The sequence below is a fragment of the Podarcis raffonei genome, chromosome 1 (assembly GCF_027172205.1).
Source record: "Podarcis raffonei isolate rPodRaf1 chromosome 1, rPodRaf1.pri, whole genome shotgun sequence".
NCBI classification, from domain to species: domain Eukaryota; kingdom Metazoa; phylum Chordata; class Lepidosauria; order Squamata; family Lacertidae; genus Podarcis; species Podarcis raffonei.
This window is the reverse complement of record NC_070602.1, coordinates 129,945,639-130,067,534: the sequence shown is the minus strand read 5'-3', so window position 1 is coordinate 130,067,534 and position 121,896 is coordinate 129,945,639. Positions and strand designations below refer to the sequence as shown.

General features: G+C 42.9%; 1 protein-coding gene across 4 annotated transcripts; it reads right to left on the bottom strand.

Moving 5' to 3' along the window:
• Positions 1-2,611: 2,611 nt before the first annotated feature.
• RAPH1 (Ras association (RalGDS/AF-6) and pleckstrin homology domains 1) lies at positions 2,612-82,104 on the bottom strand. 4 transcript variants are annotated; one of them, XM_053366029.1, is made up of 17 exons: positions 81,687-82,099; positions 44,562-44,681; positions 36,317-36,422; positions 34,359-34,885; positions 27,605-27,685; positions 22,788-22,862; positions 14,137-14,214; positions 13,304-13,463; positions 12,529-12,650; positions 11,363-11,428; positions 10,564-10,707; positions 9,537-9,647; positions 8,593-8,691; positions 7,602-7,722; positions 6,818-6,963; positions 6,487-6,563; positions 5,501-5,604 (listed from the first exon to the last, which is right to left on the bottom strand). In XM_053366029.1, exons 2-16 carry the CDS (start codon positions 44,679-44,681, stop codon positions 6,504-6,506), a joined length of 2,016 nt encoding a protein of 671 aa, XP_053222004.1. In that variant the 5' UTR covers positions 81,687-82,099; the 3' UTR covers positions 5,501-5,604; positions 6,487-6,503. The 4 variants fall into 4 exon arrangements, with proteins under 4 accessions (XP_053221978.1, XP_053221988.1, XP_053221995.1 ...); XM_053366003.1 differs by lacking the exon at positions 6,487-6,563 and having other exon boundaries at positions 2,612-5,604; positions 81,687-82,104; XM_053366013.1 differs by lacking the exons at positions 6,487-6,563; positions 27,605-27,685 and having other exon boundaries at positions 2,612-5,604; positions 81,687-82,103.
• Positions 82,105-121,896: the final 39,792 nt, after the last annotated feature.

Genomic DNA, 121,896 nt, shown 5'->3' with positions numbered 1-121,896 from the left:
CAGGTGCTGTAACCTTGCAACAGTTCACCCCCAAAAGTGCACTCCTACATCGTCTCCAGAGACAAGACGGATGCCCATAAACACATCTGGAAAATATGTTCTACATTACCGTTTCTCAGAAGGCACCAATGGGTAGCTAAAATGGTACCTTCTTACCCCTGCTGTTGCTTACTTGTGGGGGGCACATTCTTTAATTTACCAGGGCACAAAAATTCATGACATTCTGAAAATGTCAATGTGGATCTTGGTCCGTGTTTGCATTTAAGACGTTTCGTTAAAGCTGGGGAGAGACATAACAGTACTCCAAAGGCATTGGTTCTAAATTAACAAAAGGGGGCAGGGAAGTGATTGAATTAACTGACTTGGCTGCCCAAAGCAATCCCACACTCTCTTCTTAGCAAGCTTATGTAACTGGCTATGAGGTTGCTACTAGACATGGAACAAATCTGGCATATTCCTCACACCTCCCAAATGAGGTGGGGTTTTTTCCCCCTTTAGGCCAGCAAGTGGTCCGAGCAGCAACGGAAAGAATAAAGTTGAGCACCAAATGCATTGTAAGTAAAAAAATAACCACCATTTGTTGTAAGACAAGCTAAAATGCTGCAATGTAAATGGTTAAGGACACTTTATAAGCACAAAAATAGAAGAAATGAAACTCTGAACACTTTGAAAGTTACAAAAAAAAGTGCCATCCGACAGCAGTGCTTTAAAAATGCACACAATGGTATATTATTGCTCAAGTAAACTATTCTAAAAGAGGAAAACTGTGTCCAGGACACATTTGGGGAAGGGAAAACAAGCAGATTCAGCATCAGATGACATAGCACCATTCCTTTCTGCATTCAAGATCCTTCTAGGCCAAAAGCAAAAATGACTCTTTAACTTTCTCCAGCTTCTTCTAGGGCGAAATGTTAAGCCTTCCAAATTAACCTAATTTGGATACCTTTCTACAAACAGAGCTCAGGCAGATGACAGTCTTTTAAATCCAAAAACAAAGGCAAACACCATCCCCTCAGCCCCAGAAGCAACTAACTTCTGATACCTAAGACAAGCTTACGATGGGCTCATCTTTAAGGTTTAAAAGGTGGCAAGCCCTTTAAACACAAGTTCAGAGCAAATTATCGCTGTCCTTCCCCTTACACACACACACTGCACTCGTATCAATTCAGTAATAGCCAATAATAAGAAAGTTTTACAATCTGCATTGCATCGCACAGCAGATGCAATACTTGCTGCCTGGGCCTGCGCATCACCTGAATGGTTTAAGCGGAACGAGCAATGCGCTGCTGATACCCTGGCTCAACAGTGCACAGCACTAACTCACATTTGTTCAGCATGCTACCAACGAAACAAGCCATGGGCTGCTTGCTGTTGCGCGCAAAGCAATGGGAGTTTCTCCCCCAACAAAAATCTAGCTGCTTAGCCAAGGAGGAGCCTACCGTCATATTTTTCGCTTCTCTCCTAACCGTAAAAGCTGGCTTGCACACAACAGCAAACCAGCGCCTGGTTTGGTTCCTCGCTGGCGTGCTAGCAAAAGGAAGAGCGAAGCACGGTCTCTCCAGCACACTGGTCCTTCATGTTAAGCCATAATTGAGACTGGTGTAAACGTAACGCATGGGCTGCTTCAGAACTTCCTCGCCTGGTAAAAGTTCTGATTAAATTCCAAAATGCACTACTTGAACTTAGGGTAGCGCAGGTTCCTAGGACGAATAGGTTTTTCGACTAGAGCATCGCAGATGACGGGAGCCAAGACTTCGTTCTCGTGCCATCACCAAATCGGGCAAAAGGGAATTGCGCCATGATCACCCTTTTGCTTTGTCCATTAACAAGCCATTCTGCCGTCCCCTGGGGTCACCTGTGTGTGAAGAAGCATTTCACCCACTTAAGCAATGCTTGCCCGCCCAGCTGTTGCGGAAACGGGGGTCATATTTGCACGTGCCCCTCTTCAGCCATTCAGAATTACCGTATTTTTTTGCTCTATAAGACTCACTTTTTCCCTCCTAAAAAGTAAGGGGAAATGTGTGTGCATCTTATGGAGCGAATGCAGGCTGCGCAGCTATCCCAGAGGCCAGGACAGCAAGAGGGATTGCTGCTTTCACTGCTGTTCTGGCTTCTGAGATTCAGAATATTCTTTTTCTTGTTTTCCTCCTCCAAAAACTAGGTGCGTCTTATAGAGCAAAAAAATACGGTATATGGGGGGGGGAAGGGTGCCCAATTGGGTGAGCAAACCCCATTTTCTCCACACTTCAAGCGGGAAGGTTGAAGCGGGTTTGCAAGGGCGCTTTGCTGAACAGGCGTGCAGCAGCCCTGCCCGTAACCCAGAACCTCGTGCCATCCGACATCTGAGGGGTGGCCAACTTCTCTCCACAGATACATGTTTTGAACGTCGGGAGACGGCTCGCGTTGAGCGTTAATCTTAAGAGATGCAGGTGGTACGCAAGATGGTATCTTGGCAACCTGCCGAGTAGCACCAGAGCAAGGAGCTCGCGAACTGAGCTGAATTGGTGGTCACACGTGACAACTGGCACACCCAGAATGATTCTGAACTGAGCTTGCAGATGCACCATTTCTGCTAAATGCCAAATGGATCTCTAAATAAAAATGAGTAACATGGATTAGAAGAGTGTGTATTTATTCTAATTAAAAGCACGATCCCTTCAGAGAAAATCCCACTTGGTTCATTGCAAGTTGCTCCCTGGTAAGTGTGAACAGGATTGGAGCCGGATCCTACACCTATTTAGTCACAAATATGTCTCCGCCGTGTTCCATGGGGCTTACACCTAAGTGCACAAAGGTGTAATAAAGGGCAGTGTCTTCTTAAGCGTTTTGATTAAATAAATCCTTTCCTTTCCCCTTAACAGTTCCAGAAGGGAATGTCTGTATTTTGAAGTCCAAATATATTTAACTCCAGGCCCACAATACAACACATCCCCTTTCCTATGTATGGATTTAATCTCAGTAGTATTACAACCAGAATGTTTTGGTAGATTGTTTTGGAGTTTTCAATCAACTGACAATGTACGAACGCCGATAGAATCTGTCAGTACCCTATACCCGTCACCGACTGGGAAAAATAGGTTTTTTTCTGATTAAAGTGCCTCCTATTATCTTCAATTTTTAAAAGGGCTTTTCTTTTAAGATGTGCCACCCAATTTCCGGTAATATACATATCGGTTGACTGAAACAAATAAATACAGATGTACAAAAACATTCTGGTTAGCCTCTATCATTGCAACAAAATACTTCACAATATATTATATACCTACATTTATAATACATGCACCAACATGTCTCACGTGACAGACAACAGATGTTTTCCTGAATTGCAGGAAAAAAGAAGTGTTTCAAAGATTTTGGTCCAATCCGTAAGAAGGATCTCAAAAGAGTTAGCCCGCCCCTTGCCCCAATAAACCAACTGCAAACAGAGAAATCTTTTGGACTGATTGTGAACCGAAACAGGCGCCCATAGCTTCTGTTCGCGTGTGTGTTGTGTGTGTGTGCGTGCGTGCGGGCACGCGCACACACACACACACACACACACACAGAGCTATTAAGACAAGGAGCTTCACAAGTGTATCAGACATGTCATTTGTAGAGTTCACTGGCGGCCACTTACTATCACCAGTCTCGAGAGAGTTTGGTGTTTTGATCCCTCTTGGGGGGCGCCGGCGGTGGACCTCTCCGTAACGTTGCATAGCCCGATATGTGGCTGCCTCCAAAGTTGCTGCTCTTCTGCTTCTCCGTGAGAAGTTCCGGCGGGGGCGGGGGCAAAGCCATGTCATCCATGGTGGCCGTCGGCTCCGCCCTGGATATCCGGGCCGAGGAGAGGGAGCCGTGCCGCGTGATGGACTTGCGCTGCAGAGTCCTGTTCAGGTCGGCCAGGAACCCGGGCTGAACGCTAAGGCCAGACTTGGGCGAGGTGGGCACTTGCGGAGCCACGGCTGCTTGCGGAGCCGCGGCGGCCTGCGCTTCGGCCATTTCCGCCTGCGTGAGCCGGGTGCTGTCGTTGCGCTTGGGGCGGGTGGGGGGAGGAGCTTTCTTCCCTGACTGTTTGGACCACGGGGGCTGGGGCTGAGGGTTGACGACGGCCACTTTGGGAGAGGTGTTGCCCGAAAACACGGCGGGAATCTCAATGGGCGGCAGAGGGAGGTCGATTTCAGGCGGCGGAGGGGGGAAGTCTGAATCCGACGGAGGGGAAGGAAACTCTTCCACGGTACCCTTCCCGGGCGCTCCTGCGGCAGGTGCCTTTGCGGAAATTCCCGCTTGCTGAAGTACGATAGGCAGATTGAGCTTTCCTGGCTTGGGGGGAGCTGCAGGGGGGAGCGGAGTCTCCTTCACAGGAGACCCCAAAGGCTCTGGCGGAGGTGCAAATTTGCTGACCAGGCTATCCACCGACGGCCTCTTTGATTCGTGGTACTCCGCTGAGCTGTTGGATTTTATGCTGGAGTTTCGCTGGGGAGTCGGTGGCGGCTTCTTTCCTCCCGGGCTGGACGTCTTAGTAGACTTCTTGACCGGGGAACCCCCTGACTTGTCCGGCGTGGGAGACACCACCGCCGGAGCAGGGGAGGGCGGCGGAGGAAAGGCTAGGCTACTTTCAGGTGGCGGAGGAGGGAAGTCGGGAGATGGGACGGCGGTGGGCTGCCATTTCGGCTTGGCTTTGACTGCCGGAGGAGACTGCGGCGGCACATTCAGAGGGGTGGGCTTTAAAGGCTGAGGCTCTGAAGCCGGCATGGGAGGCGGAGGGAAGTGGCTGGCGATTTGCTTCACCACCGATGGCACAGGGGACTGCGGCGAGGGCGGAAGTTTGCCGGAGTAGCTCTGCTGCTTGGGCAAAGTGGGCGGGGGGAGAGGGCCTAGTGGGACAGGAGACAGGGGAACCTGCGGAGTTGCGAAACTGGGCTGCTTCTTCATCGCTGAAGGAACCAGGGCAGGGGCAGGGGGCGTGGGTTGCGCCGCGACAGGCGAGGCGGCTTTTGAGCTGCTCTGTGTAGGCAGAGTCATGGCAGGCTTAGGAGGGGCTTGGGGAGGCGGCGGCGCAGGCATAGGCGGGGGAGGCGGCGGCGTGGCAGGGGCCGCGGCTGGCGCCGGAGGAATATTCTGATGAATCTGGTGGATTTTGAGAGGAGGGGGAGGAGGGGGTGGCGGCGTGAACTGCGGCACTGACGGGATGGAGGGCACGGGCTTCATGAGCTGCGCCATAGCTGAGCCGGGCGTGGGGGGAGGCGGCGGGGGCGGCGGCGGAGGGACCACGCCATTAGGGGGCACTGGGTTCTGGGGTTTTGCGGGTGGCAGAATTGGTGGGGGTTGCTGCATCATATGGGGGGGCTTGAAGAGAAGCCCCCCATGCTGAGAGGCGTTCTGCAGCCTTGTTATCGTGCTGTACTTCACAAAGACGGTGGCTGAGCCGCCTCCGGATGACATGGACTGGCTGGGGAGGGGCGGGGGCGGAGGGGGTGGCGGTGGAGGAGGGGGTGGCGGAGGAGGGGGAGGGGGTGGAAGGGGAGGCGATGGCTGTGAAGCTGAATATAGGGGGGTCGCTTTGGCCTGCGGAGACAAAGCTGGTGGGACTGAAGTAAAGGGTCGGCTTATTGAGTCCATTCTAGCCTAAAAGGGAAGGGAATACAAAAAAATAAAAATAAAATTCAAACATATATGAAAAGAGAAATGATTGTGAAAGTGCCTGCTATAAACTTAACTACTATGAATTACAAAAAGTCGAATAAAGCGTCGTATAACTAAGAGAGAAGGTTGGGTTGGTACTATATGCAGGGGGACCCGCACAAAGTTCGCAATTGCATTAGGGAAGACAAGATCTCCCATTGCTTTTAGAGCAGAATCCCTCACAACTGCCTAAGGTAGAAATATATACGGCCAAATTTGACAGGAGGGGAATGCAAGTGACCAAGCACTGATAATCAATACACAGAGTGAAAACCATCACGACTAACTATATCACAGAATAGGAAGGGGAGTCAAGGCATGCAGGGATTATTGCACTGGGGGAGAAGGAAGAGGTCAAACAGAAGGCACCAAGAGTTCTGGTCAAGTTATTAAGGTGATTTAATTTGTGACATCTGTTAATAGCTAATGGACCACCAAATGAACAATCCTATATTTTATGACCGTTTCTCCGTATTATGTGATTATTTGAGGGAAGCATTGTGAAACAATGGTTTCCTGCAATTTAGAGCTATGCATACCATTGCAAAGAGTACTTATCTGAAATTCAGCAAGCTATAGAACTCTTTTAAGATTCTTCATTCTGGGAAGAATTTTCCAGCAATATATGCTAAACCAGAACCATGACAGATTATTAATAAATTGGGGTGGGGGGTGCATGACATTGTCAAATTAGGGCACTAAAGTCTCAGGCACTTGTGGACTAATCAGTGTGCTTAAATATTAGATATCTCTTGAAAAAAGTTAGTCTGCATGATTTTGGTTGCATCATTCACCCAGGTTAATAGTTCAAACAAGGCCCCTGACCTTAACTCTACCCCTGCTTAAGTCATCACTGCAGTGGAGCTCTGAGCTGTTCCGGGTTTTGCATTTGCCACATGAGACTGCGAGGCAACAGGAAAACAAAACAAAACATAGCATAAAACATAGGGGAGCAAGCTGCGACATGAAGCAACTGTTACCATAATGGAATATTCCCAGAATGTATGAGGCTTGGCTGTTTCTCCAAATTTAATGGAGAATTCTTGGCTGCTTCCTTACGTAGAAATCATGGCTTACAAGCAAGGCCAATGTTACGCAATGGCGAAATTCATATCCTATCACGGTAATATAGTATTGTCTGTTGTGTGATACTTACGCTAATTTTGCCAGACTCTTCCAGTTGGGTACCACGCTTCCAGGCCTCTGAGAAGATGGAGCTAACGATACTTTGAGAACGGACATGTCCTGTCTGGGTATCTGAAACTCCACTATCTGATTGATTAGAATGATTGGATTGAGATTCTGTGGAAAGAAATGCAGAACACACATTGGGCATCAATGCAAAACCCATAAAAACAAGTTTATTTGAGTGAATCACTCTCACATGTATAATTGACTCCATGTCATAGCTGTCAACTTACAGATTTGAAAATAAGGGACCAGCAGCCTCGAAAATAAGGGATCAGCAGCCAAAATAAGGGATTTTCCGGGCACAGGTATGTTCAACTTCTGAGCCCCTCTGAGCCAAAGGCAGAAAGCCCAGCCAGCAGCCAAATGAAGCTGCATCAATAAGGGACAGCAGTGGGACATGGCGCTGGGATAAGAGACTGTCCCGCCAAAGAAGGGACACTTGACAGCTATGCTCCATGTGTGAGCTGGAAGATACTAAATGGAAACGAACGCTTTCTCTGTTCATTTAACAACTGAAAACAGGACACAGGACTGAACAGAAGCCTATTTCATCTTGATGCTCTGGCAACAAGTCCCACAAACACTATCTGAATGTAATTATCCTTTAGTTCACGTTCTTCACATTTTAAAAGGTGTATGTTTCTGAATTAAATGGTAGGTCTCATTTTCATGTCACCCAAGGGGTGTTTTTACAGTGAATCAAAACTTCTTAAAACATTTTATAGAAACAGAATGGTACTGAGGCTTACCTGGCAAACTAGATGAACTGGATCCAGACTTGATACTAGAACTGGAGAGGGATGTCCAGTCATATGCCGATTCTGTCCTTTTCAGGGCTTCTTGATAGTTTACGTACAATTGTTTCCCATACTGAACAAAACAGAACAGGGAATGTGAACACTGCATGATTCAAATCCCAAGCTTATCAACCCCATCCCTTTCATTTCAGACTAGTGGGCTTGCTCCTGACAAAACCTACACTGTAAGATTAGCTGAAATTTTGTTTGGTGCCTGCTGGAGTCTTGGTTTCTTATTACCAATCTGCACTGAAAGCTAGAAACAGCTGCTCGCCTGATGGAATAACAACTATCTAGAAAGTGCCATGGGGTGAAATTGGTAGTTCCAGCCAATAACTCTTCTAACACACCGAGTTACAATTCTCCAGACAACTACAGAGCTTTGCATATGAGGGTATAGGGAAAAATCAAGAAGGCACAGATGCCATCCCAAGCACGAAGTTCCATATGACATGGAATCCTAGGAAGAGGGTTACTTGTCAAAGGAGGAATAAAAATGTTAAAGAGGCCGGAAACGCTTCAGCGTGAAAATAAATGGTCACAGAATGCAGACTGAGTGATACCCAACTAGGTCATACTCAAGAGTAGACCCAGATTTCAAATCTAAGGGAGACTAAAGTTGGGCATCACCTATTAATTTGGACATACTTTTGGTTTAATGTGTTATACCAGCCTGGAAATGCATATTCTGATGACCAGCAGAGTAAATAAAAACAGATAACTTTAAATTGTTACAACAATCCATTTTTATATAATCATATACTTTGTTATATGCTAGTAACAATTTTTAAAAGAATATATTTAAATCCGATTTTTAGAATCCCTGCCCTTAAAAACAGTGTCTATGTTTGGACATTAGCAACGCCATTCTGTGTTTATACTTTCCAACTCTTATGGTATTGGGAGACAGCTATTGGGAGAGGAGCAGAGAACTGGAATATACCTTAGCGATACGGATGCCATTTACCCACTGATGTAGGGTTCTGATATCATCACAACACAAATATTTAATATATTGAGATTTCTTCTGAATCTGAGGATGCTGGAAGAGAAACATTTGGCGCAGTCAGGGTGAACTGAATTTAAAAATAACAACCTTAACCTTACAGCATTAAGACTACTCCTAGGGAAGCAGAACAGTCACGTTCAAAGATTTTGCAGTTGTGATAGCAAAAAGTGAGGAATGCATCCTTTGAATGCCAGGGTTCCTATTTCTTCACTGAAGCTGTTGACAGAAACTGCTGCAAAATATGATTAGGAACTTGCCGCGTTCTCTCATAGGCAAATGAAAACAGGATCTGTATATTCAAACTGATGGAGAGTGGGTCAAATCAATACTGGCTGATACAAAATATGCCTTTTATTTTGGGCGTTTCATGCAGAAATGGGCAACACGCAGCACACAAGGTACAAGAAGCTTTCCAGCAACTACCGTATTTTTCGCTCTATAGGACGCACTTTTTCCCCTTCAAAAATTATGGGGAAATGTGTGCGCGTCCTATGGAGCAAATGCAGGCTCCTTGGCTTCAGCGATAGCAAAGTGAAGCTTCTGAAGCCTGCGCTCTGGAGGCTTCGCGTTGCTTTCGCTGAAGCCAGGAGAGTCTGCTCTTTGAGGCTGGTGGTGGGGGAAAGCAGTGTTTTTGAGGCTGGCGGAACCTCCCGCAAAAGCAGGGAGAAGATCTGGGAGAAGCGCACAGGCGTGCAGCCTGTCCGCTGCTCCCAGAGCTGTGGGGGGGGGATTATATTTCCCCCCTTGATTTCCCCCTCTGAAAACTAGGTGCGCCCTATGGACAGGTGCGCCCTATAGAGCGAAAAATACGGTAGTCTGTGGCCTTTTCCCCTTCCCCTTTTCATTTCTCATATTGACAGCTACTACTCAACACTTACTTTAAGTACTAAACAATAGTCTGTAGGGGCTTTATACTTATTCCGATAGTCTTGGCCGTAGTAAACATTTACATGGTCCAGCTGAAGAAAGCATACAAGATCCCTAGAGACCTATAAAAAGAAACACATACGGTCATGGACGTAGAAACCCTCAAATCACTTTACCGTAACTCTTACAAAGTTACCTCCTGTGTAACTTTCAGGTTAATGTAAACACAAGGAACTAATCTCAGTAGGCAACTAGAATAAAACAAATTAACCCAAGACAGGAATAAAAACATTAGTACTATATAATCAGCAGAATGGAAAATGTTACAAGATCAAAGTGGAACAATTTTCTAGGATCTCTCAACTATGAAAAGAACTTAAAATTATATTAAAATGCCAGTGTTTCCAAAGTAAAAGAAAAATGCCTTTGTGACGTACACTAAGTCACTATGGACAATTTTAAGCACATAAAAAAAAATTCAACTGTGATATGCTAATGGAACTCAACAGGAAATTAAGAAAAGCATGAGTGTTAAAATATTACCAGAAAGGGGACATAAAGATTTCTTTATCAGGTGGTGATTAATATTAAATAGATATTTTCATTGGGAGCGTTTTCATTCAAAAACTGAGTCCACCATGGGGAAGGGTAAAAGATGGGGCTTGGTTAACCAAATATCTTCTGACAGAGACTGAAATAGATTCAGTTATCAGAGCTAGCTACTTATTATTCCTTCTTTGGGAAGAGGAGAGTTGGGTATTATGAGTAGGACTCATCTAACCAACCCCATCAGTGGAAGCCCCCTATGCAAGGATTTCCGCTTGTGCAACGGGGCTTTCCCCCCTTCCTCCCCAAGAAATCGGCTTGGGAGAGTGGGACAGAACCCTCAGAACAGTGTGGGAGAGGAAAAGAAGGGGGATCATGTTATCCGGCAGGCTGCAAACTTGAGCCGACGGGAGTGACAAACTGGGATGTCAGGGTTTTGAAAAGATGAGAGTGGCACAAGTCTTAAAACAGTTTTAGAAACAGAAGATTCACCTTCGCCTTTCCTTTGGGAACATAGTAGATTCCAGAAGCGCGTAGAAGAAAATAACGCTTCTTCCAAGATTTTTTGCCATCATCCTTCAGCCACAATACACCCTCAATTTCTGGCACCGTTACTGAGCTTCCGCAAAAACACTCCTGGAATAGAAAGTTAACATAGATTTGAAGAGAACATTCTGCAGTCACAGGGAGATTTCTTCCAACACACATTAGCTAACCTTGAATCTTCAGCCTTTTTGTCCTCTACAGTAAATTAGCCCAGTTATTTCAGCTCTATCCTGGCCCTCATTACTGACTTGACCAATGGATTTAGATTATGAGCTCTGTAAGGGAAAAGTAAAGGGACCCCTGACCATTAGGTCCAGTCGTAGCCGACTCTGGGGTTGCGGCGCTCATCTCGCTTTATTGGCTGAACGAGCAGGCATACAGCTTCCGGGTCATGTGGCCAGCATGACTAAGCCGCTTCTGGCGAACCAGAGCAGTGCATGGAAATGCCGTTTACCCTCCCGCCGGAGCGGTACCTATTTATCTACTTGCACTTTGACGTGCTTTCGAACAGCTAGGTTGGCAGGAGCTGGGACCGAGCAACGGGAGCTCACCCCGTTGCGGGGATTCGAACCGCCGACCTTCTGATCGGCAAGTCCTAGGCTCTGTGGTTTAACCCACAGTGCCACCCGCGTCCCTATGAGCTCTGTGGGCGGGACTTAAGATTCCTTCACCATTCTTGCATAGCAATAAATGAATAGCAGCAGTAGCAAAACAGCCACCACATCAATAATGTGGAAAGTCTCACCTCCAGTAGTACTTCCTTGTTCCTGTCTGCCATTTCAGAGGTTTCTCTTTTCCCTAGAAGATAATTCTGTAAGAGAGAGATTTCAGCTGAAGCTTAGAATTCAGAAATGTAATCATCATGATATCCCTATGCTGATAAGGGTGCCGTTTTTGAGAATAACTTCTCCAGCTTTCCACAAAAAAAACCCCTATAAACCAGAGAAGTTTTTTTATTTTATTTAAAGTACTTACACTCTTCTCGATTTGATCCAGATAACTGAATCTACATGTGCTTGCCAAATACCTGACCCAATCAGAACTCGGCTAAATATACATTTCTGTAAAACCAAACTTTCACTCCCTTGGAGTCTTTGTGCAAGGTATCTATGAAGCCTTTGATTGAAGTAATTAGGATGGGACTGGGCATCAAAGCTGTTGGAATATTGGGGGTGGGGAATCTATAGAATATTTCTGACAATCAAGATAAGCAATTTGGATTCAAAACCAATCTGTAGCATGGGACAAAGCAGAGATGTCTCTTGCTTATCCAGTTTATCTTGCCACAGAACCCCTAGGATGAAGGCTGAAGCAGAACCGGTCCATGAAATCAACATTATGAAGGAACAAATTCTTTTTGTGGGGGGATGCAGATGATGTCCAGACCTATTAAAGCACCTCTCAAACTCAGAAAGGAGTCAGTTTTTTTTAAAAAAAGGTTGCTGGGCTTCGAATCAACTTTACTAAATCTGAAGTCATGTTTTTTAACATTCCACTCCATTTAAGCTCCAAAGAGATTTATCTGATATGCTGTTAATCCCTACACGTTACCATAATTTTCACCATTTGCATTGAAATATCTATAAATGTAAACAAACTTACTTTTATGGCAAACCGTGGAAAAGGATGGGAAAACTTGGGAAAACTTTGAGAAAAAACTGCCAGGGCTCTGCTTTTTGTTCACTCATTTTACAAACATAAATTTCAATCCTCAGAGTGGTTAAATAAGAGATTTACAAAAGTAACGCTTAAAGTTCCATCAAAGAGAACTGTGGTTTTAGTCCCAGAGAAAATTTATTAAAGAGAGATATTTCCACTATTGTGTGTATAATTTGTGTTTCATATATTAAAATATAGTAAGTGTCAGAAAGGTGCTGAGATGCGGGGGGGGGGGGGAAGCAATATACTCACCTGGGGATTTTTGAAAAGTGCATATTTTTCTATACGTTCTACAAACATAAGTTTATTTTGACTGTCTCTTGTCCAGTTGAGGAGGTTTTCTACCAAGTTTTCATGGTCTTCAAAGATTCTCTCTGCGTAATAAACAAATCACATAATAAATATTCTAAGCTATAAACACAGGAGTGGGGTTTTTTTTGAGGGGGGGGCAATAGTTTGTTGACTCATGACAAAAAGCAGTAATGACATGGTTAAATATATCTGATATATATGTGTCACCGTTAGCCAGGAATCCTGCTTATCAGGACATGCAAATGTGGGCAATATAAACAAACAATGATTGTAATCCTATTTTATTTAAGCCAACAAGACCCCTGAAGTGGATTACCAAAATCAGTAGTAAGACAGTCCCTGCCCTCGGCCTTATAATCTAAAAATGGGGTTTACAGACTTTGAAAGAGCAAAGGAACTGGGTTTGTTTACTTGACTTTTTTGCCATAGTATTTTCCACATGCAATTATGAGGAGTAGCCACATTAAGCACATCCAGTAATTCTATAGGTTTTAAAAAAGAGATCACAAAAAGTACAACGTCAGGCCCTTCACTAAAAGTCTTAGATCCCTGAGACGTTGTAACGCATAGTTTGGAAGCTGAAAACTCAAATACCTGAGATTATGAATACAGAGAAAGTTAGCAAAGAGTTCTAAAACAGAACCACGTATCGGTAAAATTCTGCATCCGCTCAGCGCAAGAGACAGGAAGAAGCTGTATTTCAAGCTTTACTAACCCATTTGTAATTCTGAGATGGTTTCTACCAAAGACCAGTCTAAGCTAAAACCACAGTGGGACTTGTCCATCAAGTTGTCCAGCACTTGTCTTACTGTCTGTCGTTCATCTACCATCATCGTTTTGGAGCTGTCATCTGACATGTGGACTCTAATTACAAGCTGTATGTAGACAGAAGGAGACGGAGTTAAATCAGCCAGACAGAAGTTGAAAACAGAAAAGTAAATGCTAACATGTTCATGTTGAAGTTTTTCTAATTAGTCCTATGTTGTTATCAATTAGCTTTAAAAGGCTATAAAATGGCAATCTGAATTAACCTTGCAACTAGGCAACATTTTTGGCTTAATAAGTTGCTATTCTGTGAATAACACCAATTCTCCTGTTGATTTCAGTGGAATTCAAGAGCAAGTTAAGTAACTGCAAACTAAGAAAGGCGCCAAGTCAAAAATTCATGAAATTACCTGCATTTCATTACTGTTATCTCTCAGTAAAATCAGATAATAAGCTAGCTTGCGCCTATTTAGTTTTCATATTGTAGACATACTACCATGGTACTTTGTTTCAAAATGTGTTAAAATTTAAGACATATTTAGGAACTCTCCTTTTCACTACTCTATTCAGAATTTGAGAACTAATCAACTAGGATGTGATACAAATGTAAACTGCACCACCAGATGAGAATATCACGCTAGAAAAATACACGATGTGAATACAACCACAGGGGAAAATATTTATGCCATATGTATGACTTCCTCAACAGGGAACAAATATTTCAAAACAGACCTCCGCAACATATCAAGACTGACTTTGGATAATGCAAGAACTATAGTTTACCTTTTTAACTTGTGCTTCTTTAATCTTCTCTAAAGCAACCCTGATCTTTTCAGCCTTTAGCTTAGCAGCCTGTTCCTCCTGTGGGAGAAGAAAAGTTTGTTCAACCAACACTAAGCAAAGCTTAAACCACTGAAAAACTTTTGAATACTGATTACCCAGAGGCAACAATCACTCAACTAAAACAGTATGATAACGTCTAGTACAGGCACAGGCAAACTCAGCCCTCCAGATGGTTTGAGACTACAATTCCCATCATCCCTGACCACTGGTCCTGTTAGCTAGGGATGATGGGAGTTGTAGTCCCAAAACATCTGGAGGGCTGAGTTTGCCTATGCCTGCTTTAGTAGAACCACTTAAAGCAGATTACTATTTGTCATTTCCTTAACTCACCATTTTTCTCATCTGGTATTTTCATTATTCTTTATGCTTCTTATCCTATTCTTACTATTGCAACACCCTCTAACAATACCCAGGTACAAGTTCTTTAATGGTTCTTCCATCCAAAGAGTTTTCTTGCTTCAAAATTACTTTTCTCTACTGTGAAAGATACCACCAACACAAATTCATCATTCCCCTCTTGATAAAAAGACATGCGCCATTCAAGTTAGTTTCACCTGACCTAAGCAGCTGCACATTTTTCTACGCAGTGGCATTTGTGCTGCACATTTCACCCTCCCGAGAAAGCTCTTTTGTATATGGATTTTCTCCTAGTCACATGTAGCTACTTTCAGCATCATCATTTTCAGTACAAAGAGCGGTGAAAAAGGCAACAGCTGCTGACAGCAATGGCCTTGGTTCACCAGCATTACAACCATCCTCAATGAAAGTAACAAGTAAGATGGTAACAGCAAGAATAAATGAGGCCTGAACCATTATCTGAATAGTCACTTAGGCAAGAAACAAAGAAGGTTATTAAGCTGGTGTAAGGACCTTCCTTAGATGGTTTCATGCAGCTTGAAAAGTAAAACTGGAGTGGAACTTTTGAAGTATACCGTATTTTTCGCCCTATAGGACGCACTTTTCCCCCTCCAAAAATGAAGGGGAAATGTGTGTGCGTCCTATGGGGCGAATGCAGGCTTTCGCTGAAGCCTGGAGAGCGAGAGGGGTCGGTGCGCACCGACCCCTCTCACTCTCCAGGCTTCAGGAAGCTATCCGCAAGCGTTGGGAGCCCGCAGGAGTTCCCGCCAGGCTCCCAAGGCTTGCGGACAGCAGCCTGCAGCCCGAAACCCAGGGAGCGCTGAGCAGCGTGCCCTGGGCTTTGGGCAGATATCCGCAAGCCTGGGGAGACCGGCGGGAGTTCCCGCCGGGCTCCCAAGGCTTGCAGATAGCAGCCTGTTCTGGGAGCTGGGGTCGGGGGAAGCTCGGGCTTCCCCTGCCCCGCGCCTGGGGGGGAAATATATATATTTTCTTTATTCCCCCCCCAAAAAAACTAGGTGCGCCCTATGGGCCGGTGCGCCCTATAGGGCGAAAAATACGGTAACTCTTGGAAGCATCTAAATGTTGTTGCCTTTCGGGGGGTGATGGGGTGATTTAAACACCCTGGAACAACTGTAGTCCTCCCTTAATTCACTTAAATACCCACGGTTTCACATTGGTTGTAGGGTCATGTTTCATTTGGTCTCAAACTATATAGCTATTGGCCGTCCTATCTAGAAAGTCAAACCCAGTTAGATCGGCTCTTGCACGTGACAAGTTATAGCTTATAACCAGTAACTATTTCAAGAGACTGTTATGGTTAGATTAGACTGGCCTACTTCTGCATGTCTCCTTTTCTTCTGTCTACTAATAACACAAGCAAAAAGCCATTAGAAGGACCAGCTGCTTTATACAGAAAAAGACAAGGCTATAAATGGAAGCAAATATTGAAGGTTAGCAACTTAATTATGAAAGGTTGGCAGCGTTGGCAAGACAGAGAGAACTTATAAAAAGCTTATGCTTATTTTCCGATTTCCATTAAAAAGAGCCCCATAAGCCGCCTCTCAAAATATGTACTAAAACACACCTGCTGCAAATGCAAAGCTTGCTGAGAGAAGGGACTTATTGGAAAGTTCAGTCCTGGAGCCTTAAATTGAAAGAGAGGGAGGCTCAAATTCTATGCTGAGTGCCGGGAGGCACACAAAACTTGAAATGAGGTAGACCAGGCAGCAACTTTTTCTTAGCAAATAAGAATTATAGCCCACTGTACGATTTGCGGCATATGTAGAAATGTACACACACCTGAACCTGCACAAGCAGACCAAACTGTGCTTTCGAAAAGGCAGCTACACGTCTGCTAAATGATTTGAGGAGCCCAGCTGGCAGCTGGGAAAAGTGTCAAATGAGGAACGCTCCAGCTGAAGGGTCAAGTCTTTATCTCCCTGTTCATTCAATGAGCAATATTTTTTAAGAACGGTTGCAATTAAAGAAAACCAAGCCTTCTATCTTGAGAAAATATACTGAATCCTATAATGAGTTGCTAAGGGACGCGGGTGGCGCTGTGGGTTAAACCACAGAGCCTAGGGCTTGCCAATCAGAAGGTTGGTGGTTCGAATCCCCGCGACGGGGTGAGCTCCCGTTGCTCGGTCTCTGCTCCTGCCAACCTAGCAGTTCGAAAGCACGCCAGTGCAAGTAGATAAACAGGTACCGCTCCAGCGGGAAGGTAAACGGCGTTTCCATGCGCTGCTCTGGTTCGCCAGAAGCGGCTTAGTCATGCTGGCCACATGACCCTCGGCCAATAAAGCGAGATGAGTGCCGCAACCCCAGAGTCGGTCACGACTGGACCTAATGGTCAGGGGTCCCTTTACCTTTACAATGAGTTGCTACAAGAAAAGTTAACACGGCATTTAGCAATCAGCAAGCCATGCCACACACAAAAACTGCCTCCCAACTGGTTTACAGCACTGAGCCCAACCCACAGGTCAGAGAACGGCAACCACCTTAAAAACGAATTGAGAGTGGGTGGCATATAACAGGACTGGTGGGCACTGCCATTATTTGAGAAAGAGAAGATACAAAAATTGGTGGGACCACTCCTCTTTTGGGACCCACATGCTGGCATGACTTCTGACTTTTTGCCTAAAATAAGTCTCCACGTCAATTAACATGGTGGGTAGGGTGAAAGCAGGTCACATGCTGAACCGCCTCTTAAATCTGGATAAATTCCAATTCTTCATTCCGCACTTCAGATGATCTTTGGGGGGAAATTATACTGTCAAATTTTTGAAGACATAAATTTCTTTAAAATTGTAGGGTTTTTAAAAAATTCTATTTTATTGTTTTTACAAGTTTTTAACTGTTTCAAATTATGCTTTATTTTATTTTAAACTGTATTCAGTTAATACAATTAATTTATGCCCTGGGCTCCTTGTGGAGGAAGGGTAGGATACAGTTTTAATATAAATCAATAAACTTGCTTTGTGCTTACTAGGGCCAGTGAAATGTATTTCACGGTTTAGAAAGATGGAAAGTGTGTTGAAAGAGGGTGCTGTAGAAGTAAAACCAAAGTGTAAGCATTATCACTAACAAGTGTGCAGGCCAAATAGCACACCTGCCCCAGTCAGATCAGGGCCTCCACAATGCCTCAAGTTACTCTGTGGCTTGCATACTCTTCTGTCCGTTTTAGCTCTATGTTTTTCTATATATGAGTGTTCACCTAGCTTTTCAAGAAGCGAGGCTGTCCAAGTCAGTAGAGTGATGAAGATCTCTGATTATCATTATTATTTATTTAAAATGTTAAAGCACAGTAGTGGAAGAATTTTTAAAAAATTAAAAACTTTTAAAGGTTCAAATGTACATTGCTCTGCCTTAACGAAGAACAATAACCCAGAAATCTTCAGAACTCTGCTGGCAGTTTTAGATCCCCCTTCATAGTGAACAGAAAACAGGAAAGCTTCATTTCATCATTTCAGAGTGGCTTCAAACTTGCATGACAGACTGAAGTGCAGAGACCACAGAGCAATTCAAACACATTGGATTTTTTTTTTTAAAAAAATGCAGATACGGTGGTACCTCTGGTTGCGAACGGGATCCGTTCCGGAGCCCCGTTTGCAACCTGAGCAGAATGCAACCTGTGTCTGCGGGTTGCGATTTGCTGCATTTGCACATGCGCGAGTGGCGAAACCCAGAAGTAACCCGTTCCGTTACTTTTGGGTCGCCACGGGACGCAACCTGAAAACGCTCAACCTGAAGCGTCTTTAACCCGAGGTATGACTGTATACATGAAAGTCAAAGAATGGGATCCATGAACACCCCTATTAAAAAGCACCCTGTTTTGCAGTATTCTCCCCTAACTAAGCTAAGAAAAAACTTCCAACTCCAGAGCTGTGCTTGCAGTTTAGTAAACCAAAACTTATTAAAGATGCCAAAATATGTCAAAAGGTCTCTTTTATCCTTTGGCCAAGTTATTTCTTAGGCACTGAGATGCAAGAAGGAACAATGTAAATATATGTCTAATTACTACTTATGCAGCGATGCTTTCCAAGTTCGTTTATTAGCACGGCTTGTGCTAAACAGTGCCAAAATCAAAGCAACTACGAAATCTGTTCCATGAATCGAAATGGAATTGAGCCTCATTTCTCATCTACCAAAACTGCTTGTGAAGCTTGGGGGAGGTTCACAACCAGCCTATGATTGTAGGGCAAGGGTAGCCCGCAGAGTGCCCCTCATGTGTTGCTAGATCCCAACGCTCATCAATCCAAGCCAGCATGGACAATTCTCAGGGATGATGGGAGACGCAGTCCAACATCTGGAGGGAACCTGGCTGACTAATCTGGTCCAGGGAACCAGCACTTCAAAATAAAATATAAAATAAAAACTTCTACTGGCTTAGCAGAAGCCCCCTGGTATAACTCTATGCCAGATCTTTCCAAACTTTGCATGTCGATGACACACTTTTTAAAGACATGCATCATTTCATGACACACTAATTCAGTTTTCCTAGCAAACCGGAGGTTAAACCCCTTTCCATCCCTGGGAGGAGCACAGGGAGCATCTGCGTGACATACCTACACAGCGCAACTGACGCATTAACATGTCGTGACACACAGTCTGGAAAGCTCTGCTTTACGCCGTTCTTTGGATACTGCCCATTAACTATAAATGGCTGATAATTCAAAAGATCTGATATTCAATACAAAGCTCTTAATTCTACAATGGACTGTTAACTTCTATTCTGCTGCTCCAAACTTTCCTCTTAGATGATACTACACAGTATTTTCTCTTGAAACAGATCCATCTCTTTAGGGGTGCATGGTTACAGGTAGCCAGTTACGACTTTATTATTTTACCAACTCAGAAAACACAGGACATAAAACTCCATCACTAGAAGGTAATGTTTTTAAAAAATAATAGTTCAATTTACAACATTGTTAAAATAGATGCCATAAATAATTGCTTCTAGGCATATATTCAAAAGAGAAAATGCTTCTTAAACATAGGAGGCTTCCATAGCAAAATAGCAGCTTAGTGAATCAACATTTTCATTGAGCTTTCTTTTTTCTTTTACTCCATAGGCATGCAAGAACAAGCATTGAAATGTTTTGTTAAAACACAGTTTTAAACTGTGCCACTACTTAAGTTGCATGGGCTAAAAAAAGAAAGATTTCTAAACCAGAGGTTGTGAAGTAGCAGAAAATGACTTTTGTTCTGGACTGCTAGTTCAATTTGCTACAAAGCGACAGTGAGCTAATGATCTTTGCTAATTGTGGTAATGGTATTTAATTCCTCATTGCAGAGAAGAGTATTATCTTACTGATCCACTAACTATGCAGCCAATTCTGGACATCTAAGCTGGCCTAGGATGTTGTACTAAATCTGTTGATATACCAGGGCAGGCACTATTTCCTGAGGGCAGTTTTCATTATTCCAGGAAAAACTATTCGTTCCACTATAAAGCATTAACACATCAGATTTTAAGACTATTTCGTCAATAGTTATCATTCATCACCCTACGGTTTAATACATTCCAAACAAATTTGGCTTTAGTTATACATTGAAATTGCGATTGCAAACAGCAGCAAATTCAGAGACTGAATTTGGAAGGGTGGTGCGAATAAGCAGTAATACATTGTCAAGAATGCCAATGTTATCTGCAGCTTGTTTGCAAGCAAAAGCTAAATTTTAAGGTGGATAATGTTGATGGAGAAGCCAGGTGCTCTGGTGAAGTGGATCAGCTTCTGAGCAGTCTAAAGAGTCTCCTTAAAACAAGCAGCGGCCATGAGCAGGAGTATCTTTTAGCAACTCTGCATTAGTTGAGTCTCCTCTTAGGAATGGATCATTCATGTTTTTGTGCCCTCTAGAATAGATTACTGTAACATGGTCTTATGTGGTGCTGTACCTCTAAGGTTATTTGGGAGCCGCAGGTCTTGTAGAATATCACAGCCAACCTCTTGCCTATTGTGGTAAGATGATAGCATATCTAACCAGAACTGATTAAACCACCTTGCTGGAACTGCCATCTAGCCAGCAAGATCAAATGTCTCCATCACAGAGAGTATATCAAACATAAGCAAAATTTATAGATTTGTGGTTTCTACTTCTTGGTTTTCTGTGCTAACTTGCAATGCTAATTTGCAACGAGTTGCAAGCTCACTTTGGCCTGTTTCCAGAAGCAGTGAGAAATCACGATTTTCTCATTTGTAAATAAACAGCAAGCCTTGGGCACTTGTCCTCTTCCTTTTGAGTGCCACTGAAAAATCTCACTTCCTGTTTTTAAGCCAACTATAGTTTCTTGTCCAAATGCAGGGAACAGCAATTTGTTTAAACTACGGATAATGAGAATGGGGAAGAGATCTGAAAATGGGGAAGTTTCATCCCAACTGGTTCTTGCGAACCACAGTTCGGATGTCACAGAGAACTGTATTTATTTTTAAAATGGGAACAGAAGCTGCCAACTTCCTGCTCCTGTGAAAGACAAGTCAAGAGAAGAATGTGTTAGGCTATGGCTTGTTCACGTGGCAGGAAATTATGGTCTCCCATGACATCTGAACTAGGTCTTTCAATTTGAAAGCATCAAAGAAGCAGCACAGATATTGAGGTTCTCTTTTTCCCCAGTTGCTTCAAATTATTTTGAGTATGTCGCTTTGCAAATTCATTACTAAATCTCTCTACAATTTTAGTTTTTCTATCTTTCTAGCAAGAATCGACAAAACTTTATGTAATCACCAACAGTAATCACTAGCATCCTATCAAAAACTTTCCCTCACAGAGCCAAGTGGTGCCATTTTCTCTCTAGAACAGCTTTCCCAAGTCGTAGGTTCCTATATGCTGTTGGATTACAAACAATTACATCCTCAGCTAGCTTGGCCAATGGTCAAGGATGAGTTGGGTTGTAGCCAGACAACATCTGTAGACTCAAGGTTGGCAAAGGCTGCTCTAGAATAATTAAAATAAAATGTTTTTCATCTAATCAATCATGATTTTATTTATAGCTTTGCTGCCTAATTGATTTTAATCATGCTTCCATAAGCAGCCTTCACCTGTTGATAAACAGGAATCAAGAACAGCTGAGGAATTATGGTTTTCTACTGTAATAATAATTTACAAAAGAAATGAAGAATGGGGAAATGGGTTAGAAGCATGACAGTGCCTTATGTGCATTTTCTTAAACCAATTGTTAGGAACCTACAGTAGTTGAAGGTTATGTGCCATACAAGTTTCTACATATAAGTCTTGTATGGAATCTGGATAACATCTGACTTTATTATTATTTATTAAATTGATATACCACCCTTCATCCAAGGATCACAGAATCACAGAACTGTAGAGTTGGAAGCACAACCATGGTCATCTAGTTCAACCAGTCTTTTGCTTTAACCCACAACCCAGAGATTTAGAGTTTCATGCTCTACTGATTGAGTTATCCACAGGGAGGTTTGCAGTATATTTATGGCTTTAATTAAGAAACAATTTTCTGCTGCAATTGTGAATTCGGTTTTCAGAAGACGAAGGAAGAGCTAATGATGGAAAACATTTTAGGGGGTGGAGCCTGGGTTCACTTCCTACCTTGTGGCTCTCAGTCATGTTCCCTGCCTTTTAAGCTTTAATTTGCCACACCACCCCAAAAAATTAATTTTTTTTGAAAGATTCAAAAACTGGGTTTAGAAAGACGCACATAACTGGAGCAAACAGTTTATACTGAAATGTACTAATTTCAGTAATTTTATTCTGAGGATGGAAATAGTGCAGGTTGTAAATTTCTGGAGTGGAGGGAACCCATCGACTATGATGAGGTTAGCTACTAGAAATGCTCTTTCCAAGGTTATTATGGAGAGAGAGAAATCAAAGTAAACAGGTTCTTTATTGTAGCACAACATGAATTTGATATTTTTGATGTTTTCTTAAATTTTCAATTTCAACTCATTTTTGGCAACATGGACAATGAGCATCTTAACATGCCCTACTGCTCTGAGGGCATCCTTTGAAATATCTTAGTTTGTAATAGACTGATTTTAGGAAAGGACATCTGAATAATTCCGGCCTTCCTCATCCAAAGGTATTTTAAAACGAAGTGCCTCTGCTCCAACCAGAGGAAAAGTCATTCTCCCAACCACCACAAGCTACTGGAAGCAAAGTCCAAATTCACACACACAAACATCAACCAGGAATGCCATTCTATGAATGCCATTCTATCTACCAGGAAATGGTCACATGCAGGTGGGAAATAGTAGTATCACCTTGGTCAGCAAATGAGAAGGCTTTCCTGCAATGTTTCTCAGAAGAAGGGAGGTTTCCCTGTCCAAATAGGAATGCTTGTGCAGAAAAGAAAAGAAAGAAAGAAATTAAGTCAAAAAGAAAGTCAGTACAGTAATTTTATAGTGTATGATTAGCAGCAGACAGGTGTAACTTTTCCTCTTTACATCAGAAGCACTTCAATAATAGTTCCAGGTGTATTTTAAGCGGCAAATAGGCAAGTGAGTGATCAGGATATATACTTTTTGCATGTTTGCAAAACTCCTTTTTTTTTAACCATGGCCAATTCTCATTTTGCGTGCCCTACTTGTTAGCAATTCTACAAAAGTATTACAGAATTAACTATTATGCAAGTAGACTACTTCTTGATATCAGTGCATCCTGTTCGACCAATTAAGAATATTAATACAGGCTGAAAACTTCCTCTCGCATTCAAAGCTGCTTAATAATAATATAAAAGCGACACATTTTCACACATTTGCCAGGTGCTTCTCAACATACCAAACTTCTCAACTGACTGGCACATTACAACAAAGCAAGCCATGAAAACACTTTGGTCGTTCGAAGGTTTATTAAAGAAAGAACAGGTTAGTAGTAATGACTTTTGTGGTAATGGACTACAGGCGCCACCCAGTTTTGACTGTTTTCACCTTTATAATGCCACACTATTATGGAAACCTCTTCCAAGTCCTTAGGTTGTCCCTGCTCTATGGCAGGATTCACCTAGAACCAATTGCGAGATGTTCCTCTTCTGTAAAAGGTGACTGAATGCAATAGATACACAGGGTTCATCCTCACAATCCTTTGATCCCATCATAGCTGCAGTTTTTTGTCAGTCCAGTTAAACCACAGATTTAGGTGGTTGCTATGTAAACCTTATCTGTAGCTGCTGGGCACACACTGAGCTAAGCCTAGATGAGGTTTGAGCACACAAAATAAATCTGTTTCATAAACCTAGTCAAACTATTTTGATTCATAGAACAGAGCAAAGGCTAAAGTCTATTTTATTTAAAATTCTAACTCACTCTTCTAGTGACCATGCACCATTCAAGGTGTCTTACAACTGTTTACAACCATAGTATTCACTGCAGGACTTTGAGGATGATTTTTCAATCATGTGCAGTCTCTGATTTTGCTATTGTTAATCATATCACCACCTCTGGCTTCATTTGGTTTCTTAACTATGCTAAGATGTTTTGGATAGAGTGAGTTGTGGTGTTCTGTGCTCTTCTAGAAACCCGAGACTCAGCTACATTAGGAAAGAAACAACGATTTGAATGCGCTGTAAACATGCAACACCAGATGGTGCCAGAGGGAAGGAAATTTTTATATGTGCTTCTCCGTAGGTTTTTTGTTTATTTGTTATAACGATCTAATTTCTGACTTATTTATAGTGTGTCCCCCCTCCCCCCGTGTAGATCCACCCGTGGAATGGCTAGAACAAGACAGTCCCTTCGTCACCAAGAAAAGGGTGAGGGTATCTGGAGAACTCCTTGGGAGAAAGGTGATGGCAAACCTAGACAGCATCTTAAAAAGCAGAGACATCACCTTGCCAACAAAGGTCCATATAGTTAAAGCCATGGTTTTCCCAGTAGTGATGTATGGAAGTGAGAGCCGGACCATAAAGAAGGCTGATCGCCAAAGAATGGATGCTTTTGAATTATGGTGCTGGAGGAGACTCTTGAGAGTCCCATGGACTGCAAGAAGATCCAACCTCTCCATTCTGAAGGAAATCAGCCCTGAGTGCTCACTGGAAGGACAGATCCTGAAGCTGAGGCTCCAATACTTTGGCCACCTCATGAGAAGAGAAGACTCCCTGGAAAAGACCCTGATGTTGGGAAAGATGGAGGGCACATGGAGAAGGGGACAACAGAGGACGAGATGGTTGGACAGTGTTCTCGAAGCTACAAACATGAGTCTGACCAAACTGCGGGAGGCAGTGGAAGAGAGGAGTGCCTGGCGTGCTCTGGTCCAGGGGGTCACGAAGAGTCGGACACGACTAAACAACAACAACATCTGGAGAACTGGCAGGCACCTGCACAGACCACTGCAATTAGCACTAGGTTTCTGGGTCCCATTCAGCTACAGCATTGCAAGAGGGGAGGAAGGACAGAGAAATGAGGAGAAAAACAACGTAAGAGTGGCAATAGTTGTTTTTACAAGCCACACTAAACCATAGCTTAGTGCAATGTGCATGGCAAATGAGTTTTGGATGTTTAGCCTGCATACATAGATGGGAGGCATTCAGAAGGATTCACTTCTACTTAAAATCACAGCTTGCAGCATTATTTCTACCAATAACTGTGGTCAGCTATGTTAGCTTAAGCAAGCCAGAAATCATTGAAGCCAGCTTGTTTTGCGCTATGTATAGCTCATATTAAACTGGGTTGTGGCTTGGTGTCAAGTGCTGAAATTAAATATTTTCATTAGAAATTGCTACCCTGAAGAGCAAATTATTTTAGACAAATGCTATAGTATTGGTTGCTTGGTTGAAAGTTGCTTCAGGTTACTTTGGGCAAGATAAAGCAACTAACGGATTGATTGATTGATTGATTAAATAAATAAATAAAAAGTGTGGACTGCCAATGTGCTAGCAGAAGCAGCATCCTGTTACAATAGATTTTATCCACTTACAAAGCACACAGAAAGGCCAGCCAACCGCCATGCAGCATTTTTTACTATGGATACCCCGGTCAATGAATCCCTGCTTCACATGGATTCTCCTTTTGTTGATGTTACTGAATGATATTCAGAAAAATAATCACCTATGAGACAAGAGTCTTCTTGCATAATCTTTTTTGGGGGACCTGGAGCCCCATTCAGAAAGGAATTCATACATGGACACCTGGAAATCTATGAAGCAAGGTTTTATGTAAACCACTTGGAAACTATTTTGGCATGTAAGCCGCATATGTGTTATCATAATAATCCAAATTATTGTTTAATACAAGAAAACAAAATATACCTTAAAAGGTAAGGCTTCCTACTAGAACAACAGAGATGTTAAAAAGAAGTTTAAAACTCTCAAAGCCTATTGAACTTAGCAAATTCAGTCGGAAGGGTTCAAATCATATTTTAAGTATGTGTAGCTGGTGCATCATGTTGCTGGACACAGGTACAGAATTCAGATTAAAAACACAGAGCCTCTTATACTTAACAGTAAGAGGCAACCTTTCTATAAAATTGCAAATACCTACTCACAAGACAGAACAGCTTCTTATAGCTTAAAGTAAGTTTCTAGTTTTCACAGTTACAAGTGTAATTCAGAATTTGCCAAATCCAGTTTGAAATTATTTATTACATTTTAGAGTCACCCCTCAACCCAAATATTCTCATAGTGGTATACAACGTTGCTATAGCAGTTAGCAACCTGCTTTCCCATCCCAACCATAAGCGGGCATGCAAAAGATTATGCTACCATGAGATTTTCTTAACGTATCTCTGACGAAACTGTAACAGAACATGCTTTTCTTTTCTATGAAGAAGTTCCTTCTACATGCAACTGTAAAACTACCATATAACCATCAAAGTATTGTATAATAGCCAACAGCAAGAGTGATGGTCCTAAAAGGTTTTCCAAAACATGTATCTCTTTCTATCTTAGTATGCAGCTAGCGCGTGTGTGTGTGTGTGTGTGTGTGTGTGTGTGTGTGTGTTTGTGTGTGTATAGGCATTCTAGTCATTTATATAGGCAGTAAATTTAGATAATAAATTTTATGCCTATTCTAGGCAGCAGGTGGCAATATTGTGCAATTGATAATTAATGAAGACACAATTGTTTTATTTAGTCCTGCATTACAAAACATTCGCACAGAGCAGATAGGGATATAATTCAGAACTTTAAAGTTGTTGTTTTTTTTGTAAGTTCAAGCAATTATTAGGCTAAGATATTATTGTCCAAATTTGTCCCATGTATTTGATTCTAAGACAAAGATATTGTACTAAGTTTCTACAGATTTTTTAACCAGAACAGTACAGTAGTTCTGATTCACACCATCAGTGTGGTTGATTTAACTGAGATTAGAAGTCCTAGTATTACTGTACCCTGAAACCTTATGGGGGTTTATAGATTTTCTCAAGCACTGCTTACAACAATATGAACTTTCCCATCATCTAGACCAGGCTTCCTCAACCTCGGCCCTCCAGATGTTTTGAGACTACAATTCCCATCATCCCTGACCACTGGTCCTGCTAGCTAGGGATCATGGGAGTTGTAGGCCAAAAACATCTGGAGGAACGAGTTTGAGGAAGCCTGATCTAGACCCCTTCTCAAAGTGTCCCATCTACTGATGTCAGGCACCAGAAGACCCAAGCCTTTTTCAGGAGCAGCACCTCAGGTGTGGATGCTCTCTCTAAACCTGTGTGTGCTCAAGCACCTAACTCTTTGAAGTTTTAGGGGCCGGTTTTCATTTGTCCAGGCTTTTTAGTTCAGTTCCTTGTTGCTGCCTCTGTAGTTTTAATGTTTTACCTGCTGCTGTCCAGGATTTTCATTTAGTTTTAATGTTGCCTGCTGGTTCCATGCTGTTTGTGACTTTATTTTGCTGCTTTATTTTGAATGTTTTAATGTTTCTTGTTTTTTTCAAGTTTAATTTTGATGAGGCAGGGCATACATTTATCAGATTTATAAAAATAATCAGCAGGATGCAACTCTGAGAATGGATGCAGAATGTTGCATCTTCCACACTGCTGCTTTGTAAATGCAACTTGTAATGGAGTCAGCGTTGCAAATTTTCTCATACATTGTACACTGAGGAAACTAACATACACAGACACACAGGTAAGGACCCCACTAAGAACTTACAGGCGCCAATTCAGCCTCTTCTTCAGAAAAGTCAATGCGACGTCTGGCTTGCTTGCTGGAATGTTCCACAGAAACAATATGCTGTGAAAATGTCAGAGGAAGAGGAAGGGCAAAGGAGAAAGGGGTGGTGGAAGGAACTATTTATTACCATGCAGGACAGGGGCAAGGAGCAGCAATATGAATTAAAATATATTGAACACTGAGCACCTTTGCGGACCCTGTGAGATTAGCCATTTCCGAGAAAATAAGCATGTATTTTCTCATGTTTTACTAATAAACAAGTTTGTAGTTACATTCTATATGGAGACAGATTACCGTATTTTTCGCTCTATAAGACGCACCAGACCACAAGACGCACCTAGTTTTTGGAGGAGGAAAAGAAGAAAATAAATATTCTGAATCTCAGAAGCCAGAACAGCAAGAGGGATCCCTGCGCAGTGAAAGCAGCAATCCCTCTTGCTGTTCTGGCTTCTGTGATAGCTGCGCAGTCTGCATTCGCTCCATAAGACGCACACACATTTCCTCTTACTTTTTAGGAGGGAAAAAGTGAGTCTTATAGAGCAAAAAATACGGTAGTTGGCAGACCAACTTTGTGTTATAAAGATGTTTGCAAATGTGACATGAAGACTGGAAACAGAAACCTTGTCTTGTAGGAATCCCTTGCAGATGAACACACTGCCTAGAAACCGCCAGGTCGTGTATCCACAGCAGTGAGCAGAGAAGAAATTACTGCTGGGAGGACCACAGAGAGAAGAAATGCCATGGTGCACCTGTCCCAGCGAAATCAGATGCCCTCATCTGACCCAGCTGCAATAAAACACATCTCTCCCATATTGGTCTATAAAACAGCCACAGCAGGCACTGTAACTCTCCAATGGAGAACGCGTCCATTGTCTCGAGACAGACTGATACCAACAGGAGAGTAGTCAAATTGTGGAGAAAACTGTTATCTCACTGGTGTAAGCTGGTGCTGTCTTTTACAATGCCTTTCAAGTTTTAAGATAAAATGTTGGCAATCCGACAGACCAAATGGGAGCAAGTCCCTTCACAGCCAGTGAGACTTATTTCTGAGTAAATGTGTATAGCATTGGATTGTACATGGGAATTTCAATTAAAATATTTAGCTCTGAGTGTAAAGAGCATAGGGTTCTAATGCTGTGTTGAAGGATTTGTTTGGTATTAGGCTACACCAGAAATGCATCATCAAAAGTCAGAAGGGATCACTTAATTTGCAAATATTTTAACCTACAGCTTCTCTATGTTTTTACTGTGTTACACTACTTCTGCAACAGATTCTAAATTGTTTATAGCCATGTTAGCTTTTAGATGCATTTGTCAGCTCCGTTATTTGTAAGCTTGCTAGTCTGTAGAGAAAGCAAATGCAAACAATTAATAGCTTACCCCAAACGCACACATTAGTTTTGTAACTCCTTTCCGAGTAAGACCTGCCTAAATAAAAATAAGTTATCTTTCTGGTGACTTTCTGATGATGGATAAAGCTCTTTTTATTTAGACAGGTTTTCCACCTGCTACTGCAGGTGAATTTTTTTAGCTGGAGTGGTCCACTTTTTACCAGCTTGTTTCAAATAGCACTTTTCTTTAAAGGTTTGTTTTATATTGTTTTTATCTTATTTGGGTGCCATTATATAGATATATATACAAGGGGCATGGGTGGCACTGTGGGTTAAACCACAGAGCCTAGGACTTGCCGATCAGAAGGTCGGCGGTTCGAATCCCCGCAACGGGGTGAGCTCCCATTGCTCGGCCCCTGCTCCTGCCCACCTAGCAGTTCGAAAGCACGTCAAAGTGTAAGTAGATCAATAGGTACCGCTCCAGCGGGAAGCTAAACGGCATTTCCGTGCGCTGCGCTGGTTCGCCAGAAGCGGCTTAGTCATGCTGGCCACATGACCTGGAAGCTGTACGCCGGCTCCCTAGGCCAATAAAGCGAGATGAGTGCCGCAACCCCAGAGTCAGCCACGACTGGACCTAATGGTCATGGGTCCCTTTACCTTTATATAGATATATGGGACACAAATTTTAAAATAATAAATAGATTTGCCCTTATGCGATTTATATTTTACTACAGTTGACGGCCACAGAATGCTCCATTTGCAATTTCTGTTTTGAGAAGAACTGTTAGTTTCTAGGTATGTTGTGGAAGTAATTGGTTAAAGCAGTACCTGTGATGTGGCTGGACGGTGCCACCGAGACACCATCCTGAAAACGAAGTCCCTGCATCTTTCCAGAATGGGGATGAATATACTGACAGAACCTCACTTTCACCCTGTCCTGTCCAGGTAAACTGAAGCAACACCAATGTTGTGAGGTCACCACAAGGATTACCACTTGTTTAAAATTATTCTGCTGACTACTTATGGAACAGCTGAGAAATATCCATCACATTGGTGTGTTTGCCTTCAAACCACATACTGTTTACCAAGTCAAGCTACAGAGAGATTGATAATGAGCAATTCTGAGCAGATAAATAAGGGGAGGGGGGAGGAATCTCTGCAGCATCCATGGTGGTTTCCAGACTGAGTATTGCTATATTCCATTCTGCCTTTTTGCTCCCATAGGTTATGGCCAGGTTCATATGCAATGCTAAAACCAGGCATTCAATTTTAAACAGGTAACAGTTAATTAAATAAGCCAGCTTCATAACCCATGGCTTGAATTAACCTGTTTAGAAATCAAGTGCTGTTTGTGTTTTAAATCAGGAAAGCCTGCTTCATTCACAAAGCTAAACTGAGATTCTTTGAAAGCAACACTAAATTCAACAGAGGTCCTCCCCTCCTGCTTATGCAGAAGGGAAGAGGGATAAAGGGGAAGTGTGCAAGCCATGGGATTTAAATGGGTTCATAGAGGCTTATTCCTATTAAGTATGTGACTGTGGCCTATGAACCAATATACCGTATATAAATGGGGGTGGAGGAAAATAATGGAGAATATCAAATAGCAATTTGCTATTTTTTGAAGGCTCTAATGTTTCACCCCTCCTAAAGCTGCCCTAGTGTCCTGCTGTGGAAGAGAATTTAACAAAAAGAAACCTGTAAAGCAACTATGCATCTTCTGCAAGATACTATTGACTACTCAACTGCAAATAAGGGCCAACACACTAATACAAGAGGTGTGGTAGGCCTTATATAAAACGTCTCCCTTTTAGTTTTCCTCACCACTGTTTTTGACTTTTTTAAAATAGCAGCAAATCACGAGCCAACTCCCAAAGGGAAAGGAACCGACGGATCACATCTGCCTTCAACATCCTTCATCAACCATTTTTTAAAATGGTAGTGGAAGCCATATTTAATTTGGGACACATAATCTACATATGAACAAAATCACACATTTTAAATAGATTGTATTGTTCTTGAGAGTAGGAAGGGAAATTCAAATCAATTTCCCTCCATATAAGAGTTCCTCCAGTAATCTTATAGCTGTAGCATATTATGTGAAAGGAATGTTGAGACGGAACTTCTGTACAACACATTTAGGATGAAAACTTCTTTCATTTGAAATTTGTAGTGCATATATAAAGACTCTCATTGCAAACTGGTATGCTACTTTGAGTATTTCCACTGAAGTTGTTCCAATAGAAGAGTGAAGCTTTTCTTTTCTTTTTGTTCCAAAAATAACAGATGCTAAACTGCTGATATTTATGCTGCCAACAAAGCTGTGAGCCAAACTAATATTTCAAGATCGTTACTGATCAAAATTCCTCTCTGCTAGTTTATTATAAATTAACAAAATAAATAAATCACTGCTGATGCTAAACAACAATAATGAAGACACAGTTTCAAAACTTCACGCATATTCAAAATGTAGTATTTTGAGAGGTAGAATACTGCCTCCTCGCAAGCCAATTACCACCATGCTGTGAAGCAGACTTTATCCTGTGCCTATAGGACTTTTAACTAACAACTGTGGTTGAAACACCTTTTTGCAAACCAGCCTTTTGGAGTCCACTGATAGCAACATAGCAAAGTGGAAGATCTCTTCATAGACAAGACTGCTTGTCTTTTTGCAACACTGGTGATTAAAATGGAATTTGAATCCCTGAAAATTGCTTGACCCTGCCTTAATCTTTCAAATGCATCATCAAAAAGGACAGGACATTATCTCTATCTATGCTTCCTTGCCTACTGATCTCTATTCCACAAATAGATGTCAGACTACAACATGCCCCAAAGTAAAAATTTCTGCAAAATCTCAAACATCCGATTCAAAATGCAGCATGCGAATTGAGTAAATATGCAAAGTAAGCAGATCTGCATAGACTAATTTCCAGCACCATGCATGGATTTTGGCACAGGAGAACGCTACCAATTAAAAGTTAATGGGACCTTGCAGTGGTGGGAATAAAATAGAGCTTTGCATCACATGATACGAAGTGGAAACAGCCAAGAGGAATTCTGAGTCAAAGGAGGAACAAAAAGGGAATAGCAGAGGAGAGCAAAATAGGCCTGCAAAACAGGGGAGCTTTGTTCTTGATGGAGGATAATGTATTTCTCTCAGCCAAAATTATGAAAAAAAAATCACCTGGGGCCTTTTCTATCACAGGATATAAGTTAGACCGATTCATCCACTACAAGCTACTTATGATGGCTGTGGATATCCAAAATTTCAGGTAGCAGTCTTTCTCAGCTCTACCTGGAGAGGATGGGGTCAAATCTAGACCTTCTACATATCAAGCATTTGTTCTGAGAAGCTACAACCAATCTCTTGACTAGTCTTCCTGGAACAGTGACTGTGGAAGCTATAGCCCCAACATAATCTGGGTGGTGGGGTGGTGTCATAATTCCCATCATCCATGACCACTGCCTATGCTGGCCTAGACTGATAAGAGTTGAAGGTTCTCAACCCTGTCCTGAAGTGCCCTTAACAATATTTTCCTCATACATGATGTTGTATGGAACTCTGTAAAGCACCAATATTGAAGAAGACTGTACTGAATGGAAGTAGATCCCCGTGCTTTGAGCAGGGGATGGCCTGGCATACACAGCTTTTCATCTAATGCGAAACAGCAATATTTTCAAAATGCGTTCTACCGAAGCAAACTGCCAACACAGTATCAGTAAGCTGTATGTTCCTAACAGTCCATGACAAACTCAGAAACAAACTGGGCTAACATCATGACTTGAAGTCATTTAAAGAAGACTGAATATATATGATAGAAATAAAACAGCAGATTGTTATGGCAAGACTAACAAATATATTATGGCATAATTATTTGTGGACAAGAACTAGAGTTCAGCACCTGATGAAGAGGACTCTAGTACATGAAGCCTCATGTCATATTTGTGGTCTTGCTATTAGACCATGTTGTTTCTGCATGCATACAGAGGCATGGCTATCCCTCTGGAAATGGTTCTTATGGAAGACGTTCTCATATTACTTTATTTCCACAAGTTACTGGAGAAAGAAAAAGAGTAATTTCAAATTTTTGTACACAGGAGAAGCTTTCCCCCACTCCAAAAGTCACTGCCCCTACAGACTTCTAAAGAAGAACACAACTGAAGTGTCTGACAATTATCACTAATCTAAGAGTGGAAGACAGATTCTGAGTAAGTCAAAATACTTTATATAAAGTTACATGAGAAATTCAACTGTGCCGATAAGTTAACATGTTCAGCTACTGAATTTAACGGAACGTGGTTTTCTGTATTTAGTTCAGACTAATTCTGGAACATGATATTAACGGTAGTTTTGAAATCTCTTAAATACATACTTTTCTTTTTAGCCTGTATCTACATCTTCAAATGGACTGATCCTTAGGCAAATGCCCTCAGTCAATTACTTTTATCTATCATAATTACATAGAATTGTCAAAGACCACATGGAAGGCTTCAAAATTCATTTGCAAACTATTAACTGAGAATGTTAAGGATCAGATATGATTGCCATCTCACCAAGCAAGAGACTGGATGTTCTAGGCAGGTATGAATGATGTTTTATTGAGCCATTTCCTCTCAATGGTTTTTATCCTTCTTTATATTACTGCTTCATTGCAAAGCCTCACGGATTAGGAACAAACAAATATGGCATTTCACCCGTCAGTCATTGTCTTGCTCTTCCCTTTAATTACAGATGATATTGATGGCTCTTAGGTTTTTCTTCAAGCCATGTTTTATGTAAAGTAGAGCTGAACTACTAGGATTCTCCTTCCCCAGGAGATGGAGCAAAAATGCTATATAGTCTGAAGTTCAAGAAGTATCAGACAGATGATGGTTTGAGAACAGAAGAGCCCTGCAAGTTCAGACCAAAGGCCTGCTTGGTCTAGCCCATAGTGGCCAACCAGGTGCTTCTGGGAAGCCTGCAAGCAGGACATGGGTGAAACAGCAAATGGAATCCGGAATCCTATTTCCTCTGATATTGGAGGTAGGATACAGCCAGTGGTATATCACGAGCAAAACCGCCGACGCTCCTGAGTCCCTCTGCAGTGATGCTATAAGATTGCTGTTTAAAAAGGACTCATTTTGCCCAGAGAATCAATACAGATTCTGTCACCTTGACATCATACTCTGAGCAATTAAACAACTGGCTTAGTACTTCATTACAGAATATGCACGTGAAAGGAAGATGTCCAAGAAAGACAGGAAAGTACCAATTTTCTCTAGGAAATATTTAAAATGAGTAATTCTTGCTTAGCCCAATGCATGATGTTTATTAAAACATGTTTTACAAAAAGGCACCGAGGCAGGCTAATGAGTTGCATTTTTGAAGCCTGAGTAACTGTGAAGAATAAATCATACTGTACCTCACTAACTGGCTGTCCTTGTTGAGTCAAATCTAGTTCTTGAGGTCTTGTCACTTTATCAATGTCCAAGGAGTCCATACTGGAGGCTGCAGATGTGATGCTGGAACGGGAGGAATTGCTGATAGAACGGACTTCAGCATCACTCACAGTACCTGCTGAGGCCGTCCTCCTATGCTGGGTGGCAACTATAGGCTTGCTATCTTCCATTATAGGTTGCTGTGCCGCTTCATCCATACTCAGAGATGCCTTCTCTAATTGTGCCGTAATGTCATCCAGGGAGAAGATAGCATGTGAAGGCTTTGTCACCCGGCTAGATGACGAAGAGGACAATCCTTTCATACTACTGTGTTTAGCAGCGAATCGTCCACCACCAGATGGTTTCTGAGCCATTTTTCCTTCTGTGGCAAAGCGTTTCATTGACATGCTGTTTGCAGACTGGGACCCGATGCTGCTGAGCTCCTGCTCAATGGAACAAAGGTCTGCCATGAGCGCATCAAGATCCACGGTTTCTCCCTGATTCAAGGCTTCTGCAATGAATGACAAAAATATGATCCAGATTCTATCACAATACTCTGTTAAACATTCCACTGTTTTGATATCTAATTTATTTGGTCAGCCTACAGCAGGAATTTTCAAGTTTTCTCCCCTTTCCAGATGGACTTATTTGTGTATTTTTTGTTTTATTGTTTACTTTTGTTATGTTGCAATTATGTATTTTTTATGTTGTAAGCCGCCTTGAGCATGGTTTAAACTATGAAACGGTGACATACAAATAAAATGACTATGTATGTATGTATGTATGTATGTATGTATGTATGTATGTATAGAAACTGGATGTCTGCACTGTGTTCTGGGGGCATGTTTGAGGGCAGGAATAGTCAATATGGTGCACTTCAGAAGTTGTGGACAACTTCCACTGACCCTATTGGCCATGTACATAGGCTCTGGAGGACTCCAGTTCTAGAGTGTAAACATAGAGCAGTAGCAGGGTCTATTGACTCTCACTATTGGCTCCCTTAAACAGAGGGTGCCCTAGAACACATTCAATTCTACCACCAACTTGCCCTATATTGAAACTGTTAATATTGTTTACTGCGGTTTTAAAATATAATTTAATGTTTCCTGTAAGCTGCCTTGGAAGGATTTACAGCCTAAAAGCAGCACAAATTGCAATAAACGCATTTAAATCGTTAAAACGTAAGAGAAAAGTAGTACATGACACGTGTAATTCAAAATTGTATTTAGATTTACATCTTGCTAGGTTTCAGCTTATGTACCATTTTGTTGTCCTATTCACTCTCATTATAGTGACATTACAATTTGCATTTTATAAATTTTGCAACAGGGTTTGGACCGTAGAGACAGCATTTCTTAAGAAAACAAGAGGAACCTGTTGAATCAATTCCAAGGCCCATCTAGTTTGGCATCCTGTTCTCATGGTGGACAATCAGGTGCCTATAGAAAGCTCAAAAGCAGAACCTGAGCAATACAGCACTTTCCACATCTGCAATTCCCAACAACTGGTATTCAAAGCTATATTGCCGTCAACAATGGAGGCAGAAAATAGCCATCATGGCTAGTAGTCACGGATAGCCTTTTCCTCCAGAAATTTGTCTGATCATCTTCCAAAGCCATCCAAGTTGGTGTCCATCAATTCTTCCAGAGTTTAACTGTGTGGTGTGTAAGGAAGCCCTTTCTTCTGTTTGTCCTGAATCTTCCAACATTCAGTTTTACTGGAATGTTTAACAAGTTCAACCATTCCAAGTCCAACACTTCATTTAATAGTAAGATTGAGGAAGAGCCAAATGGATTTTGTGCCCACTAAAAGTCACGTTAAGTGTCTTTTATAAACAGGTCCCATTCTGATACACACAATGTTTTCTGTTATTAGAAGAATTCTAAGTTTTAAGCATTTCCCCACCTCCTCCAGCTGAAAATGATTTCATAATGCATCTTACCATTTAAATTGTACATTGAAAAGCGATAGGAGAAGTTGGCAATATTAGTCTCCTGGCGAAGAGGGGATCTTTTCACTGGCTCCATGGGCTTATCTGTATCCAGACTCTAAATAAAACAAATTGGAGGCAGAATAAGCTACAACAGTGTAAAACATAAATCAGCATATTCCAACATGGGCAAATATATTGCTTTTGTATTGGTGCTATTTTAAAATCTTGTTCCCCCCCCCTTACATATGTTCAACAGGAAAAAAGCTACCAACATTTGATGGCGCTATGATCTACTCCACAGTATTTGCCAAATACACAACCGTTTGTGTGCCTTAACTATTTCAGTTTTACGTGGCAATGTAAGACATTTTAGCCTGTATAGTGTTCATATAATAGTTTGAAAACAGGTGCATTCGTTGCCAGTCTGTTTCTGGGCATAAGTGCTCACACTAATGTTTAAAACTATAGCAAATATAGCTTGCTATATCAAATATCTGAGAGACCACCTCTGCTTAAGATCAGCAGGGGGGGCCCTCTTGATAGTTCCACTGCCCTATGAAGCTTAAGGTGTTGGTGACTTGGGACAGGGCATTCTCTATGTCAGCCCCTACATTGTGGAATTCTCTCCCCACCAAGATGCACACAACACCTACACTGTACAGTTTTTGTTGCTCAACTCTTTACCCTGGCCTTTGACACATGAAGTGTATATTTTCAGAACCCACCCTATTCTTGTGACTGTAATCAAACTAGTTTTAAAGTTGTATTTTACATTGCTGTGACCCACCGTGGGACCTTAGGGGGATGACTGGGTATAAAATCCAATAAATAATAATAAGTTGAATGGACTTCCGGTTAGCGCCAGCGCTTAATGGCGGATTTCTCCCGGAGCTCCGGGAGAGATCTGCTTCGTAGGTTCGGGTCCTGTCAGCTACGGCGGAGCGGGGACCCTTAAAAATCACAGGCGTGTTGCCTGTGAACTGGAGACTCGGCGGGCACCTTTGCGCCCCCCCGACGCTGTGAAATAGCCTTTTTAAAGGCTGCGGATCAGCGGAGGGTGTGAGGAGCGGTGCTGAGAGTCGTCTTCACCCAGCCTGCGAAGCGAAGCCGCGTCGCCATTAGCGGAGAGCGCTGATTTCTTCCGGCGAAATTGGATTAAAAGAACAACTATCCGTGAGTAGGATTGACCGCTAAAATACAATTGGACATTAAAAGTTAAGAAATTGGGCGCCGAGACGGATAAGCACTAAAAAGGAAGTCCGCTTTCCGTTCTGTAGCAAGATCAAAGCGAAAGGCACTCTAGCTGTAACTGCTTGAGAGGAAATTTGCGGGAATTAAGAAATCCACCACCAAAGCAAAGAACTCCCTCCCCGAAGGCAGAAGGGGGGGGAAGAAGATTTTAAAGTGTTTTTCTGCCAACTTTAAAGAACTGAGTTAAATACCGCTGTTCTTAAACCTGGGATCGGACTGCCGGAGAAAAGGAACCGGCTAAGGACTGTTGCTATAAGAAGGTTAAAAAGTATCTTTAATTGACTTTGGTTACTCTCAACTTGAAATACTTATTTTGTTGCATTGTAAAGTTACTTACAGGACATTATTGACTTGGGTCCCTTAGAAAGAGAAAAGAACAATTGGAAGGGACCAGGAAAACTTTTGTTTACTTTTAGGAGAGTGTGGGACTATTTGGAGAAGTAAAAAAATTGACTCTGCGCCCTCTAGAGGACTTACAAATTGTTACAGCAACAAGTGAAGTGTAAAATCTGAGAACTTTTGTTTGACAGCTTAAGAGTGTGGGAATGACCTTGACTAAAAGATCTTGTTATGGCAGATGGTAAAGAGAAAGGGGATTCACAAGAAACAACCTTGAGATCTGGCAGACAATATAAAATTGATTCTTTCATGCAGAGAAGGGCTTCTGTATCAGGAGCCTCTGGAACTACAGCTGCCCCAAAGGCAAGAGTGAAAACAATGTCTACAGAAGAATCATTTGCCAAGGTACTGGAGAAGATAAATGATTCTTTGGAGGAACTAAAAAAGCAAGGTGCAGAAACTAAAGCACAAGTTGCTGAAACTAAAATACAAGTTGCTGAAACAAATAAGAAAATTGAAGAAATCTCTGGGAAAATTGATTCAAATACAAAAAGTATAACTGACCTTGGGAACAAAGTGAACTCAAATGCAGAAGCAATTGGGAAACTATTGGAAGAATCATCTACAACAAGAAAGATAGCTGAGGAAGCTAAAGAAATTGCAACTGCTGCTGAGGGAAAGTTCCCACCAGTGTTCAAGAAACTAGATGAGTATGAACTGGCACTTTCTATGCAAGATATGCAACGCAAGGAGAGGAACCTAAGGATCAGACTTGTGCCAGAAAAGGAAGGAGATAACCTGGTGGACTACCTGACAAAAGAATTTTCTGACTTTTGGAAGCAGGAGTTGGACAAAGAAGAATTTAAGATAGAAAGTGCATTTAGACTGGGAGCAAGGCAGAGGAAGAACAGACCCAGAGACTGTTTAATAACTCTGAGATCAAAGGAGGAACGGGACAAAATACTGAACCTGCATTACCAAACAACCCTTCGAATTGAAGATTTTCACATCGAGATTTTTAAAGATATTCCTAAAAGCATTTTGGACGCAAGAGGACACTACAAGGACCTGGTGATACTGCTGAAAAGGAATTACATTCAATTTAGGTGGGAGTTTCCCCAAGGCTTGTCTTTTAAATACAAGGGGAAGAAAAGAAGAATAAAGACAGTGAGTGATAAAGACAAGTTCTTAGGAGAACACGAAGAAGACCTACAGAAAGAGACGTTTCCAGGGCAAGGACATCCTTCACTAGATACGGACACGGAACCACCGACAAACGAGGAACAAAAATTGGGAGCTGTAGGAGGAAAGAGTAAATAACCCCATCATGTCTCTGCAACTTTTAACCTGGAATTGTAATGGCTTAAATATTCCCAGAAAAAGGAAAAATATATTTCATGCTCTAAAGAAAGACCAATTGGACTTGATTTGTCTACAAGAGACCCATGTGACAAGAGCACATAGGAAATTATTAATAAATAAAAGACTGGGACAAGAATTTATATCTTCAGACAGAGTAAAAAAGAGAGGAGTAGTGATTTATGCAAAGGAAAAGTTGCAACCGAAACAAATCTTCAAAGACGACCAAGGAAGATATTTGGCAATTGAAATCCAATCTCAAGGAGAAAAGTATCTGATAGTGGGAGTCTATGCGCCAAATGAAGGGAAAGCTGAATTTTTCAAGAAGTTGCATGAGACTTTGATGGACTATATGGATTATAATCTAATTATGATGGGAGACATGAATGGAGTAGTTTCAACAAATATGGACAAAGCACAAAGACAGGTAGTAACAAAAGATGGAAGACTACCAAAGACCTTTTTCGAAATGACTGACAATATGGACTTGATAGATATTTGGAGAACAAAACACCCACTAGAAAGAGAGGGAACCTTCTTCTCTGAAGCCAAAATGACATGGACAAGGATCGACCAAATCTGGGTGACTAGCAGTATGGCGCAGAACATAAAGAGAGTGGAAATCTGCCCAAAAACTTTCTCCGACCATAATGCAGTAAAGATGGTGATGAGACAAACAACAACTGGCTCCTTTAGATGGAGAATGAATGACACTTTACTTAGAGATGAGGAGATTTGCAAGAAGGCCCAAAAGACTCTGAAAGATTATTTTGAAATCAATTTAAGGACTAAAGTAGAAAAAAGAATAGTATGGGACGCAAGCAAAGCCGTGATGAGAGGGTTTTTGATACAACAAAACACATTAAAGAAAAGAAAACAAAACGAGAGGAAGGGAAAAATTCTGGAAAAGATAAAAGAAGGGGAAAAGAAACTAAGATTGAAGCCAAAATCACAAGAGATTTTAAGAGAAATCAAATTTTATCAAACACAATATATGGAGCTGACGAATCAAGAATTAGAGTAGAAAATTAAGCAAATGAGACAAAAGACCTTTGAATCTGCTGACAAATGTGGCAAGTTATTGGCTTGGCAAATAAAGAAGAGACAAAAACTCAACACGGTAACAAATATAGAAGTGGAAGGAAAGAATATAAGCAACCCAGCTGAAATTAGGAACTGTTTTCAGAACTACTTTAGACAACTTTACACACAAGGGCCGCAGAAGGAAATGGACATACAACAATTCCTCGAGGAAAATGGGCTGAAAAAGGTCTCGCAGGAAAGTAAGAACAATTTGGACCAGGAGATATCAGCACAAGAAATAGAAGATGCCATTCAAGGCATGGCGTTGGGCAAATCCCCAGGACCGGATGGACTGACTTCCAAATATTATAAAGTACTGAAGGAAGGGTTGATACAACCTTTGAAGGAAGTCTGTAACGAGATTATGGAGGGGAAAAGGGCACCCGATACGTGGAGAGAGGCCTACATTACACTTATACCAAAGACAGAGACTGAAAAGACCCAACTTAAAAACTACCGACCCATCTCGTTATTGAATGTGGATTACAAAATCTTTGCTGACATTTTAGCAAAGAGACTGAAAAGAGTTTTGATGGAGGAGATTCATGGGGACCAAGCAGGCTTTCTCCCGAAAAGGCATTTGTCGGATAATGTAAGGAATATAATTGACATTTTGGAAAAGTTGGAAGAGAACATAAACACTAAGGCTGTTTTGATATTTGTGGACGCCGAGAAAGCCTTTGACAACATTTCTTGGAGCTTTATGTTGAAGAACCTCCGGGGGATGGGGGTAGGCCAAGGGTTTGAGAATGGTATAGGTGCAATTTATTCTGAACAGAAAGCAAAATTAATTGTAAATAATGTGGTTACAGAAGAGTTCAAGATTGAAAAAGGGACACGACAGGGGTGCCCTATCTCCCCATTACTTTTTATATCGGTCCTGGAGGTTTTGCTTAATATGATTAGGAGGGACCAGTTGGTTAAAGGGATTCAGGTCGGAGCTAAACAATATAAACTGAGAGCATTTGCAGATGACCTAGTACTTACATTGCAAGAGCCAGAAGCTAGTACGAAAAGAGTTTTGGAAATAATCCAAGAGTTTGGTCAATTGGCAGGATTTAAATTGAATAAGTTAAAAACAAAGGTATTGGAGAAAAATCTAACACAGGTTGAAAAAGAAAGGTTTCAGAATGAGACAGGGTTGACTGTGGTTAAAAAAGTGAAATATTTGGGTATAAACATGACAGCTAAGAATGTGAATTTATTTAAAGATAATTATGAAAAAACTTGGACAGAAGTGAAAAAAGACTTGGAGATTTGGTCAAATTTAAAGCTTTCCTTGTTAGGTCGAATTGCAGTTATAAAGATGAATGTATTGCCAAGAATGCTGTTTTTGTTTCAAGCACTGCAAATAATGGACAAAATGGACTGTTTCAAGAGGTGGCAAAAAGACATATCCAAATTTGTCTGGCAGGGCAAAAAGCCCAGAATTAAATTTAAGATATTAACGGATTCAAAGGAAAGAGGGGGGTTTGCCCTGCCAGACTTCAAACTGTACTATGAAGCGGCAGCTCTCTGCTGGCTGAAAGAATGGCTGCTTCTTGAAAACACAGACATTTTGGACTTGGAAGGTTTTAACAATATTTTTGGGTGGCATGCATATCTGTGGTATGACAAGGTTAAAGCACATAAAAGTTTTAAAAACCATATTGTCAGAAAAGCACTATTAAATGTTTGGGTTAGATATAAAGATTTGCTGGAAAACAAAACTCCAAGGTGGTTGTCGCCAATGGAAGCTAAGGCAGTCAAAAAGTTAAATATGGAGTCTAAGTGGCCAAGATACTGGGAAATTTTGGAAAAGGAAGGGGACAAATGGAGATTGCAGAGTTTTGAGAAACTAAAAGGGAAGGTGAGAGATTGGTTGCATTATCACCAAATAAATGAAGTGTTTAAATTGGACAGTAAAGTTGGCTTCCAGGTGGAAAAATCCAAATTGGAGACTGAATTGTTAGAATCCAGTACTAAGAATTTGTCAAAAATGTATAATTTGCTGCTGAAATGGAATACACAAGATGAAACGGTTAAATCAGCTATGATTAAATGGGCTCAGGACATTGGTCATAATATTTTGTTTGCTGATTGGGAAAAGTTGTGGACCACCGGGATGAAATTTACGGCATGTAATGCCCTAAGAGAAAATATTATGAAAATGATCTATAGGTGGTACATAACCCCGGTCAAGCTTGCAAAGATTTACCATTTGCCTGACAATAAATGTTGGAAATGTAAAGAAAAGGAAGGTACATTTTTCCACCTTTGGTGGACGTGCCCGAAGATTAAGGCATTCTGGGAAATGATCTATAATGAACTCAAAAAGGTATTTAAATATACTTTCACCAAGAAACCAGAGGCCTTTCTCTTGGGTATTGTCGGCCAAGGGGTGTTAAAGACAGACATAACTTTTTTCATGTATGCTACAACAGCAGCTAGAATACTCATTGCGAAGTACTGGAAGACGCAAGATCTACCCACACTGGAAGAATGGCAGATGAAGGTGATAGACTACATGGGCTTGGCAGAAATGACGAGCAGAATCCGAAACCAGGGAAGAGAAACAGCGCAAGAAGAATGGAAAAAATTCAAGGACTATTTAAAGAAATATCACAAAGTTAATGAAAGTTAGAATGATGATGGATTGGAAAGTAAACGGTTACTATTAGTAATGGTTAAGACAAGGAGAATAAGGAAGATTAGCTTAAACTTAAATTAAAATAAGGGAAGATTTGCTGAGTAATTGATAAGAATTTGGAATACAGAAAAGGGAGGCATGAGGAAGTCGGGGAAGGAAGGTATAAGAAATCAGGATATGAAATGGTACATGTTTCTTGTTTTGTTTTTGTCTTTGTATGTTTATGTATGTTATGTTTATATGGAAAAATTCTTGAATAAAAATATTTAAAAAAAAAAAAAAAGAAGCTTAAGGTGTTGGTGACTTGGGACAGGGCATTCTCTATGTCAGCCCCTACATTGTGGAATTCTCTCCCCACCAAGATGCACACAACACCTACACTGTACAGTTTTTGTTGCTCAACTCTTTACCCTGGCCTTTGACACATGAAGTGTATATTTTCAGAACCCACCCTATTCTTGTGACTGTAATCAAACTAGTTTTAAAGTTGTATTTTACATTGCTGTGACCCACCGTGGGACCTTAGGGGGATGACTGGGTATAAAATCCAATAAATAATAATAAGTTGAATGGACATGGAATATAGACATTTGATGTATGACAGCGGCCCAAAACTAATGATGCACTTGTAAAATTATAAGCATGTTTGCATGCTTACAAATCTTGGGTTCTGCTAAAGCTATCATTACATGCAGCAATTGCAGACATTCCAATTTTAGATGACATGGATGATGGAGAAAAACAAAATCTCTGCACTACCAACTCAGCAAAATAACAACACTAGTCAGGCTGATTAGTGTTTCTATGCATAAATTCCAATTTAAAAAACCCAACAACTTAATTTTAGTTTTAAGCATTATTTTAGTTGTCTTTTTGTATGCTCCTCACTTTCTGCTATTTATCAGAAGCAAGCAAGGAACTAATATCACAGATTTCCTAAACAAATTTAAACTTTTCAAACACCATCTTTTGCATCAACTTTTCATCCTACCATCTTTTGCATCAAGTCCTTAGTCATATGGCAATAAGGTAAAGGTAAAGGACCTCTGGACAGTTAGGTCCAGTCAAAGGTGACTATGGGTCACCTCACTTTCAGGCCGAGAGAGCCAGCATTTGTCCGCAGACAGCTTTCTGGGTCATGTGGCCAGCACGATTAAACAGCTTCTGGCTCAACGGAACACCGTGATGGAAACCAAAGTGCATGGAAACGCCGTTTACCTTCCCACCACAGCAGTACCTATTTATCTACTTGCACTAGTGTGCTTTCAAACTCCTAGGTTGGCAGGAGCTGGGACCGAGAAACAGGAGCTCACCCTGTTGCACGGATTTGAAGCGCCAACCTTCTGATCGGCAAGCCCAAGAGTCTCAGTGCTTTAGACCACAGCAATATTACTGCATTATACAGCAAAAAGTGGCTGTGCATCTGACAGGTCAATAGACAGCTCTGCTACGTGTCAGCGAGGAACTATTATCACATTACAAATGCTACCCGTTCCCAGCTGATATGGCTCATACAGTCAACGACCAATATACTCTATAAACGCTGATCTCCTTCACTGTGGAATGAGGAGAGTGTTATAAAGTGACTTTAACCTGTGTGAGTTTGTCTAACTCCCCAAGCCAAGCCCCAAACATCTTGTCCAGATCCTGATCTTCTTTATCGCTATCTTCTTCCGCGCCATGATCAAGTTCTTCATCTGATAGCTGTTCCATCTAAAAAAGACAAAAAAGCAGCATTTTAAAGGTGAACGCTTTGTATGTTTTGAAGATTATATGACGTTATTTCAGAACACACGTATGCTCAACAACCTTCCTAATGTTTCTTTATAAGTGGATGACCACAACGATCAGTTATGTTTAAAATATTAGAGGGTCACTAAAAAACTGGTAAAAAAAAATCCACAACTGTTTTTTTCCCCATTTATTACGGCCATAGGCCCATACAACTGTTATTGCGAAACATTTTCTTTCCATAAAAATAGAACCTCCCCCGTTTGCTACACCCAAGTAACAAAGAGAAGCAGTTCACTTTGAAAATTCAGCACATGCTAACTTAATTCCAGATAGGGGGCTTTTGCTTCACAGCCTGATGCTTTGGACATATTCAAACGATCACAAACTAAAGCACTTATTTCCTCTCATGTCCCTAAACAGACGTCTTCCTGGTTTCATCAAACCAGTTTGTCATGACATCTGAACCACCAAACTGTGGTTTGAGTGATGTCTCCAAACCAGAATCAAGTCACTCAAGGTCACTGTTAAGTCTCTTTGAATTATGTTTGGAGGATCACAAATGTGATTTTGAATGAACCCAGTATGCCTGCCAATCTTGCTGTCTCTTCAGTTCTTGCTCAGTTGAAAATATGGCTACAGTTTTTTGGGTTTTTTTAAAATTACTGCTCAAGGGTTTAGAAATTTAAATTGTTTCATCGATGTAACCCATGTATGAAGAGATTACTGTATTATGCTGCCTCCCTTACAAACTCTGCTCTCCTAAAAATAATCCTGCTCATGACAAAATCTTGTGCAACAGAAATTTGATTAAAGCGCTGGCCATTGCTTTACAGTGCAAATAGTTTCATTTTCATATAAAATATCAAATCTGAGAAAAGCACACTGATGTTGAGAATAAACCCTTTAGCAGCCGAACAGCACAGTGGTAATATCCTGTCTATCAAGAATCAACCAAAAGCACTGACCCAGGTAGAGAAGACAGCCAATAGCAAAGCTTTCCATCACAAAGTGTTTGGTTTTTAAAAAAATAAAGTGTAAAAAGGTTCCTGTATTTGACTTTGAAGCAAATGGCATAATGGTAGCTTTCCAACAGAGTTCGTGATAATAGGACCACACTTGTTTGTCCTCTTTTCAGGAGAAAGAAGCAATAGCTTTCTACTGGAGGATTAGGAAGTCATTGTTTCAAAATCACTCTTTCATAATAGGCAAAAAAAATCCCATTAAGATCCTCAGCATGCATCTAGCTGACATTTCTTGTGAGTCAGTGCCAGCAACCATTTTTGCACTGGAAAAGTCCAGGGAATTCAAGCTGACCACAAGTTGTGCAATATCACTCAATAAGAAATGCACTCTCCTAAATAGCAGAATATACTTCTGCTCACAGAAATCCTGCTTATATAGGCCACAGAGAATGCCTGGAAGACATCCTGTCACAGAGTTTAAATATTAGAAACTGTCCAGACTACTTGAGTCATATATCCTCTATGATCTCTACACAAAATAAAGGCACAACAGAACCAGCTATAACTGAATGATTTTTTTTTTTACCATCTGCTTTCAATAAAGATTTTAACTGAATTATGGTGACTATCCAACAGGAAGGACAGTTATTTTATCATATGACACAGAGTAGAATAAAAAGTTGGCAGATAAACTAGATATACACATATCCTAGAAACACTGACCATGTTAATATGGCAAGAACTCAAGAGAAAAGGACTACAAGACACACATACTGCAACACAAATGACAGCAGACTTGATAGAGCACTAAAAAGGAGAAACACAGCCATTTGGGCGACCATGGCCTCGTTCACATATAACTGTAAGTCAGAGTTAAATAAACTGGGAACAAGCAAGCATGCTGGTCCACACTGATCAAATTGCTTCCATCTCCTCCTCTTCCCATGCTGGGTGGAACAAACCATTAACACTACATGGGAAATAGCATTTGTAGTTGCCTTTCACTGACACAACTCAACAATTAACCATGGTTTTGTTACAGATCTCACTTTTTGATTAAGATAGTGTATATCAGAAAGAAATGAAAGCGGTTGGTGCATGATCTAGAGAGGAAGGGTTGGATAAGCAGCAAAGATTCACGTTTCCTCTCTAGTCCACTCTACGGTGTTCTCCCAGACTACCCCATCACGAAGCTGTGAAGTGATAAAGTCCGATAAGAACAGTATTGGGCAATTTATTTCACTGAAAAATCATAATCTTAGCATCACCTCAAGCAAAAGCGGTCATAATAAAGATTTCAAAATCCATACTGGGCAATACCTTTGTTAGGCCAACCCAAACGCTGCAAAGCAACACGCAAACTTTCTTCAAGCCCAATGTCAAACGGTGGGTGGGTGGGGTGGATGGGTGAGCAGGCAGAACAGAGGTGGCTCATGGTGAAGTCACAGAGTGCATCTGGTCACAGCCTCAAGGCTGAACGTGAGAAGAGGTGGCAGACATTCACATGAGGCTTTGTTGGCTACTATGCAGATTGTATCAATTGCTACTAGGAAGATGGAATATGAAATGTCTGACCCACATTTTGGGGAAGATAAAATGCTTTTATATTCCAAAAATAGGGGACAATATTCTGGTTGACTGAAATGAAAATACTGTCCTCATACGGCTTCTGAAATGATCTCAGTATGTTTCTGAATTTATTTCTATTCTTGTTATTTGTGTTTTTAATCTTTACTATTAAGGCAACTTCCAATGCACTTAATTGGAAGTACAGTCATATCTTGGAAGTCGAACGGAATCCGTTCTGGAAGTCCGTTTGACTTCCAAAACATTCGGAAACCAAAACGTGGCTTCTGATTGGCTGCAGGAAGCTTCTGCAGCCACTAGGAAGCTGCGGAAACCCCGTCGGACGTTTGGCTTCCAAAAATAGTTCGTAAACCAGAACAGTCACTTCTGGGTTTGCGGCATTCGGGAGCCAAAACATTTGAGAACTAAGCTGTTCAAAAACCAAGGTACGACTGTACCCAAACAAAATTGTTCTTGGATGCTTCAGATCTTAGAGCATGTTTTAAAAAGAGGAAATCTGACAAAATAATAGGGAATGTCAAAACTATTTCTATTAGACATATTAAATAAACAGATTTGGAAATCTAGACATAGCTGATTTGTAGAAATGTGTGTACTTTCTCAGCTAGGCTTTCTAATCTTATAAATTCAATGTCAACATTCACAGCTAACCTGAAAAACTGTTGAATTGACTTCAAGAACTAGTTCTTTTCTTGGAAAATGAAGATTGCATTGTATTACATTAAAGCAGAGAGGGAGTTTACTTTGACTCACTTGAATTTAGCCTTCATTCAGGTCTGCCCAATTTAAATCAACAGTCAGTACATTCTCTTTCTCCTATGAGAAAGTTTAGACATAACATCAACCGATTTCAGGAAATTTGAAAGGACCAATTACTCTGCAGATTATTTGTAGGTGAACAGATAACCTCAAAACTGCTAAAATGGTTAGCAGAAAGACCAGCAAGAAGCACATCTGAAGACTGTATAGTTAAAAAAAAATGCACACAGTAAAATCTTTATTCATCCCTGCATCTTCCAAATCCTAATGTAACTGCTTGCCAAAGTGATGAAAAGGAAGAGCTTAATAATTTAATTCTTTATTTCCTGGACAAGGACACCAGCCAAATAATCCAAGGAATTGTTAGACCAGCAACAATTACTCTAATAGTATGCTGGCGTGGAATTTTAAAAAAAAATCTTGATGCTTTTGAATTGCAGTTCTTCCTAGAGCAACACTAGTAACACTCCTCTATAAATTGATATTTTACAAGCCTCCTGCTACCACAGCGCTATTTCTGGTGCATAAAAGAGGAAGTTGAGGAAGGATGTGTTTGTAGTGAGCATTTCATTTTGTTTGAAGCAAGAGACAGCTGCTCTCTTGTCAGAAGAGTCTGATTATTGTCTTGTGGGAAAGATTCCTACAGCCAAGCGAGTAGTTTCTTCTTCTTAATTAGTAGTGTCGTGTTCATGAAAGGGAACACACTGCGCCCAAAATTTAGATAATAGTCAAGTTAATATTGGCAATCCAGCTTATAATGTTTAGTGATGAATATCACTGCTGTACAGATTTCCTCAAAGGAAACATTACTAAATAAGCCCTTTGTTCTCGCTTTCGGGAGCATTTAGACAAGATTTAAAATCTGGAGCAGGCAAACACACTGCTACCACTGACAAGCTGTGGCGCTAACAACACCTAGCCACCTGTCCATTTACCATTTCCCTGAAGGTCAGGGATTCACAAATACAGTTGAAAGAGGTGGCCATAAACTTACCGTATTTTTTGCTCTATAAGATGTACCAGACCACATGACGAACCTAGTTTTTGGAGGAGGAAAACAAGAAAAAAAATATTCTGAATCCCAGAAGCCAGAACAGCAAGAGGGATCACTGGGCAGCGAAAGCAGCGATCCCTCTTGCTGTTCTGGCTTCCGGGATAGCTGCGCAGCCTGCATTCGCTCCATAAGTCGCACACACATTTCCCCTTACTTTTTAGGAGGGAAAAAGTGAGTCTTATAGAGCAAAAAATACAGTAAATACTTAACCTGAGGTACCACTGTACATTTTTGAAACCTGCTAGCAATACAAGGAGAAGACAGTACCTCTTTCAAAATACTATATTTTGCACCATGATACACCATCAGTGTCCAGGGATACAGGGGAAAGGTTGCCATACACACAAACACACAGCCCATTACTCGTTCCCCATAAAACCCTTTCACCAAGCCGCAGGTAGAAAAATGATGCTGTTACTTTACATCTTTGGCACACACACAGCCAGCCAAGCAACACTTGTCACAAGAAACCATGACTGCTGCCAAACCTACCCAAAATGTGTTGATTCCTGTCTGAAGAAAAAGCACCTCTGTAAGTTCTTGCCCTCACAGTCAAAGCCGCTGCCAGACAGCAAATAATCTTGAAACCCTCACTTCTCTTAAAGTGCCCAAAAGAAAAGGGAAATATCTGTAAATATTATTGCTATTACAGAAACTTTTGCATTAGTGACAATGTTGGCTTCGTGTGATCTTCCCAATTAACACCATAAGCATATAACTATCCTGAGTATTTAGTATACAGGAGTTCATTTGCCGGGGTGCTGAGCCACTTGAAAGGAACCTCATAAAAAGGGGGGGGGGAGGATGCCTTCCATATGTGGAAATGATAGTGTGTTTCCTTTTATTTAAAGAAATTTAATTACAGATAATACTTTGGGCATTAGCTGTGTCTTTCAAGGCTGGACTAATTAAAGCAGAAAGAACAGACAAAACTATCTCAGTGTAATGAGAAAATTTTAAAAAAATACTTAAGCAGCAACATACAGCAAAAAATAAAATAAAATGGGAAGATCCCAAACCTTGGACATAACTGAGCTCCTAAGTTTCAGGTGTTGAGAGCAGAAAGCAATGCACATACCGTATTGGCCCGAATATAAGCCACACCCGCAAATAAGTCGCACCTTTAAAATTCAAGGGCAGAAGAGAAAAAAGACAATACCCAAATATAAGCCGCTCCCTTAAAATTCCGCAGGCACTCACACCCGATCCGTTTTACTGTATGTCTGTTTCAGCAGCGATACCGTAAAAGCCAATTTTTGTAAGGTCGCAGATTTAAGCCGCACTTTAACTTTTCACAGTTGGAATTTGGAAAAAAAGTGTGGCTTATGTTTGGGCCAATACAGTAGGTACACATATGCAGTTCCTCAGGTAACAAACGATGTTATTTGTGAGAAGTGGAACATGTACAAATCCATCAGTAGAAAATCTCAAGTTCACTGAGCCCATGGACTAAAGTATACTCTGTTTAGTAATTTTTAAAGACATTTTGGCAGATAGCTACTCAATCACTGCAAGTTGTTTTAAAGTTTTCTATTAAGTAAAAGTGAACTTTGGGGCTGGAAAAAGGAGAGTGAAAACAAGACTGGAGATTGAAGCTATACAAGAGGTTATAATAGCACAGGTTAGCCAGATTACTATTTGTTAAATATCTGCACATTGGGCAATATACATAAATAAAATCAGTGCCTCCAGACTTACTATCTGGAGAAACAATCTGGTATGAAATAGGGAAAGAAGACTGAATGTTACGTAGATATTGCATCAAAATCACTTAAGTGTTGAACTGCAGAACAGTTGAGTGAGTAATTGCGAAGTAGGCAAACCTTGTAGGCTAAAGAAGGAAGTATGGTCAGTAGCTGTAGAAAACAATTAGAAAAGTGGTTGAACCACGTATGTACAAGAGCAAAAGATTTCTAGAGCAAGGCCAAGTTAGGTAAAGAAGAAGGCAGCAACCAGGATTCAGGTATGGGCAAAGTGTTGACCTAACATGAAGGATGTTAAGGGTTGGTGTATTTTTTTTAAAAAAGTGGCAGCCTATAAGCTTTTCCAGTACATAAACAAGAACTGAAATTAGTTCAGGACGAGGCAAACAGTCTGGGACAGCCAAATAAACCAAGTAAGGGAGACTTCTAGCAGTTTTACTTAAAGCATGACCAACACTTCAGCCTTAAGGCTTCCTAAACAGTTTCAAACAAGGAGCCTGTCCCTCTCCCACCTGCGGTCAAGCCTGCATCTTGGAAACCACTTTGGAGAAAGGGGCAAGACAGAGCTGAACATTTCAGGCTTTCCCTTCCTGCTAACTTCCTTCTGGAAAAACCGGGCAAAAAAAGAACACAAAAAACAGGCTGCACCTGCAAGACAAGAGATCACCACTTTCTTGCCAACCCCAGGTCTCTTTTCACTGCACCACCTAGTTTCAGTACTGACAGTGTGAGGAGGAAGAACAGTGGTTGGAACACAGGGTGCTGCTGCCTTATACCAAAGCCATGTGGCGGCATACTGGCCACACCAGGGCTGCGGAACCTGTGGTCCATGAGTCTGATGCTGGATTATCATCAGTGGTAGGTACCTCCTCCCTTTTAAGTGCAAGTATGTGTGTGTGAGACAAGGGGTGGGGTGGTAGAGGAATATACAGTGGTACCTCTGGTTAAGTACTTAATTCGTTCTGGAGGTCCATACTTAACCTGAAACTGTTCTTAACCTGAAGCACCACTTTAGCTAATGGGGCCTCCTGCTGCCACCGCGCCGCCAGAGCACGATTTCTGTTCTCATCCTGAATCAAAGTTCTTAACCTGAAGCACTGTTTCTGGGTTAGCAGAGTCTGTAACCTGAAGCGTATGTAACCTGAGGTACCACTGTATTCCAGAAGACCAGGAGAAAAACCTCTAGCACTATACTGAATAGCACAATTGCATTTCAGTTTTTGTAATTGGTGTGTGCAATCGGCATCTAATTGAAAACAGATAAAATTGGGTGTCATCCACATTCTGGATCTCCAGGCAACTACTTTGGCAGCTGTCTTTTTGTGTGTGCTTGGGAAAGAACAGAACCCTGTAAGACCCCCAAAGGACACCTGCAAAGGGGTTGAGCAATGCCCCCCTAGCATCACCTTCTAGTTCACAGTTGTTTAGAATATCACTTTTTTGTCATTAGAAGTCTCTCTGTTCTAATAAATCAGTGATTTAAAGTAATTAGCCAGTTGACCAACACTCTAAACTATCTAGGGCTGTATATGTGCTGGCCAAGACAATGATACAAATATCCTTGTTCTTCTATGCCTCTAACCATTGGTGGTTCTTCTTTTCAAACCTGCAGCTGAGAATGCACATAGAAAACCCTTCAATAGAAAGCTCGGTTCCCACCGCTTCACTCTTTGTGACAGAAGTAGAGAGCTAGACTCAGTCGTCTCCCCTCCCACTTTATTGCTAAGCAGTTGTGAGCAGGATTTTAGCTTTCAAAGAAGGGCTGTGTGTGCACAGCCCTGGCTGCTCTGCGTGTACTCTTTGCGATCAGCTAAGTCTAATTCAAAGAAGCTGGCTGCTAAAAATAGCAGCTGAGCAGAATGTGACTCAAGGCCTTTTTAAAAAAATAATACCGAAACTATTTGGTAAGCCAAATTTGAACAAAAATCCATGTCTGAGGTTATTGAGATCCATCTTACGTGAGTGGGTTTGAACAGAGTAATATTTTTTCCCTATGCAGCTGCCTCTGGGGTTGGGGGCTTTCACACTTGCATTTTTTGTAAAGTGTTCCATCAGCTCCATATGGGCTATGTGAAAACAAGTTCTCTGGGTACTTTGCAAACTTCCATGCGTACAACCTATACCTGCAATATGCAGCTGCTGGTCAGAAGTGAAATATTTCCCCTGAAACTGAAGCTCTAAAATTAAGGTTCAGACATACAAAAATCTTAATCCAAAAGTCTTCACATCCAGGGGCTCAACAGCTGAACATTGACCTCTTAAGCATAGCTTGTCAAACATAATTTGAGAGTGCTGTTGGCTTTGCCAAGGTCCTATTCAAACATTAAGTAGGATCTCTGTTGTTAGAACATGTAAAAGCAGAATTTAAATGTGGAAGTGAACGGGCTGCATTATTTGCTTTCTTCAATTTATATTTCTGAACGTAGCCTGCAAAACTATAATACACAGAATATCAAAAGTATAGAAAGCAGCACATTTCAATTTTAACTACAGTGGTACCTTGGTTTTCAAACATAATCCATTCCGGAAGTCCGTTCGACTTCTGAAATGTTCAAAAAATGAAAGCACAAGCCTCAATACGGAAAACTCAAAACGGAAGCCGCGTTTCCTGTTCGACTTCCGAGGCGCATTTGAAAACCGAGGCACTAACTTCCAGGTTTTCAGTGTTTGAGTTCCGAAACATTCCAACTTTGGAGGCGTTTGAAAACCACTGTATTCAGAAAGTTACATTACACTCAGCCATGACAGCATATTAAGAGACACTGGTTGCATCAGCACAGATGAGCTGTTATATGGGATGCTGCCCTCAAATTAATTTATTGATTAAATTTATACACCACCCGTCATCAAGAGATCCCATGGCAGTTTACAGAATAAAATAAAGATAAAACACAGGTAAATATTTAAGCCAATACCACAAAACAATAACCATCCTTCTCACAGATATTGTTAAAAGGCTGTAGGATATTAATCAGCCAAAGGCCTGAATGTTTTGGCCTAGTGATTCGAGGACCCGATCCCCGCTTGGGGAATAAAGACACGTGGACACAGTATGTAAGGTTAATGGGTAAGGAAAAGGCCACAACTTTATTGATTACAGCATGTGAGAAGGTATTGGCTTAGGCATTGGACCACGGAACATTAGACTCCACCCACTCAGAGAGGGGTGAGCCCAAAGGGGGTTTATTCACCAGAAGGTGGAGCCTGTTGATGCTAATACAACTATAGGCTCTCTCCTGATGTCACCGAGGGTCGTGCCATGGCCCCCCGCCACACGGGCATCGGACAGGATCCACGACCGCCGGATTCCTTTAGCGGAATACCCAAAATTGTCGGGGAAGGCGATGGCCACACCTTGCCCCCCGAAACACCAACAACACATTCCAATGCCTAACCGCCAAATACCACGAAAGTTGTGACAGTTGCTACGAGGTAGGCGAAAAAAACCAAGAGGCCGGGCCAATTTAGCCAATTGGAAAAAACTCCTACCAGGCCCCCTGGTTAAACAGGGCGACCAACCAGAGGTCCATAGCAAAGTCTCAGGAAAAGCTAATCTAAAGGGAGTGGAGGGTGGGTGACTCGAATAAAATGTGTGTGCAATGGCGGGGATGGCTGGCGCGGCCGCATTTGAATGGCAAGCCACGCCCCCGCCGAGCTTCCCTATTGGGTGCCCAACCAGGGAGGGGCGTGGTGCGCCAGCCCTGGAGTTGAAGCAGGGGGCGGAGCGCCCAATAGGGAATCGTCTCCCGCTCACAACCCCTCCCCTCCGGAAGGAGGAGAGGCATTTTCGCCTAGTGTCCAAATTATAAATAATGAAGGTGCAAGGCGAACCTTCCTGGGGAGAGCATTCCACAAACCAGGAGCCACTACAGAAAAGGCCTGTTCTCGTGTTGCCACCCTTCAGACCTCTCATGGAGCAGGCACATAAAGAAGGGCCTCAGATGATGAACACAGAGTCCAGGACAGTTTATATGGGGAGAGGCAGTCCTTGAGGTGTTGTGGTCCTGAGCCGTTTAAGGCTTTATTGGTCAAACCAGCACTCAAAAGCTTCTTAGGCCAAACATTTAGCAACACTGATTAACAAATTGCTTATCTGTAGTAGACCTTAAAGGGATTTGAAAATGCTCCTCAAATCACTGCATGTTGTTCTTTCTCGTACTATAAAGACCTCACTGCCCATGTTCAATCTATTGCCTAGCTCTTTCTTTTTACCATTCCTGGAATATAAAGAAGCACAATCATATTATAAATGCTACCTTGGTATTAAACTGACAATAAACATTTAGAAAACAAAAGGCACTGAGTTAAGACCACACAATCTAAATCTTGAAGAAAAAAATAAAAATGAGCTATGTCCGTACACTCTGCAGCAAAGGAGCGATTGCAACAGTTGAAGAACAGTTACTTGAAAGAAATGTCCTGCTGAAATGGGATTTACTTCAAAGCAGATAAATTTAGCACCAGGAAGGCAGTATGAAACATACATATATATGTTTGTTGGTTTGTTTTTGTGTGTGTATGTTTGTATGTGTATATATCTGAAACATCCTCTTTATATTATCAGGAAGTTTAGCGGTGTGAATGATTTTTTGCCTGGCATTGTGCAGCAGAACCTTGTGTTCAAAGGGAATGCCATAAGATCCAGGCACCCTTGGAGGAAACTGATTTTCTTGATCCATTTCAATTAGGCCTGGTTTAGGCACAGAAACTGCTTTGGTTGCCCTATAAGGTAAAAGTTAAAGGAACCCTGGACGGTTAAGTCCAGTCAAAGGCGACTATGGGGTTGCAGCACTCATCTCGCTTCAGGCCAAGGGAGCCAGCGTTTGTTCACAGACAGCTTTCTGGGTCATGTGGTTTCTAGCGCAACTGAACACCGTGACAGAAACCTGAGCGCATGGAAACACTGTTTACTTTCCCACCGAAGTGGTATCTATTTATCTACTTGCACTGGTGTGCTAGGTTGGCAGAAGCTGGGACAGAGCAATGGGGGCTCACTCTGTTGCACGGATTTGAACCACCAACCTTCCGATCAGCAATCCTAAGAGTCTCCACTGAGACTCTTAGGATTGCTGATCGGAAGGTTGGTCTAAACCACTGAGACACCCACTCCCCTGTATGATGACCTGTCAGAAGAGAGATAGGGGAAATATGTTCTTGTTCATTCTCCTTTACCTTTCAGCAGCTTTTAATACCATCAACTGTGGTATCCTTCTGGAGCAGCTGTCCAAGTTAGGAGTGGTTGACACCCCTTTGTGGATGTTCTGGTCCTACTTGGATAGTCATTTCCAGAGGGTGATGTTCAGCCCCGTGAAGCCTTCAATGTGGGGTTTCTCAAGGTTCAATTTTATCCTCCATGCTGTTTAACATCTACATGAAACCACTGAGTGGGGTTATCTGAAGTTTGGAGTACATTGTCAGCAATCTGCTGATGACACACAGCTCTACTTGCTTAGCAGTGGATGTGCTAAACCGTTGTCTTGCCTCAGTAATAGACTGGATGAGAGCCAATAAACTGAAGCTCAATCCAGATAAGACTGAGGCACTGTTAGTGGGTGGTTCCACAGACCGGATGAGATGGGAGGTTGCCTGCTCTTGTCGGGGTTCAATAAATCAGTTAAGTGAAATATATTGCAAATAAATTATTTAAAAGCAGTCAGCTTAAATTGAAATATTGGATGGGATTTCCTGGGACATCGTTGTAATTGAGGGGGGATTATATCTTTTAGAAGATGCAAAGTCTATAAAATAATATGGCCTTGGTCTAGAAAAAGCCAGCTTATAAAGACTAAGCTTTCTAAAAAGCCATCAATAATAAACACCCTCTTATTCTTGCTAAATGGATCCTTTATATAAGGATTTAAGTGGCAATTATGTGAGTGTTCAGTTTTTTTAGATTCTCTGCCATGTGAGACATTGTTGGTTTGTACAATGTGGGTACTTATCCAGTAAAAGTCCAGAGGAACTGCCAAATTCCTTTCAACAAGGACTCAGTATCAGCATTTCAGCTGTGGTTTGTTTTTGTTTTTTACAAAGATGGACACAGTCTTCAAACTGCTACAATAAAAACATCTTTTCCTGCATACAGTTGCCATACTATATAATTATAGTTCATAACCACTAAGCTAAACCCAACAGCAATCTGATTCAATTCTGTAGTTAAGAAATACTGTTAGAGTAACAGTTTTTGCTGAGCTACGGCTGTAACAGGTCTTAAAAACAAACACAAAGAACCATTAAAAAGGAGTGGGGAATACATGCCTTCCTCAGTTGCATTTGTATAAGCATATTCACCTGAATTTCTAATACTGGAAGGAAGACTTAATCACCAATAATATCTGGTCCCATACTTATCAGTGCAAGACCTCTTTCCCTTGTCCAGTTCAGATACTCACCTAAAATCAATCCCAGTTTAACATATCCAAACCATACTGAATTTCTCCTAGGTGCCTCCAAGGTACCTTCAAGCTCTATGAATCCCTGATCACCCCCCCATTTTCACTCCCATGCTACATTCCCCAGAATTCCCACTTCATTCATTCACAATGGTTTGAAATCTGCAACACAATGATACTTCACAGGCATACCTTCTCTCTTACATGTGTGTGGAGGCAGCACTGCCTCAATTGACTCTTTTCCCAATCCTAAACGTCCCAACCCTGCAAGAGGCTTGGACGACTTGTAACCCAACAAAATGAACACAGTGTACCAACCACCAGAAGATCAAAAAACCTCCTGGCTTTCCTGCCAGTCTGTGATAGAAAACATGATAAGCCACAGTACATCGCTAGTGGGCTGAATTTAGCTTAATGGGTCATGAGTTCCCACCCCCTATCTTCTTCCTAACCCGAGCACACAGTGGGCAAGTTTGAACAAAGGTAAGAAGTGTTCTTCATTCCTATCACTGCAGTTCCCAAACAACCCCAAACGGCCAACCAAGATATCATGCTCTGTCAACCACTTGAGAGTAATCACCCCTGGGGCAAAAATGCTTGAGAGGGTGGAGGGGCAGCCCCAACAGCAAATGCTCAGGCACTGATAACAAGAGCTGTTGGGCTCTGTTTTGCTCTCTTCACTATTACTCAGAATGCCTGTTCTTATAAGACTTTAACTGTAATTAAATATTTAATTGTAAACAACCATATTCTAAAAATACTAACTGATGATGCTTGCACAGCTCAGCACAATAGACAGAACAGGCAGGCACAGATAGGGGCTGGTTTAACCACTGGGTCTAAAAACTCAGCGCTTCTTCCTTCTCTCACATATAAATTCCCTCTGTGACTTCCTGGTTCTAGCAAACTACAGCTTGGCACTTGTTCTCCAAACCAGAATGGGAAACTGAAGTGCAAATCAATTCTGGTTTAAGGAACAAGTATAAACCATAGTTTGCCCATTCAGACATAATGGCAAGCTATGGTATGGAAGCCAAGAAGTCAAGGAAGAAATAAATGTGTCAACAGAAATTAAAGTGTGAAGACATGGCTTAGGCACCATGGCCAAGCACATTTAAAAGTCAAACAGGCCCAAAGACCTGGGATTAGTTATTTCGTTTAAGAAAAAGAACCTTCAATCAGAGTTAAAAGTAAACTGCAATACATATTTCACCCTTCCTTTACCTAGGAGACAGCAGAAGCACTTTGTCCAACTATGGACCGGGAACAGTTTCTTTGCCATTTCCTACATGAGAATCCATGGAAAATACATTTTTACAACCAACAGTTCGCAATTCCACATGCACTTCTTGGGAAACTAACAGCTCTATCTTTAGCATGGTTATCTGAATGTAAACCCAACTGAGTTCAACAGAATTTGTACAGGTAGGATTCCAAGCAAAGATTCATGTCTTACCATATTTTGGAAGCTAATAGCTTTTTCTACTGCCTCTACACTGCAGAGACAAACATAAACCACACATTGAACAGTCTGGCTCCATTCCTTTCTGTGGAAGCATAATGCAAATGATTTTCACTCACACCTTTGTCTGCTTTTAGAACCAAGACACAATCTGTTTCCCGAATTATGTTTACATGCATATATAATTTTCTTCTTTGTATATCTGCAAAATTTGTGTGCATGCAGCTAGTATGCACACATACCCCTAGAGCTTGCAATGTATTTCCCAGTCTTAAACTAATAGTTCCAGCCATAAATCAACATCAACAGAAGTACAGTCTCCCGATTAAGGGAAGTAATAGTACCATTCTACTCTGCCTTGGTCAGACCACACCTGGAGTACTGTGTCCAGTACTGGGCACGACAAATTTAAGGAGGACATTGACAAGCTGGAACGTGTGCAGAGGAGCGCAACCAAGATGACCAAGGGTTTGGCCTTATGTGGAACAGATGAGACAGTTTGGTATGCTTAGCCTGGAAAAAAGGAGACTGAGCGGTGGTATGATAGCCATCTTGAAAGATCTAAGGGCTGCCACAGGAAAGATAGAGGAAGCTTGTTTTCTCCTGCTCCGGAGGGTAGGACATGAACCAATGGCTTCAAGTTACAGGAAAGGAGATTCAGACTATACATCAGGAAGAACTTTCTGATGGTAAAAGCTGCTGAACAATGGAACAGACTCTTTGGGAAGGTGGTGGCCTCTCATTCTCTGGAGGTTTTAAAGCAGAGGCTTTAGTTGTAATGATGCTTTAGCTGAGATTCCTGCATTACAGGGGGTTGGACTAGATGACCTTTGGGGTTGGGGACCAACTCTACAATTCCATGGTTCTATGAACCCCCCCTTTTTTATTTGTACGCTACCTTTCCACAGTTAAAACAATGCTCAAGGCGGCTGCCAATATGAAAAGATTGACATGATTACAAACATAGCAAAGTAGTCAAAAATAAATAAAACACATTCAAAACTTCATAACCAAACTGAACAATTTCCACATAAAAATGAAGATACAAAAAGTTAGTATCAGTAATATCAGTTAATACCAGTAACAACAGCAAAAACTCCCAACAAACTTTCCCCAAAATACCCCAGTACAGTGGTACCTCGGGTTAAGTACTTAATTCGTTCCGGAGGTCCGTTCTTAACCTGAAACTGTTCTTAACCTGAAGCACCACTTTAGCTAATGGGGCCTCCCGCTGCCACCGCGTTGCCGGAGCCCAATTTCTGTTCTTAACCTGAAGCACTATTTCTGGGTTAGTGGAGTGTGTAACCTAAAGCGTATGTAACCCGAAGCGTATGTAACCTGAAGCGTATGTAACCCAAGGTACCACTGTACTTGCTGGGCAGCAGCAGTCCTTATGAGGCCTGTAAGGCCTCACCTTGGGCCAGGTGGAGAGTGGAAAAGTCCTGCTTTTCTCCTTGCCATCTTTTCTCCTCAAACACTTCCCTATTTCTGCTCTATGGTAGATAGGCGAATACCAGTAGCAGATCTGTTGCCATCTACAAACTAAACCATACAGTGGTGCCCCGCAAGACGAACGCCTCGCAAAACGAAAAACTCGCAAGACGAAAGAGTTTTCCGTTTTGGGGGTGCTTCGCAAAACGAATTTCCCTATGGGCTTGCTTCGCAAGAAGAAAGCCCATAGGGAAATCTCCGCCGGCCTTCAGAAGAGGTCCTGGACCTCTTCTGAAGGCCGGCGGGGGGCAAAAGTCTTTGCTCCCCCCCGCCTGCCTTCCTGGGATAGTAGAGAAGCGCAGCGCGTTTCTCCGCTATCCCGATGGCTTTTGAAGGCAGCGCTGCCGCCCGCCACCATTTTAAAAGCCCCCGGGACAGCGGAGAAGTCTCCGCTGTCCGGGGGCTTTTAAAATGCTGGCGGGCGGCAGCGCAGCGTTCGCTGCCGCCCGTCAGCATTTTCAGATCGCCCCGGGACAGCGGAGAAGTCTCCGCTGTCCCGGGAGCTTTTAAAATGCTGGCAGGCGGCAGCGAAGCGTTCGCTGCCGCCCGCCAGCATTTTCAGATCGCCCCGGGACAGCGGAGAAGTCCTTGCCCCCCCCAGCCTTCAGAAGAGGTCGGGGGACAGACTGTCCCCGGACCTGGTCTGAAGGCGGTTTCCCTAGGAACGCATTGATTTTCAATGCATTCCTATGGGAAACCGTGCTTCGCAAGACAAAAAACTCGCAAGAAGAAAAAACTTGCGGAACAAATTAATTTCGTCTTGCAAGGCACCACTGTATTCACTAGCAACTTTTAGGCATCAAGGTAATGTAGTGGGTTGCTGAGCCAAACTTACTACAGCCCGTAAAATAAATTACAAAAGCATTAGTATGTCTTTAGGACATACCAAAAAGAGCTTAAAAAATGCACTGCATATGCTATCTGCGGATTCAAAAACACAACCGTTCGTTAGTTGCAGAGTTGACAGACAAGTAGAAACAGCAAGATGCCAGAAGGCAACACCTGCAATCTTGAATTCTTACCTCCAACAGTCTAAGTGAACCATCCTTCCTGCATAATTACATAGGTAATTATTAAGCAATAACAGGGTTGCAATTGTTGAACTTTGTAGCTTGCGGCCAATAAAATTCGTTTTTGTTCTGTTTAATAAAAGGTAGTTGTAAGGACTGAATGGTGTTCTACCATCCCCACCATATAGCTCCCCACTCCCCGCATTGCAACTACTAAACTTGCTTTTCACCTTGCCAATCCCATTACGGAAGCCACTTTTCTGTTCTATTCTGTACCTCTCTTTGCACCTGTTTTCAGCTTCAATACCCATGCCCCTCTCCTTTTGTGGCAATCGACACATAACTATTACTGGGATTTTACACTTCAAACTTTGTGATACAGCTCCCTGCTAAAATGCATAAAATAAACTTAGATATTGCTCTGTCCATCTGTAGTAAATTAAATAAGTTTATCAAATATATACTTAGAATACAAATATATAATACACAAGGAAATAAATCTAATAGTATAATATTTAATGCATAATTTCATTATTTACTGTTATCATTCTCCATGCTGTTGTTATGCTATCATTTCAGCAGTGAGGTCTCAAATGCTTCAATTTCAAATTTTTGCTTACAAACGTGAGACCAGGATTTTTCAAACTGTTCCTTTTTCTGCCTCCTTTCCCTCAGTTGTACCAATTTTGTTTATTCAGCAAACTATTTTTGTACTGTAGGAGTTGCGAGTATATGCCATTTTGTGACCAGTAACATTCATGTAGTTATTAACAAACAGCCACCTAAAATATGCCGTTATGATAGCATGTCTGTTTTCATATAACTGTGAAGTATTAATAAGGAGTTTAAAGGTAAATAATAATGAGTCAGTTTCAGTGTTTTAATAATCTTTTCTCAGTATTATTTCACCATTTCACAAGCTCCATCACATGTGCATGAAATCAACTCCAGATTTTCCACATTTCCAACTTTGAATTGTGATCGGAAATGTAAAAGGTAAAGGTAAAGGTACCCCTGCCCGTACGGGCCAGTCGTGTCCAACTCTAGGGTTGTGCGCTCATCTCACTTAAGAGGCCGGGAGCCAGCGCTGTCCACAGACACCTCCGGGTCACGTGGCCAGCGTGACGAAGCTGCTCTGGCGAGCCAGCACCAGCGCAGCACACGGAAACGCCGTTTACCTTCCCGCTATAAAGCGGTACCTATTTATCTACTTGCACTTAGGGGTGCTTTCGAACTGCTAGGTGGGCAGGAGCTGGGACCAAAAGATGGGAGCTCACCCCGCTGCGGGGATTCGAACCGCCGACCATACGATCGGCAAGTCCTAGGCACTGAGGTTTTACCCACAGCGCCACCCGCGTCCCATGAACGGAAATGTACGGGGAGCCAATGTAGATCCTTTAGGACTGGTGATATATGGTCCAGTCAGCCACTCCCAGTCACTAGTCTAGCTGTTTTATTTATTTATTCAATAATTTATACCCCACTCTTCAAATGTATATGCATTAATCAAAGATACTTACAGCAATTAAGATACCCTTTTAAAAACAGCAGCTAAAATGCAAAGCTCATCACAGAACACATTATTTGCCTGGTGAGGCAAAACCTTGCAAGAACAGAAAAGTATTTAAAACAGCAGAAGGCAGCAAACAAACCATTGAAGGCTGACTGAACCAACTATGCTTTGGGATTTTTAAAGGTATTTACTATCAGTACAGGGTAAGTGCAATATAGACCCATGGGCAAGCACTCACTAACAGCCTTGCTGTCATATTCTGAACCAACTGAAGCTTCTCAAAGCTCTTCAAAAAGGTAGCCACATATGTGGCTACATGCAGCCAATGTAACAATTCAATCTGGATTATTAATTTAAACTGTGTGTTACCAGTTACTAACCCTCTTAATTCCCCCGTTTAGGTATTTGTTAGTATTTTTAAAGCCTTTTGGTAATTATGAACAGCAAGGTGCCACCCAGTCAGCAGTCCCCAAATAATTCCCTGAAAGTGAAAATACGAAACCATGTTTTTTTTAATCTTGTAGATCAAGTGTCTCTATGTAAAGAGAATATCTCAGATGAAAACATTTTCATGGATTGCTTTACAAGGGATGGTAACTTCATGATCATTCTTCGCCAAATCACAATTCCACATCAAGTTAAAACAAGCATGAATGGAAGAGGAAGGAAGCTCTTATTTACGTCCTTACTTAAACAAAAAACCTTATGTCACTAAAACAGCTGTGCAGCGTATTGGCATGGTTCAGATAGATCACTGTGTGCGAATAACATCCCAATAGAACAATTATTTTCCCTTCCTCATAAATATCCTCCTTGGCATGAAGACATGTCTACTGAGATTTACATGAACCAGTTCCAGGACACAAGAAAGACTGCTATCAAACTTACTTCACCATCCCAATTTGGTCAGTTGTATTTTGGTTTAGTAAGTCAAGATATACTGGGACGCAGGTGGCACTGTGGGTTAAACCACAGAGCCTAGGACTTGCCAATCAGAAGGTCGGCGGTTCAAATCCCCGTGACCGGGTGAGCTCCCGTTGCTCGGTCCCTGCTCCTGCCAACCTAGCAGTTCAAAAGCATGTCAAAGTGTAAGTAGATAAATAGGTACCGCTCCGGTGGGAAGTTAAACGGCGTTTCCGTGTGCTGCTCTGGTTCACCAGAAGCGGCTTAGTCATGCTGGCCACATGACCCGGAAGCTGTCTGCGGACAAACGCTGGCTCCCTCGGCCTATAGAGCGAGATGAGCGCACAACCCCAGAGTCGGTCACGACTGGACCTAATGGTCAGGGGTCCCTTTACCTTTAAGTCAAGATATGAACAAAACTTGTGCCTGCACAGGCAACTCCACTGCTCTCTACTCCTTTGCACAACTCACAATTAAAACAGGATGCCTTCAGTTAAACATAGTTTTCTATTTTGTCCAAATTGGGGGACTATGGTTACCAGCCTTAGAACAATCTAAAACAGTGGTTCCCAGAGTGGATGGTACCACCCCCTGGGAGTGGAGGGTTACCTGAGGTGCTAAGATAAGGTTACCAGCGGGGACAGTCCCCGGATTTACAAATCAGTCCCCATACAAAATCCATTGAAAAGTGTCCCCGGATTCATTGAAAAAAATCTGGTAACCTTATGCTAAGAGGGAAGGTGGTGGCACAGGGGTGCTGGAGGTGTAAATGTCTATCAGACTTTGAAAAGACTTTGTATCACTGGAACAAATTCATCAATTTTGTTGAATTAAATAAAATAGTTTTAATTGGATTTTGAATAAATGTGCAATTAACTGTTATAGTTTTGAATTTTATTTGTTGTTATATTCCTTAGTGGGTTATGCAAATCACTTTTCTGAATAATGCTTTTCAAAGGGCAGGGAGCACCGAGGACGAGTTTATGGAACCAAAGGAGCGGTGGCCACAAAAAAGGTTAGGAACCACTGTTTCAAATTGCTCAATTGCTTGTGCTACAAAGAGAGGGGCAAAGGGCTAATTCATGGTTCACATCATTAAGTTGACATATGATCATTAGAATGAAGCCACTGTGTGAAGAGTTAATCCTTTCCAGTGGTTTTCATATCTGAAATAAATCAAAGAGAGTTTGTGCAGTTTTAAGTATGATCAAAAACTAGAATTTACAGCTGGTTAGCAAACTCTAGTTGACAGAGCATGATAGGTGTAAACCACAGCAATTATCTGTGTTAATGTAAAATCTATTACTTAATATTAGTAAGGGAAGGGCTAGTACAATTTTCATATGACAAGGCAGAATGGGAGAATAGAATACCAGCCCATAATCACCACTGTTGAGTGGTGATTTCGAAGAATCTAATTTGCAACTTAGGCAATTAACCAATTGCACCGATGAATCAATTACAGACTTTTTTAAAAGGCTTTATTAAGAATGATACAGTACAGAAATAAGGCCTTATAATATTGACCTTGAATTTGGATATTAATTAAAAGATGTAGCAATTTTTAACAAGTCTTACTTCCTATACTTAAAACTTCTGCTACCTGATAACCATGAAAAACTAAAAGTGGACAGAACAGAAATGGATGTCATGTGACAGGATTCAGAGAATCAGCTCCTCCAGACTATTATCAGAGTCCTGTCCCACTCACTTAGAAGTTCCCATAACATAAATGTGATTCTATAAAATGGTCAATAGACTGGTCAGGTAATGTGAAGTAGCAATAATATTCTTCAAACATTAAATTTACTAGATTCTGGGCAAAACTGTGTGAGTATGTGCAAAGGAAGGGAGGGGACATTGAAGGCCCTTATGCACAATTTCCCCCCAGGCGGAATCATTGTTGCACCTCACACAATGGTGAGACCTGGGCAAGTGAGCAGGCTGTGATTCAGAGCCTTGTTATTTGGCTTAATGCAATCAGCTGAGCAGCAGGCTGACTTGTTGCTTATGGGAGTGGGACTTTTTGAACAGACCTGCCAAGGGCGGTAGATCTCCTGCAGCAGGCCAACACCAATCACCCTTCAGGTACACCACAAGAACAAAGGTGTCACCTCAAATTGTATTTTTACTGCTTTCTCCCGTTTTCTGTGGGGAGAGGTGTATAAGGTTTTATCATCAGGTTGCATATGAACCTGAAGACATTCATTCCTACACCTTCTTAGGGTGACAACCTGATACTGGACTAGTTTTTGGTTCTTCAGGTGAGAGATGAGGGAAGTAGGTGGTATTTATACAAGGCATTCATTCTTAAGGGGGAAGTGTTATTGCTTGGCTATTGTATTGTATTGAACTTTATTACGGCCATTGGCCCATCACACGACAGTTTCCCATACCAACATAATGTACTTAAACCTCCAAATTTAAAACCGCCAAAACTTACAAAAAACAGACAAGAACCAAAGCAAAACAAAAACAAAAGACCAACATCATACATTACAATAAATTTGTAACATAAACATCGCCCTCTACTCATAAATTAGTAGAAGACATCAATGGTGATATCACCTAATTACATCCTAAAACATAGATCATAGTTTAGAGGGATTATCCGAGCCGCACAGGAGTCTGTTTCTCTTCTTTAGGGATAGAACGCTGATCAAGAATCTGGCAACCATGAGTGATCTTAGGGGGTCATCATCATTTAATAGATATCTCAGTTTGGCTTCATTCGTTATTGCTTGGCTGCTGATAGATACACAGACAGACGATAGATATAGATAGATAGAATATCTATCTATCTATCTATCTATCTATCTATCTATCTATCTATCTATCATACTGCCCTTCTTCCAAAGATCACAAGGTGGTTTAAAGCACAAAAATACAAAATAAAAACACAAATACATAATGTAATAAAACAGACAAAGAAAGAAAAAACCATTAACCTCCCTCCCACCCTACAAACACATTTAAAAGGCCATTGAGTTGCAGACTAATAGTGGGGATAGATTGTCTCCACCAGTAACCCTGCGTGAGAGGTGAGGGGGCATTATTGGCAGGAAAGTTTTATTTAGGAGAGGGTCAAAGTCTCATGGTGTAGACATGTGAGTCGGTGGTTGATGTTAGATTGAATTATAGGAGTGGTTGCGATGAATGAATAGTTTAACTGGCGGGCATGCTAGAAGACTGAGGTTTGAGTATGTTGGTTTATAGCATTTATCTGTTTGTTCTAAGCGTTGATTACGAAAGGGTGCTCTTGAATAGAAGTGGGTGGCATTTTTTGCTTCAGTTAGATTAAGCTGTCTTTATCGCTGGAAAGGAGGGGCTAGGAATTTAATTAGATCAGTTTGTTTAAGTATATGATTGACTGGTCATATGGTGGTTTGGAAAGAGTTTGCTTTTTATTTTGCTTAGTTGTCAATTATATTATTTTAAAATGTGGGCTTTTTATTATGTAGTTTATTATAATTTGTAGTATTTTACTGCTATTTTTAGAGGTCATTTTGTTTAGTTGTTTAGCTGCTAACTATGTTCTAAAACTTGGCATTTTCAGTGTATTTCTGTAGCTTATGCTGATATTAGACAATGCCCAGACTGGTTGTTAATTGTGATGTTCTATAATGTGAATTTGTTTCAATACTTTATTATTTATACTCTATGTTTTAAAATATACTGGCAACTGTTTAAAATCTCCCCCTCCCAAATATAAGTGATACACGACTTGCCTAAATAAATAAAATAACAAGAGACTTTTAATCATCAGTGGGTTTTACATTTATGCCAATTGCAAAATATAAGTTTGTTAACAGTAACTGCATCTATGCCTCAACCAGCAAAGTACTGTTTGCCCCTCTACAGCCTCCTGTGGCCACCAAAATCTGTTTGAGGGTCCCCCAACCCTTAAGAACAGACTGGGGGCTCCCAGAAAGGGGAACTGGCAACAATCCTCTCCTTCCCTTCTGCCCATTAGCTGATGTCTCAGTGGAGCAACTGCAAAAGATGCCCCAACTGGATTCCACACATATGCCATTCTCACACATTGTTAATCCATAGTCTAGCCCAGATAAAAATTGCAGGTTCTCCATACCAACTGATTTTGGCCACTGATATTAGCACTAGAATGGTCTTCCACTCTACTACACACTAGAGTGTTCTTCCTTCAGCATGGTCTCCATAATTTACCAAACTGAATTTCATTGTCGTAACTCTACGTATCAACATAAAACTATCAACATAAAAAGATGACAAACAACACGATACATCTTCATAAGGCAATTTCAAGAAGATGACTAAAAACAATGATTTTAACAGACTGCCCAAGCTCATGGGGCCACCATGTAATTGGCTACGAAAAGCTATTTTTCTTTGTCATTAGCTATGGGGCTTCATAGGTGTGGCCAATAGCCTGTGTTTTCAAACTGTATACCAACATCTTTGTACACAACCTTTGTCAGAATTTAAGGGGACTGCTTCTAAGACTTACAAGCTTCTCATCAATGTGTCCATGTGGTCTATAGTGGAATTGAAATATGCATAGGAAGAAGATCTCAGGATAAAAATAGACGATTCCAATTTAGAATGTTTGTAGACCCACCTGCCCCTGAAATCTATTTCTGCTAAAATTAAGAAGGCAGTTCTCAATATTGTATTTCATTGGCACTGGATCCTGGTGAAACATCATAGTACTAATCCAAATATATTTCCATTGTGCTGGGGGGTTGTGGGTGGAACTGTACATATGTTAAGCATTACAATGATTTTTTTCTACAATTTCGGGCAACTCCTAAACCCAGATCCTCGTTTCCCACTACTGTCAAAAGATAGTGAGTTAGATTTTTCTGCGTAACACAAGGGATTTGTTGCTTTATAGCTGGCAATAGTGCAGGCACAGATAGCACGCCACTGGAAATGCAAAATAGGGTTGTGAAAGAAAGGATGGTTGGACAGGATCTTGTCTGTGGCACTCTCAGAAAAGCTCACTTACAATAGTAGACTGGTCCACAGCACTTCAAAACAGGATTGTTTTGAATCAATTTGGTTCCTATTTTTATGTTGTGTTTACAGAAAGTCAACTGTCAGGTCCCCAGTTACTCAGGTATCACTTTGGAGAGGACTAATTCTTCCACATGATGATAAGCTTAAAACAATAAGTGACCATCTACTTGCTCATCTACAGCTTCTGGAGCAACAGAACATGGTGATGGAAACCAGAGCACACAGAAACGCCGTTTACCTTCCCGCCGCAGAGGTACCTATTTATCTACTTGCACTGGTATGCTTTCAAACTGCTAGGTTGGCAGGAGCTGGGACAGAGCAACGGGAGCTCACCCCGTTGCGGGGATTTGAACCACCGACCTTCTGATCGGCAAGCCCAAGCGGCTCAGTGGTTTAGACCACAGAACTACCTGCATCCCTACTGCTCAACTACAAAGGTGTCAACTAAGAGGTTAACAGTAAAAATTAAAACCATAATATATAAAAGTGAGACATAAACATGAAATAAAAAATGGCTACTGACCAGTATAAAAATGTAATAAGAAAGTAAGTAAATGGCTTGTGCACCATACACTAAAAGATTATCGTCCTAACTACAGGTCTCTGTGGTCTCTAAGAATGACTGAGAAGAACACTCTCCTGACTGACAACGTCCTCTGTGTGCCAAATGCAAACGAAGAACTGCACTGAGCTACTTTGATGACTGCTTCACATCTAAACTTCCTCAAGATATTTTGAGCTGTAGATGACAGTCAATAAAAGTCTCTACTTGTCAAGAGTACATAACTTTCAATAGAGTCTAATAATATACACCACTGTGTTGTGTGAACCCAGCAACTACTGACATAATTGTTGTATGTGCTCTCTGCCATAATTGGAACTAAAGTAGTTTATCCTTAGAATGAATGGCTTAGAGACTGGAGTGTTTCAACAAAAGACAGATCTCGACAGAAATTTCTCACTCTGGATCAACCAGCATATCCACATTTTATTTAAATTAAAGACAGCTGGAAGGTTTTATGAAGCAAGGATAAAAATAGGCATCTATCCAGTTGACAGAGGGATACCCCTGCCAAACTGTTTCCCTTGTGAAACAATCAGCTGCTTGGCGGTACTTGATCCATTCTCAAGAAAATTTAAAAAACGGTTATGGAAAATGCATCTTGCATACAAGTGCCAAAATGAAGCAAACTCCCTAAACTAGTTAAATATCTCATTTTATATAAAACTAAATTATATACGCCTGAGGAGAGAGAAGGATTGTACTATGTTTAGCGCAATCAACCAGGATGTAGGATTAATAGCCTTTATTGCAATGTTTTTAGAAAAGGTGGAGGGTAAAGAGGAATAATTAGATCCTTGTATCTCATCTATTTGTAATAGAAAGAGAGAATATGAATTAATACATAGGCAAAGCCACTTGCTGTTAAGAACAACTTTTCAAAAGCAAATTTTTTCAGAGTGCCCTTTCCTCTGTCTCTGCATCCTATTATGGTGCTTTGAACTCCATATTTTGAAGAGTTATTACATCTTATAGTCAAACACTATTAAAAGGTAAGCAGGATTATTCTGGTTAGGACAGGACAGGACAAGACAGCTTTCACACTCATGCACACCTGACCTCCCAGTGCAAATGGCTTAGATTTTTATGAGAAGTCAAACACTTTAGCAACAGTACAGTCGTACCTCGTTTTGAGTCCATCCCGTTTAGGGTCCATTTCGTCAAACGTCTGCGGCAAACCCGGAAGTACCGGAACAGGTTACTTCTGGGTTTGCCGCTCACGCACGCGCAGAAGCTCTAAATCGCGCTCCGCGCATGTGCAGCGTGGCGCTTTGTTGAGCATCCCTTTTGCCGGGCGTCTGGGGCTCCGGAACAGATCCAGGACGCAAAAGGAGGTACGACTGTATGCGCAGCATGTGCAAGGTTGTAAATGGAAGCAGTTCAAGACTAACAAGAGGAGATATAGTAAGATAGGGGATTTCCTTAGATTTATTTGAATCAGACGGTCTACGGGCCAAGAGTAGCTTTCACCATAACAAAACAAAACCACTCCATAGTTACATAGAGAAAAACCTGAAAATACAAAATACTAAAACCTAAGCAGCAAAATAATAAAACAATGTGACAAACATGAAATAAAAGTCATAGAAGTGTTTTGCTATTATTGGCATAATGCTGAATCCTTCCTTGAAGCAGATAATGATGACCACAACTTCTAGGATTAGTCAAAATGTTTGAGAAAACACTGTACAGTACTGTACTTTATCTTTGTGGATTTCTGAATGGTAGCGACACATAGTATTCTCATGGAATCAAGTTCTCTTTCATTTTCATCTACAGTGGTACCTCGGGTTACAGACACCACTAACCCAGAAATAGTACCTCGGGTTAAGAACTTTGCTTCAGGATAAGAACAGAAATCGCACGGCGGCGGCACAGCAGGCCCCATTAGCTAAAGTGGTGCTTCAGGTTAAGAACAGTTTCAGGTTAAGAACGGACCTCCAGAACGAATTAAGTACTTAACCCGAGGTACCACTGTATAACTTCCTGCCCCGGCGACACAGAAAATGTTGCAAGTGTATTGCCATTTTGTTGCTCCACTTGAGTCATTTATTTTGGTTTCCTCCCTGATCCCCCCCACTAAGGTTGCTCCCGCCCCAGTAAAAGCTATTCATTAATGACAGCCATAGTCTTTCATAATTTTACTAGGGCCATAGGTTCTATTTGTTTTGTAGCCTACTTCAATCCTTCAAAATTGAACCAGCCCTCCTACTTTAAGGCTCATGTAAACAAAAGGAACTGTAGTGAGAGATGAGGAAGGGGGTACAGCATTTGAGACAAGAATTGTTACCTTAGTAAAGAAGTGATCAATCACTGATCAATGTTAGGTAGCAGACAGACTTGCTCTTAAAGTTCTATTCACCTTACAGATTCAGTAACATATATTGGCATGGGAGTGGGAAGAACTGTAGAACAAGAGAGGAGGATAGGGATGAGGGCGTCCTGGGTGCAAGGGAGAGTTGGGAAAAGGAGGCAGAGAAAAGGGGACTGAATTTTATAAGGGTGTGTGCACAAAGGGGGCTGCATATAGGAGAGAGGATCAGGCATGGAAATAGGGGTGAACTGTGTGCAAGGGAAAGTTGAGAAAAGCAAGGACGACTTTTTACAAGAGTAATTGCCACCTGAACTTTTCCCTTGGTGAGCACCTGAGCAACAAACTGAAACTAACCTTGCTCCTGGAACCACCAACGTCACATGCATATCCACCCAAGCACAGCGCTGTGTTTAGCCTAGACACATCATGGCTGGGCTAAGGAAACTTTTCAGCTCAAAGGCTGCATTCCCCTCTGGGCAACTTTCCAGAGCCCACATGCCAGCGGTGGGTGGGACTAGAGACAGAAGTGAGTGGAGCAATCAACATGAATTTTAACTTTATGCAGGAGGCTAGTTTCTACACAAATCCCCGCAAGGGACACCTACGCACTCCTGCATTGAAGGGGGTTGGACTATAGGAACCTCAGGGTCCCTTCCAACTCTACGATTCTATGAGTCTGTAGCATGTCTATGCTGAATTTTTTTTGTACTTGTATTGCTTCTTTTATATCTTATATTGTATTACATTGCATTACATTTTGAATTCTATGGAATGCAAATTGCAATACATACATTAGAAGAAACAAAAAAGCAGTAAAAATGCAATTAAAAATCATAACAGCATTTAGCACAGTGCACTGCAACTGCTACAATAGGCAAAAAAAATCATTAAATGGTCCACCGAGACCATGAGCAATTTTCAAGTGGTCCACAAAGGGAAAAGGTTTGGCAAACTGCATTATGCCATAAAAGCAATTCACTTTTAAAGTTAAAAAAAACAGCTTTTAAAACAATGCAGGATGGTCTTCTAGTGAGAATGGTTTTTGTGTGTGTGTGTTAATAGGCATAATAAAATGTGTACTTAAAGTAAAAAGAAAAAACTGAAAAATGTGACCCAGATAGTTTAATGGTTCTGTGGTTCTCATTCATCATTTTAAAAACATCTCTGACCTAGTTTTACATTTCTAATATTTGATATGATTTTGCCAAAGAAACCAGATTACATTTTTTTTTTTACACAAAGACAGTGCAACTGTTTGGAATGCTGAGCCATTACTAGATAATGCTAGCACCTAACATCCTATAGTCCCAGAAGGGATAAACTATAGACTATACCCACAGCAGTCATATACACAACATTTTTAGAAAAATACAAAGGCCCTTGTTCACACATACTAAGCTGCTGTTTGTTTAACAAAGCATGACTGAACAACAAGCAGGTGATCAAACAAACCATGGCTTTTTTCTCCAATTCTTGATTTGTTTTCCAGTTGATCATGCTTTGTAGCTAGATTGCACACCTGGGTTGGGATGGGCAAACAAACCATTGCTATGGAAGAGTGCCAGGTTTACAAGTAATACCAAACCATAGTTAAAATAAACCAAATTAATAAACCTACAAAAAGCATGGCTTCAGATTGTGGGTTTTAGCATGTCCATATATATGTAGCTCAGCAGGGTTTGGGTAATCAAAAAACTATGGTGTTAGAAACTCAGGTATATAAGCTAATCACCAAATGGGACCTTAAACTTGGGTTACAGTTGCCACAACGGTATGTCTAGGGACCCTTCCCCAAGATCTTATTATGATAATCATAATCATTTCTATACCACTTTATGTTTTAAAGGGGAAAAAATCCTCAAAGTTCACATTAAAACATCAAATAAAACAATTCAAAATAAAACAAATTTAAGTTTCAAGGAAAATATTTCAGATCCTTCTCTGTGACATTTTGCTTTTCCCATGTTGATTTACCTACTTAATTTATACACCTGCCCCATAGCAGAAGTACTCTAGGAAGTCAGTGTGGTGTAGCGGTTAGAGTGTCAGATTAGGATCTGGGAGGCCAGAGTTCAAATCCCCACTCAGTCATGAAGCTCACTGGGTGACCTTGGGCCAGTCACAGCCTCTTAACCTGCCTCACAGGGTCACCGTAGGGATTAACTGAGGAGGTGGTGAACCATGTACTCTTTGGACAAAAAGGTAGGATATAAATTCAATAAAAGGGACCCGGGTGGCGCTGTGGGTGAAACCACAGAGCCTAGGGCTTGCCGATCAGAAGGTCGGCGGTTCGAATCCCTGTGACGGGGTGAGCTCCCGTTGCTCTGTCCCTGCTCCTGCCAACCTAGCAGTTCGAAAGCACATCAGAGTGCAAGTAGATTTGCCAGAAGCGGCTTTGTCATGCTGGCCACATGACCCGGAAGCTGTACGCCGGCTCCCTTTGCCAATAAAGCGAGATGAGCACCGCAACCCCAGAGTCAGTCACGACTGGACCTAATGGTCAGGGGTCCCTTTACCTTTACTAAATGCAATAAATAAGCTCTTCTGCTTACCAGCTTAAGAAAGCTGGAAGGGCCAACCAGACAGAGATGTCATTTGCCAACCTGACATTCCAGAGACCTCCATGTGGTCAGTTGGAACTGTGCCAGTCACAAAACGTGCCTGACGCCTAACAATTACTATATAATGCTTGCAGGATATCAGCAATGGTTTTCCTACTGGATATAAGGATGAATTGTAAGTCTGGAAGGGCAAGCTTGATTTTTTAAAAATATAGAACTAGTGATATCGTGTCACATATGAGTCCAGAGCATGTACTAAACACACACACTCAAATGATGGACTAGCTTCCCCCTCACCTACAGAAGTCCTAGATTTTTCTTCTTCAAATAAGCCTAGGTTCTTTCAAAGGAGAGATGACATGTTAGAAAATGAAAGGCAGTACAAACATGTAGCCTCAATATAAATGGTGAACAAATTGTAGAACAGGAGAGGGGAGAAATGAAGCTTGGAAAGAAAGAAAAAGGCTATTAACGCAATCCTTGCTAAGGCAGTGGTACACACAAGATGGCCTGGAGTCTCATGTCACTGGTTCAAATCAGCCCTATTTGCTAACATGTTTTCCAAATGAACACTATCTGCATAGCTCATTTCCACCATAATGTTTGTGTAATGGAAATGACAGGGGATAGTCTGAAAAATAACAAAGGTGCAAAATATTTGACACAGTATCCCAGGGCTGTACCAAATGAAGAACCTGTGCAACAAGGAGAAAGGCTGAGAAAAGAGTGATAAATGGAATGAAAAAAGTGTTAAAAGTAGTGTGGCTAGACAAAGATGAAAACTACAGAAATTTGGTCTGCCTCATACATACAGAAATTATCAATGACGGTATAAGGGTGTAACTCATGAGGAAACCAAGCCAGAGTCACAAGATTAAGACAATGAAACATATATCTGATGACAGAAAGAACTTCTGTAAAATAACTTTAGTTGCTCATAATAGATCAAATGGTTTTAAGATACCACTTGAAAAGAAACAAAGAACATCTTAAACAATAACACTGATTATGGCATCAGCTTTTGTGGACCGCAGTCCACTTAATCAGATGCACTGAGTGTAATACAACCATAGGACGCATACATGCATATGGATGGAAGTGGAGTTACAGGGGAAGTGTAATGTAAAAGTACAGTGACCAAAATGGCAGTTTTGGGGATAACAAAAACACTCTGGGCATTGGTCAATTAATCCTCATTTGGTGGACACAGATCTGTAATCTGAATTCAAGCCACAGGTTACAAAACTGAATTGCCTGAAAAAATATGATTTCACGCTGGAGTTTCCTTTTGAAGTTTCCTTGTTCTAATGATAGCCACCTTAAAGTCTGCTGAATAAAGTCTCCTATTATGTCTTCCTACTGGTTTCTGCATTTTGCCATTTCTGATATCATGTTTGTCTGCTTATTCTTTAATACAGAGATTGATCAATTGTAGGATGCAGAAGGGCATTGCTGGCAGATGATGGCATTTAATATCAAAAATTTAAATTTATAAAATCCTTACCTTAATTTTTTTTTAAATTTAAGTGATGTACAAAACAATATAAAAAACAAGCAACGTATCACATAGGGAGAGGAGCAGGTAAATGGACACATGATAATGTGGCTGACATTATTAGACTCTGTAACAGTGCTGCTTGGGTAGATATGGGGACAAAGCTGGCATATGGTTTTTTGCAGTGTCTGGTTCTTGGCATTTATGGTTTTTTTTACCTGGCCTCCTATTGCTGGTTTGTAACTGTACTGGTCTATTACCCAAGGTCTGCAAGATAGGAGTGTCATAAGAACAAGCCATGACAACATTTTCTGGGCCTCTAAAAATGTAAACCAACCAATATATCTACATACAAAAAAAAAAAAAAAAAGCATGCAGAGGAGTGTTTTGAAAATGTGCCACGTGCAGAAATCAACAAGCATCCAAAATATTGTTCCCAAAGCATGATCCAATCACATTCCTCTTTCTCAATAGGGAATAACCTTCCTGAAGATATTATCATAATTAATGATGGAGACAATGGAAGATAAAATCTTTCCAGTTCTCAAATCAGGGATTTATCAAACTCCAGCTATCCAGAGGTAATAGCAAAACTAACTATGGTCTAAAGCCAGGACAGGTTAACAAAAAAATGAAAACAAAAACTAGGACTGAGTTTATACACAGCTGCTGATAAAAATGAGTAGTGAAAATAATCCAAAAGGTTTTCATTTAGCATTAAAAACGGTAAAATAAATGGTATGAGTTGGATGTGTCTAACCCTGAGCCTGACACATCAATGGGCATTAAGTCCCTAAAACCAAATGATGGTGCGCCTCTAGAATATTAAAAAGCAATAAAGTAAGCAAAAATAATATCATTTAAGAGTGTTTTATACACAGGCAACCCCCCCCCCCATTTGTGCATAAGCCCAACCCTAATTCCAGCCTCTTTGAGGTCGAAAAGGACTCATGTGCCAGTGGTTGCACATCAATCAAACGTGCACAGAATGGTTGCTGCCCATATTGGGGGGGGGGGATGGAGGAGACAATGGAAAATAAACTATTTCCAGTTCTCAAATCAGGGATTTATCAAACTTTATCAGGTCTCTTGTACAAATGTTCCAGGGAAGATTTGGTGCTGGAGGGGAGGAAAGAGAGAAAGGATATATGCTTGCCATATTTGTCTTATACAGATTCCAGTTACTAGTCTTGTTCTTTGAGGAAGAATTGCCTCAACCTTGTTTGTACGTACCTGTTGCTAGCTAGTTCCCTCACCTCCCTGCATCCCTGCTCTGAAGCTTAACTTCCTCTTGGTGGGGGGAGGGGACTTCTCATTGGGTCCCAGTTCAAAATAGGGAAAAGGTCCAAAATTTCTCAAAGAGGTGGCTGTGTACGGCAACCCCACCAGCAGGGGAAGCAGCAGCCACCAGGACAAGAGCTGATGGTGCAGGTCAATGAGGAGTCTGGGTTCCAGCTGTGGCTGAAATAAAACACACTTCCTTTTTCAAAGTGGAGAGCAAGACAACTAGGGAGAAGTGGTGCCAGAAGGCAATGCCTTGGAGGGTAGTGGAGGGAGGAGTTCCCAGCCAAGGAATAGCTGCAAGAGCGGCCTGGTTTTTGTCTCCAAGCCTAACATACCAGCTCAGTGCCTCCTCCGCAACAGTAGTATACCTATGGGACCGCCTCTCCCAGTATGCCCCACAGAGGACCTTAAGGTCCATAAAAAGTAACACCCTAGAGGTCCCGGGCCCTAAGGAAGTCAGATTAGCTTCAGCTAGAGCCAGGGCCTTTTCAACACTGGCTCTGGCCTGGTGGAACGCTCTGTCTCATGAGACCAGGGCCCTGCAGGATCTGATTTCTTTCCACAAGGCCTGTAAGACAGAGTTGTTCCGCCTGGCCTTTGGCTTGGAATCAACTTGATCCCCTCCCCCTCTTTCCTTTTCTATTTGGGGACTTCCCTGGCTTTCTTCTGGCCCATGTAGGACCAGTCTGGATAGTTGGCCTTGGTGAAGACTTGACGTTTTCATCCCTTAAAAAGTTTTTGATTTGAGTTCCTACTGAAATGAGGCTAATGTTTTAATGTTGTATTTTAATCTTGTTTTTAAGTTGTATTTCAATCAATTGTTTTTATACCTGGTGTCAGCTGCCCTGAGCCCGGTCTTGGCTGGGGAGGGTGGGTTTAAATAAAATTTCTTCTTCTCCTTCTCCTCCTTCTTCTTCTTTCCTAAGTGTGGCCACCCCTGGGACTCACTGCTAGAGCTGATCCCAGTAATTGTGCATGCTACTTCTCTGCCAAGGGTACTGCAAAAGCCAACTGCCTCACCACCACTTGGTGGGACTCTGCATAGCTATTTGCTATGGAATTGTTCCAGGTTTCCCTGAGCATAATTTCACCTGTGATGCTGTCCTGACCACCCCCCCAACAACAACAACATGACAATACTACCCTTAAACATGCATCTTGTGCCTAAAACATTCTAATAACAGTGGTACCTCTGGTTACAAACTTAATTCGTTCTGGAGGTCTGTTCTTAACCTGAAACCGTTCTTAACCTGAGGTACCACTTTAGCTAATGGGGCTTCCCGCTGCTGCTGTGCCGCTGGCGTGCAATTTCTGTTCTCATCCTGAGGTAAAGTTCTTAACCCGAGGTACTACTTCTGGGTTAGCAGAGTCTGTAACCCAGCGTGTTTGTAACCCAAGGTGTTTGTAACTTGAGGTACCTCTGTAAATGTATAACAACAGAGAAAGGATTTTTAAAAACCCACATACAATAGAATTGCCATAATGTTTAAATGCATTAGTGTTTGATAAATTAACAAACAAGTGAAATCAACAAACAGATGCAACCTCATATGAATATTTTAGATTCCAGAAGAGATTACTGTATTTGCAGACTGATCCTCAATGTGTTCAATAGGAATTGCAGTTTACTCCAAGTATGAATAAGATTACAATCCCAGTTGTGGTCTCCCTCAGCAATATTTCCTACTCACGTGCACTTTCCCCAAACTGTCTCCTTAAAATTGCTTGTTTGTGGAATATCATTGTATTCTGGAATGCAGTGCAAGATACAGAGAAGGGCTACATACCAAGTGAGGCATGGCAAAACAACTAGATCTATATTCTGTACACATAACCGTAAGAGAAACTGGCACATTAACAGCCCGCACTGTCAAATTTAGTCACTGGAGAAAGACACTGAGACGCTGGAATCTGATTCAGCATTTTTCCAGATCCTTACACTTCTCCGCCCCTTCACTTACAAGGGTTGCTTCAGTAAGCAGAGGGCTATAATTTAACAGGGACGCGGGTGGCGCTGTGGGTAAAAGCCTCAGCGCCTAGGGCTTGCCAATCGAAAGGTCGGCGGTTCGAATCCCCGCGGCGGGGTGCGCTCCCATTGCTCGATCCCAGCGCCTGCCAACCTAGCAGTTTGAAAGCACCCCCGGGTGCAAGTAGATAAATAGGGCCCGCTTACTAGCGGGAAGGTAAACGGCGTTTCCGTGTGCGGCTCTGGCTTGCCAGAGCAGTGATGTCACGCTGGCCACGTGACCCGGAAGTGTCTCCGGACAGCGCTGGCCCCCGGCCTCTTGAGTGAGATGGGCGCACAACCCTAGAGTCAAGACTGGCCCGTATGGGCAGGGGTACCTTTACCTTTATAATTTAACAGGCTACACAAAAGTGGCAAAACTGTTCAAATATGATATGTACCTGCATATTTGGTTTCAGGAAACTGAATCTTAGAGGGAGAAAGACAAGTTTTTTCCCCCAAAAGAGTAACCATAAAAATTAATTTGAATTAAACCAGAGAAAACTGTGATAAGCCAGCTAAGAGCCTTTCAGATATAAAATATATTCATTTTGCACTACTTTAGTGTTATCATTAGAATGGTAGCTACCACCTCTTGTAAAAGGCAGGACCCTTGTAAAATATCTGCTTTTGGAACACTTCAAAAGTCCAAAGAAAACCTTTTCTTGTGTCATTGATACCTGCTACGCATCCATTATTTCTTTCACATCTCTGCAGCCTTATTTTTTTCTTGTTGTATATGTTTTCTTGGAACAGGTATATATTCCCCACTACGATTCTTCAGTCTCCTTTACAGATTATCCCTTTCCACCTTTCAGTACCACATTGTCCTTCCCAGAATTCACATGACTTCTGGGCTCTAAACTACATTTTTAATAAACCACCCAGAAGACTTTGGTTGATGGGAAACCTAGAAATCTACTGAGTGAACTTTCGGATACATCAGATGCATCACACTAAACTTGCCTTTGTTAACAACTGTGTGGGGTCTGGGGGTTTGTTTGTTTTTACAATCAAGCAGTATAGAATTTTTATGAAATAATGAAAATAAAAGAGAGATTTCTTACAACTGCTGGTATCATGCAGATCTGTAACAGTGCTAGTTCAAGCAGGCAGTTTCATTACCATTTCTTAAGTTTTGCTCCTTTTTGCACAAGAGGCCAGTATACATTATTGCAAAAACGGCAATTGCCGGGAACAAACATTATCAAACAGTTCTCTACAACAAAAAGCATTTTTCCTACTTCATCCTTCTCATTTCACCAATAATCCTCACCATGCACTAGAAACCTCTCCTCATCCTAATGGTAGCCACCAGCTGTGCCGGCAGGATTCTTCTAACACCATGCCAACCCCACTATTCTCTGTACAGCTATGCGAACACATTCTGAAAGGAAACATTTATTTCACGCCAATCCATGCTTGCATCCCCTTTGCCCTCAAGTTCTTAATTTGCGAGGCTTTCGCGAGAATTATTCCACACGGATTTGCATATCCTTGCAAGAGAGGCGCTATGTTGGTCTGCCAGCTCCACAGGGCGGAGTCCCCCCCTCCCGCCCACTGGCACTGCCTGAATGCCTCAGTCCTGAGCAAACCCTTCCTCTGACAGCCTCTAAGTCCGTTCTGAAAGCTCGGCTAAGTGCTATTTCTTTCCTATTTTTACGTTCAAATCTCTGCCTATTTGACAGCAATCCTCGGGAATGCCGCTGGGAGAGATTTCAGATTTTTGGGGGGGCAGGGGAGAGGGGAGCTAACCAGAGTACTAGACCAACCCCTCTCTCTCTCCAGCGCGCAGCCTGCGCTTAACAGATTCCAGAAGGAAGGAGGGGTGTAAGGGTGGAGGCTGGATCCACAAGCAGTTGGGTATAGCAACAGACAGAGAAGGGATGTACTGTAATGCTGTTTTCTGCTGCAAGCCCATCCCTCCCTTCTCGCATGCAGGCTGGAGGAAAAGGGGACTGGCTCGCTGGGTTGCTTGCTCCGTGGAGACCTTTCCTGCATGCCGAAATGCGCTGTACATAAATACACCCAAGTCGTGCACCCCCCACCAATAATTCAGAAAAGACCCTGCTGCACCCATTCTCCCAATGAAAACACACACACACAGACATACATATGGATATATAGCTATATAGATGTGGATATAGATATAGATATGGATATATAGCTATATAGATGTGGATATAGATATAGATATGGATATATAGATGTGTATATAGATATAGATATGGATATATAGAAATATAGATGTGGATATAGATATGGATATATAGAAATATAGATGTGTATACAGATATATAGATGTGGGTAGAGATATAGATATGGATATAGATGCAGATATAGATATACAGATGTGGATACAGATATATAGATGTGGCTATAGATATAGATTTGGCTATACATGCAGATACAGAGCTATAGATGTGGATGTAGATCTATAGATGTGGATACAGATATAAGCTCATCCCGGGGGTTGGGAGGGGTGGGGCAGGGTGGGGTACATTTCGAAACATGAATCCCTCTCCCAACACTTACTTAGCTGGGTTTTTTTTTTTTTGGGTGGGGGAAGAAGACATTCATACCTCTGACCGCCCCCTCCCCACGCTGCGACCCGCAAGCAGGGACAATAAAAAACCCAGCGAGGGGAGGAAAAGGGGCGGCGGGGGGAGGGAGGGAGGGAGGGAAAGCGGGCGGCAAAGGCCGAAGTACTGGCGGGGGGGGGTCTCTCTCCGGCCCCACCCCACCGCACCCCCTTACTAACATCCCACCCCGGGGTAAGGCTCCGCCGCCTCTGCTCCTGGGGGAGGAGGCGGCGGAAGAAGAGACCCCCCCCCAACCCACTTTCCCTCACACCCACAGCGCCGGGTGTGGGGAGGAAGGTGTGGCGGCGCTCGGGGCTCCGGGGAGGGAAGGCAAGCGGGGCTCTCACCGTGGCGGCGGCGGCTGTTGCTGGACACCCGGCGGCGGCGGCTGCTGCTCCTCCTCCTTTTCCCTCAGCGCCCTGGCTGGGCTTGGCTGCCTCCTCCGCCCGCCCGCCCGCGGAAACCCCTCAAGCCAAGGCTGACGAGATTCCTTCCTTCCTCCGTCGCCTCACAATATCTCTCTCTCACACACACACAAGCCGCAGCAGCCACACCGCGAGCAGCTCCGCGCAGCCGGCCGGGCTCCCTCCTCCTCCTCCTCCGCCCCGCTTCTCCTTCTCCTCCTCCTCCTTCTCCTTCTTCTCCCCTCAGTCAGCTCACTTCCGGCGCGCAGGCCTCGCCGCGCCTCCCCGCCTTTCTCCTCCTGCGGGAGCGGCAAGGAGAGATGCCTCTCGCCCGGCTCCGCTCCGACTGGGCCTCCCGCGCGAGGAGGAGGAGGAAACTAGCCTCGCCCTCTTCGCGCCCCTCCCGCCAATCCGCGGAACGAGAGCTCCTCTGAGCATGCGAAGAGTTCTCCCCCCCACCCCGCCCCTAGGAGCCCTCCGGCGCCGCCTCCAAACAAATATTCGGCGGAGCCCCCTCACAAAACAACAGTTGATGGGCCTTGCCATTCAAATGGCATCATGCGATGGGTTATGTGGGAAGGGGCTTGCCTACTGCCCCCCTCCATAAAATAATAATAATAATAATAATATATATATATATATATATATATATATATATATATATATATATATATATATATTGATATCCCGCCCTTTCCAGCCAAAGCCGGGCTCAGGGCAGCTAACAACAATAAAATAATACAACATTCTAAAACCATTTCATTCTAAAATTAATTCAAATCAAATTGATGGCAACCATTGGGCTAGAGTTCTGTGAAGATTGCCAAAGGAGGGAGTCAGGCTGTGCCCTGGCCAAATAATAATAATAATAATAATAATAATAATAATAATAATAATAATTTGTACCCTGGTTTCCAGAATATGTGCAGAGGAGGGCAGCCTAGAAGATGAAAGGTCTGGAAACCAAACTTTATGAGGAATAAAAAAATAAAAAAATTGTCCAGTAGGACATTAGAGACCCAACTAAGTTTGTTTCTGGGTATAAGCTTTTGTGCGCATGCACACTTCTTCAGATACCAAATTATGAGGAAGAGTTGAGGAAGTTTGGTATCTTTAACTTGGACAATAATAATAATAATAATATTTATACCCTGTCCATCTGGCTGGGTGTCCCCAGTCACTCTGGGCGGCTTACAGCACATAAAAAATGGGAAAACGTTATATGTTTAAAATTTCCCGTTATGGGGTTGACTTCAGATGTCTTCTAAAAGTCAGATAGTCTTGACCATGGGTAGGCAAACTAAGGCCTGGGGGCCGGATCCGGCCCAATCGCCTAAATCCGGCCCACGGATGGTCCAGGAATTAGTGTGTTTTTACATGAGTAGAATGTGTCCTTTTATTTAAAATGCATCTCTGGGTCATTTGTGGGGCCTGCCTGGTGTTTTTACATGAGTAGAATGTGTGCTTTTCTTTAAAATGCATCTCTGGGTTATTTATGGGGCATAGGAATTCGTTCATTTTTTTATTTCAAAATATAGTCCGGCCCCAACAAGGTCTGAGGGACAGTGGGCCGACGCCCTACTGGAGAAGTTGGCTGACCCCTGGTCTTCATGTCTGATGGAAGGGCGTTCCACAGGCCGCCAATATTTTATTTAAATTGGTCATCAATTTCGGTCGGGACCCAAGCGAGGTTCTGGTCACGGAGTCTTCGACTTGGAAAGGACAAAAAGGAATCCTTCTGCCCAATGTGGGGCTCTGACTCACAACCCTGAGATTTAAGATCATGCGCCTCGTGCTTGCCGGCTAAGCTGAGGTTCTTTGCCAAGGCATGAAAAACAGTTCTTTGCACAAATATAAGATGGGTTGCCGGTAGGCCGAGGCGGTAATCTTTCGTAATGTGGCTCCCTGTGCGAGGCCAGAATTTGGTGCCCCCAAGGAATCTTCTGGGACGCGGGTGGCACTGTGGGTTAAACCACAAAGCCTAGGACTTGCCAATCAGAAGGTCGGGGGTTCGAATCTCCGCGACGGGGTGAGCTCCCGTTGCTCGGTCCCAGCTCCTGCCAACCTTGCAGTTTGAAAGCACGCCCAAGTGCAAGTAGATAAATAGTACCACTCCAGCGGGAAGGTAAACAGCGTTTCTGTGTGCTGCTCTGGTTCGCCAGAAGCGGCTTAGTCATGCTGGCCACATGACCCGGAAGCTGTACGCCAGCTCCCTCGGCCAATAAAGCGAGATGAGCGCCGCAATCCCAGAGTCGGTCACGACTGGACCTAATGGTCAGGGGTCCCTTTACCTTTTAAGGAATCTTCTTCATTACAGATCTTCTCAATGTTGTACCCACCCCCTCCCTTTGGCACCCTGTGATGGGGGACCTCCTGCAACACCCTAAATATGTCTCTGCAGTCCTTTTCAGCATATGTGGTGGTCTTGTAGTAAGGTTAAAGCTTACTGGGAAATGGTGTACAGTAATACCTCTGCGAACGTCCGCCTCGTCTAGCGTCCGCTTTGGCGACGTACGCGGCAAACCCGGAAGTACCGGAACAGGTTACTTCCGGGTTTGCCGCTCGCGCATGCACAGAAGCGCTTAATCGCGCTTCGCGCATGCACAGAAACACAAACTGCTCCGCAAAACAAGGTACAACTGTACTGTATAATGAATTGAAAAAGATGTTTAAAATAACGTTTGTAAAAACAACAACAACAACCCAGAACCCTTCCTTTTGGCAATTACAGTCATACCTCGAGTTGAATTTACTTCAGGTTGAGCACGTTCGAGTTGCGCTCCACGGCAACCCGGAAGTAACGGGTATTACAATAATCCTGCCAATGTTCTTATCTGTTTACAGTTTGTAAATATTCCATAAACCATTTCCGTTCTTTTATAAACAGTTTGCTATCTTGATTTCTTATTTTTCCAGTAAGTTTCCCCATTTCTGCATATTCTGTAAGTTTTTGTATCCATTCTTCTTTTGTTGGAACTTCTTTCCATTTTTGGGCAAGTAACATTCTTGCCGCTGTAGTCGCATACATGAATAAATTTATATACAGTTTGGGTAGTTCTGTCCCTATAATTCCCAAAATTCTCTGCTTTGCTAATACAGTGTTAACTCCAGCTTGCTCAGTGTGATTTACTGCTGGCTTGCTCCTTTCAGAAGTAGGGCTGATGACTTTAGTCTCTTGGACCTGCTACTGTTCTTGGGAGAGGGGTGTTTTTAGATGGTACTTAAAAATGTGAATATCTGGCATTGCTGTTTTAGCAGGTCCCCTGTGGCCCTGTACTTCTGTCTCAAAATCCTAACCTGATGCGGCACCTCTGATTAAGTTGGTAGTATTAATATTGTTTAATTTTTATGTCAGCCTGGTGTGTGGCAGCTGTGGGCGGGGGGAGTGATTTACAAATTAGGATCATTAGGGATTGAATTAAAATTGCCAATATCACAATGTCATTACACAAACCCATGGAATACTGTGTACAGTTCCGGGTGCCACATCTTTAAAAAAAAGCATATTTTTAATAGCTGGTTGGAGCAGCTCCCCTATGAGGAAAGATTAGAACATTTAAAAATGCCGAGAATGCGAGGAAGCAGGTACCTGATAACAGAGATTATACACGATAGGAAGAAAGAGGGATGTGGAGAAAGAGAGAAGCTTTTCTGCTCCTTCATAACACAAGAACCTGGGACCATCCAATGAAACGGAATGTTAGAAGGTTCTTGAGAGACGAAAGGAGGTGCTTTGTTGCAACGTGCACAATTAAGCAATTAATGTTTGATGTTTTCTTATGTTTTTATATGTTCTGGATGCCACCCAGAGTGGCTGGGGAAACCCAGCAAGATAGGTGGGGTATAAATAATAAAATTATTATTATTATTATTATTATTATTAAATTGTGGTCTTGGCTCCCAAATGATTTAAGTGACAGCCATCAATCCTGGGAATCACAAGTGTCCTGCTTGTGGAGTTCACCTTGGAATCTGGTTAGACACTGTGAGAACAGGATTCTGGACTTGATAATCCTTTCTTTATTCTGATCCAGCAGGCTATAGAGCAGCTATAGTAGGATCTGGGAGTAAACAAGAAGCCAGGGTAAGGATTTAAGGAGGGGCACCGTGGTCAGAGCGATGAGGAGAGATGTGAATAATTTTAGCAGCAGAGTGTTGGATGGACTTAAGTGGATAACAGTGAGATAACAGTAGACCAGAGGAAAGGAGATTTCAACAAAGTGAGAGATTAAAATTCTGCCCATTCCTGTGCTCATGCAGGAAAGGCATATGAAGTACTACATTTCATTCTGAATTCACTAACCCAGATACTAACTACCTCCCAGTTCTTTTTGGTGTGTGATTTGAATCAATAAATAGCCTACAGAAAGGCAGAAATTTGCATCTTTACCTGCCTTGGCCATAATAAGAAAACGACATTGGCATCGTTCTTTCAGGCATTCAAAGAACTTCAGGTGCATTAAATGTGTCTAGAATTGTGGTCTTAGTGACTTCAGGCAGAGGCAACATTCAAGCCAGGGACTTCCTGATCCTCAGCGCAGTGTCTAAGCCAGTGCACTAAACCACACTATGGGCATTACGGCGTTTATCACGTGTTAATAGGCAATGCATTCGTTTTAAATTAACTTTGGGCGTGCAGCGTCACTGGCCAGCTCAGGCTCAGTCATAAATAAAAAGGAAATAGAGATACTTCCTGAAGCGGGCTGGGAGAGGGAGCAAGGAGAGTCCTCTAGCAGCTGTGACCCACTTGCTAGAGTGGCATGAAACAGCCCTGCCTTCTGTTCCAGCCTGCTCAATGGGCAGTGCCAAATCAGGGCACACACCCATGGACAACTGCAGGCAAGCTGGCCAAGTGAGACATGAGAGGGCAACACCCTGGGAGCGCTGCCCAGGCGAGGATAAACACCCTCCAGGCAAGAAATGAAAACGTAGACCAAGACACACCTAGCAGCAGCTGGTGTCGTGACCGACTCAGTGTACAGCTGGCTAGATAATGAAAACAAACATGGTGTTAGTGATTGTAAAATAAATAAAAACCCCCAGCATTTATAAAGCACTTTTTAATATGTGCAAGTTGCTTCATCTCAGCATTCTTAATATCAGCCCTGTGGGGCATGTTCAGGTTTATTGCTAGGTTATTGATGGGGCATCGGCTATAGCTAATGATCAATAACTAGTATCACCATGGCGGAAGCTGGAAGGTAGGTAATGATTTTCTCATGCTCGCTCTGAAGCATGCTGCAGCTGCTATCTCCCAGCAAGCCATGTACAAGCATTGACTAAGAACATGTCTCTAAGGCACGGTGGGGTGGGGTTGCAGAGTACAAAAGGTTTACCTGATTTACGAGAAAAATCACATCGATAGGCTCTGGCCACCTTTCCTGGCAACAGAATGATTACGGTTGGTGAAGGATGTGATGAGGAAAGTGGAGCTTGGGGCTATGAGATGGAGACACTGAGAATCGGGATGTCATTCTATAGAATAGGGTGGTGCATTTGATACGATACAATACGATATCTTTATTGTCATTGTCCCATACAGAACAACGAAATTGAAATTGAAAAATCTACATAAGACATTCAAAACCCAACAAGCCTGCAATCCCAGCTATCCCAACCTGGTTAGCCCCCTAAAAACTCTGATACCCCATTTTTAAATACAATATACTCCCATACAGACTCCTTAAAGGTAAAGGTAAAGGGACCCCTGACCATTAGGTCCAGTCGTGGCTGACTCTGGGGTTGTGGCGCTCATCTCGCTCTATAGGCCGAGGGAGCTGGCGTACAGCTTCCGGCTCATGTGGCCAGCATGACTAAGCAGCTTCTGGCGAACCAGAGCAGCACACGGAAATGCCGTTTACCTTCCCGCCGGAGTGGTAACCCACAGCGCCACCCGCTTTGGAGGTAGTGAGGCATATATTTTATCCTCAGTTTTATCCAGGCAACAAACCCGTGGGATAAATGGCGGCAAGAAATGGTGGCCCAAGATTTGACAGTGGCTCAGTGAAGTGTTTTTTTTAACCCAGTTCTCCCCTGCCCCAGTTTGCCATTTTTTGTTTTGGTATTGTTTGAATTTTGCACGTGTGCTGAGAGCCTTTTGGGGTGAGAGGCGTCATGGAAATAAACCGTAACAAAAGCCTAACAGTCAACCATTTCCACTGCTCTAGCTGTTATGTTGAAAATTGGCAGGGAATAGAAATGTTTCCACCTGGACAGTTAACTCTAGCAGCAAGCCCAAAAGAGAAAGTGCAGAGGCAGATATTGAACTGAAATATTTGCAGACACACCTAGTTGTGAATCTTCCGTGTTTCACTTTGCCCAAGACTGAACAGGAGCTTGTGACCTTCTAATCCAAACAATTATGTACAGTAGTCCACCAGAGGCAGAATGGGGGAAAACCTTGCCTGACGGGGAGTTTAACAACAGCGGTTGGTAAGCACTGACTAGGACATGACACAATACATTAAGGACAGGCTGTGTTTGGCTTGGAAGTTGTGCCAGACTGATTTAGGCTGAACAATCTGCAGGTCCTGATAAACACACTTTGCTTTCCCTTAAGCCTAGTTCAGCTGCAGAGTTATCGCAGTCATCTTGCAAGGGCCTTTAATTATATCAAAGGACATATTGCAATAGGCTAGAAGAACCTGTGACTGAGGCCCCCCCCCCAGGAAGTTTGTCCCAGTGATCTGAAATCATTATAGCCCTGACAGTGTTGTTATTCGGATTTCAAAATAAATAAAAACAAATATGACCAGGAAAGCAAGGATTCTTGAGGATGTTTCAAACAAATGTGAAGCAGCCCAGTCCTATATGCTCCCATCACCCTTACTGGTCAATACCTTGGTTGTTTTATCAAGAAGATCTGTCACAATGTGAATATATATGGAGAGAGAGAGAGAGAGAGAGAGAGAGAGAATGAACAAATGTTCACTTATGCACACCCTATGCTCCAACCAAGAGGGAACACCACTAAATATGGATGCCTTCTCATGTCTATAATATAAGCAGCAGTTTCCAAATCTGCCAAATCAGACAGATTTTGGTTTTAAATGCATTGTAAGGAGTCTGTAATAGGGACGTGGGTGGCGCTGTGGGTTAAACCACAGAGCCTAGGACTTGCCGATCAGAAGGTTGGCGGTTCGAATCCCCGCAACGGGGTGACCTCCCGTTGCTCGGTCCCTGCTCCTGCCCACCTAGCAGTTCGAAAGCACGTCAAAGTACAAGTAGATAAATAGGTACCACTCCGGCGGGAAGGTAAACGGCGTTTCTGTGCGCTGCTCTGGTTCGCCAGAAGTGGCTTAGTCATGCTGGCCACATGACCTGGAAGCTGTACGCCGGCTCCCTTGGCCAGTAAAGCGAGATGAGCGCTGCAACCCCAGAGTCAGCCACGACTGGACCTAATGGTCAGGGGTCCCTTTACCTACCTCCAAAATAGGCACAGGTCCGTCAGCGGGCAAGGTCATGCTCATGGTCTTTTGGGACCAGCGCGGAGTAGTGATGACGGATTTCCTGGCAAAGGGTACCACAGTTACCGGGACATACTGCACTATACTGCTGTTGAAATTGCGGAAGGCCATCAAAATCGAGAGTTTTTGAAGGGCAAGCTTTTTCCAGACGATGAAACGCTGATTTCTGAGGTAGTCGTAGCTTCTGATGCAACCTGCCAACTTCTACAGATGAGGTCTTCACAGCTGTATAAAGCAATGGCAGAAGTGTTTGACTCTTGCTGGTAGCTATGTAGAGAAGGACTGTGCTGTGATGTGAAAAATCAGAAATTACTTGAAAGTACCAGAATAGGCCTAGGATTAAATTAAGAGTTAATTAAATAAATAAGATTTAGAACCTAAAGGGAAGTTAAGAAATTTTATTTCAATTGGAATACTGTGTTTTAAAAAAATGATACCAGAAAACTGATACATTTTAATTACAAGGAAATTCAGACGGGAGGGCTCAGAGGCAGCCCAAAATATGTTTATGAGGTTAGAGGTTTAAATAATTAATTAATTTGTGTTGTTTAGGTTGTTTAGGTTGTTTGGGTATTTAGGTACCTTGTTTTTATTTTCTTTTTTGTTTATATTTGTGATCTTGTCTTTTTTCTTTTGTTTTTTTCTCTGTTTTTCTTTTGTTGTGATATGTGTTATATCTGTACGAAACTTTATATATATATATATATATATATATATATATATATATATTTAAAAAGGACTGTGCCCAGTTTCGTTTGTCTCAGTCCACGGGAAGTACGTCAGGGGAAATCTTTAATGAACGTCCCTCATATCTGATGTGAATAGATCAGAATAGAGATCTGGGTCAGCAAACCCTGGGTCAAATGTAAGCCCCTTAGTGGTGTCTTCTGCCCTCACTGACTGCCAACCCCACAGCAAAAAAGAGACTTGGTAACAGGGCATTTGGAGGGGAGGAGTAGCAGCATTTCCCTGTGCCCCTTCCCTGGACATCAAAGTGGCTTTTCGGGAAAGTAACTGCTGACCAAGATGACAGAGCACGGCGTTCAACATACATGCAAGCCCCAGAATGTAATAGCAGTGTTTGGTTCCCCAAAGCATTCCGGAAGCTTGCCAACATTTGTTTGATAAGGCTGATTTGGAAATTATCTAACTAGGTTTGTGTCCTTTCTCTGGTGGTGTAGTGGTTAAGAGCAGTAGACTCGTAATCTGGGGAACTGGGTTCGCGTCTCCGCTCCTCCACATGCAGCTGCTGGGTGACCTTGGGCTAGTCACACTTCTCTGAAGTCTCTCAGCCTCACTCACCTCACAGAGTGTTTGTTGTGGGGGAGGAAGGGAAAGGAGAATGTTAGCCGCTTTGAGACTCTTTTGGGTAGTGATAAAGCGGGATATCAAATCCAAACTCTTCTTCTTCTTCTTCACCACCACATAGAGAGGCAAGACTTTTTTACATTGCAACCCTATGCACGCCTGTTCAAGTTAAGCCTGTATTCATCAGGGCTTCCTCCTAGGCAAGTAGGTACAGTGGTACCTCGGGTTAAAGACACTTCAGGTTACATACGCTTCGGGTTACAGACTCCAATAACCCAGAAATAGTACCTCGGGTTAAGAACTTTGCTTCAGGATGAGAACAGAAATTGTGCTCTGGCAGCGCGGCGGCAGCGGGAGGCCCCATTAGCTAAAGTGGTACCTCAGGTTAAGAACAGTTTCAGGTTAAGAATGGACCTCCGGAACGAATTAAGTACTTAACCTGAGGTACCACTGTACAACATTTCAGTCTCATTTACCCTGCAAAAAAAAAAAAAGTGTGTGCATCTGTCTAGCAATGCACATCCGATGCATGCTTCTAAAAAAATCAGAGCATCCCATATTGCACAAGAAACATCTGGAGCTGCCCTAGGATGCAGCATGCAATGTATAAAAACTGCAGAAACAAGTGTGGGAATTTTCAAACAGCTTAAGGCTGTTGATATTAAAGTTTATAAGCTGAATTAGGTTGCTTTGACCCAAAGGCAGCTATGCGATTAGCTCCTTTTAAAGCAGATTTAAATCTCCCTTCCCCTCCCAGAGGGGCCTTTTTCAGCCTACCCTTTTTATTTGTTTCTTTTTTATTTGCTTCTTTTACAAATCTCAATATCTGGGTTTGATATAGGCAGCTTGTCTTCAACTGCTGGTTTACATTTGGCCAAAGTCACCACCACTCGCTCCTGTGGCTGCTTCCATCATGGGCTACCTTTGCCAAAACTGAAATATTACATCGTATTATTTCTTGTCGAGAGCACCTGACATAAATCAGATGAATGCTTGACCCTGAATCCAATGACCTCACTTTGAAAAGTTGTTTGTTTGTATGTTTAAACTCACTGGGCTAGGAAACAGAATTACAGAAGCTGCTCTTTAGCGCTCAAATGGAGCAAATGGCACTTGGGTTTCCCCCCAGATTGATGTTTGCTCCAATTTAGCACCAAAGAGCGGGTTTTCCAGAAAGCTGGACGAGCCCTTCTTTTTTGCTGTTGGCTTATTAAAATACATTTTGGTTTCTGGAACATTTGCATTTGAACAGTTTGCAATATTTGAAAACTTTAAAACAATTTGTGTCCTCCCTCCACCCCACCCTGCAATTAAAAAATGTGACCCAGTGCTATGAACTATTGTGCCAATAAATAATAATGTAGAATTGGGCACAAAGACTTTGTGCTGTCACACAAGCTCTAGGAGCGGGCAATGCAAGCTCACCCACAAAGTTGCTCTGGGCTGAATTGGCCCAGTTGAATGCGCTGAGATAGTTGTGCCAGTTCTCTGCAAGTGCTGGCACACATATCTGTTATGTGAAGCACAGAGATGAGCAGAGAAAGGCAAAAGCAGAAGGCAATGCAGAGGTGGCCTGGCCTGTACGTTATCCCCAAGCCCCTTATAAACAGGCAATCCTGTTTGCCAGCAGCCTTGAATGGCGACAAAGTGGTACGGAAAGCCCACAGGCAAACTGGGCAGGCAAACAGCTGTAGGGCTAATTGTGTCTGTAAGATGGCAACACAAAACTGAGGAATTGTGTATTTGTACAGTGGTACCTTGATTCTCAAACGCCTTGGTGCTCAAACACCTTGGTTTCCAAACGCCGAAAACCCGGAAGTAAGTGTTCTGGTTTTCGAACGTTTTTCGGAAGCTGAACATCCGATGCGGCTGTCGGCTATTGTTTCCGGGGCACCTGCACCAATCAGAAGCTGCACCTTGGTTTTCGAACATTTCGGAAGACAAACGGACTTCCGGAATGGATTAAGTTTGCCGCTTTTGTTTTTGCTATTTATTTCGCGCTTTCGGTTTTGAGGCTTTTTCGGTTAATTTGTTTTTGTGACCGTATGGGACCCAGTTCAGCTACTGATTGACTGATTGATTGATTGTGTGACTGTGGAAGTGGACAAAAGCCCCCCATCCAAACAATGAGCATAATCAGTGCAGGTAAGATTTTTTTTATTTTTATTTTTATCATCCACAATACTGTCTTATTCATTTTATCGTACAGTACATTGATTATCGCTTTCATTTTATGGATCAATGGTCTCGTTAGATAGTAAAATTCATGTTATATTGCTGTTTTAGGGGTTGTTTTTAAAAGTCTGGAACGGATTAATCCGTTTTGCATTACTTTCTATGGGAAAGCGCGCCTTGGTTTTGAAACGCTTTGGTTTTGGAATGGACTTCCAGAATGTATTAAGTTTGAGAACCAAGGTACCACTGTATCGCCTGTCACTCCAGAGGTCCTAGCTAGAGGAACACATGATAAGGAGAGTTCACTCCTACTTTGCAATGTTTTGCAACTGCTCAAGGACCGAAGTTATGCCGACAAACTCCCCACCCCCACCCCAGGGCTTCTCAAAATTTTCTCCAAAACGCACTGAAAATAAAGTAATGCACATTGTTACTTTACAATAGAAGCAATAAGGGGATAAATGATTGAAGCACTCTAAGCCATGGGTAGGCAAACTAAGGCCTGGGGGCCACATCTGGCCCAATCGCCTTTTAAATCCGGCCCACGGACAGTCCAGGAATCAGCATGTTTTTACATGAGTAGAATGTGTCCTTTTATTTAAAATGCATCTCTGGGTTATTTGTGGGGCATAGGAATTCATTCATTTCCCACCCCCCAAAATATAGTCCGCCCCCCACAAGGTCTGAGGGACAGTGGACCGGCCCCTGCTGAAAAAGTTTGCTGATCTCTGCTCTAAGCATACATATCCATTGCCTTCCAGAGCCAGTGTGGTGTAGTGGTTAAGAGCGGTAGATTAGTAATCTGGTGAACTGGGTTCGATTCCCTGCTCTTCCACATGCAGCTGCTGGATGACCTTGGGTTAGTCACACTTCTCTGAAGTCTCTCAGTTAATGGGTTAATCGTGAGGTGAGGTCCGAGTCCAGCCTGAGGTCGAGGGTGCAGTATGGAGGCAATCCGTTAAAGCTGAGGCTGGGTCCAAGGCAGGGAGTCGGGTGAGGTCAGGAGCTCCGGCAGGGAAGTAGGACAGGGTGCAGGCAGGCACAGGCTACCAACAATGTTGCTCCCGCAACTTGGGACTGGGGCTGGCTGGCTTTTATCTGCCCTGAGGCATAGGGCGGCCCTGGTCCACAGGTGACTCGCCTCTCCTGGCCTGGAGGTAAGCACTCCTCCTGCGGGAACTTAGTTCCCTCCGCCTCTCTGCCCTGAGCCTCTGCCGCTCAGGAGAGGCTGGAGGGTTACTGGACCCAGAGGCAAACTCCTCTTCCCCTGACGGGGCTGAGAGTGGAGCACCTGCAGGCAATGGGTCCTCCATCACCTCAGGAGCCAGAGCAGACTCAGCTGGTGCCTGCATCTGAGGATCCAGCACAGGTGAGGACCCTTCATGCTCATGCCCCAGACCCAGCTCAGCTGGTTCTGGAGGCGGGAACTCCTGTGCAGGCTGGGATTCCTCAGATTCAGCCTCCGAGTCCGAATCCCAGGCCATCACACTCAGCCCCACTCACCTCACAGAGTGTTGTGGGGGAGGAAGGGAAAGGAGAATGTTAGCCGCTTCGAGACTCCTTCGGGTAGTGATAAAGCGGGACATCAAATCCAAACTCTTCTTCTTCCGGGACATCTTCAGGAGAAGAGAAGGCTGAGGAGTAAACCCTACACAAATCTGTGAGTGGAATCCCCATGACGGTTGGGTGGTTCCTTGTACGCCTCCTTCCAGCAACTCCTGCAGCCAAGCTGGTGCCCAATGTATTGCCATAGCTGTCAACTTACAGATTTGAAAATAAGGGACCAGCAACCTCGGAAATAAGGGATCAGCAGCCAAAATAAGGGATTTTCAGAGCACAGCTATGTTCGACTTCTGAGCCCCGTCGAGCCAAGGGCAGAAAGCCCAGCCAGCAGCCAAACGAAGCCTCAAGTGGTGGTTCCCACAGCGCAGCAACCCGGCAAAGGGGATGCAGCAAGGAAAACCATCAGCACCTCTCCGCTGGGAAGCGCTGAGCAAAGGCGAGTCCCCAGGCAACGCGGCCGATTTGATCGGCACAAGGCATGCAAGCTCCACCCCCCAGTCGTTCTTAGACTCCTTATTGGGAGAGAAATGCAGCCAAGCAACACAGTTGGAGCCTCCCTCCTCCCTGGCCAACAGGGAGGGAGGGAGGGAGAGGAGCTGCTTCCTTTGAAACCCGGAAAATTTAAGGGACATCATCAATAAGGGACAGCAGCAGGACACGGCGCTGGGATAAGGGACTTACCCACCAAATAAGGTACGGTTGACAGCTATGCTCTGCTTTCCTTCGGACCACATTGACAAGGCCTAGAGTGGGGTCTTGTCATCCGGGCAGCCCAGGGCCTCCATTCACACTGCCCAGGCTTGCACTCTAGAGAGGTCATTTTGGTCCTGCTAACACAGCAAAAGACACACGAGGCAGCAGTTGTGAATTACCGGTCTTTGTAGATTAGAATGTTGTTTATTACATTGTTTATTGAAGAAGCCAAGAAGGAATGGCTTGTGCTATCGTTCAGCTTTTAGCCTTATTTTCCAACGAAGCAGCATTGCATCACTGCAGAAATTTCTCTCCTCCCCAGATCTTTCTCTCTGTCTTGTCTTTGTTGACATGAAGAGCTGGCAGCAACTGAAGCTGGAGTGTTAGATAAGACAGAGTGATACTCAAGTGGTAAGAACTTTTGATCCTTAAATGATGTAAGGTTCAGTGATTGGATCTTTCTTTCATGCAGTCGATCAAAGAGGAAACGAGGTTATCCCGCAGACCAGACTGATTGATAAATTTAGAATATATATATATTCTATATCTATTCTATATCTATCTATCTATCTATCTATCTATCTATCTATCTATCTATCTATCATCTATCTATCTATCTATCTATCTATCTATCTATATCTATATTTTCTTGGGAATGTTTTTCAATATAAATTTGATTCCCCCTTCCACCCAAAACAATGGCTACTTCTTTATTTTGTTTATTTGAGAATTTCTGTCCCACCTTTCTAATGCATTACTCGGTTAATTTGCAAAGTTTACAACAGCTAAAATCACAACTTAAGAATAAAACCATAGTATAAATACCTTGGTTGCCGAACGCCCTGGAACTTGGATGTTTTGGCTTCCGAACACCGCAAACCTGGAAGTGATTGTTCCGGTTTGCGAACATTCCTTTGGAACCTGAACATCCGATGGGGCTTCCACAGCTTTTGATTGGCTGCAGAAGCTTCCTGCAGCCAATCAGAAGCTATGATTTGGTTTTCGAACGTTTTGGAAGTCAAACAGACTTCCGGAATGGATTCCGTTCGACTTCCAAGGTACGATTGTATAGAAACAGGCACGGGAGATAAAAACAACATTCACTACTTGAAAAAAAAGCCTGTTCGGAATATAAAAGTCTTCACCAGCTGATGGAAGACAGCAAAGGAAGGCTCCATCAAGTCTCATGGAAGAAGGTGTTCCTCAACTTGGATGCAGCTTCCGAGAAGGTCCTTTCTCTTGTCCCAATCATTCATGCTTCCACCATAGGCAGGAAACAGAGGAGCTCTTCATAAGATTCTGATTAGGTATGTAGATTCTTCCATGTGACCAAGGCCTAGATTCAATGACCTTCAGGTTCCTTCTAGTATTATTCCTGTTTAATGAAGACAAATTACCCACGAGGGATTTGTGAAAGAGCTTCTACTCATGTTGTGCAGTGCTGCCCTAAGGATGTTAAGTTGGAATTAAATCCCACTGATTTTGCAGAGTTTACTCCCAGGTAAGTGAGGGTTAAACCACAGAGCCTAGGACTTGCCGATCAGAAGGTCGGCGGTTCGAATCCCAGCGACAGGGTGAGCTCCCATTGCTCGGTCCCTGCTCCTGCCAACCTAGCAGTTCGAAAGCACGTCAAAGTGTAAGTAGATCAATAGGTACCGCTCCGGCGGGAAGGTAAACGGCGTTTCTGTGCGCTGCTCTGGTTCGCCAGAAGCAGCTTAGTCATGCTGGCCACATGACCCGGAAGCTGTACGCCGGCTCCCTCGGCCAATAAAGTGAGATGAGCGCCGCAACCCCAGAGTCGGCCACTACTGGACCTAATGGTCAGGGGTCCCTTTACCTTTACCTAAGCGAGTCCCACTTCACAAGGAATGATCAGGAATGCACTAGGCTCCTGTTGGTTCCTTTGCAACTGCTTCTTTACCTCCCCACATATGATGTCCAGTGTAGGGCAGCTGAGTGTGGTTTGGGGGAAATGCCCGTTCCTGTGAAGACTCGGAGTGATGGTTGTGACTCTGGAGTCACCATGAAATGGTCAGGAATTAAGCTATAAAGCTCTGAGCTCCTGCTACCAACTCACCTTCACAGGTTCAATAAAGAAGCTCTTCTGATTAGCAAAATCAGTTGCAATTACCGTATTTTTCGCTCTATAACACACACCCGACCATAACACGCACATAGTTTTTAGAGGAGGAAAATCCGTAGGCATGCCACCCGTAGGCATTCCTCCATAACACACACAGACATTTCCCCTTACTTTTTAGGAGGAAAAAAGTGAGTGTTATGGTGCAAAAAATACGGTAAGTCTCCCCGATTCATTTCATCAGTCCACCTTGAAGGAACGCAGCAATCATCATGCTGTGATACCATAATAGCCGCACCCTGGTCTTATCTACGTAAGCTTTTCTCCCTAAGTGCTGGCTGAGGAGTACTTCATACTTCGTATATGCATGAGTTTATTCTTGAGGTTCATGGCCTGGGTCATACAGATCGTACATAGGGACATGACGGTAAACATCCATTTTCCAGCCCTTCGTGTGCGAAAGAGGCGGGCCTCCTCTTTCATCGCACAGAAGCCCATCCTCGTGAATGCCAGTTGTCTCAGGCCATGCAAATTTATCTTGCAGGCCTTCACAGGCAATCAGCTTATGCTGTCCTGATTGTCCCCTGTATTGTTTTAATCTAAATCACACAGCTGCAAATGTTATCTTTGGCCTCATAGCTATCTAATCCCGATTTAGCTGTACTGAACTGTTTGCTCGATGACTTTCTAGGGCGGTGGGATTCTGCAAATGGAAAATGTACTTTTCCCAAGCAGGTATTTCTGTTCTCTGCTTGAGAAATAACTTTTATTTGTGAGATAAAAGACGACAGATAACTGGCGTCCGCTGTCACTGCAGCATTTACTTGAGGGCCGTTCCTCTTCCAGGAAGTCTCCACGGTGAATCTGTCATATCTTCCTAGGTCCTTGTCACTTCAAAGCAGAAGCTCTTAATCTCATCGGCTGAATCATGTTCTCCTTAATCTCTTTGCCCATGCAGATATTCAGCTCTGCCATTCTGTTGCACCCTACTTTCCAACCTCTTTATTTGTAAAGAGTTAAATGTTTTTCTGCTAATCTTGAGCCATGTTTAACAATTCACATCCTGGTCATGATGATGCCATCAATATGAGTGATGTATTAACATAACATAAAAAGTAAGTTCACCAAAAAGAGAAAATGAGGTCTCTGCTTCAACCTTTAGAAGACATCTGGAGGCAGCCCTGTTTAATGTTTATTGTGTTTTTATATATGTTGGAAGACGGCCAGAGTGGCTGGGGCAACCTAGTCAAATGGGTGGGATATAAATAGTAAAATTACTATCATGATTATCATTATTATTGAATAGGGCATCCCTATAGGAGAAATAGGGACGCAGGTGGCGCTGTGGGTTAAACCACAGAGCCTAGGACTTGCCGATCAGAAGGTTGGCGGTTCAAATCCCCGTGCTGGGGTGAGCTCCTGTTGCTCGGTCCCAGCTCCTGCCAACCTAGCAGTTCAAAAGCACACCAGTGCAAGTAGATCAATAGGTACCGCTCCAGCGGGAAGGTAAATGGCGTTTCCGTGCGCTGCTCTGGTTCGCCAGAAGAGGCTTAATCATGCTGGCCACATGACCCGGAAGCTGTACGCCAGCTCCCTCGGCCAATAAAGCGAGATGAGCGCCACAACCCCAGAGTTGGCCACGACTGGACCTAATGGTCAGGGGTCCCTTTACCTTTATAGGAGAAATGTTGGAGGGTATGCGAAATGGATTCACTTTTGAAAGCAAGCAAAGTTGTTTCTTTTTGAGGACTCTGGGATGATGAAGTTCCAGATGTCCTGCAAAGCCTCAAAAATACCCGGTTTCGTATCCTTTAGAAATCAGTTTTATTTACTGAAAGTGTTTGAAAACAGGAAATGTTTTCTGTGGCTGGCATTAATCATTTTTACCACATAGACTCTGGCTAATTAGGGAGGGGAAAATGTTATCCTACAGCTTCCAAAACTCAGAAGGCAGCATTAGGGATCTTGTGTGCCTTTTTCCTCCCTGTCTGATGAGGCCCAAGTCCAACTCTGTTGTGCAACAGGCAACAGCTTATTGTGCAACTATATGAAAATAGAACAGAAAACACAAGGAAAAGGGACCCAGTTCAATCATAATAATAGTGCTCTTACTGCTACTAAGGAATTTCGGCTGAGGGTCAAACTACTTGTTGGTTTAAAAGTGTTTTTAATTTGTTTAAACACACTTAGACTACACACATTTGATTATTTTTTTAAAAAGCAGTTCTAGGAACCCCCAGAGCTAGACCAAGACATTTTGGCACCAGAGATGAACCACTAAATGGTGTCCCCCTCCCCATCAGGGAATAAGGGATGGGTAAAGATCTACATCGGGACGCGGGTGGCGCTGTGGGTTAAACCACAGAGCCTAGGACTTGCCAATCAGAAGGTCGGCAGTTCGAATCCCCACGACAGGGTGAGCTCCCATTGCTCAGTCCCTGCTCCTGCCAACCTAGCAGTTCGAAAGCATGTCAAAATGCAAGTAGATAAATAGGTACCGCTCTGGTGGGAAGGTAAACGGTGTTTCTGTGCGCTGCTCTGGTTCGCCAGAAGCGGCTTAGTCATGCTGGCCACATGACCCGGAAGCTGTACGCCGGCTCCCTCGGCCAATAAAGCGAGATGAGCGCTGCAGCCCCAGAGTCGGTCACATTATATATCTTTGGGTGGCTTCCCATGCTCTAATGTTCGGGAAATGATGATCTAATATTGTTACTGCATTCCTTAATTAGTCCAGAAAGTTCTGATAAACATTTCCGAATATTAAAAATGAATTTTAGGACCCGCAGAAAGAGGGGGAAGGAAGTCGAGTTTCAGAATGTTAAAATGATTGTAAAGTCATTGAAATGTGTATGTGTGTGTGTGTGTGTGTATATATATATATATATATATATATATATATATATACGCATGCAAAACAGGATCTGCACAGGAGTGCCAGGCCTAACAAGCACATCACCTCAGGTCTTGCCCCCATGAAGCAGCTGACGCCATCCCACAGCTGGCTATGTCTCCTCCTCTCCAGGGTGTTTTTCAAGCAATCAGAGACTGTGCCTGCATGCCTGCCTTTGCTCCTCCCACTTCATGCCTCTCCTGGTTCTGGGAGACCAGCGGGGAGGAGAGCTCGTCACAGCAGGAGTGGGAGACCCTCGTGTCTTTTCACCAGCCTGACTCATCACAGCCTCTTGGCCGCCCTCCTCCCACTGCCCTGTTTCAGCTTCCGCCTCTGATTCTGAACTTCTTTCTGGCACAGATTCTCCCAGCTCACTAAACCCTGTAACTTCTCCAGCTTCCAATGAATCCTCTTCCCAGTCTTCTCCCTCTGACCACTCATCGCTTTCCCACCACCACTCCCCGGGCTCTGAATCTTCTTCCCTTGGTGACTCCCCATCTGGTTCCTCTGCGTCCCACCAGTTTGTGACACATGACTCCAATGCTCCTTTTCAGAACTTGAGAATTCTTTTCCGCATACTAGAGCTATTACACTTCTGTTAGTTAATACCTTGCGTCGCTTGCAAACCAGTAGGCATGCTCTCGTTCACATGTGATGTTTTGAATCTTGAGCTTTCACCCTCCCTAGGATTCCTGGCATGGTTAGGGAGGCTCAGCATGGGTGACTAAGGCTTTGGCAAGCTTGAGTCCACAGGATGGTGCTTGTGGGTAGGGTGCTTGTGGGTAGGGAAGCACAACCGAGTATCATTTTAGTATTGCGAATTTTCAGTGTGCTCAGAGAATCTAAGGCGGTTGCATTTCTGTCTCTGGGCTCATCAGAAGCATGAAAAATAACCCCACCAGCTGTATAAGCGGAATATTTGGGCTACCAGCTTTGTGGAGCCCAAAGCATCTGCAAAATTCATTTCTTCCAACAAGTCACAGATGAAAATGTTGTTGTTGTTTAGTCGTGTCCGACTCTTCGTGACCCCATGGACCAGAGCACGCCAGGCACTCCTGTCTTCCACTGCCTCCCGCAGTTTGGTCAAAGTCATGCTGGTAGCTTTGAGAACACTGTCCAACCATCTCGTCCTCTGTCGTCCCCTTCTCCTTGGGCCCTCCATCTTTCCCAACATCAGGGTCTTTTCCAGGGAGTCTTCTCTTCTCATGAGGTGGCCAAAGTATTGGAGTCTCAGCTTCAGGATCTGTCCTTCCAGTGAGCACTCAGGGCTGATTTCCTTCAGAATGGGTAAGTTTGATCTTCTTGCAGTCCATGGGACTCTCAAGAGTCTCCTCCAACACCAACAGATGAAAATAGGGTCATTCTTACCCCCAGAATCGCTGCCTCAATGCCACCAAACACACACCCAGAAACACCCATTAAATTTCTTTGCGGGTGTGTATTCTGTGTTCGTAAGCTGATTTCAGTGTGTTCTTAAATTAAGAGGGCAAGAACCCAACAGCTTGGTACATGCATTTTCTTCTAGCATCAATGGAGACTGACCCCTGGCCTCCACGTAGCACACACATAATCTGGCTCTATTGCATGTTTTGCGCCCCTGAAAAGTGCTTCTTTAGAAACTGGTTTCATTCTGAAAACAAAAGCCCTTTTCAGATTGAATCAGTGTTACCTGGCAGTGCATCCATTTGAAAACAGATGTAAGCAGTCCCACTGATGGGTGTACCAGCGTTTTTATTAGTTTCCCAATATTCCCCCAATAATAGCCAAATTATAACAACATCAATTAATTCCTGGGGTAAAAATCTTAATGCTTCAGATAAAATAGGGAGAGAGGATAAAATACTTGTTGCAGTTCAGTTCCAGAAACCTCTTTCGGCCAACAAACCTATTTGACTGGATCAGGATAGCTGTGTTTAATCGCCTGGCTTTTAAAAGTAATAGAACAATAGTGTATTCTCTCGTGACAAAGAGATCAGCATTTTGAGCTGCCACCATGAACTGCGCTGTGCTGACAATAAGCATTGTTTTGCCTAGAAACTGCTTTTTGCTGTGTCATTAGAACAAAGCCATTCAGAAATGACACAGCGGATGGTTTTTCTCCCTATTTGTCTTGCTGGTAGAATTGGGTGCTATTGGGTTGTTGGTTTTATCTTGATTATATATATTGTGGTTTAATACCTGGCTTGAGATATTAACACCTGGCTTGAGAGCAGTACATGTGAAAAGGATCTAGGAGTCTTGGTTGACCACAAACTTGACATGAGCCAACAGTGTGACGCGGCAGCTAAAAAAGCCAATGCAATTCTGGGCTGCATCAATAGGAGTATAGCATCTAGATCAAGGGAAGTAATAGTGCCACTGTGTTCTGCTCTGGTCAGACCTCACCTGGAGTACTGTGTCCAGTTCTGGGCACCACAGTTCAAGAAGGACACTGACAAACTGGAACGTGTCCAGAGGAGGGCAACCAAAATGGTCAAAGGCCTGGAAACGATGCCTTATGAGGAACGGCTAAGGGAGCTGGGCATGTTTAGCCTGGAGAAGAGGAGGTTAAGGGGTGATATGATAGCCATGTTCAAATATATAAAAGGATGTCACATAGAGGAGGGAGAAAGGTTGTTTTCTGCTGCTCCAGAGAAGCGGACAAGGAGCAATGGATCCAAACTGCAGGAAAGAAGATTCCACCTAAACATTAGGAAGAACTTCCTGACAGTAAGAGCTGTTCGACAGTGGAATTTGCTGCCAAGGAGTGTGGTGGAGTCTCCTTCTTTGGAGGTCTTTAAGCAGAGGCTTGACAACCATATGTCAGGAGTGTTCTGATGGTGTTTCCTGCTTGGCAGGGGGTTGGACTCGATGGCCCTTGTGGTCTCTTCCAACTCTATGATTCTATGATTCTAATATTTTGACTTTGTTTTGTGAACTGCACTGAGACCTCTGCGTATAGGGTGGTATATAAATTCAATAAATAAATAAAAATAATAATATAATTTGATCATGTGGACCTTTCATTGATGATTAAGTTCAACTCCCACTATACAAACACACACACACACACACACACAGAGAGAGAGAGAGAGAGAGAGAGAGAGAGAGAGAGAGAGAGAGGATACAGTAGCACCTTGGTTTACAACCATAATCCATTCCTGAGGTCCGGTTGTAAACCAAAACAGGTTGCAACCCTAGGCACGCTTTCACCAATGGGACCTCATCCCCCCCAAAAGGGTTGTAATCCAAAAAAATGGGTTGTAATCCAAAAAAAGGCACATGCACATGACCAGTCCAATGAAGTTGATGTTGAAGAATCATTGCTTCAACACTGTGATCTTTGCTTCTTCCAGTACACTGGTGTTAGTTCGCCTGTCTTCCCAAGTGATGTGTAAAGTTTTTGAGACACCGCTGATGGAACCTTTTGAGGAGTTGAAGATGGCCTTTATAAGTGGTCCGTGTTTCACAAGCATACAGTAAGGTTGGTAGTACAAGAGCTTTGTAAACAAGCATTTTGGTTTCCATGCGAATGCCCCAGTCCTCAAACACTCTGCACTTCATTCGGGAGATAGCTGCATTCACAGAGCTCAGACAATGCTGGATTTCAGCATCAATGTCGGCTTTTGTGGAAAGATAACTGCCCAGGTAGGAGAAGTGATTGACACTTTCTGGCATTACACCATTGAGTTGGATTTGTGGCACTGCAGAGGGGTTGTTTTGACTACATCCCCACTTTTGGTGGGGGGTGGCGGAATGATTACCATGAAACTAGAGAGGCACTATAAAGGTAAAGGTAAAGGGACCCCTGACCATTAGGTCCAGTCGTGGCCGACTCTGGGGTTGGGGCGCTCATCTCGCTTTATTGGCCGAGGGAGCCGGCGTACAGCTTCCGGCTCATGTGGCCAGCATGATTAAGCCACTTCTGGCGAACCAGAGCAGCACACGGAAACGCCGTTTACCTTCCCGCTGGAGTGGTACCTATGTATCTACTTGCACTTTGACATGCTTTCAAACTGCTAGGTTCGCAGGAGCAGGGACCGAGCAACGGGAGCTCACCCCGTCACGGGGATTCGAACCACCAACCTTCTGACCAGCGAATCCTAGGCTCTGTGGTTTAACCCACAGCGCCACCCGCGTCCCTTGAGAGAGGCACTATAAGTGTAGTCAAAACCATTCATGAATGTGACCTAATAATAAGCATGACATACTTTACAGAATGTTTCCAGATAGGGCCTATTTCTAGCCTTGCCCAGGCCAGAGCTGTTTGTGGATCTGGGAGAGGTTGGCACTTGAGTCGACAGCCTCCTCTTTTTCCATAGTGTCACCTTGGCCTTAGGGCTTCAGTTACAGAGCAAAGAGGAAGCTGTCTTTCTCCTTTTTTATTTTTAGCTTAACATTATGCCCCCACCCCACAGCCCCTTTGCCAGCTCTCGTGTTCCAGACCACGTTCCACAATGGTGGAATCCTGTGTGGCGATGCCCTGATGATGATGATAATAATAATAATAATAATAATAATAATAATAATAATAATAATAATTTATTATTTGTACCCTGCCCATCTGGTTGGGTTTCCCCAGCCACTCTGGGCGGCTTGCAACAAAGATTAAAAATACATTAGAAAGTCACACATTAAAAACTTCCCTGAACAAGGCTGCCTTCAGATGTCTTCTGAAAGTTAGGTAGTTGTTTATCTCTTTGACATCTGATGGGAGGGCGTTCCACAGGGCGGGCGCCACTACCGAGAAGGCCCTCTGCCTGGTTCCCTGTAGCATTGCTTCTCGCAATGAGGGAACCACCAGAAGGCCCTCAGCACTGGACCTCAGCATCCGGGCAGAACAATGGGGGTGGAGACGCTCCTTCAGGTATACTGGACCGCGGCCGTTTAGGGCTTTAAAGGTCAACACGAACACTTTGAATTGTGCTCGGAAACGTACTGGGAGCCAACGTAGGTCTTTCAAGACTGGTGTTATGTGGTCTCGGCGGCTGCCCCCAGTCACCAGTCTAGCTGCCGCATTCTGGGTTAACTGCAGTTTCCGGGTCACATTCAAAGGTACCCCCACGTAGAGCGCATTGCAGTAGTCCAAGCGGGAAATATGGGCAGCCTGCCTGCCATCACCAGTGAAGCGAGGGGAAGTGGTGAGATATTGGGGAGCTTGTGGAAGATCTCGCCTGAAACTGCCCCTCGCTTTGGCGGTGGGGAGTGGCAGCTTCCCGTTTCACCTCAGGCTGTCAAACGAGATGAGCCGCTCCTGGACTTCATATATGTGTATGCGTGCGCATGTGCACATAAAATACATGCTATCAATCAGTGCCAGATTTACGTATAAGCTAAACAAGCTATAACTTAGGGCCCCATTCTCTTACCCCCCAAATTTCGCTATTAATATACTTCTTAATTGTATTTCATTTCAACAATTACTTTGATAAAATGCATATTTTGTTATGTGCAAATGACTTTAGATACCTACTAGGTCCATAAATGACCATATAGCATATATTCAACACAAAAAACAGCGACAATTTGTTGTTGACAAAGGACAGCTGGATATATAAAGGGCCCCATTACCTTCAGTAGCTTAGGGCCTCATCCAACCTAAATCCAGCTCTGCTATAGATGTAGGAGACAGAAAGAAACCCTTTCCACAACAAAGCTATCATTCTAGTCAATATAAATGGAACATAAAGCTTGGTGACAGACATTTTCTTCCTGGTTATCATTATTTATAGCCTTGGACTTGCTTGCTAGCTGGCTGGCAACATCCCTCCTCTGTTCACTAGCAACACAAGCAAAACAGCAAAGGCAAAAGTGGAAGCGATAATACTAAAATGAACAGTTAGATTCTTCCAAGCGCCTTGCGCTCTGTATTATTACAGCAGAGATATTGAATGCTCCGCGTTGAACGTTATAATCAAAGAATGACGCCTTGATTACAACTCCTCGCCTTTAAGGTCCTCCTCCCTTCATCCTCAGCATGACTTACGAAACTAAAGTTTACCTCTTGTGCAAAGGGAGACACAGTGATAAAACTGGAGTGTCAGACAAAGTCCCAGCATGGTGGTGACTTACTTCATGTGACGTCTGTGTTATACTGAATCAGACAATTGGTCTATCTAGTTAAGTATTGTGTACAGCGGTACCTCGGTTTTTGAACAGCTTAGTTCACGAACAACTTGGAACCCGAACGCTGCAAAACCAGAAGTAAGTGTTCCGGTTTTTGAACTCTTTTCGGAAGCCAAACGTGCTCCGTTTTGAGTTCCCCTGTGTTTCCTGTTGTGCTGCTAATTTGCGTCCCCCCCCATTGCGATTCAAGCCTTCTGTTTCCGATCGCAGTGTTCTGAGGTGATATTTCACCCATATATTCAGTAAACATTTTCCAGTCTTCTTTAAATGTATGTTCTTCTTGTTCTCTTATTCTATATGTTAAATCTGCAAGCTGTGCATATTCCATCAGTTTAAGTTGCCATTCTTCTTTGGTTGAGACCTTTCTCACTTTCCATTTGGGGACTAGCAAAACACGGTCTGCATGTGGCATACATGATTAATCTTTTTTGACACCTGGGAATTTCCCCCTAAATTATCCCCAACAAAAAGGACTCTGTTTTTTTTTCCTTGAAAGGTACTTTTAAACATCCCGCCCCCCATTCATTATATATCATTTCCCAATACTGGGATATGGAGGTTCAAACACTTCCCCCTACCTTAGGAATGCAGCCTGCATGAACATTTTTAAGGAGTAACTTATAACCAAGTTTATACTGGATTATCTCATGACAAAACACTTTCTGTTTTTAAAAAAGAAAAGAACTCAAGTGTGGTTAGAAATCAAGCTTGGTTCAATGTAGATGAATTTAGATGAACTTTCTCATCTAAAAGTGTCTCCTGCTGCCGCCACGCGATTTCTGTTCTCATCCTGAAGTAAATTTCTTAACCTGAGGTACTACTTCCGGGTTAGCAGAGTCTGTAACCTGAAACGTTTGTAACCCAAAGCGTTTGTAACCCGAGGGACCACTGTATTCTTGTTCTGATGTAACCCCCCCCCCCATCTGAGGAGTGCAAATAGATTTTCACACTATGGGAAACTGAGCTCAGCAACAGCCATTTGTGACAGACACATTATTCTTATTACACATGCGAGGAAAATGAGGCACAGGGATCGGTTGGCTTTTTCAGGCTCACCCAGCAAATCTGTCAAAAGGATCTGGAAGTCAAGCATAACTTTGAAGAAGAAGACTATGAGAAAACAGAAGGGATCCCTATATTGGGAACAATGTACTCCTGCCTGCCTGGGATAACTCAAGTTGCATTCTTCAAACCAGTTGGAAATACTTAACGTTTAAACCGATTTTAAACTCATTGGGTTCCACAGACTTAACTGGCTTGTGATTCACTACACCACTTAATATTTCCATCTGTGGTTTTCTTCCGCATCTTTGAATGGGTGATAAATCTTACCCTTCACAGAAGCGGTATTTGAAACATCTGTGTATTGCGGTTTGTGTTGAGCTAAAATAGACCAGCAGTGATGGGAGTGTTTTGTAGGCATATTTGTTGTGAGTGGGAAGAGCCTGGGGAGTTCGATCTGGAGGACCTTGGAGCAGGTCCGAGCGGAGAGGGCTAACGGATTCTGAATCCAAAGAGATGTCTGATCCCCAGAAGCTGCCCATCAGCTGGGTGGAGATCCCTACCCACAGAGGAGGCTCAGCTGGGAATAATTTTGTAAAAAGGTACTCCCTATGGTGCTGGAGGAGACTCTTGAGAGTCCCATGGACTACAAGAAGATCAAACCTATCCATTCTGAAGGAAATCAGCCCTGAGTGCTCACTGGAAGGACAGATCCTGAAGCTGAGGCTCCAATACTTTGGCCACCTCATGAGAAGAGAAGACTCCCTGGAAAAGACCCTGATGTTGGGAAAGATGGAGGGCACAAGGAGAAGGGGACAACGGAGGACGAGATGGTGGGACAGTGTTCTCAAAGCTACCAGCATGAGTTTGACCAAACTGCGGGAGGCAGTGGAAGACAGGAGTGCCTGGCGTGCTCTGGTCCATGGGGTCACGAAGAGTCGGACACATCTAAACGACTAAACAACAACAACACTACGAGAATTGGCAGCATAAGTTCATTTCTTCTTGGGGTTCCGCTGTCTAAGGCCACTGGCTCAATCTGCCATATGATGAACAGCCAGAGCACCTGCGTGCTGCAGAAGTTTTTACTTGGCGTGATGTGAGAGGAGCATATAGCCTAGCGTGCGGCAGGGAAGGTTATAAATTGAAGACAGCATTCTAGGTGTGCTGTGGACCTGTTCAAATACACAGCCTTGCTGTTCAGACTCTGCAATGCCACTCATCACCACGCCCTTGGCTCTGAGCCTTCTTCCCCTGGGGAAGAAGAGCCAGTGTGGTGTAGTGGTTAAGAGTGGTGGACTCGTAATATGGGGAACCGGGTTCGCGTCTCCGCTCCTCCACATGCAGCTGCTGGGTGACCTTGGGCTAGTCACACTTCTGTGAATGTGTTGCATCACATAATTTTTGATTGTGCTTTTCACTCATCGGCCAGGAGCAAGTTTCTTGCTCAATATCTAAAGGGAATTGCCGATGATACGAATGAAGCCAAACTGAGATATCTATTAAATGATGATGACCCCCTAAGATCACTCATGGTTGCCAGATTCTTGATCAGCGTTCTATCCCTAAAGAAGAGAAACGGACTCCTGTGCGGCTCGGATAATCCCTTTAAACTATGATCTATGTTTTAGGATGTAATTAGGTGATTTCACCATTGATGTCTTCTACTAATTTATGAGTAGAGGGCGATGTTTATGTTACAAATTTATGTAATGTATGATGTTGGTCTTTTGTTTTTGTTTTGCTTTGGTTCTTGTCTGTTTTTTGTAAGTCTTGGCGGTTTTAAATTTGGAGGTTTAAGTATATTATGTTGGTATGGGAAACTGTTGTGTGATGGGCCAATGGCCGTAATAAAGATCAATACAATACACACTTCTGTGAAGTCTCTCAACCCCACTCACCTCACAGAGTGTTTGTTGTGGGGGGAGGAAGGGAAAGGAGAATGTTAGCCACTACCTTCAGGTAGTGATAAAGCGGGATATCAAATCCAAACTCTTCTTCTTCTGGGGGCTTCCCTTGGGGGTTCCCCAGCTGGTGCTCCCCCCCCTCCTCTGCATCTAGCCAGCCTGTAACAGGCAGCTGCCTCCCTCGGTCTGACAGTAGGGCACCCTTTTGGTATCATGGCACACCAGGGCTGGATCTACACACATCATTTTAAACTTTGTATGAGAATTGGCGAGAAGAGGAACTCCGCAGCGCCATCTGGTGTCACAGTGTTAGAATGCGCGAGCAACGCATAATAAAGTGCTTTTTCTTTGCCAGTGTAGCCAAGTCCCAGGACTGAGAAGAATGAGTGGAGTGCTGGTTCAAAGAGGCTACTGTTTTTGTAGGCATTCGGTACCCTCAGGCCCGTATAGTTCAAGCCATGGTTTTCCCAGTAGTGATGTATGGAAGTGAGAGCTGGACCATAAAGAAGGCTGGTCGCCAAAGAATTGATGCTTTTGAATTATGGTGCTGGAGGAGACTCTTGAGAGTCCCATGGACTGCAAGAAGATCAAACCTCTCCATTCTGAAGGAAATCAGCCCTGTGCTCACTTGGAAGGACAGATCCTGAAGCTGAGGCTCCAATACTTTGGCCTCCTCATGAGAAGAGAAGACTCCCTGGAGAAGACACTGATGCTGGGAAAGATGGAGGGCACAAGGAGAAGGGGCGACAGAGGACGAGATGGTTGGACAGTGTTCTCGAAGTTACCAGCATGAGTTTGACCAAACTGCGGGAGGCAGTGGAAGACAGAAGTGCCTGGCGTGCTCTGGTCCATGGGGTCACGAAGAGTCGGACACGACTAAACGACTAAACAACAACAACAACCCTCAGGCAGGAGACACCTATAGAACCATTTTGTTTGCCCTCCCTGTCTGCGTTTCCTATGGCTGTGGACAGGTTAAGACAGGCTTCTCCCTCCTAGTTCGAACAGCAATGAACCCTCAGCCCAACGCCTGCCTTGCCAGTTTGAAGATTGTCACGTGTCACTCACAGGTAGTAGGCAGGGCTCAACGATGCCCATGATTAAGCTGGGTTTATTTTCATGTGGTGATTACCGTCTGCTAAGTCTATTCCGCTAGAAACCAACTTCCTCAAACACTCAGACACAGGCCTTGCAAATGATGAAATCTGCAAGTGACGTGTGGCTTTAGCTTAATGAAACCAGCCGGTGTTATGAACAATCAGCCTCATTCCATTTATTAACGCACCGCATCGGCGTAAGAGCATATTGTCATGTGATTATCCTTTGTCTTTTGGGCATAGAGTCAATTAAAGCAGCAACATGTACCGTAAAGCTTTTAGGCAACACTTAGCTTTAGCAGGGATAAAGGGGAATAATTATTGCAGGGAAAATCCTATTACTAGAGCATATTCTCTTTCTTTCTTTTAAATCAACTCAAAAAGCAATGCTATCACTAGAAGTTAGTTCACTTATGTAAAGGGATGCAGTGTATCTTGTCCGAAAATAGAACAGTCACATCTTTTCAAATGCACAATACTGGACTTTTTAAAAAACACAGCCCTTTCAGCACGACAGGAAACAATATGGAACTAATTAAAACTGCATTTGTAGTTTCCTTTGATGGCGGTTGCAAAGAATGTGAGTCATCTCCGAGTATAATTTTGCCTTTAAAACAGGAGTTATTTATCTAGCCTAGATTTAAAGTCCACCCTGTCTCTTAAGTCATGGGCAGGTAATGTTTATCACTACCCTAACTAACCACATTTTACAGCCCGTCTCTGTTCACCCCCCGTTTTCAGGTGGGGCATAGGCACCGAGAAACAGAGCAATGGTTAGAAACAGGTTCATTACTATTATTCAGCCTTGCGCTTGGATTTGAAAGGACGGTAGCATTTTGGATCCAGCTAGCATTGGCAAATAGCAGTGGATTTATGAAGCAACCTTGGGTGCCAGAGGCCAAGAAGGGCAAAACTCCTTCATTTTCCAGAGTAGCAGATCTACTTCCCATGGATGGATAATAACATATAAAGGAGACCTTTCTCCCTTCAAATGGATGCTGCTGGGTGAACTGTTTGCCTTTGTTTGGGCTTTGTTACATTCACAAGATGTGATAGGAACACCCAAGTTTCTCTAAGCATCCCTGTTTCCCATGGATTTACTGTTTCTGATGTGATCCCAGAATGTCCCACTTTTCCTTAAAAAGGTAAAGGGTTCCGTGACAGACCTGCGTACATTAGACGTAAAAATTTCTCCATACAGGATGTAGAAACTCTCCCCTATTTTTACACGAGTGATGCAGATCAATGATGCAGATCACAACTAGTTTGGTTCTCGTGGAAAGGCCACCAGAGAAAGTTAGTGTTTGATTCTGCCCACTGCTCAGGACCTCAGTTGTTATGTACTAAGCTTGGATCCTAGAACAATAGGCAGGTAGGATCCTAGAAGACAGCAACCTGATTGGTCTGCAGGAGCAGTCCAATCAGGCTCCAGGGGGGAAGTTGAATCAGCCAATCACACGGGACCCATTGTGCAAATAATGTACATATAGCCAGAGGTTTTTTTTGGGAAATCACTCACTCACTGTTTACCATGAGCTAAAATAAAGAGCATGAAATCAACACTCAACTCCGAGTATATTTTATCGATATTCTCTTTCTCCCATTTTATTTCCCTTTTGAAAATCAACCTACCCCTTCCTTCACCCAACGAAATGCTCAAGACCTTATGTGGTTTTTAAGCAGCTGCTGGGTATTTTTCCACTCCTCCCAACCGTTTCATAGTAATCCCATTGAAAGCGTTTTTCCTTAGTCTTATTTCATCAGTGTGGGATAATGACTACTTTCTTGGTCTGGTTTCCTGCCAGTGTGGAAATTTTTTGTCAAGGCAAGTCCCGCCCAAGGTGGTGAGTATGTTTTGGGCTTTTCCCAGGTAATATTGCTTTAACCGTCTTGTGCAATTGACTGAACGGGGATAAACACATGACATTTCATTTGCTCTTAAAAACCGCTCTTACTAACTGTAGAAATATATAAAACTCGGGAGGAGAACTGGCTGAAACAAAAAAAAATATCCGTGCTGCGATCATAAAGCACGACTTTTTCAACTGCTTTTTAGACTGCTGTTAGGCAATTTCTGATTTCAACATTTCAACCCTACTGTTATATATAACTTACTGACACAGTCTAGTTAGAAATCTGAAGGAAAAGAGAGGGGGGAATTGATATCACTAATATTTTGTTCCTCCTACACTAATACGAATTTTCTTTTCCCTCCAGATTAATCCATGACAATTTCCTAGTAAACACTACAGTGGTAACTAAGGTTACATACGCTTCAGGTTACATATGCTTCAGGTTACAGACTCCGCTAACCCAGAAAAATTACCTTGGGTTAAGTACTTTGCTTCAGGATGAGAACGGAAATCAAGTGGTGCTTCAGGTTAAGAACAGTTTCAGGTTAAGAACGGACCTCCGGAACGAATTGTACTTAACCCGAGGTACCACTGCACTTCTTTTTTATAGGGGATAGACAGGCACTCCATGACGCTATCCAAAGGAATGAAACAAATTGTTTCGCGAAGCTGGAATTCACTTTTCCGTTTAAGACACAGAAGAAAAATTACTGATCTTTGATTTAGGAGTTCTGGGAACTTCTCAAAAGTCCCCCCTCCTGGAAAAAATAAAATAAAATAAATCACCCAACTTATCCAAAGCAGCCAATTACTGCTTCAACTTATTTCCCCCCCACTTTTGGCAGAAAAACCTTCTCCAGATACTGTTGAATGCGAGGCAGAGTTCCTTTACAGATAACCTGTTTGTCCTAAGATGTCTTCTAAAAGTTGTATATTTACTTATCTCCTTGGCTCAGGAGTCACAAAGCTCTATATATCCACCAACATTTCTCCGGTGAATATAAGGACACCCAAACAAACCCTCCAACATTTGATGAAAATAAGGACGTCCTAAGGAAGTGTGCAAACTATGGCAATTTCTTAAAGAAATGGGAGTGCCTGATCACCTCATCTGTCTCCTGAGAAATCTCTATGTGGGACAAGAAGCTACAGTTAGAACTGGATATGGAACAACTGATTGGTTCAAAATTGGGAAAGGAGTACGACAAGGCTGTATATTGTCTCCCTGCTTATTTAACTTACCGTATATGCAGAATTCATCATGGAAAAGGCTGGGCTGGATGAATCCCAAGACGGAATGAAGATTGCCAGAAGAAATATCAACAACCTCAGATATGCAGATGACACAACCTTGATGGCAGAAGGTGAGGAGGAATTAAAGAACCTTTTAATGAGGGTGAAAGAGGAAAGTGCAAAATATGGTCTGAAGCTCAACATCAAAAAAAGGAAGATCATGGCCACTGGCCCCATCACCTCCTGGCAAATAGAAGGGGAAGAAATGGAGGCAGTGAGAGATTTTACTTTCTTGGGCTCCGTGATCACTGCAGATGGTGACAGCAGCCACGAAATTAAGACACCTGCTTCTTGGGAGAAAAGCAATGACAAACTTAGACAGCATCTTAAAAAGTAGAGACATCACCTTGCCAACACAGATCCGTATAGTAAAAGCAAGAATTCTGTGAGAACTTTCCTCTGTGCCGCTCAACATTTGGGGGTGTCCTTGTGTGAGCCACATTAGGGGTGTTCATACCACATTGGGGGGGGGGAGGGGAAAAAACTCCTGGTGTTTGAAGGAACATTCCTTGGTTAATCAAGATGTTGGCTTCCATTATCTAAAAGTAATATGGCACAAATCAGTTTGTAAACAATTTGCATTGTGCCAACGGAAAAATAAGATTGCAGTTCTGGAGAAATGAGAATATCTGCTAAGTTCCAGAAAACGCACTAATAACAAAATCCTATTAAAACTTGCTTTTCTCACCCTAGAAATGCTGGTCACGAGCTATTGGGTAGCAGACGTCTTAGCCCGCAAAGCAGGTCTTATTTACATTCTTCTATGACAAAAGAAGTAGCCAGCTGCTTTGGCTGTGCCAATTCAGGCATAACTGTCTTTTCTTTGCAAATTACGTTGGGCTGTTGTTGTTGTTGTTGTTGTTGTTGTTGTTGTTGTTGTTACCCGCCTTTCCCCCAGGCTGGGACTCAAGGAGGTTTGCACAAATTTGTTTGTTTTTTTTTAAATAATATTTTATTAAGTTTAACAATAGAAAAGTAGAACAATAAAAACACAAAGAAAATATAAAACACAACAATACAAACTTTCACGATACATAAAATACAAACATTTAACAAGAAAACAAAAAAAGACAATCAACACTCAAAAAGTAGAATAAGAAAAACACAAATCACTCTTTTCCAATTATTCATCTTCAATTAACTTATTTTCCTGACTTCCTTACGCCTCCCTTTTTTATATCCCTTTTTAACAATTAGTTCAGCAAATTCGTATCCTACTACTTTATCCTTATTTATTTTACCTCCCAAATTTCAAATTTTTATCTCTTATTACTAGAACCCCTTCATTTTAATTCAATGTCATCAGCATTCATACATTTTACAATACTTCTGTAAATAAGTTTTAAATTTCCTCCAATCTTCTTCCACCAACTCTTCTCCCTGGTCTCGGATTCTGCCAGTCATCTCAGCCATTTCCATATAGTCGATTACTTGCATCTGCCATTCTTCCAAGGTGGGTAATTCTTGTGTCTTCCAATACTTTGCAATGAGTATTCTTGCTGCTGCTGTAGCGTACATAAAAAAAGTTCTATCCTTCTTTGGCACCAATTGGCCGACTATGCCCAGGAGAAAGGCCTCTGGTTTCTTCACGAAAGTATACTTAAATACCTTTTTCATTTCATTATAAATCATCTCCCAGAAAGCCTTAATCCTCGGGCACGTCCACCAAAGGTGAAAGAATGTACCTTCAATCTCCTTACAAATTTGAACAACACGCACAAAATGTAAAAAGGTAAAAATCTATAAAAAGACAATAGTTTGAAAAGTAATTAACCCATAATAGAAATAATAAAACAATACAGTACCAGGTGCTGTCAAGTTTTGAGCCCAAAGAATTCTGTTTGTAGCAAATGCTTCACCAGAACTGGTCATTCCCAAGCCAGAATGCAGCTCAGCCTCCTCCCACCCACGTTCTCACTGCTGCTTAGAAGGATTTAAGATGCAGTGAGAATGTGAGATATATCTACATTCTTGTGGTTTCCTTTTGTGAAAGGACATTTCCTACCAAGGACATTGGAATCCCCAAACAACCCGATTCCGGCAGAGAAACAGAACGAAAAAGTACATTCTTCCCTGTGAAAGTATCCAGCTCTCAACTCACATTCCATTTTAATCTGTTTGTGTTTCAGAGATGCAAGGGGATCTGAGAGGTCCGTATAATTGGTAGCTTTTGGGTAGACGTGTCTGTCTAGGGCAGAAATTGAGTGGATTGAAAAAAGTTAACTAAAGTTTGTTTTATAATCATCCTTGCTTGGAGGTGGAGCAAATCACCAGTTTGCCATGAGGATTTCCCAGATGTGTGATGGATGCCCACGAAGGATTCCTTGCCTCTGCAACCAGGGAGTTTATTTTCTGTCAGGAATGCTAGAGAGAGAGAGGATTAAATTCTCCAACTCCACTCTCCATGTTTTCCCTGCTGCTCAGGCTCCCCTGCAGCTGCTATTTACTTTCTGTTTCTAATGCACGTGTTAATTGCATTTGCCCAATTAACGCCATGTCTCGTTTGGGCCTAATTCTGCACTCTTGAGGGGCTTTTGAACTGGGTATATGAACTAGGGCTGCATGTGATGATCATAACCCCGTAATAACTTTGCACTACATGATAAAATTATAACGTTACGGTGCTGGTATTACAATAGTTCTTTTTTAAAAAAGATTTTTATCGATAAAGCAAGAAAAACAACAACCACAAATGCCAAATTACACACAAGAATAAACATAGACACATACTTTTCTTAGCAAACAATAAAACATATACTGGTCTTAACACTAAAGACCCAACCTCCCGTCTATTCCATATTTCAATTTCATATTACTTATTGCCAATACACACTTTTATCATAATTAAACTTATTCTTAATATATCTAATTTCTTATATCTACCTTGCAACTATTACTGAAGTTCCTCAAATGCTGAAACAGAATTTAAACTACTATATTTATTTTTCAGATATTCTTTGAAAACCTCCCATTTTGAAACAAATTCCTGTTTTGATTTATTATTTATTTTTTCTGATAGACCATCTAATTTGGCATATTCTGTCAGCTTTTGGATCCAATTTTGTATAGAGGGGATTTCATTACTCTTCCATTTTGCTGCGATCAAAACTCTTGCTGCCGCCGTTGCATATAAAAAGATACCCTTCCTCTTTTGTGGAATATCCAAATCTGTTATTCCCAGATATGGTAGAAGGTATTACAATAGTTCTTAAGGAGCAAGATGATTACAAGGAATGCCGTTGAGATGCATAACTGTGTGTGGGATTGGAATCGACTGAAAAAAGGATCTCTGAAACTTGCTGAATCCTCAGCCACTTCAGATCTCTCTCTGATTCTCCCACTACTGAAATGGCACAACCTGAGGCCCCTTTAAAAAAGTAGCATTGTGAGTTTGGGCATGGGGACAGAGCGGGTCTAATGCTGAGCTCTTCTAATTCCTGGATGCAGCAAGGATTCCATTGCAGACCCTCCAAGTCTCCCTATTTTCCAGGGACAGTCCCAGATTTACGGAAGCCATCCCAGTTTCTGATTTGATCCTGGAATGTCCTGCTTTTCCTTAAAGTAAGGGACCCCTGACCATTAGGTCCAGTCATGGACGACTCTGGGGTTGCGGTGTTCATCTCGCTTTACTGGTCGAGGGAGCCGGCATGCAGCTTCCGGGTTATGCGGCCAGCATGACTAAGCCGCTTCTGGCGAACTAGAGCAATGCACGGAAACGCCGTTTACCTTCCCGCTGGAGTGGTATCTATTTATCTACTTGCACTTTGACATGCTTTCAAACTGCTAGGTGGGCAGGAGCAGGAACTGAGCAACGGGAGCTCACCCTGTCGTGGGGATTTGAACCGCTGACCTTCTGATCAGCAAGCCCTAGGCTCTGTGGTTTAACTCACAGTGTCACCAGCTTTTCCTTAGGATCTCCCTATTTTTATCAGAGGAATGTTGGAGGGTATGGAGCTATGTGACCCCAAGCCAAGGAGATAAGTAACTATACAACCTTTAGAAAAACAGCCCTGTATTGGGAAGTTGTTTAATGTGTAATGTTTTATGATGTTTTTATATATGTCGGAAGCCACCCAGAGTGGGCTGGGGCAACTCAGTCAAGTGGGTGGGGTATAAATAACAAAATTATTTATATTTATATTTGTTAATTATTATGGAACAAAGGTAAAGGTAAAGGGACCCCTGACCATTAGGTCCATTCGTGGCCGACTCTGGGGTTGCGGCGCTCATCTCACTTTATTAGCCGAGGGAGCCGGTGTACAGCTTCCGGGTCATGTGGCCAGCATGACTAAGTCGCTTCTGGTGAACTAGAGCAATGCACGGAAATGCCATTTACCTTCCCGCCGGAGTGGTACCTATTTATCTACTTGCACTTTGACGTGCTTTCGAACTGCTAGGTTGGCAGGAGCAGGGAGCGAACAATGGGAGCTCACTCCATCGAGGGGATTCGAACCGCCGACCTTCTGATCAGCCAGTCCTAGGCTCTGTGGTTTAACCCTCAGCGCCACCTGTGTCCCTTTATTATGGAATTGGACACCCCTATCTTCATTGGAGAAACATTGGAGGGTATGCCATTGCTGGAATAGCCAGGCCAATTTCTTGGTGATGTAATGGCTCCCTAAGTATGTGTTGTTAAGGTAACAAAGGAAGTGCCAGGGGACAAATGCCCCCCCCAGCTCTACTGGCCAGTAGTTAGAAGGAGAAAAGCCAGAGTTGGGTTTTGTGTGAGGTGAAGCCTAGGAGGGAGATACGTTCTTGATTTCTGCTGGGTTGTGGCTATGGGAGAAGCAGGACCTTCCTGGGGTGTTTATTCTTTGATCCCTTCCATCATAGGCTAAGGTTGTATATATATATGCATATGCAAACAAACCCTATGTCATAAGGACACCACAGTCTCTGCTGTCCCTTATTCTGAGGAAACCAAACCCTGCATAAGCACCGGGAACTCCTGGAATCTTGCCATAGCTGTCAACTTACAGATTTGAAAATAAGGGGCCAGCAGCCTCGAAAATAAGGGATCAGCAGCCAAAATAAGGGATTTTAGTCAACCAGCTCAAATATGAAGTTAAAAGGGACCAGATAATTTGGGAGAGCAGCGCCTGTTTTTAGCCCTTCGTTTCCTGAGCTTGCTGCTCAAGACACCAGCCAATGAAACATTGCAATTAAATAACTACAAGCCGCAACCACTTTTCGTGCAAAACGAAGTCCAAGCTACGAAGATGCCGCTGCAGTTCTGTATCTTTTCTCTCATGCTCCTTCTGCAGCTTTCAGTTCCATCAGGCGGGGCGGAAGGAAGGGGGGGGGGAATAGCACCCGAAGTAAACCCACAGATCAGACCATCTATGCTAGTCTACCACTACAAATCTATGGGAAAAGCGCTTGTGGTCCTTCCTCCGCTTTCCCCCTCTATGGTTAGCTCTTGAAACACCTGCCCGCGCCTTCGCCTCCTCCTCTCTCTCTGAACTGCTTTCTCTATGGTTGCCCTCACTCTCCTCTCAAGGCTCCTCAGCAATTCATAGGCCATGCCAGGCTGCCCATCTCATCCGGGTCCTTCAGCGGTGCAGCCGCAGTACGGCCTAGCGGGAGCGGTGGTGACGGGCAGAGGGGAGGCCCCAGGCAGAGACGCTCAGTTCGGCGGCCGCAAGGAGGATGGCGGTGGAAGGGCCTGAGGCTCCCACCAGTCCCAGCGGGGAGGGGCTCCCGGGGGCCGAGGCTGGTGAGAGGAGGCTGGAGGGGGACGGGCCAGGCAGCCAAGCAAGACAGTTGGAGCCTCCCTCCTCCCTGGCCGGCAGGGAGGGAGGGAGAGGAGCTGCTTCCTTTGAAACCCGGGAAATTTAAGGGACATCATCAATAAGGGACAGCAGCGGCACACGGCCCTGGGATAAGGGAGTTTCCCGCCACATAAAGGACGGTTGACAGCTATGAATCTTGCACCACTTTGAGACTGGGGTGCCGTGCAACAATAGGAAGCGCACAATTTCCCTTACACATCCCTTATCATCCCAGATCTCACAGGTGATAACTATGGAAACAGAAGTCTTGTGCAACTGTGTGAGGCAAGTTCCAAAGAATGGACAAGCATCTTCTTGAAACTGTACACCACATGCCTTGATGGCGGTTCTAGCACGTTCCAATGGGTGTGTGTGTCAAATGAATCTAGAACCGGTTCCAAGCTCCAGCTCACAGTTCCAGCTCATAGATGTGTGTGAGAGTGAGAGGGAGAGTGGTTTAACTATGTCTCAAAACAGGGTGTGCATAAATCTTCAATAAAAATATATTAACAAAACAACAACAACAACAACAGGGTGTATTTTCTAGCACGACACAGTTTGTGAGATGCCAATTAATAATAATAATAATAATAATAATAATAATAATAATAAGTGATAAAACAGCAGACATTGAAAACTTTCCTAAACAGGGCTACCTTCAAATGTCTTCTAAAAGTCAGTTAGTTGTTTATTTCCTCTCTGCTGATGTACATGTTGGCTGCAATCCTGCACACAGGTGGTTGTTGTTGTTGTTGTGATCCTGCTCATCTGGCTCGGTTTCCCCAGCCACTCTTGGCGGCTCCCAACAGAATATTAAAAACACGATAAAACATCAAACATTAAAAACTTCCCTAAACAGGGCTGCCTTCAGATGTCTCCTAAAAGTCGGATAGTTGTTTATTTCCTTGACATCTGACGGGAGGGCGTTCCAGAGGGCAGGTGCCACTACCGAGAAGGCCTTCTGCCTGGTTCCCTGCAACCTGACTTCAAGAAGGACACTGAGAAGCTGGAACGTGTCCAGAGGAGGGCAACCAAAATGGTCAAAGGCTAACTGAGCTTTCTGACTCTGAGCTCTCTGTTCTACTACCCGCAATGCCCGTCTGGTTTGGGGTGTGTGTGTCAGGAATGGTTTCCAAGGACACTGAGTCTGTCAGCTGTCTCTCCCCTGGCGCTTCTTCTTCTTCCTGCTGCTGTTCATCTTCCAATATTTCCCTGCTTCTCCCCTCTGCAGCCTCTGAACTATGCTCTTCTGCAAACCACTGTTCTAAATCTATGTTGTTGTTTAGTCGTTTAGTCGTGTCCGACTCTTCGTGACCCCATAGACCAGAGCACGCCAGGCACTTCTGTCTTCCACTGCCTCCCACAGTTTGGTCAAACTCATGCTGGTAGCTTCGAGAACACTGTCCAACCATCTTGTCCTCTGTCGTCCCCTTCTCCTTCTGCCCTCCATCTTTCCCAACATCAGGGTCTTTTCCAAGGAGTCTTCTCTTCTCATGAGGTGGCCAAAGTACTGGAGCCTCAGTTTCACGATCTGTCCTTCCAGTGAGCACTCAGGGCTGATTTCCTTCAGAATGGATCGGTTTGATCTTCTTGCAGTCCATGGGACTCTCAAGAGTCTCCTCCAGCACCATAATTCAAAAGCATCAATTCTTCGGCGATCAGCCTTCTTTATAGTCCAGCTCTCACTTCCATACACCACTACTGGGAAAATCATAGCTTTAACTATACGGACCTTTGTTGGCAATGTGATGTCTCTGCTATTTAAGACTGTCCTCCTATTCTTGGGAAGGTTCAGGAGGAGGGGTGGCAGTCCCCACCATTCCTCCTTGGTCCAGCCCTGACAATCAGGAGGTTCCTGGTTATGGTGGAACCCAGGTAGACAAAATCATCTACCACCTCAAGTGTGTAGTCATCAACGGTGAGTGCCGGTAATGTCCTGACCCAGGACAATGTTGGCCTTTCTTCGTCAGGCTGATGAGAAGGCTGAACTCCCTGCAGGCTTGGGCAAAACAGTTGATGAGTCTCTGTAGAGCTTCCTTGAAGTTTGCTGTCAAGGGCACATCAACTTCAAACAACATATCACTGATAAAGAGATCTCTTGGTGCAGAGATGTGAACATTTCTCCATCGCTCCAAGATACAGAATAGATATGGATGTTTACACTGCTTCCCAAACCAGCAGTGGGAGTCACTGGTTGTAAATGGGTGTGTGTACTGAGCCTCAGGGTACGACAGCTTCCGAAGTTCCTGCGTTAAGTGGATCTATGCTTGTTTTAGTGTGCACTTCTAGTAGGCACAACAGTTTTTTAGCATGTTTAATGCAACTGTTCTGATACCCATTCAATTTTAGGTTCATCCCCCCCAAATGCCAGCAACCAGCTGTTATAGGAATTCTAAGGTCTTAAAGGTAAAGTTAAAGGGACCCCTGACCATTAGGTCCAGCCGTGACTGACTCTGGGGTTGTGGCACTCATCTCGCCTTATTGGCCAAGGGAGCCGGTGTACAGCTTCCGGGTCATGTGGCCAGCATGACTAAGCCACTTCTGGCGAACCAGAGCAGCGCACGGAAACACCATTTACCTTCCTGCTGGAGCGGTACCTATTTATCTACTTGCACTTTGACCTGTTTTCAATCTGCTAGGTTGGCAGGAGCTGGGACTGAACAATGGGAGCTCACCCTGTCACGGGGATTCGAACCACCGACCTTCTGATCGGCAAGTCCTAGGCTCTGTGGTTTAACCCACAGTGCCACCCGTATAGAATAAATGTTTCTAATTGCACAAGATACACCCACATACATAAGTATATAAACCACATGTCTAAAATATTACAGGAGAGCAATGCAAAAGCCATCTTATTTCCTCTGCCTCCTTAATATCCCGTACCTGGGAACAGGTAGGCAGATAGCAATCAGGGGAAGTTCCTGAAGGAATTCCTCTCCTATATGTATAA

Excerpts from the sequence above, each read along its gene's own strand:
- RAPH1 (XM_053366003.1), bottom strand. The coding sequence starts at position 44,681 with ATGGAACAGCTATCAGATGAAGAACTTGATCATGGCGCGGAAGAAGAT. Across the intron at positions 36,423-44,561 it reads AGTTAGACAAACTCACACAG|AGTCTGGATACAGATAAGCC; the intron begins GTTAAAGTCACT and ends TGTTTTATTTAG. Across the intron at positions 9,648-10,563 it reads TTCCCAAAGGAAAGGCGAAG|GTCTCTAGGGATCTTGTATG; the intron begins GTGAATCTTCTG and ends TTCTTTTTATAG.